The sequence below is a fragment of the Artibeus jamaicensis genome, unplaced genomic scaffold (genome assembly GCF_021234435.1).
Source record: "Artibeus jamaicensis isolate MK-2021 breed Jamaican fruit bat unplaced genomic scaffold, CSHL_Jam_final contig_923, whole genome shotgun sequence".
NCBI lineage: Eukaryota > Metazoa > Chordata > Mammalia > Chiroptera > Phyllostomidae > Artibeus > Artibeus jamaicensis.
Window position 1 is genome coordinate 3488372 of NW_026522014.1, and position 119907 is coordinate 3608278.

The following is a 119907-nucleotide window of genomic DNA, read 5'->3' on the forward strand; positions in this document are numbered from 1 at the left end:
AAGACGGAGGCCCAGGTAGAAACCCTTCGCTTCCTCACACAGAAGTAAGTGTTTTAGCCACTTGCGTTAGCGTTAACTTCGGTACTACTTAGCAGTCCTTGTTTAGAAGACATTCGAGAGAATTTTCTAATAATGAAAATTGCTAAAAATAATCACAAAGCTATTAACGAGATTTTCATTTTTAATTCTACCACTATCATGGATAGATTATTTAACCCTTTTAATGTTCATTGCCAAAACAATAAAGCCAGAACTCAGCTGAGGGTAAAAGCTGTCCACTTTTTATCACCCACCTCTGTGTGATAGGAATTTCAGCCAGGCCAGTCATACTCTTCCTCACATATCATGCTTTTCTTAACCTTTGTTCACATTCTTTTCATCTGCCTGAATCCAACTCATTTTGTTAAGTACAATTTAAACTCTACCTTCTCTGTGAAACCACTGTTTTCATTACCCTCACTTTTAAACTGTTCTAGCATTAATCACCTGGTCTCACCATTTCAATACTGTTTTATGTTCCTTTAGTACGTTTGCAAGCCAGAAACAAGATGACCTTTCTTACAGGTAGAGTAAAGCGCTATCTAGACAAAGTCGATAGAGAGAGGCTTGACCTGGTATCAGCCAACTTCTGGCTTTACTTCTCCAATCTTAAAAACACAATTCCTCTTTATGTCTTGCATTTCCAAAGCTACTGCCTCGTTCTTCTATTTCTGCAAACCTGAACTACTCGTGTCAAGATCAACCAGCATGTCCAGATCGCTAAATCCGATGATCAGTTCTCAGTCTTCGCCCTACCTGACCTGTGAGCAGTATTTGGCACAGTTGATTTACCACCTCCCTTTTCGACCATGCTCCTTCACTAGGCTTCCAGAACATCACCATTTCCCATTTTCTCCCGACTTCAGTAGCCATTTCTTCAAGGTCTTGTGTCCTGGTCTTGGTCACACCCTTCAACCTCTAAATTACAATGAAGCTCATTCCTCAGACCTGCCTGTGCTCACACCGGTGACCGCCACCTAGTCACGTGACTTTATGCTGATGACTACCAAATTTATATCTTCAGTCTGAACCTCGTCCCTGAAATTCACATTCAGAGAACTACCTGCCTGCTTCAGCTCTCCATCTGACTCTAAAAGACAACTCAAATTTAATGAGTCTAAACCAAAACGAGGTTTTCTCACTACTGGTCAAAAAACAGTAAGAACATCCATCATCTTTCTTTTCTCAGTAAATGGCAATTACATCTTTCAAGTTGCTTGGATTTTTAAAAATTTGACTCTTATATCCAACATCTTATATTTTAGTAAATCTTGTCAGCTTCATCTTCATAATAGATTTATAATTCAATAATTCAACCACTTTTTATTCACTCCAATGTGATCACCCTGTTCCAAAATACTACAAGCTCTTTCCTGAATTACTATTTTTTAAAAGACTATTTATTTATTTTTAGAGAGGGGAAGGGAAGGAGAAAGAGAGGGAAAAAAACATCAACATGCGGTTGCCTCTCACGCCTGCCAACTGGGGACCTGGCCTGCAACCCAGGCACACGTGCCCTGACTGAGAATTGAACCAGTGACCCTTTGGTTCTCAGGCTGGCACTCATCCACTGAGCCACACCAGCCAGAGCTCTTCCCAGAATTATTGTAAGAGCTTTATTTTTCTTTCTAGTTCTGACATATACCTTTTATCTATTTTTTTAGTTTTCATCTCTCCCTCATTAGAATAAAAATCTAAGGACAGGTATTTTCCTGTTTCATTGGCTATTGTATCACCAGCTTCTAGAACAATGACCCCAAGTATTTGCCATGAATGCTGCCAGAACTGGTGTCAAATACCAACCCTGTTCGAGGCAGGTTGGCAGCCCTGGAAATGATAAAGCATTTGGGAAAATACTTTTCCTTTTCCTTAGCCATTGGACAAGAGGCTAAAAGTACTATCTTTATTTGGCACTTAGGATGTTGATTTGCATAATGTGATTAAAAAATGTAACCCATTAAAAATGCAGCCAGGTAAGTAGTGGGTCTGCAGCAGGATTAGGGTCTCTCCGTCCTGGCTGGCCACCACCTGCAGAGCTGAGCCCCAGCCCTACCAGGTGGGAAATAAGTCTTATTCACCGTGGTCATCATCCCGTACTTTCTTGCTCTATTCTGGGGCGGCCACTTGTCATTGCATTTACACTTTTATTTTTCTTACAGTAGAGAATTATTTCTTTTGGACTCATGTCACCGTCAAAAGTAGTAATATGAAAAGATAAACCAAGAAAGCCATGTGTATTAAAAAGAAAGATTGTGCTTTTAGTGGTAGTCAGATCTACTCTCTGTTCAACAGGCAAATTGTAACTGTCAAATACTAGTACCTACAAAAACTATTGTGAAATAAACACTAAATAATTGCCGGTGCATAGAAAATATATATGTGAGTGCCAGTGTCAGTAAAATCACATCAATGAATTAAGTGAGAGCCTGAAATTTCAACAGGACTTGCATGTAAGTGAAATTTTAAAGAATGTAATACTGTGAAATTTAAATCTATATTAAGTGAAAAAAATGCATGAAAACATTGAACAGATAGTAAGTTTTTAAAGCATATTCATTGAAGGTAGCAGAAATTAAATGCCAAGAAGAAATAAGATATTGAAAATAGAAGGCTAACTAGGAAAACTATTATCTCCCTCAGTATATGGAGCTGTGGCTTAGAATTTATGGAAAAAGCTTTATGAAAAGTATAATTTGTGGGAAACTAGGTATCAATAATAACATCTTGTAATTAAATTTATTTCTGCTTTTAGTGAGAATTCTAGTGTAACCAAGTGACTGAAACACACTTATGTCAGGTTCATTATAAGGAAATGGTTTATTGATTGGATTGAGAACATCTTAAAGTTTGATATAGGCTGATATTAAAGTTAGTAACTAATAAACAAAGTGCTATTGTGATGATCCCTGGATTTAGCAAATAAAACTAGCCCTGGCTTATCTAGCTTAGTGGATTGCATGGGTCTGCAAACCAAAGGGTTGCTGGTTCAGTTCCCACCCTGGGGCACATGCCTGAATTGCAGGCCTGGTCCCCGTTGAGGGGCCTTTGAGAGGCAACCATACCTTGATGTTTCTCTCCCTGTCTTTCTCCTTCCCTTCCCCTCTCTCTAAAAATTAAAAAAAAAAAAAAGATCAAAAACAGAAAACTTAAAAAAAAAGAAAATGAAACTAAAATTAGTGATTTTTCACAAGGATACAGAACTTAAGTCCACTCATTTCATTCCCTGGAAATGACTGGAAGGCATTTTGGGTATAGTCATTGAGATGAACTGAATGCATTCTGTGGCTCGTATTATGGACAGGTCAGTGTTTTGCTTGATAAATTGGATGTGCTGCATGGGACCTGCCGTGTAATGGGAGGTTCCATGGCATTGTACCCAAAGATCTTGGAACTCAAGAGAGGCTGAATTCTTCACATCATTCAAGAGAAAATCCTTGTTAGATTAATTGCAAAGACTGACATAAAGACAGTTGATTTTGATGGGAAATTCACCCCATCTTATCAGTTTGAACATTTATCTGCAGAAACTTTGAAAATGATTGCGCAAATGTACGACTTAACTTGTTCTTCATTCTTAGGATAATTTTTATTTGGGGAAACTTCTTTGGTAAGGTGTGTCCTGGTTCATTTTCTCGTGTGAACAGCGATTTCCAGCGATTTCCAGAGAAGAAAGTGGTGTCAGCTACATTCCCAAAATTCTAAAGGAGTTTTTCCGGTTTCATATGTGATTAGACCAGTGGGAAAAGTATGAAAAGTATAATTTGTGGGAAACTAGGTATCCATAATAACATCTTGTAATTAAATTTATTTCTGCTTTTTGGGGGGTAGAAATAAATTTACTGTTTGTTTTACCCCAAAAAAACACTTTGTTTTACCTTCCCATGTTAATAATGGTAGTAAAAATTAGGAGATTCATTATATAACTGCCATCGATAATGGTCCGGAACCTGAAAATGACAAAATTGGAATACCCGAATTCTATGTGCACATTAGGAATAGTTGCCTTAAAATCTAAAAACTGTCATTCAGGTATTTTATTCACGTTCAAAAGTAACAGTTATCAAGAACTTTGGGAACTATGAAACAATAAAATCAAGTACCCCTTGTCTTTAAAGGATTTGAAGATAAAATTGTAAACATCACAATGAAAAATCTGACATTTTACATCTTAGTAAAAAAAAAATGGTATCAAGATTTTTATTCCAAATTTATGATAAACCAAGAAGAAAAATGTTTATTTTTTCTTTATTTTTATTTCCAAATTCAAAATATCTCCAGTCGTATGAATGTTTATGTTGTATTAAAGGCCTATGCCATCATACAATAAAAATAGAGTTTGATTCTATATATGAAACTTTTTAAAATTCTTAGCCATCTTTGTTCCACTTTCTGTCTAATCACAGTGAATACTAGGTTTTTAACTATAGCTTTCTTTGTACGTAGGCCAGTTTGGTTTTTTGTTTTTTTTGACAATTTATAGGGTCAAAGTCCTGCTAATAAAAAAAGTAGACTCTCCTCTGTGACACTAGATAGGTTTTGGAAGACAGTGTTGGCGGTGGCGTGATGCGTTTTTCCTAGGGAATTCAAGGGTGAGCTAGTGCTGTACCTGCGGTGTTGAGAGAGCAGACTAGAACTAACGACCCACCTTTTCCTTTCCTTCCCTCCTTCCATGGCGTTCCCACCTCAGGACACTATCACCTAGGAGAGAAAAGGTGATGGGAAAACACTCCGTTGGAGTCTGGGGGGTCCAGCGCTTGGTGCACTTTCTCAGAGACTACAAAATTTAAAGTGGTAACTATAGCCCTGGCCGGTGCGGCTCTTTGATTCCCAGTCCAGGCGCATGCCAAAGGGCTACCATGTTTCTCTCTCCTTCTCTCCCTCCCTGCTTCCCTCCCTCCCTCAGGGTAAGAGGAGACTAAATGGTAATGGGAAAAAAAAAATACACCCAAGATTAAAAAAGTAAATTAAAAAAAATAAAAATGAACACAATGAGAAAATGTCCTGGGATAAGGGTTTTTTTTTAAAAGGGGACACATAAAGGAAGTGATACATGGGACAGACTATTAAAGAAAATATTAAAATAGAGTAATGGAAGGGGTCTGGGTACAATTGGGTATTTAAACATAGTAAGTTACAGTTACAGCAGTGTGGAATAATAGACGCAAGAGTATACAGATTAGTGGACAGAAGAGGACATACAGAAACAGATCTTTATCAAAAGATATTAAAACAAGGTAAGTTTTATTTCACATCACTAGGGAAAAGTAGAAATACTCTTTGGTGCCAAGACATTTGCTTAATGATGGGGGTGGGGACAGTGAATTTCTGTTTCTACTCTAAAGACATTTAAGATGATTAATGGGTTTAATGTAAAATACAAAGTAGAAAATGTATGGGAATAGCTCAAGATGGGGAAAGAGCCAGGAGGGAAAAAGCAAAAGGTAAGACCAGAATTGCTACATTCCACTGTGTGAACATCTAAAAGCAATCAATATGCCAGAAGATAGAAATAGAAAAAAACACACAAGCTGGAAAGTTGGAGAGCGTGAGGATTTGACAGAAATGTAATATTCTGAGTATATAGAGAGCTCTTAAAAGTTTAGAAAAACCAAGATATTTGCCAAAGTTCAGTTCGTTCCTGATTAATTCTATCTATACAAAAAGTCACTTTATTCAGATACCTTGATGTTCCTTGTGCAAATAATTTAACTTGGAAGAACATCAGGAAATCACCATATTCGGAGCTAAAATTTCTATGGATGCCTTTCAGGAGTTGGGAAATTTTTTGTAATGACCCCTATGTTTAGTTATGCCTTCCTTACACATTTTTTAGTCTAATATTCATTAAGACTTGGTTATGATGTACAGAAATTTGGAAACTAAGCAGCCCATCAGTGTAAAGGTGCATATTTAGTTTTTTTTTTTATTTCTAGAGAGAATCTTGGCCAAGCTCTTAAGAGTATTCCCCTCAGAAACTACTGATTGTGGGACTGAAACTCTCCCCCCAAAAATGTCACTCCCACGCTAGTGCAATGTCCTACTGGGGCCACTTCGATCCCTGGAATAGCTGGACTCCGGTTGGGTTACTCAGTGTCAGACTCCGAGCTACCTCCCATCTATCAGCTATGGGTTTGGCGCTGGCAAACAGTGCTTGTAAAGGAACATTAAAGATCTGCTTTTTATCTTTTCTCAGATCATTGCAAATGTAACCCCATAATTAAACCAGGCTCGCACCTAGCAAAGTGCACCTGTACATTTATCTTCCTTATGTAGTCCCAGCATTTCTCTTCGGTTCGAAGTCATTGGTCAGCCGTGAGAGCACTTGACAAAGCAGTTCTATGAAATTCATCATTGTGGCAACTGTGAGAATGTTGATTACGTTACACAATGGCCTCTTTATGTGACTCTCAAGGGTAATTTCATTCTGGACTTTGTATTGGCATATTTGTCTTTCTCCTGAACAGTTCATTTGCTACTATCTTATGGACACTGTTAGCTGGCTTTTTCACATTTGCTGATAAAAAAGCTAGAGGGGACATTGTGCTCCATCCCAGAGAACAGGACACTTTGATCTTCATTACCTGCATTAGCCTCCTTCTTGCCCCCTTTCTCCCTTTCATCTACTTCACAGGATGGGACCTGGCTATATTTTGGCAAGCCCTGTAAGCTGTCTTACATCAGTTTTGGGAACACAGCTTCGAGGTGCTCACAGTGTTTCTTCAGACCCCCCCAGCCTGTACAAGCAATAGAGGCACTTCCAGAATAGCTCATAAAATGTCCTGGCAGCCAATGTTCACAGTTCGCCACAACTCCTCATAAAAACAAGGCTGAGAGTTATCCCCGCCACATCACCATCTTTCTTCTAGCAAATGCTGCCCCTATTTTTTTTTTTTTTAAGATTATCAAAGGTTCAAGTGGTATCTGCTGGTTCCTTCCCTAACTGCCAATTCTGTTTCCATTTTGAAGCTTACTGCTCTGGGGACCAGGTGCCCTCAGGACCGGGCAGTGACCTCTCTGGTGAACACTTGCTTCTTGCTGCCACGTCATCATGCTCTTGCTCTGAGAGCATCTGGCCTGACGCACGGCTCTACTCTGGACAGTGAATCTCACGTGCACTCCCCCCACTAGGATGTAGGCTCAGCTGCTCCCTTCTTCCTGGAGGATGCTGGAGGATTCAGGAGAATTCCCCTATTTCTTGTGGCTTTAGTTTTCCTAGTCCTTCAGAAGGAAACTGACAGGATGGGACCTGGAAGGAGAGTAAGGGCTGGCCCTTGATCAACCTTCACCACACCCCTACATACAGAAGCCTTGCAAGCAACAGCAGCGTGACGGTTAGGCACCTCCAACTGATGAATTCCCGGTCTGTGATCTATGGCAGCGGGCAGTGAGCCTCGGCAGAAAAGACCTCTGGCAAGAAGGAACATGGAACTGGAAGGGGGTGTTCAGTGGACCACTCCAGATAGGAGATGATACTTCCCTCTTTGCCCCCTATACCAAGTACCCTAAAAGAAGGCAATGTTAAGGGGCCTCTTCAAAGCAAAGGCCTCTCTGGAGATATTTAAGCATTGGAAAACTCTCACGCATAGCAAAGGAATTCTTGGAGGGAAGGTAATTTTTTGGTGGTTGAATCAGAAAGACAGTCAAGCCGCAATTACTTTCAGTTTTCAATTTTTCTCTTAATAAAATGTCTATTTCCTTTATCCACCTGTAACTTAAAGCTGGTCTTTTTCTTCATAATCTGTAAGTGTACTTCATATAGGAAGGACAATAGCTCTTTGTCTAATTTTGCAAATACTGCCCCCAGTTGCCCCTTGTCTTCTATTTTGACTGACTATAATGTAAAAATGTTCCATCTCAGAATTCGTTAGCCATTTGATTCCCCTCTTTCCTGCCAACCACAATGCCCCATAATACCTGTGAAAGGAGTGCAGAAAGGCTAGAAATTTGGGGAAGAGGAGCTTCTGCCTGTACAAAACAGAACACTTTAGCCAGGCTGTTGAGGACCCCCAGAGCAGAGATGACCCATGCAGAGGAACCTGCATCAGGGGAATGACTGAGTTTGTGAACCCCTCGCCATGCCCTTTGTTCGGCTGGGAGCAGCCCAGGAGGCGGGCGTGGGGTTCTCTTGAAGGGATGTGCGAACAGGGTGTCTCCACAGCCATCACAGTACACCCCTGGGGGTGTACACAAATCCATTTTCCTCTGAAAGTCAGTTTTATAAAAGGAGACTCCTGTGACAAACCACAGACCCCGTCTCTGCAGTGAGTTCCATTACTTTGGGCCGCAACTGATGCTCAGCTCTCCCTCCTCTGCTGTGAATTCTACACCCCCTTTGCCCTTCGCCATGCAGGCTCACCTGGTGTTGTCACACAAATTCTCCTCCTGAAAGGGTCTGAGCTGTTGCTAATCATGCTCTTTTTTAGCTGTTTTTGATGCACATGTTCATGCACAGTGACCACGGGACAAGGGGGCATCGAGTCAAGCCCGGGTGGGTGAGCTCAGCCCCACGCACATTCCTCCCCTCTGCCGTCATGTAAAAGCAGCCGTACCTCCCGCTGCTGACCAGGATCACTCACCCCTTTCCCAGGGGGGCCCCTCCCAGAGCGGGGGCCTCACGGCGGGGTCTCTGAAGGGATCAGCTGGGCAGCACACGTCCCAGCCATCACACAGAATGACGAGGGAAGTATGTGTCCTTGATTATGAAAAAGAAACACAGACATTTACAGTTACATTTATGGGCTACATCAAGGGACCAGAAGAAAAAACAGGGAATAAAGTTTTATGAGAACTGATAATACAATAAACAGAATTTTAAGCTAGGAAAGGAGGGAAAAAACACAACTTAGTTTTTATCTAATCTCTGGTACAGAAAGAACAGCTTTTTTAAACACATTTTTTTTAAAAAAAAAAAGCAAAATGAACATAGTTGCAATACTTTTATTTTTAAAAAAGTTTTTCTCTTGGTCAAAAGAAATGCCATAAATTAGAAGGCAAATTGAAAAAATTTTTTAAAACAAATAAACCTACTTTTATATAATATCTTTTTATATAATCTTTTTATATAATATCTTATATAAAAAAACTCATGTTTTTTAAAACAAACAAGAATTTTCTCCAAGTATGGCTGGCTTATAGTTTATGGTTCTGTATAATGCATAGTTTCATTCCATCACTTTGGGCTACATTACCTAAATAAATCATTTAACTTGGAGGGTACATTAGGAAGCAATATTCCTCTAAAGCTGGTCATTCTATTGAGTTTTTTCTCTTTTTTTTTTCTTTTTTTTAACATGCCACAGTTGCCTTTTGGTCACACCTTCCTTAAATATTTTGTGGAATAAAATGACTGAGTCAGTGCTACATGGAGCAGAAATCAGGCCATCGATGGCCCATCTGCCTGCGATTAAGAGCGAATTCTAAGTTTTTTTCTAAGGAGCCTGCCGGCCAGGTTTTTTCTATCCCCATGGCTCCTCATGGTGTAAGGGGCGGCATGATGGGTCTCCTGGTTTCCAATGTGCCAGAAAACATTCCCCTAACTGTAGGTCCCCTGTCAGTTACTGTTTAAATATGCACATTCGACCAACCACACAGAACAGCGGCACCGCACGTAGCACCAGAGCCGTTCCGCTCCCGTGTCTGTCCTGCCGACTGTAATATTTAGCATCACTCCCTCCACCCTATTATTATTTTATTTATGACTACGTATTGTCGCGATTTACTTTTCTCTCTTCTAACACATTGCAATCATCCAGGGTTTGTTTCTTTTCTACTGACTTAAACCTTTTATACCCTGCTTCTATCATTCCAGTGGTTATCTTTAATTCTCCCCTCAGAGTTCTAATATATCAGAGATGGGACATGTAAAAAGAACAGGCATATTATTGGAACAAAAGTTAAAACGGCCCCTCACTTCCCATATGAAGCATGTGTACACTTCATTTTTGGCAAGGTGCTAGCCTTGTAAATACCAGCGCAGTTATAAGGGGAGATAGAAAGAAGACACCAGAGGGTGAGTAAGCCTCTCCACATTCTGGTCATCTTTAAAATACCAGGGGAGATATGTGGAGATAGAAATAGGAATGCATGCTGGCGCCAGTCCGTGTCCCGTGGCCTCCTCCTTCAAGGTCAACTTCCTTCATGACTTCTTTTTATGTATTTCTTTTTGAACAGAGAACATATTTAGATGACTCAAAAAAAAATACTAAAGGCTGATAGTGAAAAGTTTTCTTTTCCTCCACAGTCCCTCAGCTGCTTGATTCTCATGGTTACTACTGGCCCACTACATGTGGCCACTACACGTAGCTTTCTTAGTATTCTTACAAAGTTCCTTTATACAAGAAAATAAGGGTACATGTTCTTTCTTTGCCCATGTTAACATGAAATACACCATGCTCTCCAGGTTTCTGTGTGTGTGTGTGTGCGTCTGTATTTTACTTAGCGGTATTCCTTGCAGACCTTTCCCTATCAATGTGCAGTCTTGTCATTCTTTGTGACCATGGCATGGTGATAGATGGCACAAGGGTCACATTACCAGTGCGCCATTCTCCTATGGGTTTCTGTACTGATACAGCGTTTTCTTACCAATAAAGAAACCCACCATTCCCTTATTAATTAGTTTCAACCAGTTACTATTACAGATAACGCTACAGTGAATAGCCTTATTGATATGCCATTTTCCACCAATATGAGTACATGTATAAGTTCCCGGATGTGGGACTACTGGGTCATAGGGTATATGCATTTTTAGTTTTGATGTTTACAGCAAGGCTGTCCTCCCGAGGGGCCCACCAATTTCTACTCCCAGCCAGCAGTGCGCTCACGCTTGCGCATTGCTGCAGACCCAGAACCCCAACATGTGTTATGCTTCTTATCATACACTTCAAAGGAATTAATATTTTTATTTCTGTGTGCAGTTTGCTTATACTGCTTCTTCATTTATCTATTGTTGGTTCTTTTCTTATCAACTTAGAGGAATTCTTTACATGTTTGGGAGATTAGCGCTTTGTGTGTGATATGAGATATACAAATACTTTGTCTTGGTCTGTTTTTTGCTTTGCAGAATTTTTTCTTTCTAATATACAGGGTGGGGCAAAAGTAGGTATACAGTTGTGACTATGCGAAACACAGCTTATTCTTGTATTATTATTTATTAATTAATTATTATATTGTTTTTCACGTGAATAATTGTAAACCTTGAAAATACTTTTGCCCCAGCCTGTACGTAGAAGATTTTGTAAATCCTTTCTTTTATGGCTGGATTTTGAATAGTTTTTGAGTAGCTAACAATTTTTTCCACTTCAAAGTGCTAAAGAAAATTACTTGTATTTTTTCTGTATCTTATGATATAAAGTAGGGGGCCGACGTAATTTCATGTCAGACTTCCTACTTGCCAATACTATGTATTAAACAGCCCATCTCCTCTGACATTTACTTTAGATGCTGATAAACTCATTCACAATTGTGGGGCAATTTATGCCCTTTTCCTCTGAGCCAGTAGCTATTCCTGCAACAGCCCTGCACCGTATTCACGACAGAGGTTTTATAATACGGTGCAGATGCCCCCTGACTTCTGATGGGGCTATGTCCTGATAAACCCATCAGAGATGGAAAATATCGTAAGTCAAAAGTGCATTTAGTACACCTGACCTGCTGACGCTCACAGTAGAGTCTCACCTGCCTCTCAGTTCCCCGGCTCCGTGGGCTGAGGGGCATCGGCTGAGAGGCACTGCATTTCAAGACCTGCACCTCGCAGATCACACCCAGGAGTCTCTCGTCAGCTCCTGATTTAAGTGATGTTGGTAAAGAGATTGTGGACTTTCAGGTGACGATGAAATTTAGACTCAGACGATGAGAATGGCTTACTTTGAATAGATGCCATATCAGAGTGGGACTCTTGAGGACATTGGGGAAAAAAGCAAATGTTTAGGAAAAACATGAATCTTTGGGGCAAGCAGTAGGCAGAATTCTAGGATAGCTTCCAATATTCACACTTGTGGTGTAATTATGCTCTCTATCACCCCCATTCTCATGGAGTATGGAAGAGACTAAAAAATATGGTGCAATTAGGTTTCTAATTAGTAGACTTTTATTTAATTTACAAAGAGATTGTGCTGCATAAGCATCAAGTGAGCCCTTCAAAGAGCAGCTGCGCTCTTTTAAATTAAATTAAATTGTCCAGTTAATATTTGCAGACTACAATCCACCACAGGTAACTGAAACCACAAAAAGTGAAACTGCAGACAGGAGAAACCTCTGTAAGGTGTTATAAACAAGTGTGTAGGGGCTACATGACAAAGAACTGAGAGCAACCTGTGGGAGCTAATATTGTCCCCAACCCGTAGCCACCAAGAGAGCAAGCACTTCAGTGCTACACCCATGAGGAATCAAATTCTTCCAACAGTCAGTGAGCTTGGAAAAGCATCCTGAGTCTCAGATGAGATCGTAGGCCAGTCCAACACCTTGATGTCAGCCTGGAGAAACCCTGAGCAGAGGACTCACTGAATCCATACCCGGATTCGTGATCCATGGAATATGCAAGACAATTCATTTGTATTGTCCTAATTTGCTAAGTTTGTGATAACTTCTGTTCAGCAATTGAAAACAAATCAATGACTCCAAAGTGTCTATGTCTCCAAAGTGTCCCTCTTTAAAAAAAAAAAAAAGCATCGACTGTATTTATCAAGTATCTGTCCCATTAGTCCTTGTTCAGTCATGGGAGTTGGGCAGATTATTCTCAGTTTTGGTATGCGTCTCCATATCAGGAGGAACCATGTCGAAAAAGAAGCCTCTGAACCTGATGTAGATCATAAAATCCTGCCCTTTGTAAGCTGTTGCCATGTTTGGATGAGAAGCTGGAGTCCTGAAAGGGGTTTAGTGATTTTGCATGTGGAAGAAAGATGCATAATCAGGACCAGTGTGCAGACTATGGTAGACTGATTGCATCAATGGCCTCAGTTAATAGTTACCTGTATTCACAGTCAACCCTGATTCTACCACTCTGATTCAGGCCTCAGCCAGTTTACCTACTTTGACCAACAGCACGTTAGCAAATGCATCACAGAAAGTGTCTTGAAAGATGCACATTTTCTGCTAATCCTTTGATGAAGTTACTCTTGCCTGTGTTTCTGCCATGCTATGAGACCATGTCCGTGCCTGCCTAATTAAATGAGATAGATGGATTTGGAAAAAAGCAAGGTTGTCCCCCATCCCCACTGAAGCCATCCTAAACCAGCCAGTAGTTAGCCAATTCCATCCAGGACACATGAGGAAATTCAAGTTAGATTAGAAGAAACTTTCAATCCAACTTACTCTAAATCATTGACCCACAGTGACCTAAAAAAATACTCATTATTTTAGGGGTGGTTTGTTGTATAGCAGAACTATAGCAGTAAATAACACATCAAAAATTAAGACAAACAATATAATCTAGTTGAAGTATATATCTCCCATCCCATTTTTTAATTTTTAGGCACTTAACATTTTGCGCATAATAAATTTTATAGGCTTTTGAGTTATTCTGAAGCAGAGTTCATAAACATGATAGATCTGAGTTCTTTTAAGAAAGACCTTAAGTGTCTAGGCCATGATTAGCATTTATCAAGATACAGCATTGATGTACACTGCTGTATCACTAGGAATTCCATGAACAGTCAATAAAGAATTCTTCTGTCTCAATGACTCTGACTACTTGGCTTGGTCTAGGAACACATGATTTCAAGTTCAGATTATTGAACACGAAGTGGAAGCAATCTTAATTATTCATTTCAATTTTCCAATAATGTTCCTACATGATAAATTAGGTCATGACTGTGACTATTTGCTTTTGAAATGTGTTTGCTCTCCTTTAGGTTTGTCTAAGATAGCCTTTTGTTACACATTCACCTAAAACAAGACCCCTGGACTTCATTATCTTCATACATGACAGAACCTTTGAACGCTTTGCACTGATATAGATGTCACCAGCCATTTGTATACATACCTAGTTAACATTTTACTAATACTGTCTGTTGTGGCCAGTAAAGTGTGTTTCAGAGACTGACCACACACTTACATACACAGAAATCTGGCAGATGTCATTGACATTTCTGAGATGAAACATCTACCCCGCTCTCTACCCAGTAAGAATTGGCCTTTGTCACTAGGAAAAAAAAGTTCAAAAATAAAGTCTCGATTTTATCCTTGATATTTACTTTTTACTCAGCCTTCTCAAAATCAGTAAATGGATCAAAAATATACCCAGGAACTAAGGCCACAACTCTGGAAGTCAATGTGATTCCTTTTCCCGCCACATTTCTAACCTATTAGCAAATCCTATCAACTCTCTGTATAAAATGTTTCCCAAAGATAAATACTTCTGTCCACTTCTTACTCTCTATCCTACCCCTGGGTGGTTACTCTTCTTACCTCTGCATTCAATTTTTGCCCTTCTAGCCATTCTCCATATTTTAGATAGAGTGATATTTTGAAGACATTTTGTTTTGAAAGAATTTTATTCTGAGCTGATTTCAGAGTTGTAAAAGTTACTGTTTTTCCCACGTAACTGCTGAAATATGCTTATCAAAGTAGGATCTCAGAGAAATATGTGCACACCCACATTCACTGTCCTGTAATTCACAATAGCCAGGAGGTAGAAACAACCCAATACACAGCGACAGATGAATGGATGGAGAAAATCTGGTAGAGCTGTGCCATGAAATATTGTGCTGCCTTAAAAGGAAGGAAATTCTTCCACATCCTTCAATATAGATGACTCTCAAGGACATTATGCTAAATGAAATAAATTGGACAAATACTCCATTTTCTTACTTATATATGGGATGCTAAAAAGTTGAACTTATATAAGCACAGGGTGGAATGGTGGTTGCCAAGGGGAGCATTATAGGGAGATATTTGAGACTATGTAAATATCCTATTATACTATAGAAATGGAAGATAGGTGTGTTCATATATACGCCTACATATTCTCTAGTTCTGTCCATTGGGAGGACTTAGAAACACGGACACCTTAGAATGTCTAGGGTCCAGATTTTGGTTTCTGTATAATTATGTATTTATGGTTCTTGTATTGAATAATTATTTCTATGGTGCTTGCAAAATTATGCATTTCATAGTTCTATCACATCTTCTACATTGGTATTCTGCTATAAGAAAGCGCTCATTTATTCATTTGTTCATTCATTAATTCATTCATCAATACCGGTGCAGATCCAGGGACTCCGATAACACATTATTTATAATACAGTATTATATTTATTTTGTTGGTCAGTGTGACCCTCTTCTAACCAGCTCCTGAACTGTTTTAATAAATTCCCATTATTCTTTAGGCACTTTCTTATTTTTTGGCACAAGGGAATGTCCTGAGTTCATCTAGCAGTTTCCCTGCCGCAACCCTGAAACCAGCCATTTCCTCAAGGAGCCTGGGCTTCTAGAAACCAGGATTTGGCTGCTAGATGTTGTGGGTATTATTGCTTCTAGTGTCCCTCCGCGGATAGAACTAGGACATGTGCAGACGTATGTATGCACACATACATCTTCTATCTATCTGTTCACTAAAACCTGCAGGTTTACGCTGATCCCTCCCACTCCGATCCAACTCTGCAGAGTTCCTCGCAGCCTTTCCCCCTTTCCACTCGTGACTCCCTTCTCCAAAGCTGACAAACATGGCTTCCACTATCCACAAAATCTTAACCTCTGTGCACAGTTCTAACACACAACCAAGTTTTTAGAATTGCAGACCCATACCACAGTAAAAAAAAAAAAAAAAAAAAAAAAAACAACAACTTGCTGGAGTACAATATTTAGAATTCTTTCTGTTAACTTCAAGCAAATAGTCAAAACACAGTATTCCATTGCATAAGTGAGTTCTACCCCCTACCACTTGACTATGGCTAGGTTATTCATTTTTCATACAGCTAGATTCATTTTTAAATTCTTTCTAATTTTTCAGTTATAGTTAACATTTAATATATATTAATTTTAGGTGTAGAGCTTGCTGTTTAGACATTTCTATAACTTACAGGTATGATCCTTCTGTTTGTTTGCCTGCTTCATTTTGGATGCTCCTATTACTGGGATATCTACCCACTTAATGTATTTCTTTAGTTTGTATTTACCTGTTTTGTGTGTGTAAAACATCAATATGGTTCTAAAGGTTAGAATCATACCAAAAATACTCAGAGAAGAATCACTCCTCCGCCCCCATCTCTCACCCCATCTGTCGTTCAGAACCTCAGGCAGCGAGGAAGATCACAATTTCCTTCTAATTGTTTTCACCAAATGCTCCAGGTTTTTCTTACTGGGTGAACTCTGAGTCAAGTAAATAAAATGGTCATCCAGAGGACCACTAGAGAGGTAACAGAATACTGGCAATTGTCTTGGAAAGAAGTTTTAAAGGAACTCTAAACACTTTTGGCTACCAGGCCACTGGTTTGTATCATGATCACAGGCTGTTTTCAGAGCTACCTGGGAGCTGGAAAGGGGACGCTGAGAACAGGGCAGGTTAAAGCGCCAGGAATCTTGCTGTTGTTTCCACGATTCAACTGTCTTAGGTGCGTAAACTCTCCCTAGACGCTATAAGCCTTTGGTTAGCTCCCAGAGTTTGGAAAATGTTAATTTTGACCTTTTTTGTGTGTGTCAGTTTTCTCATTTATGGAGAAAAGAATTTTCAGCAGTCTTTACTTCACCATTTTTGCTGACCCAGAGTGAATTAAAACAAATAAAAATAAGTGTAAATGGGATCAAGTTAATTTTCTACTTCAAATGCTTCATTTCCAATGCTCATAAAATGCAAACTCCTTCATAAGGTCTATAAGACTACAGGGGTTCTGTTTACATCTCCCAGATCATCTTCTCAAAGAAAAAACTTGAAGCTATTGGCTTTTTTTTTTTTGCATTTTCAATACAATTTAATTTTCTTAATTGTTATTTTTATTGAGATATATTTGACATATAACACTGTGGAAGTTTATGGTGTACACTGTGTTGGATTGATATATTTATACCTGAATTGTTTTTCATGCCCCTGCCCTTACTCAAAATGCTCCAGCCCCATGGGGCCCCTTCACATTGTTGAGACTGAAGTGTCAGAAAACCTATTCTACTGCCTACAGAGCAACAAGAACTGGTTTCTGACCACCCTGTTGGTTCCCCTCTTTTGTGCTCTGTTGGCCTTGATTCAAGTCCATCAGGAAAGAGCACATTCCTCTGTCTCTCAGTAGCCTCAGTGAAACTGACTGACATCCCACAGGCCTGCTGGGTCAGAGGTCTGACCTGGGTCGAGAGGGAGTCTGCGTTCTGATTCGCCAGACCTGAGATCTGGTGATGGGTATGGAGCCAATTCAAGTGGGAACACCTGGATTGAAGTATGTCAGGGGGTGGTTGCCTAGGGAAAATAGGGAAGGTTGCCAAAGAAAGATAAATAGATGCTGGGCAGAAACTATAATCACAGTTTTTTTCCATTGCTTTCGGGCCCCTACTCATGCTCTTTCATCTGACAAGATTGTTAGCCATGACTGGCTCTCGATCATTGCTCCAATTTTATCTTAAATGTTTTCTCTTAAAACAGACCGATTTCGATCATTTAGTAAGTAAGTAGCCCCTTTCGCCACTCTGGATTGCAACACTTCTTTACCCTTCCCAGCCTTTAGTAACTGACATGAGATTGATTTCCCAGACAAATATTTATTTAGCACTAAATAGTGCCAGACTGTACACTGGACCTTGTTTATTCTTTCATATCACATTATGGCTGCTTTATTTCCCAAGCATAACTCAATGCCTAGAACAGAGTAAATCCTAACTATTCAGGGAATGGACGAATGAAGTGGCATTGATACCTAATTCGATAAGGTACTTTGCTATGTTTTGGAGGAGAAAAGAGGAATATATTACTGTGTTAGACAAGTTCATCTCAGTCTTTCATCATCGTTTGACCCGTTCATTTGTTTGGGGCACACACCAGGACTCCACATTTAGGTGATAAAAAGAAGCTTACTATACAACATCACATGAAAATTAAATATTTATTAAATTAGTAATATAAGTCCACAATATATTACTGGAAACTCTAGGGACCAGGTCTACTTTAGTATTCAATTGTGTTCGGACTTTATAAATGTAATAAATGCTAGTCATGTTCATTATATTATATAACATATTTAGTAGGGCTAAGGGCAATATCTGGTAATAAAATGTTAAAATTTCCATAGCAAAATATCTCATCAAGAATGATTAAGAAAGACAAAATAAGCATCCTCATTTTTGTTTAGGTCAGGTTCTACCATTAAGTGGATTTTTTAATGAACTTATAAAAAAATGAAGATCTGTGGATTTGGGGATTGCAGATAGGGAATTGTGACTTGTAATCATATACTTTTCTACAAGAATTCAATGCAATATTTTTGCAAAATTAGCTAACCTACCTTGGTTATTACTGGGTTGGTAAAAAATTTAGTTTTTTCCATAAAATAAAAGATACATTTTTCATTTTCAACAATAATTTTATTGAATTGGGTATTTTGAGTATGTCAGAGATCTCCTGCTATTGGCTTCTAGTGGGTAGAGGCCAGGGGTGCTGCTAAACATCTTCCAATGCATGAGACAGTCCCACAGCAAAGAATTATTTGGCCAAAACGTCAACAGTACAAGGAACTTCACAAACCACTTCTGACACATTTGATGAGTTACAGCACCCTCTCCATACATCGCACACATAGTTTTTGTGTGTTTCAGTTGTTTTTACCTTTCTTGAAATAATAAAGCATAATATGCTGAAAATGTTGCATATTTTCTTCCACCTTCAATATTAAAATGGCTGCACAAAAATTCACCAATTGTGCTTGATATGTTTCTTTTCATTCATGCTGATGACAGCTGTCACAATACAACGTAACAAAATTGTCTCAAATGAAGTAAAAGACAACTAAGCACTACTAGAGCCATCATATGGAAAACAAACAAACAAATAAATTTTTTAGACTACCCAATGTGTGTAGACAGTTTCTTGTTGTTACTTTTATTTCCATTGATTTAAAAATTCTAATTCACAATTTAGGCCATGGGGAATGATCGAACTGCTTATTCACATAATTATATTTTTTCATTGTTCTACATATGATGGGACAAAAGTACAGTTGTATATGAAAGTTTATTCTTGTATTATTATTATTATTATTGAATCATTTTCCACACAGACAACTGTAAAGCTACTCTTGCCCCCCAGGGTCCAGCAGCTAGTCCATAAGCACTTACCACATGTTTTGGCCAGTCCCCTGCTCATGGTCACCGCACTATTTTCCTCTTCCTGAGTCCACAGGAAGATTATGTTTCACAGCATCCATAGCAATTATGTTTGGGGAACATGACATTACCAGCCAAAGGAGCATAGATGAAAGTGACAGACGACATTCTGAAGCGAAGCTCCTAAAAACATTCCACATGACCCCACAGCTCTCACTTTGTTTCCCATAGAAATCTTGGATGTCACGTGTTCCAGATCATTCCACATTCACCATGGAGGAAGGCTGGCCTGACTGCCCTGGGCTACCAGTGACTAGTAAACTTTTGCTGCATCGAGCAACTATGTACTCAGGGATACATTTGTCACATTGACACAGCTCATGAATAATTTTTCCCTAAATGAAAAATCAACCCCCTCATGGTATGAGTTTCCAGTGATTGAGCAAAATGCCTCATCAAGCAATTCTGCCTTATATCTTAACCTCATGTATATCACGAGTTGACTTCCTCCCGCTGCAATGGGAAACGTCAACTAAGAAGAAGTAGCGATACAGTAATTGCTTTTTAACATTGTATGTCAATGAAAGCTATGCAAAATCCAGCAATGTCCCTTTATCAAGACATTTTGCTAATAGCTTATTTAGCTTTCTGTCTGAATTGCTCACCTCTAGTCTCCACAGCACCTCCCAGCTGCTCTGTGCCAGTTTTCCTCAGAGCACTGGGATCTTGTCATCCTGCTCCTAACCAAAGCCCAACGTGCAGGGGCGTTAATGCCTGGTGGAGCAACTCTTGACTCTAGGATGGTGAGTCATTGGATGAAAGTCTCATTGTCCCGTTACTTGGAGGGGAAATTCTGAAGAGCATCCTACGCAATATATGAGAGGATTTGTAGTAGGACTTTCTGCTTTCCGGAGTGATAGCCAGATCAGTGATGTACCTTTCGCTGGCTTTCCTTCAGAACCCCTAACATCCTCTCTCTGCTTACGCCCTCTAGCTTCCTGGAATCACCTCCCAAATGAATATTTTGGGGTGAGGACATATTCAATATTTCTGTTGTATTGCTGCTTTTTGTGAATTTATAAACAAAATCAACTTCATTCCCAACTTTTCTTAGAAAGCAATTGTGTATTGTTTGAAAATGGCACACAGGAGACGACAGAAGACTCACCTGGGTGTCATTAAGGGACAGATTTTTCTGATCCAGTACAATCCACTTTTAAGACTGGCCCTGGTCTTTCACAACCACATTCCCAGCACCTACACCCATCTTTGGCATATGTAAGTGCTCAGTGAATATTTCGAATTAGATAATGAAATACTATTCAGCCAAAAAGAAGGAAATTCTGCCATTTGCAACAACATGAGTGGCCTGTGAAGGCATTGTGCTAAGTGAAAAAAGTCAAAGACAAATGCTATATGATCTCATATGTGGAATCTGAAAACATCAAACTCTTAGAAACAGAGATCAGATTTGTGGTTGCCAGAGAAAGGGGTGGGGTTGGAAGAAATGGGTGAAGGGGGCTGAAAGGTATAACCTTCTAGTTATAAGATAAATTAGTTCCAGGGATGGTAATACTGTATTGTATATTTGATAACTGCTAAGAATAGATCTTAAGTGTTCTCACCACAAGAAAAAAATCTTGGTAACTATGTGAGGTGATGTATGTTATCTAAACTTGTGGTAATCATTCCACAATATATAAATGTATCAAATTATTATATTGTACATGTTAAATTTATACAATGTTATATGCAAGTTATATCTCAATAAAACTAAGGGAAATTTTTTTTCAAAAACATAGGCACTTTTCTGTTTTGGCTTCTTGTATGTAAAATCCTCCCACAAAATCATCTATAGTATTATCTCCTATTCCAATGGACTGAACCATTTGGACCCCACCTGCCGGAATCAGCATTAAACCCCTGTCTTTCCCTTAACACCCTTTCAAGTATCGGTGTACCAGCTGTTTTTGTTATTCTCCTTAATTGCTCCTGAATCTGTCTGTTCTCTCCATCTCTTCCACCACTATTCTAATCAAAGGTACTATTTTTTCCATTGTGTCTACAAGAGCCTCCTATCTGATCTATTCATGCCCACTATGCCAACCTACCCTATCTCTTCTCTCTACCAGAGCTAGATTGATTGTATTAAAATGCAGAATATGAACACATTACCATCCTTCATTCTTAAAATGCTTCAGACTTTTTCTACCTTTAAAATCATGCATGGTTTGGTCCTACCCACCTCTTGGTTCACCCTCCTAACACTTTCCCAACATCTCCTCCCTGTACCCCACACTTGGGCTACCCTGGACTTTCTAATAGAACCCTATAGCCAGTAGGATTTCTTCTCCCAAAAGGACTCAGCTATGTTCTTCTCTCTGCCTGAAGCATTCTTTATGACTGCCCTTAATCTTAATGAATTTCTACTCATCCTTTTGATATCAACACAAACTTCCTCAGGATGTCTCAGACCTCAGACTAGGTCAAGTGTCCCTGTGATCAGGTTTTATAGCACCAGTTACTCTCCCTCAAAGCATTCATCACAATTGCAGTTTGATGTTTATGTGCATGACCACTTGATTGACGTGTCTCTCCTGTTAGAATGCAAACTCCTTGAGGGCGGAGCCTGTGTTCTATCTGTCTCACCACGGTATCCTGAGAATGTGGCTTGACTCATGTTAACATATCGGGCATGCAACACATAAGCAGCTAGTAGGGTATTCCATAATGCAAATTTGTGAAGCAGCTCCATCTTAAAATGGCTTGCTGGAAAGGTTTTATTCATCTACTCAATTGGGTATAGTCAGGACCTAGGAAATGACAGCCCAGCTCTCGGCCCACTGATCCAGAAGTCACACACCCTAACTACCTGCTGTGTTTGTCCTCAGAGAATCCCACCTGGGCATTGTTTTCTACTTTATTATCTTCTAAGTATTCTCCAGGACTCAGATTTGGCCTGAACACTTTTATCTGATGCTCTTTTCTGTCACCAGTGCGCATTGACAGAGGCGAACCTGCTTAAAGAGAAGTCGTAACTTATTGGGTGACTATACCTTGGAGAAAAAAAAAGTCACAAACTTTTCAGGGATATTTAAAATCTAGATCTGAGTTTTCTCAAAATCCTGGAAGTGCAGAAAAGCACTGCGATTGGTTTTTTTAGAGCCATGCCTTATGGTGGCCATGTGAAGAAATGTATTCTAATTTACGTTCACCACTGAGACCCCAAACTCACCATGTATTCATTAGCCCACTGTGGGGATGTTTAACTGGGATAGAAATCCTCTGCATGTGGCAGGATCCTCACATTCTTTTTAACCCACACGGTGAGGACCATTAGGGTAGCAACAACCAATGGGAAACGGCTGTATTTTTGGACTATAAGACGCACCCCCTCCCAAATGTGGGAGGAATAATGGTTGTTAATGCTGCTGTTGAGTTCTGTTTACATTTACATGGGTGAAATATCGTGTAATTTATGGTATTAAACATTTTACCACATTTTTTGCTTCCAAAGCTTTTTACCCTATTTTCCTCCTCTAAAACCTAGGTGTGTCTTTTGGTCTGAAAAACACAGTATTTGGACTCCTATCAAAATATAAAGTCAGAGGCAACATCACTTTTTCAGAGGAAATGGCTGAGATTAAGGCACTTGTCAAAGATTTACGAGATGCTGGCCAATAATTCTTCTTATCCGCACTTAAGACCTCAATAGGATCAGTGTGAAAACTGATGCTAACTCTGAGTACATTTTCTAATGCCTGCAGTGGCCTTTTTCCTAGAACAGAGGAATAAAGTTCCTGATCCCTGATTTGCAGTTCCCGATTTACGGATCGTGTATTACTGTATCTCCTGTTCACTTGGACTCCCAGGAACAGTTTGGTGCCACCGGCCAGAGCAATAGTTCATGAATTCTCAGAGGCGGTGCCATAGTCCAGTCATCTGGAGTCATGGTGACCTTTCCTTCCTCCTAGGACATGAACCTGGCCCAATATATTTACAACTTTAAGATGCTCAGTCCTGAAGAACAGCAAGCAGCAATGCCCTCGTTGTCTTGAGAAGACATAAGCATAGGAGATAAACTTTTAAGAAATCCAATAACCTATGTCCTCTGTTAAGTCTCAGGAAGAAGAGGAGTGGGGCAGGGTTTCCAATGTCAAGGATTAAACATTCCCTCTGATGAGTAGTTGCCCACGGTATGAACAGGAGTCTTTGTGGATTTTGGAATCGGATTTAGGTAACATTTGTGTGTTCTCTGGTCAGTTAACAGGAAACGTAGAAACCTGCCCAGAGCAGAGTAAGGAAAGGTGTTGTGGCTGGCCCAGGGTGCTTGCTGCAGCCCTGACAGATGGTCTGATGGCCACGCTGATCCCAACTGCATGAAGCAGACTGACATAGTGTGAGCGAACTCCGCTAAGCACTGACAGCCGTGTTATCAAAGGGGAGCCTGGGGGTTTTGGAGCTAATTCATGTCACCATCAGCAGGTAACTTTTCTCTTTTTGAGTAATAGTTCCTGGTTTGCTTCTGATTATAGAGTCAGGTAATTATACTGCCTCAGCTGCCCTTTGAGAACTGGGGGTCATTGAATCTGCCATCCATAAAATCATGTTGACCCTATAAAAGAAATGGTATATAAAACAACAGGCTTTCTGGGCCACAAGGATAAAAGTATTATTTAAATGGGTTGCTCACTTAACCCTGGCCCATACACCAAGGTTATGGGTTCAGTCCCTGGTCAGGGCACATACATAACAATCAGGGAATGAATAAGTAATTAGAACAACAAGCTGATGCTTCTCTCTCTCCTTTTCTTTCTTCCTCCCTCCTCTCGCTCCCTAAAATCAGTAAAAAAAATTAAATGAGTTGTTCACTTAGAACACAGAGCATGGACATTTTATACATTTATTGGAAATGCTTATAAAATCTCGTTAAACAAAGAATGAACACACAAACCTGTTCCTTAGCAACAAAAGCTTCCTACTGTAAAGGAGGCAATCGACCCCTTATGAAATAAATTTCAGCAGACATTAGGCTTCATTAATAATATTTATTTTAAAGATCACTTTTTATTGTAACAAATATATAGTCATCAATGTTTTACAAATTGTCAAAAATGCTTTAAGTACAAAAGAAATACATTAGCAAAATGAAAGTTATATTGTATTATTTGGTACATACTTAATACTGTTGACATGCACACCACACGCCAAAAGAGCTCATGCATTATTGGAAGAAAGAAGAAATAAGCGATATAACAGCTATATTGTTGCATTACAAGTTCATTGCTTCGGTCAGTTTTCTTTCTTCAGGGATACCATTTACCTGCAATGGGTAAGAACGAATGTGGGCAAGGATTAGTCAGGGATGGACACTTGTAGACTGTAAGCAAAACACATGACAAGCGGTAATTTTTTTATTATCTTAACATAATTTAAAATATTTTCTCTGCATTTGGTTTAAAATTTCTTCAAAAGGAAAAAAATCTAATTGAGTCCTTTCCTTCCTGGGCCAAAGCTACAATGTTCTGTGTTTGTCAAAAGGCACGGCTTGAAAATTCCTCCCACAGCAGACAAAAGAATGCGGCTAACTGCGGGGTGTATGACTGTATCTTTTAATGGTGGCTTTTAAGAAAATATCACGTGGGGCAGAAGTGCTGAGAAAATGAGAAAACTAGAAGAGGCATCGATCCTAGTGGCCTGGGCCTGGTCCAAAGGGGAGTGCTATCTTAGCTGCTCACTGCTCTATTATCCCAGCAGGGCCTCCGTCCCAGGGTCCTGGTGCCGCGGCTAGTTCATTTCTTAAACGTTTGATGATCATTTAAAAGAAAACAACTAAATAAAACAAACTTCAAAATATGCTCTCCCCTAACAAATTCCATACAGGCAGCTACAGATAAAAGTACGTGGTACCCAAGAGACAGACCCTGTGCTTAAATTAGCTTCACAAAAAAAACCCCAAAACTGTATAGTGTGATTCACCCCTGTCTCCTCGTTACATTTAATAAAAAAGACAATGAAACTGTGACACCTAGCACAATCCTCTGAGGTGCTTGGGAAAATCAAATCACTATTTCCTGATAGTTGTGCACAAATCCTGCTGCCTCTTTGTGGAACCACAATAAACAGGGCAGAGGAAAAGAGATGTGGTCCCCGTGAAAATACGGACACAGCACTGAACACGTGTGTGTGCAGACAGGACAGAACACCTCAGAAACCAAGAAACAAACTTTATTTTTTTTTTCATTCAAATGAACAGAATAGGAATAAAGAATGTAACCTGCACATTTAGCTCTTCTCTCCAGGAGACATGACTCTATTTGATTTTACATTTAACTGAGGCAGAAACACAACAACCTATCACAGTGATTAAAAATGCCAGGTGGGTGCATGCACACACTCTCTCTCTCTCTCTCTCTCTCTCTCAGCACTTAGATACTTTGAAGATTCACCAAAAACAAGATGAAGAAAGAAAACAACCATGAGAAGATAGTGCCCTTTAGTCAATAATATGCTCCAAATTACAGAAAAATATAAGAAAACAAGATGATAGGTATAGGCTGTAGTGTTAACTAAAAAGGAGATCAAAGCCTTCTTGACTCAAGCAAAATGCCTGTTTTCAAAAACCTGACTTAGAAAAATAATTTTAAAAATAGCTTGAACAACCTAAAATGCCTCAAGGGAAATTCTTTGGCTCTTCTCATACCTGCACAGGCGTACACTGTTCCTGTGTTTGCAAATGCTGCCTAGGACTAAAATGAAGCACGCTAACAGATCTCCTCGTTAAATATCTATATAACTATCAAGTAAATCTCCCTAATATCATCTACTCAGGCTTCCTTATTTCTCCCCAAAGGGAAAATAAGTAAAATGTGGATTTTTAAGATACCCAAAAAGGATTTCTACTTTGCCAGAAGTTGCTTTCCTTCTACTAGCTCCTTGCCTGAAATAATTAAGAATCAGAGAAAAGACACCTTAGGAGAGATGGAAGTCTATGAGGTCAAAGAAGAAGTTTTAGCATTTCCACTGTAAAAAAACACTTTAAATTTTTTCCCCTTTAAAAAATAAAAGCCACGTGATTAGATGTAGTGGGGATTCATTTATTTTTTTGCTCTTTATATAACATGTTTATAACAAAGTTTGTTCCTTCCTTAATCTCCTGAATGCTTACATCAATATATTGAACAGTCTTGCTGAAACATGTTAGCATTTAATTAAAACAAGTAATCAAAATTATGGGGGGAAATTCTGATAAATGTTACTTTGTAATGAAAATCTGATGAACAACTTCATTATACTTGCCTCAAATCTTTGAAAAGTTGTCAAACGAAAATCTCCTTAAATTCCCGAAAGCAGTAATAGAGAGGATAACATTTGAATGAAAAATATCCAGTACATTTCTATATGTGCCTAAAGTTTTAAAGAGATGTACTTAATAGCTTCCCTGCCACAATACCACTATTCATACTCAGAATTCCACATCCAACTTACATTTTTAAAACTTCTCTTGCTTTTCCAAAAGAGCTAAAAAGGCATTGCTGGTTGCCTGGCAATTAGAATTAAGAATCAACCACTAATTAGAAGACAATCATGAATAAGTTATCTACTCGGTGCTGAGATGAATGAAATAATTGGCTGTGGAAATTTTTTAGGGACACTTGAAAGAAATAAACTTAAAGAAAGCAAGTCTTAGGGAAGTAGAATAGTCCAGGGAGAATTGCCCACCATCTTGTTGTCCTTGGTTGTGTTCTAACAGCTTTTAAAAGTGGCATTAGAACAGGCCAACCATTTCTCATTTATCCCCCTGAAGCCTCAGTGATTCGTCACAATAGTTTCCTTTTGTAAGAGTCAGTTTCAAGCTGCTCACTTACTGAGACAAATCCTGGATGCATCTAAGCTAAGAATCTTTCATACCAAGGGAAAGAATAGGCAGCTCCACTGAGAAAAGGGGATTTCATTCAGTCTTCCTTAATTAGACAAGACCTCCATGGGTGTTACTGCCCTAAGATCATTGACCCTGTGGTTATCACTTTGATGCCAATCTGTGCAATGATCTATTATTCTCACGTTCTAACTCTAAGGAAAGACGATTGTTTTTGCCTTACCCGGCAAAGCTCAAGCCAATAAATGATACAGCACTATAATCGTCTTTTAATCTATTAACTTCATTCATAAATATCAACTTACGAGTACATCAGTTTATTTAGTACTCACCTGTAGTCTGCTGTTGGGGAATCTGAGTCTGGTGTGGCAAGTTCCTACAAATGATTAACATTTTCTTTTAGTAAAGCTGTGTTTGCTTACAGACATGTAATCAAAGAGCAGACATATTAGAATGAAAAACTTTATGGCTAGAAAGGACCCCCTAAATCATCTAACATAGCAAACCACCACCCTGAGTATATGGATGAAGAAACCGAGGTCTGAGGAAGATAAATAAGAACAACATTGGTAACATTCATAGAGTTGGTACTACATGCTACATTCTATCTCACAACAAACCCAAGGACATAGGTATCACTTCCCCCAGTTTACAGATGAAAAAACAGGCTTAGAGGTCCAAGACTACATAATTAGAAAGTAGCTGATAAAGAGATGAACACAGGGTTCCAGGGCTTGTGTCTGTAACCTGCACACTTTCAGATCCAGGTCGAGAACACATTTACACATGCACACACTCTCACAGAACAACAGTATAACCACCTTCATTCACTATGTCCAATCCACGCCCCTTAGTCCCCATCCTAGGACATGACAGCTACCATCCACCCAACTGCGCCAGTCAAAATACACAAGTCATCACCAGCCCTTCCCTCCCCTTCACTCCTCACATCTAATCACCGGGGTACTCTTGATGTTTCTCAATTTTTCCCAATCTGGCCCCTTCTTTCCCATCTCCATGGCAAGCCTAGTTAAAACCAGCCTCTTTTCTCACTTGGATCTTTGCAACTGACCTGAATTGCTTCCTTATTCCCACTCTTGCCCCCTTATGGTTCACTGTGCACATCGCTGTCAACTAATCTTCTAGATACAACTCTGATTATGTCGTTCAGGTAACACACATTTCATTTTTTTCTGATACCCACCTGCCAACCAAGTTCCCAGGTTTTGGGGCGCCCCCAGAAGGCCACCAATGTGTCCGGCCCGTATGTGGAGGCCTCCCTGACTGCAGACACAGAGCAAGCCCCCCCACCAGCTCCCCTTGTCCCTGCAAATTCAACTCCAACTTTGTTACAGTGAACAAATATTACTCTTAGAATTTAAAAATAACCCACAGGGATGTGAACTAAATTTTAACTTATTATTTTTAATTAAAAAAGAACCTCTCCAATACCACCTCTTCCATGCCTCCTCACTCTTGAAGCACCACCTCAGCAGGTCACCGCCGCTCAGCACACTTCCCTCCCGTGGCCGTCTCGTGGCCCCAGAGGCCTCCACGGGCACAGTCACCCCATTTCACTGAGGATCCCCAGCAATACGCAGGCAATAAATACTGTTTGAACGAATACATGCAACAGTGTGGATACTTACAGAGATTCACAGGATGCCCATGTGTTTAGTAACACATGACATTTAGTTTCAAATTTGATATTCAAGTTAGTTTACAAAAATGTACAATATAGATTTGTCTGGGAGAAATTCTAGGAGTTAGTCCCTTGCTACGGAGTAGGGTTTGATCCAAGCCAGGGATTTTCAAAGTTTTTTTGTTTCTCTTCAGCAACAGAATTCCTTTTAATTGAAATCCTAAGCAGAACACCATGTACAAAAGAGATAAATGTGAGGTTGCCCCCGTTGAGACAAGGGAGCTGGCAATCCTTCCTGCTTTGTTTTCTGGGCCCTGCCAGCTGGCCCCTAGGGCGTTTCTAAGAAATCTCCAAGAAGTGGGGTTAGAAAACCATTGATCTAAAATTATTTCACCCAGGCAAATATTAGGTTTCAAACACAACAATCCAAAGTGGAAAACAGCACATGTTAGTTAAATACTGTTTCAACTCTTAAATTAATCTATAGGAATGTTAATGACTCTGAGTGATTTTTTTAAAAAAAACATTTCAGTCCCATTTTAACATGCTGTTAATAAGGAAATAAAATCAATTCTAATTCAATTTAAGGAAGTTAATAATTCATGTCGATAATTACATTCCTTTTTACTATTACCTATCGGCCCTATTTATCCTTGTGTGGTCTCAGGAAAGGTTTTTTTTTTTTTTCCTTTTGGTTTGTTTATTCTTTCCATTTCACACTAAGTATTTATAATGGTTTTCATGATGAAAGTAAAGAAGATTAATTTATAAACCACAAAAAGAAATAAGTTCTAGATTTAAAGGTGGGAAAACAGACATCTTTACTACAAAAGTAAAAATGCTATTTCACGGGCCTTTGGGGGCCAGGGGTTGCGGGGTGGGGAGGGCAGCAGAAATTTGAGTTTTAACTTCTCGGGTAAAACAAATTTGCGTCTTTTCTACCTAAGAAACTCATGCAGCACCTCCCACCACCCACACATACCATTCCTCATTTCCTATCAGCTCCTGCTCTTTCTAGTCCATTCAAGGATTAAATCAATGTATTCTGACAAAATAAAAATAACAAAGAGGACAAAGAATACCCTTTGAAAGCCACAGGTGAAGGGTACCAAAATTCAAAATTGGTATCTAAATGAAGTTCTTGGAACCGCTCCTCTCGTTGGTCAGTGAGCATGATTTGCGAGACACTGATCATCTATCACCGATCATTTCTTCTCCAGTCTCCATTTCTTCACCTCCTCTGTTACACTGCTAAACTTTCCACACAGCAATGGGGACGTGGCTAGGTTTGAAGAGAAATGGTTGGTTGAGAAAGTACACAAGCTAGCAAGAAACATGGAGATGATGTATGAGAAAGCTACTGTGTGTACGACAATGGTTTGGGGATTTAGAAGCATCTGCAGTGCGTGTCCCAAATGGTTATGTCTGAAAAACGTACATGCACTCCTTGCAAGTTCAGCTCCACCTGAAAGTGCTTATGAGGGCAAAACAGTGCTCAACAAAAAATATGTGCAGATTCAACTTCCCCAGGGTCTCCAAGGCATGTGCACAGAGCTCTGTCTTTGTGGTTGCCCAAACTTGTTGACTCCATGTGAGCCTGTGAGTGTGAAAAGTGTTACTGTATCTATGATAGGCATATTCGAAGTGGGTATTCCATTTAAGAGTCAAAGACAGGTACCCCATAAAAGCACTGCTTCGGGACATTGGGAAAACGCTTATGAAAAACTCTGGCTCTAGTTAAGAGGCAGAGAACTCAGTAAGAAAATGGAACCATTTCCATCTTTAGTGAAAGCAGGCTGCTTAAAGGCAATTATACAGGATAGTGGGGGTTGACTTCAAAGAGAATTCCAATTATCCTTCAAAGAAAGGACCTTTATAAAGTCATCAAACTATTTAGAATAATTAAGTTATTAACAAACTAACTGAACAATTATGATGTATAAACTGCACTGCATAGAAAAAAGACTTAAGAAAACTGTAATTTTCTAAATTATTAGCATTAATTATTTTCTAATTTTAGTGTCATTAGTTACATACATTTAAATAGAAAATTATGTAAATGAGCTATTGCACAAACTTTATTAAGAAGGCAAAGGTAATAACTTACAAATTAATAAATAAATGATTTGGGGGGAGTATGCAATTACTTATTATTTGCACAACCGTTTTAAGGTAATTTGATATTCTTGGATCTCCTGTAGGGTAATTCTATGAGTAAGGTTGATGATTATCCATCCACCCATTATATTCCTACTTGCTTGAAGACTCAAAAGCAAAGAAAGGTTAAATGATTTGTATAAATCTATATAAACTGTGCCAGAGTTGAAAATAAATGACAGTTTAGTTATGTGGAACACAAAACTACAAAACACTTCTCTTTTGAATTAGCATGGAGTCACTTAACAATAAGACACAGGAATATATTTTTGAAGTTTCCCAATTATTTCGGTCAAACTCACATTGTCCAAACCTTGCTGATTTGAACGCTGTAACTTTTAGTGTTTAACTAAGGGACACACCATTGTGTGGATTAAAGAAGGAGGATACCAACTGGATCTGCATAATTTTAACTTCAAAACCTACCCTAACTTTAATTAAAATCAATGCATAAAGGAGAAAGGAGACATTCATTTATTTCTTTTAATTTTCGCCCTGCTTTAAAGCAAGCCAAAAGCAAACCTACCACAGCTTTAAAATGATACCATACAAACCTATAGAAAGAAAACCCATCAAAGAAATACTGCCCTCAGTGCTTTCACTGTACACTTACTGAATTTTTTTAAAAAAGTTAATGGCTCCAAAATATCCTTAGGTGGTTAACACTTCTTGTCAACAGGAAAGCATTATCTTGGTCCCCTGAAATACTCTCTTCAACTGATATTAACTTTTATTGAGATCTAATTTTTTACTCATGGAATTTTATCATAAAGTTAGTTCTTATTATTACCAAAGGGAATAATGGAAAAACACTTCAGATAAAAGCTAAAATGATTAGTTACCAAATATATTTAATTAGAAGACTTAATTCTACTTTCATACTTGTTAATTTGCAAAAGATTAAGCCCACCCTACCTCCTGTTATGAAGGAGACCCAATTACCCTGGATTAGGTATTATGTTTTGTATAATGAATAAGGAAAATTTTTGTATAGCCAATTAAAATCTTTCTAGAAAGTGTTTAGGCCCTTGCCTCCATTATGCATTACATTCAATCCTGGATGAAAATGTCTCCCACTCAGGAAAAGCTTATAGATTTGTATGTTGGTATAAGAAAAAAATAATGGGAAGGCAGATCTACCCCCTAAAATACCACGTGTCCTGGCTGGTGTGGTTCAGTGAGTTGAGCGTCAGCCTGTGAACTGAAGTCACCAGTTCAATTCCCAGCCAGGGCACATGCCTGGGTTTTGGGCCAGGTGCCCAGTTTGGGGAGTGCAAAATGTAAGAGGCAACTGATAGATGTTTCTCTTGCACACTGATGTTTCTTTCCCTCTCTCTCTCCCTCCCTTTCCATCTCTCTGAGATATTTTTTAAAAGAATAAGTTATTTTTTAGAAAACTGAATAGCTGGCACCCTCCAGTCAATGCCTGCCATAAAATTGTCAAATGAATACAATTTCCCAGTGGTTTTGAGATTTCCAAGGTTTAGCGTTTCTCTGTCCCACTCAGGCACTGCTTTCTAATCGGCACCCACCTCTCACCACTCTACACCATTCTCCTCGGGCGGTTTAAGGAGGTGTGAAGTTTAGAGGCTGATAAGCACAAACCCACGAACAGCCCCAACACTCTAGGTAATGGGCTGGACTGCCCCTTTCACACTGTCCTGTGCCCCTCAGGGGTAATTAGGAAAAGTGTGAATAACATCCCATCCCCACCTCCGGCCAGGGCAGAAATACCAGAAATAGCAATCTGGTTTACAAACGCCCAAATCTGCATCCTTTCAGGGTTTCAGTCAGGACGTCTCCATTTTTTTCCTGCTCCATCATAATACCTATCCCTCAGATTCTTAATCCCCAGAAGGAGGGCCCCGAGATCTATACTAACCAGTAAGAGGTCCACAGGTGAGTGTGACCTTCAACTTGGCTTGGGACAACCAAGCCAGACCTGGTTGGTCTTTTCGGACCTAAATTTCTATGACTTAGAATTTGACTTTCTTACTTTAAATCATTACCAAGTTTTATCTTTAAGGTGCATTGGGCAAACCTGTAATCTATTTTCGATGTTGAATCTCCGGTTAAAACCATAACCCTAATCACAACAGTAATTTTTGGGGGGCAAAGCAACATTTGCTTTTTTAAGAATTACTTTATAATGTGATTTCCAGCAATGAATTGTAACAAGTTAGGGACTGTTTAGGGGAAAGAATACTTTTGACTCTTCATGGTAACATCTATTCGCTGAACTACAAAGATCACTAGCACACCCAGGGATCGGGACATTCTACAAACTCTGCGGCTAGTGCTCCTCAAGATTCTGACGGCCAGTGGAAACAAAGAAGGTGTAAGACCCTGTGCAGACCAGAGAATACTAAGACATGCCAATTACTGTGTCCCAGACAGATTCCTGGGACAGCAAAAGGACAACGGGGGAAAAACCAGGGAACGCTGGAGAAAAAAGTCTGAAACCTGACTGATAACAAAGCACCAGGTTTGGTTTCTTATTGTAACAAATATAATAAAACACTGGAACTCTCTGTATTGTTTTTGCAACTTGTCTGTACCTCAAAGATCCTTCCAAAATAGTAAAGTTTATTAAAGAATAACTATATTAGCAAAGATGAAATTCAATGTACTTTACAGCTCTCTCCCCGGTGACAGTTTAACAGGCTGTTTGCACTGTCCCTGTCACCTGAGCAGCAGAGGGTCACTGCGCAAATGAAACCCCTCCTTTCTGAACATACGTCCCATCACCAGTGTCTCTGCGCTATTTAGTCACCTGGCCTGCAGCCTCAATCAGAGAACCTGCTGACCCTCTGAGGTCAATGACCACGCATTTATCCCTGACTCCACCAAGATGGGTAAATAATCTAGTCTGTTTTGACCCAGTTTAGCTTCCTCCCTTATCTGTGGCTCACTTTTATCATCTGCAAACAATGAAACATTTGTTATTTCTAATTTACGGTGCCAACCTGGAGTCCCCCCATGAAGTGTTTTACCAAAAAACAAAACAAAACACCAAACACCGCCCCCGCCCCACCACAAAACAAACCCTAAGCCCCCCAAACAATAAAACACTTGTGTAATTGAGAAGTAACTGTGACGGCCCCTCATTACATAACTGTTATAAATTCTCTGTACCTATCACTGTTATGTGGAGGTTCTCTATGCCTCATGGATTAACTTGTTTAAAAGACCCAAATATGCTTTTATGCAGCTTTGAATGTTCATGTTCTTGAGTCTTAGAAACCAACATAAACTTTTAGCCATGTCCTTATTCTTGAATATTTCTGGTGTCAACTTTGAAGAATACACACAAAATCCAGTAGTTAGCCAAATTATTTATGAGTGACAAATTCAGGACAGGGAGTCTGAATAGGTGAAGATGAGATACATGCCCTTTTAGGAAGGGTATTAACAGCACCAAGGCAGCACTATCCAAGCACATACCCAATTATCAAGTACTGTGATTCCTCATCAAATATCTCATTTTGAAGTTAGGAATTCAGTTCAATCCAAATGACCAAAATATTTATATATTTGTGTGTATTTGGTCCTGAAATAGAACTTTAAGGACTGCTTTTAAGGTAAGGAGTGAAAGCTGAATTTGCATAAAGGACAGCTGTGAGGAACCTGGGACAATAAATCTCCTATTATCTGGTGTGGCTAGAAAATGAGGTTAATCACATATTCTACCTTCTAGGGAGTTACCATAGAGACTGTGCACATTCTCTCTATTTCCGAGAAGAAAGATAATATACACTCAATGGCGAAACTACACTGAATGTAATTTAATTTTCCCCTGATGAGTCAGACGTACTTGATGGTCTAGCAATGCCTCAGAATAACCATTGTGAGCATCATCAATTATCTATGTACCCTATTTGTATAGAAGTACTAGTTAATGGAGTTTTTCCATTAGCAGAAATCTGAATTATATGAAGGTTTCCTGGACTTAAAAATTTCCATCAAATAACCTATTGCATTTACAAATAGAGAGATGTGACCAACATAATGACAGTCCTCTCGGGGTTACGGGAGGACCTGGAAGACGCATGTGGTTGCAAACGAGGCAGAAAATTTTATTCTAAGTTTTACTTATATTGCAAAATCCTCCCTATGAGAAATCAAAATAATTTTTAAGGAGTTATTCTTATGTTCAACATATATGGTTTGCAAGGACAGCTAAAAAATGGTACTTCCCCCTCCCTTACACTTTAAAAGCAATAGAGTTTTACTGATTTACAAACATATTATTCAAGTTCCCCTACTCATAACGAATAATTCTCTATTCTAAAATTGGTATTATTGTTATATTGTTAATAGAAGCATTTCCCCAAATGTCTTCTTTAAAGTTCCACCTTCTGACCTTTTTCCCATGGGCTCACGAAGCAAAGCCACACATCGAAGGCTTTGAGAACCCTGCTGATTAAAAAAAAACCTAAAGACAAACCCATCTCAAGTGTATCTGACCATTTTATTTTTGAGAATATATATCAACACTTGAAGAACATTGATCAACATTTCACTAGCACTTTTGAGTAAGTAATATGAGAAATAATATAAAGAATTCTTTAACTCTTTTCATTTTGTAAAATGACAAAGCTGTTCATACTTTTCCTCTAAAAATGGCAGGACAGACTGTTAAATTGTGAACTCTTACAATATTATTGAGATTTTACTAATCCTCCTCCTCAGTATTGAACCTGCTAAAGTGGGTTTTATGATGTCTCACTAATCATCGCCCCCTCCATTCAGTACAACTCAACTTTTTACGATTCTAATATTTACTTCCTTGATAGAATATTAATATTTCCAACACTCAAGTTTTAAATCACACACTTTTCCCCACTGTTAACAGGGCTTGAACCGATAAGTCACAAACAAGCACAGTAATCTTTTGTCACGCTTTAGGAGAAGCTCCTCTTTTCACCATGAACTTATCTCTGAGCAGACATATGGTAGTTCATTAGCTGTGTCAACTTCTTAAATATTAAGGTGGATCATTGTAGAAAAATAATACAAACACTCCCTGAAAGTAATTCTATTAATTTGGATCACACAGCAGGGGTGGGATCTACATGATCAATGTCCTTTTGGTGTTTTCTCTTCTCTACAAACAAACAGCAAAAAAAAAAAAAAAACAAAAACACACCAATAATGAAAAGCTCTGGTCTTTCTAAACAGGAACTGGACACATTCATGCATATTAATAATCACTGTTTCAAGTGGATACTTACTGCTGTGTCTGCATCAATGGCATATTAGTGCTCTCATAATTGTCTGCGTGGAGAGGAGGTATGATTTCCCCTGTTACAGGGTGAAACACAGGAAGCGTTGATAGGGGCCAAGCTATCTCTCTATTCTTGGACATGTCACGAAGTTCTTTGGTAGATTTCTGAATAGCACTATGATGGACCAGTTGGATGCTAGGTCAAAAAGAAATAAGACAACAAATATTTAAAATCATGTATTATCCCAGCGGGTCATCAATGTGAAAATTTTTTTGGAAAAAAAAATTTATTTTTAAAGTAGGAGGCCATTATTGCACTTGGGGCTTTCTACAAGTGATCTCAAAAAACAAAAAAAAAAAAATAGATACATTTCATATACTTTTAACATAGCAAAATTGAAAAGTAAAAACTAATTTTTAATTAGATGTCTTTCGTTAAACTAAGCTATAAAGCATTGTGTTAATATTACAGCCCTAAGTAACAAACTAGCATTCTACTTAATTTCTACGATTAAGATTAAACTACCAGAGCTTTTATATTGTTGCTTCTGATGGGGCATTTATAAATACTCACAGAAGTTTCATTTTATGGTAGGTTATTACTGTAGATTCAGGAAAACGTGTATGAAAGGTCTTTTCATCTGTTCTCTGGTTTATAGAAATGCAGATTGGGAAATCACATAATATAAATGGCAAGTTAATATTCTGAATCTGAAATATTTTAGGTTTAGTTTTTATCTGTATAGTCTTAGTTTTCAAACCCTCTTTTTATTTTTTAATGTCTACCCCTCCTAAATCTATTTAGAAAGCAGCTTTCACACTCATGAAATCAACTATGAGAGATGACCAATGAAAACAAAGCATGACGCACACGTGAGAAGCATGATGAGCAACCGAGAAGTGGAAAAAAAATGATAAAGAAAATAACAGGAAAGAAGACACTTACTCTGGTGTTTGCATGTTTCTCTTTTCCCTAGAAACAAAACAAAATTTATGAATTAAATCATAGCATTGATATTTGGAGTATTAAGACTATAAGCTCATGAAATCTTGCATGATGTGGAAATGCTGACACTGTCACTATTAAATGCCACCAGGCAGCATTTGCCACCAGGCTGATGACATTACTTGGATGAGTACACATACAGAGATGGAATACTGATGAGAAACATACAGAAAAATGGGGGGAAAAAAAGGAGATTAAGAATCAAGCTCTTGGAAATAAATTCTACGACATGATGACATCAGGCTACATGTAAAAATGGAAGAATTTGTTACTTGCTGCTTTATTCATTTTTTATCCTTGGCTTTGTTACTCTGACTTCCAAATAATCTCAGGAGATTGTTTTAATTGATATCCTGAACATACTAACTATTCATGAACTGAATACTCATTATTCAAATTATAGACTAATTTTCATTAATTTATTCCTAAGTTTATGGGTACGGGTATATATATTTAAACATTTAGATTGTCACCCTGTTTGACAGCAGAATAGTGTCAATAATTCTGACCATCACTCCTGATCAAACTAAGACTATTTAGTTCAAGTGCAGCGACCATGTCACCGATTCCAAAGTCTCTGCTTACTCATGGTGGCCTGTGTCACCAAAATGTCCGGCCTCAGTTGTTCTCGGGACTGTTTTTGCCAGCATGAATTGTCAGCTAGCCTTCATAATTTTTTAACAAAGTAACTATAACCCCTCATTTGATTTATTAGGCTCCGAACTATTTTAATTCATTTTTAAAGGAATAAAGTACTGTAGTTTGACTTGAACACAATTTCCGCTCCTTGATAAAGGGCTTTATGAATTAAATGAAACTTAGCTTTTGATGGAATCTTATATATTGTTATCTCAGTAGGGTCTATAATTTTTTATTAGTGTTTTAAAGTACTCACACGCCTTCCCGTCGGCAGCACATGATATAAGCAAGTATTAGAAAAAGGACCAATGCTACCGCCGAGGGCACAGCCAGTGTAATTAGGAAATCCGTGTAATAGTCTCTGCTTTTCAAAGAATCGGAAGGGGGTTTGTACTCTCCACCATCAGGTAAGATCCCCTCTCCACGAATCACTTCCTGATAGGTGGACACTTGCTTTGTTTTATCAACCTGATACAAAAGAAGACAGTTACAAATCAAATCAATGGCTGCAAACAGGATGAGATTCTAAGATCTAGACATATCAAAACATTCTCTGACAAATTTCTAAAAAGCAATCTCTTCCCATTACTTTATCACCTTGAACTTGCAATTTTGAGGGCAGCCAGGAAGAAGTAATGAGTAAAAGCAATAAATTGAAGGCTGTATGTTGGCCTGCTTTCAACGTTCTCTCACTGTACTCGTACATATATACACGTATGTATACACATGTGTGTGCAGTTGTCCTGCTTCTCTTCTCCAAAGCAGAAGTCCTTCACACTAGTGTGTAAATATCTTATTGCCTAATGACAAACCTTTAGTGCGGATGTTAACAAACCATAAACTTGCTGATAACCAGGTATGTGGGTGTGATTTCCAAAGTTAGCAAAACAAAAAAGAAAGAAATGAGAAGCAATTTCTCAATGATTACAACCTTGAACTTTCTGGCATCCAGTTGACGAAAACAGTTTTTTGAAACGGTAGTCTGAAGACCAAGTAACCCATCCAATGCTATCGTTTTACTCAATTCTATCCCAGAATCAAAAAATGCTTATTGGTACTATATTAATTTACCTCCACCGTACGTGAAGTGCTTTCACTGAGCTGCATTTAATTACGTCAAGGGTTTCTTTAAAACCATTACAAAAATGGCCATGTGAAATTTGTTATTACACCTGCCACCCCCCTCAAGAAAAAAAAGTTAGGAAGTATTTGTGACATTTCTCAGTATCCTCTCCCGAAAAACTCTACTTGAAGAATTTTGTTAACAACACAATGCTAGTAAAAGCTATTCTCTGCCCAAAAACTCATGGTTTGCCTCCTTCCAGAACAGGAATTAAATAACTGATGAACTTCCTTTTTAATACTGGACATTAGTAGTCTTGCTGTCAAACTTGGCTTTAGGCTTACTTTAAAAAACAACAACAACTTAGGTCCTGATTTTCCTTTTATATTTCATTTATCTCATTTATTCCTTGATTCTTTCACTTAAGCTTCCAAAAATTTTCTGTGGTAAAATGTAACATACACATAAAAACATGTAAAATAAACAAGAAGAATTTCCAACCTTTCTATTTACAAAGTCTTACCACAAAAATTAAAATCTTCAAAGCTTGTCATTTTTAAACCTTTCATAATCAGATGATATTCCTGTGAAACATGAACGTTTCACAGCACCAGCGCAAGGAACATGGAATTCATTCACTGTTAGGCCCACTGTCTCCGGATTCTGGTTAGAGGCATCTATTTAAATAAATGATGAACACAGCCGCCAAGTCTCTCAGACCCTCATACAATTACCACCATACTGAAATACTGAGCTCGGAAAATTCAACATTTATTTACAAGACACAAACCACGCCATCTTCGTGATTTTACTTGATTTAAGAGGGCAGAGAAAGAGCATTACTTTCCTAAGACAGCAGCGATAAAAAAAGAAGAGGCAAGGCCAAGGGCCACAGGTGCTAAGTGCTACAACGTGAGTAAGATGTTCTCCCCTGCTGGGTCCAGGAACGTTGCCTGCAGTTGGTTTGCTGAGACATGAGGTGACAGTTGTGTTTATGTGTCAATGACTTTGCTCAAATGTCAACTTTAAACTTAGATCTAATTCAGTCACCACCAATCATCAAGGGTTGACAGAAGTTAAATCTAAAGGTCACTGAAGAAATAAAACAACTTTTCCCATCTTCCAGAAAGCAGGATCAAAAAATAGGACATACATTATACATATCTCACACAGATATGAAACCGTGCCCATGTTTCCCTAAGTCTTTTATTAGCATGCTAATTTAAAAAGTTGTTTAGAAAGAAGTATTTGATATTTATGGAGCTGTGAGTAAGATTCTAACTTTCCACACTTGGAGTTGTTCTCTCTTCCCTTGAGCTTTCCCTACACGTTTTGAGTTTCTGGGACACTGAATCACAGCACAATATTGTTTTGCTTTCAGGTTTTTTATTGTACTCTGGTCTCTCCTTCCAGAGTGGGCTAGGGGAGGCATATCTGAGACTTTCTATGCATGTCACACTGACTCCATAATTTACCCTGATTTAGCAGCCACCTGGATGTCCAGGGTGAGCATTTGGACCACCTGCCAGGCTAATCCTGCCCAGCAACTAATCAAGGGTGGACTGAGAACAAAAGTGCAGATACTCTTTCCTAAATGGATACGCTGTCAATAAGCTTGCCAAATACTTAAAGTCAAGAGAAGTCCATTTCAGTGAACAAAGCAAAGCCAGGATTTGTTCCTAAAAGCAACTCAGGTTTTAAGTCAAATGTTATCTCCTACCACATCACTTCTAATTACATTTGCGAAAACAGAATATAATCAAAACTCACCAGTGAAATTTTGCACCAGTCAATGTAAAATTGAGTACGAAATTTTTTATCACACGTGATTACAGGCTCCATTTCTTGACTGCATCTCAATTGATTCTGTGGATTTTCAACTTCTCGCAAACAAGAAGAAAATGGGACATCGGCACCAACCATGACATAAACGCTGCAAAATTGTGAAACTCTCAGGTTATCCTTTAAAGGAATTGAAAACACTGAAAAACAATCCACCCTGAAAGCAGGATTCATCCTTTTGAATCAGGGGATTATCTGGAATCTCCCCTAAGGTAGAGGCTGGGTTTTAAAGGCAATGATTCATGGAAGGGGCTTCCTTTTATCCTTTCCATTATTCAGCCAATATTTACCGAGAGCTTCGGTAGACCATACACTTTCTCAATTCTATGTTAACTTCTAAAAATTGTTTTTATCCTACTTATTTTAATTCAAAGCAAGTATGTATCCTATTCTGATGACTATATTGGGTACATTACTTCCCTTTAAAAATTATTCTTAAATTGTTTAGAAAATAACACCATCACTAAGATAGTAAATAGTTATTAGTAAGAAACCTTCCCTTGAATTCATTTTAATAAGAGTGTGAAATTACCCCCCTTTAAGGGAGGTATGGAGCTTTAAGGAGACTTCGCTATTCTGACCAAGAGTTCATCTATCAGCTTTTCTACCCCACAGACCCCTACTGTTTGATCTCCCAGTACACGGTCTCTCAAACTTTTATCTGAGGCTAATAGAAGATAAAAACTATTGTTTGCTAAACACAAACTAAGCAAATAAAATTTATTTTCCTTGTGTGCATGTTAGCAACTAGGAGAAATAATTCCACCTGAATGACCAATAGGTGATTCACAATAAAAGAGAAGTTGATAATAGCTTTTATACTTTGTTATTTTCATTTAATCTTTATTGTCTTTTTTCCATGTAAATAACCTTAGAAAAGCTTGAGATGATTATGAGCTACAAACAGGTAGTTACAGAATAACCAGAGGGATGGATGTGAAGTACAGCATAGGAAATGGTGTACCAAAGGATATCCGCACATGACCCACGGACCTGAACAATGGTGTGGGGATTGCCTGAGGCAGTGGGGGGTGCTGAGTGAAGTGAAGCAAAGGGGAAAAATTGGGACAGCTGAAATAGCATAATCAGTAAAATATAATGTTAAAAAAGGAAAGGAAATATGTCTTTCAAAAGAATAAAGACAAGTAGGGAATTACTCTAAATTAAATATTATTTCTTTTGCTAATGACAATGCTATACAGCTACTTATGAAGTGAAATAAACCCATTATAATTCAGCTGTCTTCCTTGCAGAAATTGACAAACTGATCCTAAAATTTGTGTGGAAATTCAAGGGACCCCAAGTAGCCAGAAAAAAAAATCTTAAAAAAGTCAGAAGACTCACAATTAACAATTTCAAAGCTTACTACAAAGCAATAGTAATCAAAATACATAGTAATGGCAGAAAGATAGACAGGAAAATCAATGCAATAGAGTTAAAAGTTCAGAAATCAACTCTTATATTTAATAAACTGATTTTTGTCACAGGTGCCAAGACAAGTTAATGGGGGAAAGAGTAATCTCTACAACATACAGTGCTGGGACAACTGGATTTCCACATACAAAACAAATGAAATTGACCCCTACCTCATACTATATTAAAAACAACTCAAAATAGATCAAAGACTTAAGTGCAAGAGCTAAAACTATTAAACTCTGAGAAGAAAACTGGCATAAATTTTCATGACCTGGGATTAGACAATGGCCTCTCAGATATCATACCAGAAGTTCCAGCAATAATTGAAAAAATAAGATAAATTGGATTTATCAAAATTAAAAACTTTGTGCTTCAAAAGGACACGTTTCAAGAAAATGAAAATGAAACCCACAAAATGGGAGAAAGTATTTGCAAATCTAATAGGGGACTTGTATTCCCAATACACAAAGGGCACTTACAATTCAATAACAAAAGACAAATAATCCAAATTAACATGGCGAAGGATCTGAACAGACATTTCTCCAAAGAAGACATATAAATATCCAATAAGAGCACAAAAAGGTGCTGAACATCATTAGCCATTAGCAAAAGAGAGATTAAAACCACAGCGAGATACCACTCCCCACCCATTATAATAAAAAGACAGATAATGGAAAGTACTGGTGAGGATGTGAAGAAATTGGAACTCTCCTACTCTGCTGGTGGGAATGTAAAATAGTACAACTGGTTTGGAAAACAGCCTGGCAATTCCTCAAGAGGTTAAACACAGAGTTACCATGTGACCTGCAGTTCCACTCCTAAGTGAAATGAAAATATGTCCATACAAAAATTTGTTCATGAATGTTTATAGAAACATTGTCCCTAATATTCAAAAAGTGAAAATCCAAATGCTTATCAACTGAATGGACAAAAGGTGGAATATTTCCACAATAGAATATTAGACATAAAAAAGAATGAATGGATTAACTTTGCAAATACTATGCTAAGTGAAAGAAGACCACATACTCTATGATTCCATTTTTATGAAATATCCAAGAACAGGCAAAATTATAGGGATGGCAAATAAATAGTGGCTGCCTGGGGCTGCAAGGGTGTTGGTGCTAAGTAACTGTTAATAGAAGGGGGTGCTGGAATTATGAGAATAATGGATTGTGATCATGATTATACAACTTTGAGAATAAACTCAAATCCATTGAGTTATATACTTTAGATATATGATTTGTATGGCATGTGAATTATATATCAAGAAAACTGTTATCTTTAAAAATTAAATATAAGCACAAGCACAAAAATTCAAAGCTATGTCAATGTAAGTATGAAGCCACACCCTGAGTTGAACACTGTGCCCCAGAGTACAATTACACAAACTCATCTGGTTGCTCTTATGTGAAATGTATATTTGGACTTAAAAGTCATTTAAAAGAACAGTTTAACAGTGCCTTTGGGAGATTAACAGTATACAAAAGACTGAAAATAAGATCAATAAAAAACTCAGAACTAAAGTGGATGTGAGAAAACATTGACTAAGTATGGAGATGACCAGTGAATCTAAACACGTTCCATTGAAAACAAGTTACTTTTAAGCTCCATTAACTGCCTAGCAAAAACCATATTTTCCCTTGATAATTGTGAAATATATTTGAAATACAGAAGTAAAATATTTTTGCCACACTCCTCTTGCTTTAACATAACATTGATTTACATTTATAATTAATAATTTAAAAACTAACTCACTTCAAGATAACATAAGTGGGCATAAGCATATGAGTTTTTGGTGCTTTGAAAAGTTAATTTTTTCCTCAAATTGAAAAGTAACATACAACATTATGTAACACCCGAAATAAAACAAAATTAGTTAATTTTACCGAGGTATCTATTTTCGCTTTCCAATGTTTCCCAAATGCATATATATTAGCCTAATTGCAATCATCTCTAAAATATAACTTTGTATCCTTTTTCACTTAATGCATCAGCAACATTTTCCATATTGTACAGTCTTAGTAATTATAGTGTTATGGAGATATAATTTTTTAAGTGCACAAGATTTACTCAGCAATTATTTCAGAGCTGGACATGTAAGTTGCTTCCAATTTTTTGATGTTATAAATAATACTGCAAACACTATGTCTGTGCATATTCTTTACCGTTACTATCTTAGATGAGATGCCTAGAAGTGGAAACATTTTTATGACAGTGGACTCACTCTGCCAAGTTACTTTCATCTCGACTTGGATGATCCATAAGCTTCACAAACTTAATATGTTCCGAACTGAGCTCATCATCGCCCCACCCCACCTCCACCTGTTCCTCCTTCTATCTTCTTCTCTCTTGGTGACTGGCATGGCCAGATGCTCCAGCACCAGCACCATCATCTTTGAGTCCTTCTTCCCACATATTCAATCCGTCATCCGTCTCTGACACTGACCCTGGAAGAACTCTCATACACATCCGTCCACTTTGCTCCATCCCACGGCCACAAGCCTGGGTCTAGTCACCATCACTTCCCACAGGGAGTGAAAGGACAGTCCCCCAATAATTCTCCTTGTACCTAGTCTTTTTCACTGCCCTCAGGGAGCCTATTTGCCAAATAAATTAATGAATGAAAAGCATTATACCTATTTAAAAACACAAGCAATTGTATATTTGAAAGCTGCTAAGAGAGTAAGTCTTTAAAACTCTTATTACAAAAAAAATGTGTGGCTATGTGTGGTGATGGATGTTAACTTATTGTGGTGATCATTTTGTAATATATATGTAAAGTCATTATATTGTACACCTTAAACTTACACAGCATGTTAATTACATCTCAAAATAACTGGGAAAACAAGTTAAATAAAATGCAAACAGACTACAAATGTTATCAAGAAAAGCAGATTTTGGAATTCCCTTGTAGGTAAAAAAAATGTATATATAGATTCTTTTGTAGAGCCAATAAGTTTCAACATGTTGGCCTCTTCAAAAACAATTTTGCACGAGGCCATGTAACAAAAACTATGCTATACATGCTAAAATTACATTTTCACAATTTCTTGTTTTCCTTTCAGCTGGCTTTTTGATAGGCAGAAGTTAGAATTTTTTGTGAGGGTGATCCTTATCTTTTATAATTTTCGCTACATGTTCTCAAACTTTCCAGTGTGTGTGAACAGATGACAGGGGAGTGTATTACCAAGGACAAGGCTCTCGGCAACCCTATCAGAACACGGTGCCTCGGAATCCTAGGAACTGGTAAGCACTAGACAGAACTTGTCCCTTGAAAGGGATTTTTTCCTTCCAATCTGAACAACTCAGTTTCCCTTGAGGGAAAATACATTTACTGAGGCCTTTACAATAAAATGTGAAGAATGAGACTCAGATAAAACATTCAAGTTAAAACTCTGCCTTTTTCAGCAACAGGCAGATGGACCCCGTGATTAAATTTTTTTACCCAACTGGCTAAGTACTGAATGTATTTTATTCTTTAGCTGGTGCATATAGGGGATAAAAGGCACTTCAGAGAAGAGCGCATCTACATACATTACACATGCCTGGGCAATCGGAAGCTCTCAAACGCACCAGGCGTCCGTCCTCACCCCACCCCTTTGTTTCGTGCCTACCTGCAATCACTCAGTCCATCCATAAAAAAATAAGATAAAATATAAAGACTAAAACTAAATATAGGACCTAATACAGAATAAAACCAAAATAAAGGAGACTTCTAGATTCTAGTCCTCCTGCTTGCTTACTCCTCTCCACCGGAGAAGGAGTGAATTCTCAGAAAGGGGTCAGGTACACAGGCTCGGACCTCTCTGGCTTTGGGGGGGGTTCCTGCTTGCAGAAAGGTCTTGAGACCTTTGGCTTTGCTCTATTTTGCCGTGTGGTGGGCTTAGTAGGCCCACGTGCTAAAATGAAAACTTTAATACAAGCCGTGTTCTGCAAAGGTGCCTAATGCATCCAGATAAAAGCCAAACTCCCTTCCCTGGTGCACAAGGCCTTTGGGGCCTGGGCTTCGCCTCCTCAGTAACCACCACTTCTGGATGCCTGCCCTCAGTCTCTCCACAAAGGAGGTTTCCAAATCCACTGTGCTTTCTCCTGCCTGAGGGCTCTTCCTTCTGCCTACAGTCTTCCTTCCTTGTTTTTTGAGCAGGCTAATGTGTATTCGTATTTCCAACTCAGGTCAGACTTCAACCCACCTCCTCTATGAACCTATTATAGGCATTTGCCTGCCCTAGGGGAGGAGTGCTCACCTGTGGCAGGTACCACACTGTTTGTGAAATGATCTGGTTTCTTCCGTGGACCCTAACAGACTGGGAACGTAGCCTGTACTTTTTAGATCACTGTACCCCAGAGGTTAAAACCTTATTCCCCCATAAAAATACTTAATAAATGAAGGGGCAAAAAACATGAATGTATGCAGAGAACTTAGAAAAATAGATATTAGGCATCTACTTGCATTGATTTCATTTATTTGTATACTTATAAAATGGATTTATATGGGTCTTCGATTTTTAGTTTATTAAACACTTTTTTTCAAAAATTCCTATCTCGTATCACCATTATTTCCTAAAGGAAAAGATAGTTGTAGCAAAAATCTCAGAGGCACATTACTTAAGAATAATGGACAATCTTGTAAATCACTGAACATGGGGACCACTCTGTGGAGCTCCGGGGTCTGGCCCAGCATCACGACCTTGAGTCAGGGCAGCATTTGGCAGCCACTGACTTACATTCTCTTCCTAAGTGGAACTTCTCACTGAGGCCTTGGCAGGGCAAAAAAAGCAGACAATTCAGTCAAGGGCGTACTTTTGTGAGACTCTGTAGAGAATACGTGGGGGTTCTCGGTTGCTGATTGAGGCTAGATCCACATGCTTTGGTAACCAGAGGAAAGAGTGGTTGGTTTGACAATCTCTTACAAAAAGTGAGTATATTCTTTAATCCTCACACCCCATCATTCCCTTCAGAGCCACCATTTACACCACATCATTCACCCTAGATTGGCAGCTAAGCCATGCCTGGAATGAAATATGAACCTGCTCCTCTTTCCAGCAGCTTAACCCAGGCTAAATGCATCCACAGAATCCTTGGCCTCTGGCTCCACATCAGGAGCAAAAGCGGCACCAAGGCCACACACTCAGAGACAGCACAGTGGCCCTGCCTGGGGTTACGGGTCTGGCAAATGAGAGAGAATCTTTCCAGGAGGCTTGGCCTTCCTTTGCAGGAGTTTACTCGCTCTGACATAAACCTTTATAGTTGTTTTCTGTTAGATTTAGGAGAAGTCTGAAAGCCCTCCATGAGCTCTGCAGAGATGAAAAACACACATCAAGAAGGGAGAGGAGCTGGGATACCGCTGAGTGGGTTCTTGATGATCGACACTTACGGTGCTTTGGCCTGTGGAAGGGCTACATGTTCACTCTGAGGGTCTGCTGTGGGAGATTCTCCACTCATCCACTGTTTCTTTCACTACATACAGCAATTATGGGAAAATCTGCAATTAGTGGATTAGGGCTGCCATAAGAAATAGGAAATCGTTTCATAGAGATTTTCTTTTTAAAAAATCAGACACTCAGGGTTATACTAAGTACAAAGAAGAACACATTTTTAGGTTCTTAATACTTCTGAAGTGTAGGAGTATATTTTATATAAAAGTTTAGAAAGAAAAGGGATGCAATGGTTTTTGCTATCTCCAAACTTATCTCTTGATCTTTTCAATGTTTCATTTTAAAAAGAGATATGTAGCCCATGTTATGTTAAAAAAAAGGTACAGAGGCAAGAAGCTTATTATGTGAATTAATAACTACGATATACACCATTAAAAAGAAAGAAAGCCATGAGAGATGAGTTAAACATTGGATTTATTTCTAAATTTAAGGCGATAAGGGGGTAAAAAAAATTGTTAGTGTGAAATTATGCAACAACTAAAAAAATATGCAAAACCATTCCCAGGGACAAGTTTTTGTTCTGGAATTATATTCAAGGGGGGTCTTATTTCATTAGTGCTTATATAGGGATATTGTAGTAATAGAGTTGGCTTTGGGTAGAATTTATAGAAATGCTATTTTGAAAGAGTTTTTGAATACTTTGCAAAGGTTATTATGGCTTAACATTAAACCAAAACTCATGGAAAGCATTTCAAGTTGGGACGGGATCTAAGACAACAGGGTCCAAATAAATGCCAAGGAACTGCCTGTCAAATATCCAATAGCACATGCCGCCTTCTGGCAGGTGTTGGGGGTCAGTCGGCTAATGACTGAATTCTCTAACAAGTACTTGAAGGACCAAAATTCTGTTCTTAATTTAGAGTCACATGCTCAGACTCAGGCTTAGACTGAAGGTTCAGAATCTCTAGGGGGAATCAGAGGTCGGGAGCCTATCTATATTTTCACTCACACGCTCACTGGCAATTCTCAGGCTAGACATAGCTGGGGAGCATGTTTTAGGTCAGAGTTTGGTTTAGAGGGTTATTTAGTCCACTGTAGTGTAGTCCTTTCCAGAAGCGTCTCTACGTGTGGGGTCTGCACGACCAACGAGAGAGAGGAAGCCCGGTGCTGCTTGTGGGAGCAGCACCATGGAAACCTCTACTGACGCCTGGTTTTCACGCTGCTCCCACCAACATCTTCGCTCAACGTCTTAATCATCGTCCCAGAACACGTTCCTTTAACAAATATTGGACAGATTCCCCATCTGGAGAAGGATTTCAGGGAGGTTACCTCTGGCCAATCTCTTTCCACAGTGCTTCCTTGATGATAGAGAATCATGTTGTAACTTGGAAGTAAAACATTTGAACCCCAGAATTATGTTTTCACATAAAACGCCACCCCACAAGCAAGTGATAAAGCCACTATTTTACTCAAAGCACTTCTGTGTGTGTGTGGCTGACTGCAGAATACATTATTGTAACATGAAAGGTGCAATTTAATTCTGAAATGTGTAAACTGGACTTCACAGCTCACTGCTTACCCCTTACCCTGCTTCTGCCTGTTCCCCTGTACTCCAGCCATGACTATTTCTGAGCTTTCCCCTTATTTCCGACAAAGTTCTCCTTAACCGCTGCCCTCAAGTTCAATTCATATTAATCCAGGTATTCTAGGTGATTCCAGATACCACTGAGTCAACACGTTACAGGAATGTGGATAACGGAGGAGCTGGAAAGGGATACGCCACAACACATACCCTATAACTCATTCTGCATCTCATGCTTATAGAATTGGGTATAAAAAGGAAGGGGGCAGATCTGCCTCAACCTAGAGATTAGGAATTAAAGATCAGGGTGTGACTGACATTGACATTCAAGCCTTTCACTTTGTCCAGGCATCAGGAGTATTTCTTAACCTCTCCAAGAGTGTGAGTCATACTCTGCACTTGTAAGGCTGGAGAAGAGACAAAGCTCTTTCGAAGACATTGTTTTACCTAATCGGTAGCACAAACTAAAGAGGGAGTAAAATCCCCCTTGGAGTGAACGAGGAAGCTGAGACACAGAGAAGTGCAGGGTTGTGCCCAGTGTCATCCAGCTCGTGAGTGACAAGGCCAGGCTTTCAGAATGGGTTTCAAATCCACTCCAGCCATCAGTCACAGACACATGGTGGAAAGAATGTTAAAGGCAAAGAAATAGTTTCCTAGAATAAAGTGACAGTAGTCTGCATGTCCTTCTACAGCTGATAAGTGGGGCATCAATTTCCTTTGAAATTCCGGACCCTAAATAATCAGTTTCTCTAGGGAAGGTACAAAGACTTAGCACTATAATTTATGATTGCTGATCCTAATCTACAGTTAGATTTCCCAGGACCTGGAACATCAGATATAAAGAACCATTAATATAACCTCTTTGTCAATATTGAAAATTGCTAGTATTTTCATATCTTTACAATACCCATTTCTTATTAAAAAGAAAAACGCAATAGGCCATCTTCCACTACAATAAGTTTGATAAGATCATCATATTTAAAAATTCATATTTAAGGCGATGAGATAAAGGTCTGCTTACCCCTCCTTCATGTCATTAATAGGGAGCGGAACCCGGCCCCCCCTGTCCAGGGCTGACGTGATGTTAATGGCGTTCAGGCGCTCCGGCTGCCACACATTTTTCACTGCCCCAAGAAAGTCTCCGAGAACCTCGCTGGCCAGCATTTCTTCTACATTCATATTTTTAATGAAGAATTCTGCTTGATATGGTAACGGGAAGTCTAATTTTGGTTTTAAAGAGAAGGGTATGGGTATCTTTAATGAAGTGGTTTTTTGAAAGAGAAGCAAAAGAACAATTCTAGATTTGCTGATTTCTGTCATCATCCTGGCTTTGGAAAATGATACTGATACTGACTTTAAAGGCTTTCTGTATAACAAGGGACGTATCTAAAACCATAACATACATTTGACACAGAATTGGATCTACACTGCAGTAAAACCCACAGGCACAGCAGGGCAGTTAATAATTACAGAATTTGGTTTTTAAAAAGGCCAAATCCACTTCCAACATGACAGTGACCTGCCGGCCTCTTCCCCTGCCTCACCCAGGCAGACGGAGCCCTTCTAGAATTCCACATGGGCGGGAATAATATTTTGTACTTATAGCATTTTAAAATCAGCAGATTTTTCCGAGTACATTATCTCATTTGATCCCCACAACCTTCAGCAGTGCTGTTTTTACTGGACCAGCACGTCACTAGACGAGGTACCACAGGTGGTTACAGCACAGTGGGAAGCACTGGTGTCTCTGAGCAGAGAAATGGTACGGTAAAAACAGAGTACACTGTCTAACGGTTATGCTATATGCCTGGAACTAATATGAAGTAACAATTAACGTAAACTGCACCTGAAAAATAACATTTAAAAACATGGCATAAAAAATAAAGATGGTCCACCTGAATAGGCCACTTACCATGACTGGAGTTTGCAGGACCGGAAGCTGCTCTGGGTGAGTCAGCTGGTGAGTGAGAGTGAAGGCCGAGGACACCACGGTTCACTACTGTAGACTTTATAGACACTGTGCACTTGGGCTACACTCAACTTATTTAAAAAAGAGCATTGGGCTACAACGTTACAGTATCACGAGCGGACACGAATGTTCTGGCGCCATTATCATCTTATGGGACGGTGTCCTATCTGCAGTCCAAAATGTTATGCAGTCCATGACTGCTTACTGATCTTTCCAGGGCACGGGAAAACATTATTTTTTTACTAAAATACATGTTGGTTATATTTTTAATAAGAATTCTGAAGTTACAGCAGTGTCCCTCTTCTGATCACTCCATAATTAAATATTCTGGAGACATTATATTTTAAACGTCTCAAGAAATTCCCGCTCTCATATAGTTAGACATTTCGCTTTCTTCCTACCCAACATCATATCAATGTTTCCCTCCAAAGACTTCAGAATATTTTAAACCAACTGAATGTCCAATGTGAATTCCCAGTATAAGAAACTCTAAATAAATGATTTATATCAGTTTCTCAAATGTTATTCTTGAACATAAACCATCATCTCCCCTATTCTAATTGTTCTATTAAGATAAATAGTTGAATAATATTTCTATAATAATAAAGGCTGCTTTTTTAATACTTGCTATGAGGCAGCCCAAGCTAATGGATTGAGGTGAATTATCACCTTTAATGCTCACAACGAGGGGGTGAGCGCGTACTTGTATTGTTCTCCATACTTTCAGAAGGGGAAACCGATCTTTAACGAGGGCCAGAAATTTACCACCATCTGAGTATGATTTGCATCTCAGCTAAAGGAGACTGAATATAAAGTGCTCAGCAGAACTCCTAGTACAGAGGAAGAACTTATAAAATATATTAAGCTTTAGCAATGCCTATAATATTATAAATAGGTTAATTACCTAAATTCTTCCCTTAAAAGGAAAAGAAAATGTTTCTACACTGTACACAGATTTAAAGTTCCTAGTAGTAACTGTACTATGTAGACCCTCTGATTTATTTAATTAAAACTCATATCTATGAAGTATTCCCCTCTTAATAAAAAATAAAAACTATACCATAAATCACTGAAATATCAATGACTGCATTTCTTACAAAGCCTCTTTAATATTAAAGGATATCTGATGCCTGTAGAGAAGTCAGGGTAGATAGTCTGGCTGTACCATTTTCCAGAGAGGTTTCTAGAATGTGATGTCTCTTCCTAAAGACTGAATTTTTCAAGGCCCCAATTACTCATGTTTTACACTGCCATTTATTCTGCTTATGGTTTTGTTGGATTTGTTTGATGTAAAGGCCATCTGCAATCTTTTCAAATATGACATATTTATTCTCTTTTATGTAGATAACTTTCTTGTGTTACAGATACATTTTCTGTTTCATAGAGATAAACAGTAGCTTAATCATACTCCATTTTTCCCCACACCGAGAGATAGTAGCACAGAAATATGTCATGAAGAACGGTTTCTTGGCAATAAAAAATATTTATAAATAATGCCACATACAGTTTTGAGTATGCTAGAAGTCTATCCTCTACTCACTTCATTCAGAGCTTTCAACGCCCACTTTTCTACACAAGCATGCAAAACTTGTTTCTTATTATCAACGCTCCTTTCTGGATAACTCTGATTTGGCTTCTCCGCATCTCTGTGACTGGGCTTTGGCTTCGTGGCTCCCTTACAAGACTGGCTGCAGCCACGCCCCTCCTGGCGCTGGGCTGGGCAGCTGCCTGCTGTCTCCCCAGCCAAGCGTGGCTGCCAGGACTCCCAGGGATGAGTCACTCGAGCTTTCTAACTTTGGGGAAATCCCATGCCTGCTATATTTGGACACCACAGAGGCCAAGGGAACAGTAGGCCAACAGATTGGTGGCAGGCCTCTGAGGCACTAAACCCAATTTAGAGAATCACTCTGTGTACTCTTCATGAGCTCCGGAGCTGTGTGAGTCTACAGGACTAGTTTACCATGGGGCCTCTCAAAGCAGGAGGCAGCTGGACAAGGAGTCACACTGAGCAGGATTATCCTGATGTTCAACTCCTTTCTTTTCCCAACCTGGTCTGGGAGAAGTGGCATGCGAGTAGGTGGTGCTCGAAGATGTGCATTCTACGGGCCACAGAGATTCCATCTACCCCAGCAAGGATAAATGCATGCTCGCTTAGCAATCTGGTTTTCACAGTTTGGGACCCTCTGAACCCTCTGTAAAAGGCAGTGGAGCAGCTCTGCCTGAAGTAAAAGTAGAGGCTTCCAAAACCCATCTATTCTTACTCTCTCATCAACACACTTTCAAAACCCAGGTTTTAGATAAATAGCCCTGAAAGCCAACTTTCAGTCCTACGGTGGTCTGGCACTCGTCCACTAGTATCTGGTTGGACAAGGGTCCCTCTCATCCGACATCAGTAACACCTATTAGGATGCCTGTGGACTCTGTATCCACAGGACTGAGACAAGACTTGAGAAAGAAGGGGTTCACACTACAGACCAGCCCTCCTTTCAGTTCACAGGGGCTCCCATATCTGACAAAGGGTTTTGAGTCATTCTGAGAGCACAGTGGTGAGGTCGGTGGTCCGAGCCCACTGGAATATAACTATGTAACTGTACTGTTGCAGTCCTTAGAAGAAAGGAAACTCTGCAATTATTCTGCTCATTCAGAGTATTCCCACTCTTTAGGGACCGATTAGACTGGATGCAAACATCCCAATACAATTGGAGTCAAGAAGCCTCCCTGATCCAAAAGTCAGTATCTGTGAGAAGTGAAAAAGTGGACAGGGAACCTTCTGTCCAAGCCTACAGAACTGGCATTTGGACTTGTTTTTCATATATGAAGGTCATTTAACATTTTAAACTAACAGATTTGTTGTCTGTGATTGGCAATCTCCCCAATTATGTATTGCAGTACCTGTTTTATAGAAATTTTCTTTCATATAATGTAAGAGGCAATTTGAAACTTGGCCTTTACTGAATTATCATAAAGTCAAATTAGTAGGTTCTGATAAACTATTCTGTTTGCTCATTTATTTTTAATTGTACTAGTAAAGAAGTAAGAATTCCCCTACCCACGATACTACTGTTTTACTGTTTTCGGTGTGTATGGGGGGATACTATGTCCATTCTTCTGTTACCTTCATAAATGATACGTGGTGTAGAGAAAAGAACCCCATGATACATACACTTTAACTACAAAGTTTTCAGTGATGTTTAGTTTTCCCAGTTAAATACCAAAATGGGGTCAGAATATTTGAGACTGTAACTCTTGGAATATTTCCTGTGTCCTTCCAAATCCTTGGGAGTCACTTACAATTTGAATTTATATTAACTCAATTGTGGGTGGACTCCAGCAATTATTGATGCATGATCAGCTATTAGGAGGGAGACTGACTCAAATTAGAGTTTACTTCTGTCCATCAGTAACACTTCCTCGTCACATACAATTGAACTATGATAAGTTGTAATGAAATTCGCTAATAATTACTGAGGTGCACTCTGCTGAGCCCCGTGTTAAGCACATTTCAAGCCTAATCTAAGGAATCTATATCCTAAACTTATGAGAGCAAGTCTGTTCTTAGTTTTATTTTACAGATGAGGAAACTAAGCCTTGGAGAAATAATTGGCCTGTTTGGTTCCCTAGCCTGAGCTTTTCAGCACCATAGAATAACATGATATTTTATAACAAATAAAACACTGCTTAATTTTCTTTACTACATTTTACTATTTCATGACTTATATGAGATATTGGTACTTTAAAATACTTAACTATATTTTACATAGAGATAAAGCATAATGAAATTCTTCTTACAAATAAGGAAGGAATCAGCAACATATTTTTTCATACCTACCTTCTGCTGACATTATATTAATTATCAAATTGTGCCTTGCAGTCTCAAAGGTACGCCTATTGTAGGCAGTTATCTATTGGAAAATGAAAATCATATTAAAGAAGCAAAATGTTATTTTGTAAATGAAATTCATTGAGGACAAAATGAAAACAAATTATTGTTCTTTCCATTTTCATTATTTGTTTATATACTTACAAAACATTCCTTCTCTGGACAATAAGACTCAGAGCTTTTAGCAATATTATGGGAAAATAAATAATTAGTCGGGTCTATTTAACATGCTGAAACAACAAGTTAAAACCAGAAGGACCTTTTTACAGAAGACCGTTAAGTGCTAATCGCAACGCAGATGCACCATTAGTAAATGGATTCACCATTATGAATTACTTACAGGTGCCATTCTAAGATTTCAGAAAAACCAAAACCATGTATTTTTGTACTTTTAATTGGAGCTTAAGGATTAAACTGGAAAGTACACTTTAAAACAAGCACATCTCTGTGTTGTTTGCACACCAACCAGTCAAAAAAAGTGTCACAAATGACCCTTTGGAAATCATATCTCACGACCGGAATAAAGCGGTAAGGTTCATGGTCTATAAAGTTTACAGAACATGCTCAAAACACAAATCAATCCCTTTGTATGATCAAATATTAGTAAACATTTGCAGAGCCAATGAACTTACATCAAAGTCAACTCAGAAACAGCCACTGCAAACAACAAACATAGCAAAGGCCAAAAACAGGATAATGCTTTAAAAAGTCAAGGAATAATTAACTCAAAAACAGATAGGAAATCATTCAGACAGGTCTGCAGTACCTCAAAAAGAAAAAAAACAAGCACTGTGCAGGTCCTAGCGTCCGAGCATGGGCCTCCGGGCAGGGGCTGCGGCTGAGGCTGGCCCTGGGGCAGGACAGCAGCGCAAACTGACTCGGACTGAAAAGAAAGGTCTTGCCCACTTAAACATGGGTACCAAAGAGTTTTGTAACATCACTTATGAGCTTTAAATGAAACCCATTACACTCAGAAAGATTTGAACAAATAGTAAAAATCAAAATTTTGGAGTAATTCCAAACCTTAACAGTACTTAAAAGTACATACTTATTTTAACTTTTTAAAAGATTTCATTTCTTTATTTTCAGAGAAAGGGGAAGGGAAGGATAAAGAGAGAGAGAGAAACGTCCACAACGAGTGGTTGCCTCTCTAGTGCCCTGTATTGGGGACCTGGCCCACAATCCAGGCAGGTGCCCTGACTGGGAATTGAACTGGCAACCCTTTGGTTTGCAGGCTGGCCCTCAACCCACTGAGCTACACCAGCCAGGTGACTAAAAGCACATATTCTGAAAAGCATATTTTTACACAAAGTTAAAAGAACTCTCTCCACAATTAGTCCGATTTCTTAATGACTTCCTTGCTGTATTTGTTGGGACACATGGTTAATTAAGATTAACACTGAAATGAAGACTAGTCATTGAAATGAACTATTGGAAGTACTGTTCACAACAAAGCAAATGAAAAAAAGTAATAAAGATTTCGTTCGGGAAACCTCATGGTTTTAAAAGTTCACACAACAAAAAAACATCATCCAGTATTATCAATGAGAAAAAAGTATCAATCCTCTACTATTTGTTATATCTCAAAGCTAATACTCAGAAAGCAGTATTAGACATTTTCAAACGAGTGGCAATACTTTTATGGCTAAACTTCCCATAATTATCACAAATCTAACTGTAAATTTTATAAATTCTTATTTTTTAAATATCATAGCTATGATTGCTATGATTTGTGAAATGAATAACAATTCACAAATCAGGAGGAAGAATTTTATCATCTGAATTTATATTTAATGTTTAATTGTAAACAACTATAATGAAATGTAGTACTATCACTTCTAATGAGATACGTAAATACTATAATATTCTCAATCAAATTTTCCCTTTCACACTCATGTGAAGCCCTTCATAGCAGACAGGTATATAGGCATGCATGCGTTTTTTATCCCACATTTCTAGAAAAGTAGAGCTGATCTATTTCAGACGTTTAACAAATATCTACAGAATGAATTTATCAGTGGATTTATATGATTAAATGTTAGTTCAAGATATACAAAACTCTTGACTTATAATAGAATATTCAAAATATAAATGTTACTATATACTGATATAACAATAATAATAATAATATATCCATATATAGTGTATATGGGTATTTACTACTTGTGTTAGATAAAAGATAAGCTAAATTTTCAGCACTATATCTTCAGTACATTATTTGGTACATATTTGTAGCCTCCTTAGTTATAAGGTATGAGAACACAGTGAACCCCTGTGAATCCTCACTCAACACGTCTTCCTCTGTCCCAGCCCCTTGTCTCCCTAACCAGACACAGCCATTTTGAATTTTGTATTTATCATCCCCTTCAGTTTAAATTTAGTTTATTATAAATGCATGTATGCTTGGAATATATTAATTTGCCTCTTTTTTCAGCATTACAATAAAAATGGTAAACTGTATGTAGTCTTCTGACTGGTGTTTTTTATTCAACATTCTGTTTAAAACATTTATCTTTGTGACTGGGCAAGGTTAAGGCCATCGTGGCTGCAAGCGTTCACTGTGTGACTATTTATTCCATAATCCGGTCACCGGTTCTCTTGCTGATGAACTTTTGGGTTGCCGCTGCTTTGTGGGGTTCCTGGGCCTTGCTATGCAAATATTGCTCAATGACCAGGACTGTCCATGCCTCCAAGTGGACATCTGCACGTATTTCTTTTGGGTATGTACCTAGAAGGGGGACCACTAGATCACAGGGTACGGTGATGCATATTTATGTGAAATACTCTGTACTGTCTCCCAAAGTGGTTATGCCAATTCCCACATTCACTCACCATGAACTCGACTGAGGGTAAAATTCTCATTGTGATCTTAATTTGAGAGTAAGCTTCTTTACTGAGTTGGCATCTATGTCTCTTCTTTATAAAATGTCTATTCATATCTTTTTCTTATTGGATTATAAGGGTCCTTTTTTATATTTTAGATACCCATCATTAGTCAGATATATACATATTTAAAATATCTTCTTTCAGTTTGTGTGTTGTCTTTTTTTTTAATGGCTTATTTTGGTGAACAGAAGTTTCCAAGTTTAATATAGTAAAAATTTATGAATCTTTTCTCTTAAATAAAAATACTTAGATATTATTTACAAAGTCCTTCCCTAACCTAAACTCACAAAGTTCTTCTATATTTTCATGTAATACCTTAAACTTTGGCTTTGCACATTTAAATCCACAATCTAAACTTGAGTTTTCCATTCCTGTGAAGTAAGAATCTAATTAGTGCTTGCCGCATAGCTCACCACTTGTCTAAGTACCATCAATGAGTAAATATCCTTTTCCCCAGTGATCTGTGGCACTGTCTCTTCAGATATGTTCCTTATGAGACAGATGTGATCATTAGTACCCTCGATATTTTAATGTGCCTTTTCTTCTGCCTAAGATAGCCTTTCTTTATTTTGTCAAATGAATCCCTATTTACTTTCTTGAAACTCCATATCACACAGCACCTTCTTAATGTAACAGTTTTGTCAGTGTTGGCTAATTGTGGGTTTCCATATCAGTGCCTCGGCTTCTAGACTCACCTGGTGCTCATCCTTCTGCCACCAGCACTTATCGTGACCACGAGGACATGGGGGTGGCTCATTAAATGTTTGTATAATGACTGTATTTCAGTGAAAATATGGAGCCAGTAAGTTTGAATTTATTCTCTTAAATAGAATTCACACTATAGTAATCTGTTCTTTTTAAACATCCTAATTTTTCCACTAATTTGGACTGCCCTTTTTTATATAAAAGCTGAAACAAACAAAAAAAAAAATGTGTAAATGACACAGACCAATGGAACAGAACCCAGAGTTCAAAAACCATTTGTGTGCAGGCAAATAATTTTTGACAAAGGAGCCAAAAACATACAATGGAGAAAAGAAAGCTTCTTTAATAAATGGCGCTGGGAAAATCAGAAAATCACATGCAAAAGCATGAGACTACACTGGAGTTTGTTCCCAGGTACAAAAATTAATCCAAAATCATCAAAGACCTAAATAAAAGCTCTGAAACAATACATTACATAGAAGAAAACATAGAAACTAAACTTATGGAGCTTCATCTTAGAGAAGATTTTATGAATTTGATGCCAAAGACAATGGAAATAAAGGTAAAAATAAATGAATGCAACTATATCAAACTAAAAAGCTTCTTTCTGAACAGCCAAAGAAACTGCCAACAAAACAAAAAAAGGCAACCAGCCAAATGGTAGAAGATATTTTGCAAACAGAAGCTCTGACAAGGGTTTCAAACTATGTAAAGATCTCACACAATTAAATACCAAACAAATAAACAATCCAATAAAAAATGGAGAGAGGACCTGAATAGACACTTCTTTCCAGAAGACATACAAATGGCCAACAGATATACGAAAAGATGTTCAACTTCACTAGCTACTAGGGAAATGCAAATTAAAGCAACAGAGAGATGCCACCTCACACCCGTTAGAGTGGCTATTATCAACAAGACAGGTAATGACAAGTGTTGGAGAGGTTATGGAGAAAAAGTACTCTCATTTACTGCTGGTGGGAATGTAAACTGGTACAGTCACTATGGAAAACAGTATGGCAGTTTCTCAAAAAATTAAGAATAGGCCCTGGCCAGGTGGCTCAGTTGGTTGCAGCATTGCCTTGTGCACCAGAAGGCTGAGGGTTTGATTCCCAGCCAGGCACATGCCTTAGGTTGTGGGCTCGGTCCCCCAATGGGGCACACACGGGAGGCAACTGATCCATGTTTCTTTCTCGCATCAATATTTCTCTCTCTCTCTCCATTCTTCTCTCTCTAAAATCAATGAACATATTATCCTCAGGTGAGAATTTTTTCTTTAATTTAGTATAGCACTATCATATGACCCAGCAATCCCTTTTCTGGGTATCTGCCCCCAAAATTTGAAAATGTTTATTCACAAGGATATATGCATCCTATGTTCAATGCTGCATTATTCACAGTGGCCAAGATATATAAACGACCAAAGTGTCCTTCAATAGAGGACTGGATAAAGAACCTGTGGTACAGAGATACTGTGGAATGATACTCAGCTACAAGAAAAGATGAATACTGCCATTTGCAACAACATGCACGAACCTTGAGAATATGATGCTAAGAGAAGTAAGTCATACAGAGAAAGCTAAGAACCGTATGACTGCACCCATATGTGGGATATAAAACTGAAAGTCAGAGGCACAGAAACAGCATGGTTGTTACCAGAGGGAAGCAGGTTGGGGGGTAGCAAAGGGTAAAGGGCCCAAGTATGTGGTGATGGGAGAGGACTTGACTTTGGGTGGTGGGCACACCACCCAATACCCAGATCATAAAGGGTACACTTGCAACCTCCATGATCTTAGTGACCAATGTTGCCCCAACACATTTAACTTGAAAAAATGTGTAAATGAACAGAAAGGAATGGTACATTTCTAAATGTTATTTAGTTGTGTTTCTATGCATAAAATACTGAAAACCACTTCCACATAATTTTAATTTCAACATTTGAAACCCAAATTACAAAAAAGTAAAGTACAATTTTGTGCTTTCTGAGAAATTACCTCAATGATTGTTGGTTTCCCCACGTTTTCAGCTGTTGGAGACCCATAGAGGACTCCATCGCTATACGGTGTCCTTTGGATATACCGAAGCCAGCCAGGTCGGTCTGGGTAACCCATTAAATTTGTGTTAAATGTTATGGGATCATTACTAATCTCACCTAGATGAGAAACACAGTGTTAAGATATGTCAGATATTTTCACGCATGTTACTTTGGTAGTTTTTAATCAAAATATTTCTATCTAAAATGTTTTTCTTCCCTTTGTAGCAAACTAAAACACACACAATATACACATACACACAAAAGCCCCAAATCCATCTGGCAATTGAGATTTGGGCCTCATGTAAAGAAAAAATCCTTTTGGTTGTTTAGTTTGTCTAAAATCTAATGTAACAAAGAAAGCAGACTCATACAACTTCAGGGGAAATTTTCTTCTCCTTTTTTCTTTTTTTCTGTCACCTAGGAGTCAGAAAGTTCTGGCAATGAGACAACTGTCTTTTAGAAAAATGTAATCATGTTGATGTGTTCATTCTCTTGAGAAGCTTTCCTTTCATGAAACTCTGCTCATTAGCAAACTAATTTTAAGGCACATCTCGAGATTATAAAAGTATCATAATAAAACAATGGGTGGTGAGTTGAGAGAGACATTACAAATCCAAAAGAATTGTAAAAATGACAACATTAATGAAAAACAATAATACTAGCATCACTTATTAGCACATGCCTGGCCCTGTTTTTGTGCCTGGATTCTACACACACTATTTCATCTGATTTATTAAATATACCTAAAAAAGTAGAACTATCATTAGCCCTAATTTTATTGATGGAATATGTAATTTTCCATGTTAACATCTCTATGGTTATAGTCAGTGGTAAAACTAGAAGTTAATCTTGGCTGACTCCAGAAACTATGCTCTTAACCACGTATTTTCTTCTCACATATGAGGGCTGCTCCAAAGGTGTAGCTAAATAGTTCTGTAAAGAATGAGTGCCACACACGAAAACAGTTTTAAAATCATTGATGAAAAGACTGGCTTTTATTCTAGAATGCTATTAAGAACATGTGTAACTACATTTTATGAGTGTTTTCAGGTATGCTTTTTATTATATAATATAATAAATAATATTTATGATAATTTTAGTGCTATAATTTTCACAAATTTTTTATTTAAGAAATAATTGTAATAATTCAATGTTTTCTCTTGCTAGTCTATCTCTTCATTAATTTCATAGCATTTGTGACAATCCAACAGAACATAATTTAAACCAATAGTAACTTAAATAAGACTTTGTAATTGGTATCACTTTAAGGAAAATATTAATCTTTATTACATTGTTATGAAGTTACATAAAATTATTTCACATTATAAAAAGCTTTTTTGAGAACTCTTTCTAAATACCATATTTCATTATTTTCTATAACATATGTAGAGTTTTCTAAAAATCAACATATTATGTAAGATTCCAAGTTTTAATATCAAAAGTCATAACTGTACAACTATAATTATTTCTATGTAAATATAGGTAGATCATTTGTCAGAAGCACAAAACTCAAGGCTAGGAAACCAAAAATATGCTTTCTTTAAAACTGAAAATAAATTATTCCCTTCTGTAATTAAGTTTCTAATCTTAAAATGGAAAGTATCTTGCAACAATGAATTTATCACGCACCCAGCCCCTTTCAAATAACGTTACCAAGATTTTATCACATATCATCTAGATGATGCACGCTGAACAAAAAGAAAAAACTAGTAAATTAACCACTCTTTTCCCCGCACACTCAGGACATACCAGGTTTGGGGTAAGGTGGGAATTCTCCCTTAAAAGACTCTCTTTCCAAAACGTGAACAAAGAGGACGCCAGCAGATGGGTACACGTCCCGATCAGAGTGCACCTTCGAGAAGATGGTGTACACTGCAAATGAAGAGGAAAGATAAAAGACAAATAATGAGATCCACTTCAGATAATTCACCTCCACTGTAACGAAGGGTTTCCCTATGTAAAAACTTCTGGGAAAACTGAAGCAACATGCAAGACATTGTTAAGAAGTTTGTTTAAAGGGAAGTGATTTTAGGGCAAAGCATCAGACAACTCTTTAAACTTGGCATTTTTAGATACTTTTTAAATACTATGTAAGCAAAATTATGCATATTTTAATATTTTAAATTGTTATTAAGTAGTGACAACATTAATAATATCTTTATTGTAATGATAATTTTTGTTGAAATTATTACCCACAAAATACATGATAAGAACTGACCAACTACATAATTGCTACAGGTTTTTTTTTACATTTTTTTCAAAGCAAATATAAAGAATAATTTTTAATGGTCAGAATCTATACTGTATTAAGTGTTCACTACACAAAGCACATGAAAGTACATATTCAATATATGTACGGCAACTTTCATCTATACTTATAATAATGCAGTGATACTTTTTCTGAGTGTTATTTCCCATAACTCTCCTAGAAATGAGTTATTCCATTTTACCCGATTGTGACATTTAATAATTCATGCAGTATAATCCTACACCCTAAAGCAATAACAATTACATGGTAGAACTCAGTGCCAACAACTGCTTTAAGGGAAGTAGGGCAGATTGGACAATGTACTGGTTACTAAGACACAGGACGGCAGTGCACTGAAATGGCCAAACGGGCTTGATTCGTTCTCCGCCTGTTGTTTTTTCTCTGATATCAGCGTCTCCGCCAACATATTACTGCCATTACCCTCGTCACCTGTCCCATCTCTTTGGGTTTTCTATTTCCTGACTGGCTAGTGGCTGCAATTTTTTAACAGATAAACCCTATCAGGCCAGTTATTTCTCTTAATCACTGATGGATTTGTAAATGTAGTAATTAACCTTCGGAACCCAAATGCTGCTCACTTCAAGCTCACAACTAACTAAAAGCTCTGCACGGCAAGATCACTGACAGTCGATTTTTCAGCATAAAAACAGGAACTCCCACAAAATGTTTCTTTATCTCTGAAAACTTGTCCCTGCAAGTTCTGTGGATGGCTGCCAAAAATGTAAAACTAAACTAAAAATATTTGGCTTGTAGCTTCACGTATACATAGCTTTATTACTAAAACATAACTTCAAAGGTTATGCAATGGAGGGAAGGAAACTGCAAGTTACGTTTAACCTGGGTACATAGAGAGACTCGTTCTTTCCCGACTTCTTTTGTACGAATGTCCACAAGTAGGTCTCCCTGTGGCATTTAGAGCACCCAGTTTTGACCCAAGAACAATTCACTCACCAGGGAAAATTGTCCCATTCCAAAATGCGGGTGTATGAATCACAGAAAAACCATGAGGAGAATCTGAGATTTCTCACCAGCTGAATATCATAACACCCCTGGAATGCAAAGTGCTGTGGAGAATGCAGAGATGGAGGGGACCCAGGCCCAGCCTTTCTCGAGTTCACCACTTGGTGTGGGAGACCAATGCCCACCTAACTGGGCCCGCTCCCAGAGGAATGAACTGCTCTGACAGTATCTGCGGAAATGGTGAGGAGCAACAGAGGCTAGAAAGAGCTGGAAAAGGTTTGTGTAAAAAGTAGAATTCAAGCCCTGATTGGTGTGGCCCTGACTGTTGGACCAATGTCTCACAAAGGAAAGGTCACCGGTTCAACTCCTGGTCTGGGCACGTGCCTGGGTTTCGGGTTCAGTCCCTGGCTGGAGCACATACACGAAGCAACTGATGGATGTTTCTCCCTCACATCAATGTTTCTCTCCCTCTCTTTCTCCCTTCCTTTCCCTCTCTCTAAAAAGAAACAATTAAAATCTTTTTTTTAAAGAAGTAGAATTCAATATGGTTTTTAAAGTACTAGCAAGATTCTGAAATGCAGAGATGGGGAATTCGGGAATTTCTGCAGTGACTGTGTGTGCATGATACAACTGTGGGGTTCTTCCAAGGAAGGAAATGAAACCAGTGATGCTAGACCTTGGGGTATATTTAGGGTAGGGAGAAACAGTGGGAAGGAGAGTCAAATCACGGAGAGCTGCGAACTGCTGCGGAGCAGTCGTTACATGCTACAGGTAAGAGAGAGTTTACATGTAGATCACAATCCTACATCCAGAGCACAGGAATGGTTTGAATAATCTAAAGAAATCTCTTCAGAGTTTATCTAATTTACTCCTTCTGGAGATTAAAAACACCTTGAAGTTCAGCACTAAATTTTACTTACCTTCATGATTTTCTCAGCACCTAAAAGGTATGTGGCAATGTTTGAATGACTTTAGCAACGCCTAGTGAATAGATGAATTCGTTCCAAAACAAGCACTGTAGAGGTAAACAAAGGTCTCCTGTTTATGGACTAAATATGTACAGTATGCGATTTCAATTTCAATTTTGTGATAAGTTCTCATATGCATGTAGCAGTTTCTGTGTTACCTTCCTCCATTTACATTATGAATTACTAACACTTTCCCTTAGTTTTTGGCTTCCATAAGGGGGTGAGAGCTAGCTTATAAGCAAAAAGAAATGTTGTCCTCATTAAATAGTCCTGAAGACCTGGCCAAGTAGCTCAGTTGCTTAGAGTGTTGTGGCGATACGCCAAGGTTGGGGTTTGATCCTCAGTCAGGGAACATACAAGAGTCAACCAATGAATGCATAAATAAAGGAATAACAAAATCAATGGGTTTTTTTCCTGTCTCTCTCTCCCTTCCTCTTTCTGTCTAAAAATACACTGAACAAACAAACAAAGAAATAAATATTGAAATGATTTTATTTTCTATATAGCCCTTGGCAGGTCCTGAAGTAAAACCATGAAAGCGTACCTACTCCTGCAGAACACCTCACTTCAAGGACTGGCAAAGAACATCGATCTCGTTTCTGCTTTCATGAAAAACACCGCTGCGATCTGCAGCGCCAAACCACAGTCCGCCACGGCCCTCCTGGGTTGTAAGAGGACACGTGCACCTCTTTATTCACATGCACTCTGTTGCCCGTCTGCAATCTGCAACCTGCTTGCCGGTCAGTTACCCTGGCAACTCCACAGTGAAGCCCGCTTCGCTTTAAGTATATAGGACATCCTTCACTTGGAGAAAAACACGATACAGATGTATGACACATTCATCATTCAAAAATGGAAAATGACTAACCCACTGTGTTTTGTTTGTGAAAGTAATACTTCCTTTCTGTAGTACCAGTTTAAATTATACAAGTACCCACATCTTTCCCTTACAGTACCCTTTCCAGTTTGTTAACTTGTAAACAAATAGCTCCTCAACAGAGGCTATTTGGGCAGTAGTTACACCTCACTTCCTTTTGAACACAACAAATGACACAGAGAATTAGGCTGTTCTTCTAAACACGAGCTATGTACACAATGCAGATGAGATCTGCACCAGCACCCACAAAGGCTGTGATTGACACGTCGCACTCTCCTATGTCTAGGTACTACTCACAAACAGTAAGCTTGATACATATCGTTTTCCTTAAAAGCAAGTCTTGAAAATCAAAATTTAAACACTCTAAGAATCCACAGTACCAAAATCTAATCATCTCTGAAATATCCATGTGTACAGTGCCATGATAATCAAGCTGAGGCCACAGGGTCTGTAGCCTGTGTATCACAGGGCTTTGCAAGAGCCTCCAGCTGCAAATCCATTACCTCTGCAAACCCATGCCACTGGACACAAATGAAACTGGAAACCACTGTGTGGCTAAATCTGTGCAAATCCATCACCATTAATGGGAAAAACAAATACACCAAAAGTTCAACTCACATGGGCTCAAAAACATGATCTTCAAACAGCAAGCGTAGCCAGCCTTGCCAAGATTAAAAACCGAAGCCATAGTCATAACAGATTTTTCTAAAGGAAAAATTACATATCTCAGTTGAGAAGAATGAAAGGGTATTCAGGCATGGCCAGAGTAATTATTTCACACTCTCTAAATGTAGTGCCAATGTCCCTTGTTACCATGCTAGCAAAATCTTTTCACAAAGCTGCACCATGTTCGTCATAAGGTACAGAAACTGCAGACTGTATCAACAATACATATTATGTTACAGCAGAGAGCCAAGAACCAGGGAGCCGATGATGATGGCAACAGCAATAAAGGAGGCCTTCATTCCAGCTAAATAGCATCCTGTTTTCTTTTATTAGTCCATTTGACATTCTCTCCCTATGGGAGCAACACTGTCATGAAAATATGAGGGTCTGCTTCTTTACAATTACTTAAAAACAAAAACAAATTTGGACGTATTTAGTAAACATTACATTTTGAAAGGATTATGGTAGTTCGTTGCTGATGAAGCTATAGCACATAACAATTATTACAATGATTATTTTTAATGGCATACAGGCACATACAAAGTCTCTTCTCTAAAAAAACAGTCCAGAGAACACTTACCTTTTTCTGTATCACCAAGAACAAGTATAAGGCTATAAGGATAAATCAGTTGCTGAGTGTAAGGTTACCTTTCCATCTTAAAGTCGTCCTTCCTCTGAAATCTTTGAGAAGTCAGTTCATATTCATGTCCAAGTGACCTTTATTAGGTACCTATTATGTGTATATTTCTCTCATAGATGAGTTATCGACAAATTAATCACTTCAAAGGGCCCCTTTATATCAATGACTAATTTTCATGGTTTAAGAAAATTCCGTGAAACCTTAGTTACCAGGAACCCCAGGAAAGAACCATGTCAGAAGACCAAGTTTTCCAAAGTACTCGGCGGTCGATCCTTTTTCACGACGGCAGAAGATCGTCACTTGGCACATCAATTATTGCACTCTGTTCTGTTACACGGCGACACCCTCACGGACCGTCTGGTTGCTTTGTCATTTACCGATCACACTAGCGCTAGCGGGTCCTAGTTAGCGAATGCTTTTTAAGGCTGTGTTGTTTTATAGATTTTCTCTTTTCTCATCTGAGGACAAGTTGTCAGCTGTCATCTCTGATTGCCATCAGTATGTTCCCTATATCAGCTTGTCGAGCCTTTCTAATTTGCCACTATTACCCTGCTGCAGGCTTAGAAAGCAGCCTACCGAAGGAGGTGGGCTTGCGTGTTAAAGCAGGAGCAAACTGGTACTGCCTCAACGCACGCTCTGCTAGATGTGAGACACAGGAGCCTGCACCTGGAGCACCTAGTTTTGCCCCGAAGACCCTGCTGTGGCATGTACCCTCATTCTTAGTTGACGCAGTACACTTCGGAATAAATGATCTTGCTACAGCTGGGATACAGGCGTTACTTGCGGAGATGGCAGTGTGAACTCCACGTGTGCATTTGGAAACAAATAAGTATACTCTAGAAAGTCTTAATTCAGTTCATCTCTTCCATAAATATGAACTGTCACATCAAAATGAATGAATTCAATGTGTTGTATAAAATAATTTCTTACACATTTGATGTGTGTGAAATATAATGCATAATTTAAACAAAGAGATCTATTGATTAAGGGATCTATTACCTTTAGCAGTAGCTAAACCGGCCTAAGAATATTATAAAATTATAATTAATAAGTAATGTAATAATAAGAAATTAAAGTCTGTTTTCAAAAGCATTTCGGTTTTGTAATCTGTCTCTCATGTGTAGAGGTTGACGATGTAAGCTAATCATTGGTGAGCATAACAAGGTTGCTTTATGGGTGTAAATTACTTAGACAATGTAGTGGATATGACAGTACCAACTGCTCATAGTACTGTCTTAATAGTAAGTATTATCTGGGAAATAATTCTGGATAAGAATAGTAAGACTTTTAAAAATGTTTAAGACATAAAGATAATACTGAACAGCCACTTACCTGGTACGGCATGTAAAATAAGCTCGTGCCTAAGCAATCACGACATCCCGATTCCTCAACATCCTATTTACAAAAGAATTGCCAGGCCCAAGCAAAAGTTAAGAATTGGAATACTATTTAAAAAGAAAGTTATACCCAAAATACAGCTGTTTAACTTATCCAACTATAGGAACATCCCTGATAATGAAAACTTGTAAGTACTGACAGGAAAAATAAGGCTCGTGTTACATTTTATAGTTTTAACCGTGAGAAGCTCATTTATGAGCCTCAGAGCATCTGTATTCTCATTCCAAGAAACTGCCACCAACTCACTGGAACTGATTATGAGATGAATCCCATTTGCTATCTCTGCACCAAGAGAACCCATTTCAGAGTTTTCCAAGGCTGATATATTTATGGTCACCTCCCTAATTTATGGTTTAATGTGTTATTTCTATAGTCAAACTGAAATTTAATCGCCAAATTAAATAACTGCTGTGGAAAAATATTTTGAGACACATCAATATCCAGCCAGGTACACAACCAATGTTTTGCTCCCCCCCACCCCTAAGATTTACCTTGTGTTTTATCAATCCAGCTTTCAAAACCTTGGCTTTGAAACGGAAGCTTTCCTCACAGTCTTCTCTTTACCTATGAGTTCACTCAACATCAAAGTGCTGCAGGCCATTCACTGGGTGGGGGGTAGTGTGGGTGGGGGGGGTAGGTGGTCAGTTACCGTTTTTATTTTAGCCACAATAGTCCATGCCTCAACTACAGAATTCATCACAGAGAAGGCATTAAACTGTCTTTCTAACTTTCATTCTTCAGAGATAGGGTCACTTTCCTTCACAAGGCAGAAGAGAAACTACTACTTGGGCCCTTTTCTACCAAAATCAGTGGGTTTCTTTATGCTATCTTCTCTTCTCCCAACTAAATCCACTTAACAAAACCATTTTTCTAAATTGGGTGAAATTTCTTGATTTTTCATATAATAGTAATGTGTTTGTTTGTGCTGTTTTTTTTCCCTTAAATCTCATTTGGAAAGTGGTTGCAAACCATTATGAACTGGTGCCCAATAAACTTAATCTCATAGAACACTGCAGTTGAAAAGGGTTTTTGATGACATCCTGCCTGGCCCTGCTAAATATCTTTCTCTACTAAGGGACAGATCATAGTGTATTTCCTACTGGGATATGGCTGCATCATTCTGCTTAACTCAGAATTCTTGACAGATACCACCAACTGGAGTTGGCATGCATTTGCTCTCCTGAAGAGTTCAGTCCTTCATTTTAAAGATAACCAAATTGAACCCAGTGAGACTGACAGATTCAAGGCCATAAGACTGATAAGAGGAAGAGCCAGGACTTGAACCCAGGTAATAGATATTTCATTTGAAAACATAAAGTGATACATTTGGATGCTGTGCATTATATTATTAAAACCCACTACAGGAAGCTAGTTAGGTTGCATAACACCTTAACTTACTTATCTCTTTTGTTTTTATGATGAATCAAAATTTGACCAAATAATCTAAGTTTGTTCTGTTATTTCACAAAATTATCATAATTATACTGCACCACTGGAAAAAGTGAGTTGACAAAAATGCTTTCAAGAAACAAGCCTGGAGTTTCTTTTGTCTAAAGAAAGAAAAATCTTGAAGTTTAGAAGGAGACCTTACAGCCCTGAAAGCCAAAGCCTAGAAAGAGAAACATCTCCGGCAGATGGTCTTTTGAAGTCCCAGAATGTGGTGATCCTTCCTCCCAACTCTGCCACTTTTCAGAGGCAAAGAACACATTTGAAGCCTTAAGAGTACTTCCTGCTCCTCTCCAACAAAAGAGGGGAAGAAAGGCATCTAGAGAGATATTTCTGTCTTCAAGCACACAGTCTCTCGACTATGTCAGTAAGCTAAGGAAGAGCCTCCTTTAAGATGGCAACAGAGAAGTCCATGGAATTATTTGTACATATTACTTCGTTCCCATAAATGTCCAATCAAACGTAAACATTTAAGATGAAAATAATTAGGAAATCAGCTCATGATCACTTTGACTTTCTCTTTGTTTCTTAGGGAAAAAAGCAATAGAAGTTTATCAGTGAACCTAAAGCTAACCCATTTTAGAACATGAGTTGCCCTAAATAAAAAGAATTTGAAGATGTTTAAGTAAAGTATGTAAATGAGTAATGCAAAGGCTTATTCCTTTTTATTTAAATTATTCCAGGGTTAAATTAAGTTCCTCTACCCCCACCATAAAAAAAGAAAAAGGAATCCATATTTAGAGTGTTCTTCCTGATTTTTGCAACTACTTCATGTATATTGGGATAGAATGATACCAAAAGTGTTGGTTTGAGACATTGAAATTCCTCAAAATCCTATTTCAGATAAGGCACCACTCCACTGCTAAAATGAAGAATTGGGACATTATATGAAAAGAAAGGTTGACTTCGGTCAAAATGGAGGCATAGGTAGACACGCTTTGCCTCTTCGCACAACCATAGAAAGAATTACAAGATCTCAAAACAAATAACACCCAAAACCATTAGAAAATTGAGCTGTATAGAAGTGTGACAACCAAGGAATAAAAAAAGTGACATTCTTCCAGATGGGTAGGAGGGGTGGAGTTGTAGAGATGGGCAGAGCAGCATGGAGATGCAGTACAGCACAAAGGAGTAGCAACGGTGGTGGAATAAACAATTCCACATTCATGTATGGTGGAAAAAATAAGGAGGGATACCGTGGGAGTGAGTGATCCCAGCCCCAGGCCAGACTGCACAGCCCAGGATTCTGGTCGGTGCATGGAAGATAAATCCCCATAATTTCTGGCTATAAAAACCAGTGGGGGTTGGAATGGTGGAAGAGACTGCCAGATTTTCAGGAGACTAGGCTTAAAGGGCCTGCAGAGACTCAAAACGTATATAAACCCACCTGCTCTGGGATTCACACCATAGCAACAGCTGGAAGGGCATTAGTCACATATAGGATGTGGGTGAAGTAACTGGAAATGGGGCAAGTGCTGGGCAAACCTCTAGAAGCCAGGCACAGGCAATGTCCCCTCTACGAGCCTTCTGCCTACACAGAGCCACAAGGCGGCGAAGTAGGTTGCCCCAACCTGGTGATTACCTGGTGATTACTCCACCCCACACAATTTACAGGGGCCTTTTCTACAACAGACCACACTACTAAGACAGGAAGTTAAAGCAGCTCTACCTAATACACCGAAACAAACACAAGGAGGCTGCCAAATTGAGGAGACAAAGAAATATGGCCCAAATGAAAGAACAGAACAAAAAACCAGAAAAAGAACTAAACAAAACAGAGATACTCAACCTCTCAGATTCAGAGTTCAAAACATGGGTGATCAGGATGCTCAAGGAACCGAGTATGGGAACAACATAGAGGCAAAAATGAAGGTTACACTAAGTGAAATAAAGAATAATCTACGGGAACCATCAGTGGAGTGGAGGACAACAGGATTCAAATCAACAATCTGGAACATGAGGAAGAAATAAGCATTTAACCAGAACAGCAAGGAGAAAAACAAATGAACAAAAATGAGGATAGTATAAGAACCCACTAAAGACATCTCCAAATGTACCAACACCAAATCACAGGGGTAGCAGAAGGAAAAGAGGAAGTGCAAGAAACTGAAAACTTATTTGAAAAAATAATAAAAGAAAACTTCCCCAATTTGGCAAAGGAAATAGATGTACAAGTCCAGAAAGTAAAGACAGTCCTCAACAGGTTAGACCCAAAGAGGACTACACCAAGACATATCATAAGTAAAATGTCAAAGGTTAAAGATAAAGAGAGAATCTTAAAAGCAGCAAGAGAAAAGCCGAGAGTTATCTACAAAGGAGTTCCCATATGACTATCAGCTGATTTCTCATAAGAAACTTTGCAGGCTAAAAGGGGCTGGAAAGAAGTATTCAAAGTGATGAAAACCAAGGACCTACAACCTGGATTCGTCTCTCCAGCAAAGCTTTTAGAATGGAAGGGCAGTTAGTGCTTCCCAGACAAAATAAAGGTAAAGGAGTTAGCCATCACCAACCATTATTACATGAAATGTTAAAGGGACTTATTTTAAAAAAAAGAAGACCAAAACTATTAACATTAAAAAGGCAACAAATTCACAATTGTCAACAACTTAATCTAAAAAAAACACAAACGAAGCAAAGAATCAGAACAGGAACAGAACCATTGATACAGAGATCATTTGAAGCATTATCAGCTGGGTGGGGGAAGGGGGCTAATGAAGGAAAAGGTGCAGGGATTAAGAATCATAATCGGTAGGTACAAAAATAGATGGGGGGGGGTGTTAGGAATAGTATAGGAAATGGAGAAGCCAAAGAACTTATATGCACGGCCCATGGACATGAACTAAGGGTGGGGAGGTGGAGGGGAATGCTGGAGGGAAGGGACTACCAGGTGGAGAGGAAGCAAAGGGGGAAAAATTGGGACAACTGTAATAGCATAGTCAATAAAATAAATTAAAAAAAAGAAAGTTACAAAAAAATACAATTGCTAAACTTATTTTCCTATTTAAATGCTCTTACAATCTTTTGTGCTCTCTTGAAATTGCCAAACACAGATGGCTGGGATTCATGGTCAAGAACATCTCACAGCCTTGGCCAGGTGGCTCAGTTGTTTGGGGCATCGTCCCATTCATCAAAAGGTTGTGGGTTCCATCCCCAGGTGGGGCATGTGTGGGAGGCAGCCGATCAATGTCTCTCTCTCTCTCTCTCTGCTCCACCTCCCTCTCTCCCTCTCTCCCCCACACCCCTTTCCTCTCTCTCTCTAAAATCCATAAAACATACCCTGGAATGAGGATTTTAAAAAATCTCACAGTGCATTTGATAGATCTGAGATAGCATTTAAAATGCCCCTGCTAGCCCTGGCCAATGTGGCTCAATTAGTTGGCACATCAAAAGGTTGTGGGTTTGATTCCTGCAGGGAGTACACTTAGGTTGTGGATTCGATCCCTGGTTGTGGGGGGTGTGCTCCAGAAGACAACCAACCCATGTTTCTCTCTCACCTCTCTTTCTCTCTCTCCCCCGCTGCCCCCTCCCTCTCTTATAAAGCAATGAAAAAAATGTCCTTGGGTGAGGATTTTTAAGAAAATTTAGTGCCCTTGCTAAATACAGTAAGCTGCTAGAAACAATTTTGATGAAACTTAATTGCTCTCTGTATATTTTGATAATAAATAACCATAATGGTAGAATTTAAATTGAATGAAGAGACCAGAGAGGGAGAAGAAGTTAAAGGATGAGTTCAGAAGAAACTGAAGAAATACCAGAAATGCTGTAACCTGAATGAGTTACTTCAGTAGGTTCAAGATGCATTGATCATTTCTATTTTGAAAACTACAGGTACCACTCAGATCCCAAGAAGAACATCAGTTTGCGGTCCAACAGCTGCGTGAAGTTTGAAATAGGAAGAGACAAGTACCTTTATATGTAAGGGTCTTGGAGTAGTGAATTTCTTGAAGAACAGCCTCACAGTAGATGACTCAACTGTGTTTCACGGCTGGTTAGAGAGTACCTTTTGGCAATTCAAATAGGAAACAGAGGGACAAGCTCAAAAGGACAGCAGTACTAGGGATCAAAGTTAAAGAGAAGAAACTGAAGCAAATGATAACTGCAAGTTAGTGTAAAATTGGTGTCAAGTCCAGAAGAAGAGTCTTTGGGATCTCGAGTCAGGCACAAGAATCAGAGCAGGTCCCACGTCTCTGAGAGGTGACAGAGCAGAAGCACACTGCAGATGGCAACACTGAGGGCCATCTGATGACCATGACCAGAAAGACCGGACGTACCAAAGAAGCTGAAGGCCTTCAACTTGATTAAGGAAGCAGCCAGAGAAGGGTAGTTAGGGGTGATTTCCTCAGAGAAATCAGAGGGAATCTCACGAGAAAATCTGAGGAGAAAGTAGGGCATGGACTACAGGTGATGGGCACAGGTCCTGGAACAATGGATCTAGTGCTTTTTACAACACATTTTCCCATGTTCATGTGAAGTTACTATTATAAAACTTAGTATTTTTTTATTGCTATCAGCAATGGCATGTGTAGATTTGTAAAGAAGAGGGGTAAAAGAGACTTTCAGAAGTTTTGTCTTTCTATAAAGCAGATCTGGGGCTTGAGGATTCCAGCCAGGGGATAATTTGGTGTTAGCTGGGAAAGAGTCAGTGACCCCAACTGAAGGGGCAGATAAAGAAAATGGGATAAGCCAAAAATCACTTCTACTAGGTACCTAGGGGGGTTTATTTGGCAGTGAGGCCATTTTGGCTCATAAATTACTACTGTTTTTAAAATATTTTAAAATTGTCATTTTTATAGACACTTTCGTTGCCCCAAAGTTATGAACGTTCATGACTACACACAGTTGAAATTGTGTGTGTGTGTATGTGTGTGTGTTGGTAGTGGTGAGGAGTAAGAGGGAACATAAAGGCAAATAAACAAGAAATAAAATACTAACTGAAAGCTGTGGTAATAATTGATATTTTGAAAACAACTATTATTTAGGTTACTGAGTTTTTCTCCCTGATAAAATGCAGTATTTCTAAGGTCCCAGGATGCTGCCAATAGATACATTTATACATATGAAAGAAGAATTTAGAAAGAACAATCAATCATTTAAGGGTCGGCTCATCTTTCCAATACAAAATAAGTGCCATCTAATTAACAGCAAAACATATCAATATGGTTTTGCACAAAAGTCACTCAAAAAAATCACTCACAATTAGCCAAAATATTTTATGACCATTTTTCTAAGGTTATGGAAATACGGTTTTAAAAAGATTTATGTTAAGTGTACATTTTACCGTCTTTCAATGTGGTAAGTATATTGTTATAATAGCCAGACTGGGACAATTTTTATAAGTGGTAAGCCAGTGACTGGATAAGGGGCAACAATAGGTTAAAAACATAAAATTATTTTAGTTTAAAAAAAGGGAAAATAGTGGATTAAGAACATAGAGAATCAGAAGTTTTAGAAGATTAGAAAAACAAAATATTATTTTTTCAAACTGGTTTAAAAAAATATCCACATGTGACTAAAAAAAGAAAAAGGCATAATGGAAGTAGACATTGAGTTGACTCCCCCAAAGGGGTTGAGATTTACCACCTAAACTCACCATGCTTCTTCCCAACAGCCATTTTTCTGCCGATAATAAAACTGTTGGCCTGTTTGGTCTTCCAGTTAACTGTTCCACTTATGCCATCAGCAAGGCTTAATAATAAAGCTTTTCAGAATAAAACAAATGCACAAAAAGTGAAATTAATGTTAAATCAAAAATGACTTTCATAGATCACCTACTATTGACATCAGATTTCTTGCAGCCCCGCTAGCTGTTTAATTCCATTCAATAAATATTTCTTGCATGTCAATGAAAGGAATATATTATGATCGCAGGTAAATAAGGTACAGTTCCTGCCCCCCATGGGCCAGGGATTTATAATTCACATATAGCAATATATACATAATACATAATAGAGTATATATATTATTCACACATAAATACAGAATGGTAGAAAGCATTCAATGCTACAGAAACACCAAGGGGGAAGCAATTATCTCTGGCTAGGAATGTTATGATAAGTTTAAATTGTCTTCTAGATTCACAGTTCAGTTTTGGAAACATTACTTTGGCAGTAATGAATAGAATTGGGGTAAAAGGATACTCAATGGAGGGGGGGCCATCTCTGGAGTGTTAAGTAGCAGTCATCCCATAAATCAGCAGTTGAAGCAAAAGGCAGGGCCAGTGGCAAGGCATCACGGAGATAATACTGACAATACTTCTTAATTGCTGGACGTGGACTAGGAGAACCCATCCAATGGCTTTGGATTTTTGGTTCAGAATGACAGAAAAATGATATATTAGGAGTCTCCCCCCAAAAGAAGTTGACCTCAAGATAAAGATAATACATTTCATTTGGAATATGTTAAACTTGGGAGACCAGTTACGTATTCAGGTGAAACTATCCAAGAGGAAGATGAACTAGATGTCTGGTTCATGGGAGAATCTAACGGTCCTTCAGATGCAGAGTTGAGGTTCCCTCTGCAGAGAAGTAACTGTTGAACCCAAACCCCCAGTGCAATTCCTTAAAAAGATCATACTCCCAGGTAACACGCATTAGGCCCTCATGTACCAAGTGATCTGGAGAAAATACACATTTATGCTCTTGACCATATGTCTACCCTATTTCCTATCAAACGAATTACCAGTGTTACTGTTTACTTTCCCATTTGTCATCCTTATCTTCCAGATTTGATATCCAAGCCCCATTTTTGACATTGGGTCTCCCTTCCTCTGTGTCTCAGGTATTATCCTCTGGGTTCATACCAAGAACTCCCTAGGGTGTACCCCATGGATTTGCCCTAGCTCCTAGAGCTGAAATACAGCAAAGAGGAATGCACAAAAGTGAAAAGGACAGCAAAGGCAGAAGAACGTGTTAATAAATACATTCACATAGCAAAAGCAGAGGATGATTCAGCAAAGTAAAAAACAAGCAATCACAGAGGCTAGACAGCTGAGCCTGAAGTGTCACATATGTCCATGGAAGAGATGTCAACACAGAGAGTGTGATTAGCATCCTCAAATACTGCAAAAGGTCAGAGCTTGATGGGAACTTAGAAAAGACAGCAAGATGTGGAAAATGAGAATCACTAGTGACTCCTTTAACGTGGAGTTCCAATAAAGCAGTGAGGGTAGAAGCAAGGTGTAGAGGTAGCAAATATAGTGAATCTTTCAAGAACACTGGGCAGAATGGAGAAACAGATATAAAATAATATGGCGGACTGAAGCAGAGCAAGGTGGAGAGAAGGGCTGGTTATTTTCATGTGGGGAAACAGGTTTTTGTGCATAAGCTGGGGGAAAGACATAAGAGGCAGAAGGAGATGAAGGACACAGGGAAGGAGCATAACTGACGAGTCACAATCCGAGAGACACTGGAACAGGTGGGACCAAGCACACGCAAGTAAAGAAAAGACTTCCTGAATCAGAAAGTGATTCAGCCCTTATTATATGAAATGTTAAAGGGACTTATCTAAGAAAAAGAAGATAAAAAATATGAACAGTGAAAGGACAGTAAACTCACAGTTATTAACAACCACACCTAAAACAAAAGCAAACTAAGCAGACACCTAAAACAGGAGCAGAGCCACAGAAATGGAGATCATATGAAGGGTTAGCAACAGGGGAGTGGGAGAAGGAGAAGGGGGGAGAAGGTACAGAGAATAAGTAGCATAGACGGTGGGGAGAAAATAGACAGGGAGGGCAAGAGTAGTGTGGGAAATGTAGAAGCTAAAGAACTTATGACACATGGACATGAACTAAAGGGAGGAAATGTGGGTGAGAGGGGGTGTGCAGGGTGGAGGGGAATGAAGGGGGGAAATGGGACAACTGTAATGGCATAATCAATAAAATATATTAAAAATAAATAAAAAATGAAAAAAATAAAAGTGATTCAGGAAAAAGGACTCATGGACATGGACAACAGGGTGGTGATTGCTGGGGGGATGGGTGGGGGGCCAACTAAATGGTAATGGAAAAAATACAATAACGACTAAATTAAAAAAAGAAGGTAAGGACAAGTGACGACAGAAACATTTATTGGAGTACAAGAAACTTAACGTTGAAAGAGCTCCTTATCTCAGTAACTCAAAGATGAAATGTACATTTCCTTTTTAAACTGAATTTTAAGTAAAATTCTGAACCTATACTAAATTATGAATAATACCAAGTTACCTTCCAAAATGGGAAAAAAGTTCAAAACCCAAGTTATCAGAAACAAACAAGCAAACAAAACCTCAGGTGATCATTCCAGAAGATACCTTGGAGTGGAAATCAAAGGCTCTAGCACCCCAAGCAAGCAGTTGGCTTGGTCGCTATTCAGTTTTTAAAATATGTACACGTAAGTGTACTAACTTTATATCTACTACAAGGTCAATCTTATGGCTGATTCACCTAATAAATGGCTGATTCACTTAATAACTGAAATGATGTCCTTTTCAACCTACATGAAAAATACAGTTAGTCATTTCCTAAATAATTTAAGCTGAAAAAGGGTGAGAAATGTTCATAGATTCTTATGGCAAAATATCCCACTTCTCAGGGTTATGCTGGTTACATGAGAATCACCTGGGCAGCTCTCTAAAAACATGGACTTTACATACACCCCAAAATACATAATAAGAACATTTAAAAACACAGATTCGCAATTTCACCATGGAAAGTCTTAGGTAGGTGGGTTACACAATTTCACCACGTACAAATCTAAACTCTAGAAGGCCGAGAGGAGACCTACAGATCCCAAGGGTATATAGAATAGTCACCTGAGTCACATCATATCTGCCAAATGTAGGCCTGATATGAAAAGCTCAGACATGAAAACTTTACCCACCACTGCCTATAACTGGCCCGCAGATGCAGCCAATTCTCAAGAACATGTTAAGTCACTGCTGGACAGTGGGGAGTCCCAACCTAGAAAGACAGGAAGCGGCTGGCCAAATTCTTCTCTACAACTTTCCAAATAACAAGGACAAGCAACGCTTCAACTGAAATCTATCACACACATTACCTGGCCCCGAACAAGGTGCTTTCGTGTCTACTGCCTCGTTTCATCTTTAAATTACTGACCAAATGAATATATTAACATGTCTGAAGAGCACAGGAGCCTGAAATCTTAAAGGAGAATGGAGTAAATGCTGCAGGCAAGTGGGATTCTTTAGAAGTCTCCACTTTTCCAGGGGCTGGGGAGTTACCAGAAAGAAACAACAGCTGGAGTGTGCAGACAGCACCCCTGTTGTCCCCTCCTTTATTCTAGCCCAGTGGCTCTCGGACTATGTTGTGCATAAGAATTACTGTTCGGAGTTACATACACAAAACTGCACATATTGTACTTTAAGGGTGACTTAAGGAAATTACTAGAATAAATCTATTGGATTTTTTTGTTCTACACCCTGGCTTTTAGAACTAACCCAGCATGAGATTTAACGCTACTCTGTGTCCTTGGCCATGAATCTCCATCTCATTGCTCAGGGGTTCCAGGTCCTGTGTAAGGACAGAGTACTTGGCTTTTACAGGATTCAAAATGCAAGGCTGACTGGTGCCTCAACTGTTATGAAACAGAGGCAGGATCAAACAATATTCATACATGCCATAGATACCGCTCTATTTTAAGGCCAGCATTTTTTTCAGCACATTCGTTTTTCAAAGTTCATATTGATCTATCTAAAGTCCTACTTTGACCACAGAAGACCACAGCCCAATAAATCTAAATAAAAAGACAGGTTTTTATGTCTCTACCCACCAGATAACGTCACTAAAGGAGAATGCCACAGATGATGTGTCTGCTTAAACATTCAAGTTCCACACCTTGAGGGACAAATCTCAGTAAAGCGACAAGTATTTGTTTTTAATGGTGTGGATCAACTCAATGTATCTTCCTGTACAAAAAAAGATTACTGTAATCTGTACGCTGATGAATACAGAATACTCATAAAAAGGGCTAATACTTTAAAGTTTGAGTTTCATTAGAAAAAAGGACCACAGTATTTTTTTTCTGTGACAAGTTTGCTTAGTTAGAATGGGAAAATGTGACTTAATTTTTCAAATGTTCTATATACAACTTTTCAAGATTAATTTTAATGTGTAAAAAAAATCAACCTGTATAGACTAACTCTTGGACTCTTTATAAAGACAAAGGACAATCCTCAGAAATCCTGAAAGGAACTCCACTGTGCTCATGAGCCCGTGAAAACCTACACTCCAGTTGTACCTGCCTATGAGCTTTGCTCTAATTCATAAACACAAAAGCAAAGAAGAACATGTACAGTGTGTTTACACAGCCCCAACTAAGAACGCAGTCACAGAATTAGCTAGCATATCAAGTTATATATTCAATTCCTCAGTGCTCCCTCTCAGAAATCATCGAAGCTGGAATTAATCCAAAGGTGGCTGACATGCCCTTATATCCCCTAGAAATCATAAAATACTCAACATTTTTCTTAAAATTCCATGATTCATTCTGATTCCTATAGCAGCATGACTGGGTTTCATCTGGCCTGGGGCAAGCACTGTCTCAAGAGACATCACTCTTTCCTAAATCTGAATAATTTGCCAACTAGGGGAGGAGTCTGCTACTTAATAAAAGCAACTGAAGAGCTGCGAATAGCGACTGATGCTGATGACCTAATCAGAATGTCAAGGAATAGAAATAATAATAACTTACTCCAACATCACTGTCCAAGTAAACAGCAGAATATGCCAAGTGAAATTTAATCTGATTAATACGCTCATCTTAGAACCAAGGTGAGTCCAATGTTTCATGTCCATTCATATTTTCCTGAAGGGGACACTGACCTTGTTTCCCTAAACTGTGTGCATGGCTTCCACCCCCTCCGCCACGGCACTTCCCTCATCATTCCCTACATCACTGTACTGCTCACTTGCCCTCTACATTCTCTCTTCCCTTCCTTTATGCAACTATCCATAATATGTTTTAAATTGTCTCATATTTATTTCCATATTTTTCTCTCCTACAAAATATTAGTTGACATTATTATTAGCTACCATGTTTTGAGTGCTAAGGGAGAGGCAGTCCACTAAGGGTTCTGTACACATTAACTAATTAATCCTTATGTTATCAGCTTTGTGAAGTAGGGGAGACAGTTCCATTCTACAAAGATAAGAAGTCTTAGGAAATGATGTAGCGCATCCCGGGTCATAGGTTTAGTTAGTGGCAAAGTTAAATTTTTTTTTTTTTACATAGAGAAACATTTTTTAAAAATTTCTTTTCTTAAATATATTTTATTGATTATGCCATTACAGTTCTATTTCCCCTCTTTATTCCCCTCCACCCTGCACACCCCCACCCCCACCATTCCCCCCCTTTAGTTTATGATCACGTGTCTCAGGTTCTTTAGATTCTATATTTCCCCTACTATTCTTGGCCCCCCCCATCTATTTTCTACCTACCGTCTACGCTACTCATTTTCTGTACCTTCTCCCCCACTCTCCTTCTCCCACTCCCCTGTTGCTAACCCTCCATGTGATCTTCATTTCTATGGTTATGCTCCTGATCTAGCTGTACACTTAGTTTGCTTTTGTTTTAGGTGTGGTTCTTAATAACTGTGAGTTTACTGTCCTTTCACTGTTCATCTTTTTTATCTTCTTTTTCTTAGGTAAGTCCCTTTAACATTTCATATAATAAGGGCTTGGTGATGATGAACTCCTTGAATTTGATCTTATCTGAGAAGCACTTTATCTGTCCTTCCATTCTAAATGAAAGCTTTTCCGGATAGATCAATTTTGGATGTAGGTCTTTGAATTTTGTGACTTGGAATAGTTCTTTCCAGCCCCTTCTTGCCTGTAAGGTCTCTTTTGAGAAATACGCTGACAGTCTGATGGGAACTCCTTTGTAGGTGACTGTCCCCTTATCTCTTGCTGCTTCTAGGATTCTCTCTTTCATTTTAATCTTGGCTAATGTAATGATGATGTGCCTTGGTGTGTTCCTTCTTGGGTCCAACTTCTTTGGGACTCTCTGAGCTTCCTGGATTTCCTGGAAGTCTATTTCCTTTGCCAGATTGGGGAAATTCTCCTTTATTATTTGTTCAAATAAGTTTTCCACTTGTGGCTGTTCCTCTTTCCTTTCTGGTACTCCTATAATTCGGATGTTGGAACGTTTAAAGATGTCCTGGAGGTTCCTAAGCCTCTCCTCCTTTTTTTGAATTCTTGTTTCTTCATCCTTTTCTGTTTGGTCATTTTTTTTCTCTTTCTGGTCCACTCCTTTGATTTGAGTCCCAGTTTCCTTTCCATCACTATTGGTTTCCTGTGCATTTCCCTTCATTTCGATTAGTTTAGCCTTCATATGTTCCTCTAATTTGTGACTATAATCAACCAGTTCTGTGAGCGTCCTGATCACCAGTGTTTTGAACTGTGCATCTGAAAGTCTGGCTATTTCTTCATCACTTAGATTTATCAGCTCTGGGGCTCTGAGTTGTTCTTGAGCCATGTTTTGATCTGTTCATGCCTGTTACGTACGAGGAGGTGTTCACCAGGGCGGGGCCACCCAGGTCTCTGGCTTGTGACACTGTATGTGGGGGCAGGGTTAAAGAGGGACAATGGCGGTCCCCTCTGCCACTTTCCGCCACTAGGGCCTGCGTGGTCTATCTCACCGCTTCCCTCCTTCACTGGTTTATCTGCGCTCGAATGTGTGACTGCGATCAGCCCTCAGTGGGTCTGCCCGCTTCTCCACACCTGGGATCCGCCCACGGCTGCTGGCGCACCTGGGTCGCATGCCCGGGTCTGTCTGGTGGATCTTTCCTGCCCGACCCCACTCTGCTGCTGGCTCTGCCCCTCTTACCGGTTTGGCTGAAGGGTTTATTGTTGTCAGACTTCCGTGTAGTTCAATTTTCTGTGGTTTGGCTGCGTTTTTGTTGCTAAAACTTTGTTGTTTTTAAACTTGATTGTGTGAGAAGGCGCAGTGCTTCCACCTACGCCTCCATCTTGGAGGAAGTCCTTCTGGAAAGAGGTACCAGTTCCCTCCATGACCGCCACCGCGTCCCCCAGAGTTAAATTTTGAACCCGTTTCTTGACTGACTCCAAAGTTCCTGTGGTCTCCTCAGTGACCAACCCCCATATGCTTCAATGGAAAAGCCATTTGTAAACTATATACTTTTAAGGTAATTTAAGATATCATTATCATTATTATTATTACTATTACTAGTAGATCATCTTCCATTTATTTTTCTTTCCAGAAAAGAACAAATTTCTCCTGAACTGCTGGATTAGAAATAGCTTGCAAGGAGGTAATACCCATGGAAATTAATTCCATACACTATGTATACACACACACACACACACATACACACACACCCCTCATTAAAAGCAGAAGGTTAAAACATTAGTTGGAACCTGTGGAGAAAAAAAGGATTTGCTGAGGAGGACTCCTCACCCCTCTCTGAAGGGAGTCAGGAAAAGATACTCCTATGAGAAGCACAGTAACAAGACTTGAAACCAAGAATGCCAGAGTAGGAAGCCTCTACCCTTTGTTAAAACAGAAGAGCCTGGCAAGGCACAGCATAAGTAATCATTTAATGCAATTAAAAGTTATTAGACTTTTATAACTTCAGCACAAGCTAGGTAAGACATGAGGCTGCAGAGTGAAATAAAATTGGAGAACAAACAAGTAGCGTTTAACACCACAGCCTCTGGAGAGAGAGTATCTGGGTTCAATCCCAATTTTTGTCTGTTGGGCAAGTTAGTCAGTGTCTCTGGACCTCAGTTTCCTCATCTGGTAGGGGCAGAAGAGTGCCCACTTCACAGAGGCGCTGTGAGTATTAAATGAAATAATATATTTAAAACCCTTAGAAAAGTGCCTAAGACTGTGCAGCACAAGTAATGTTGTCAAAGACTGTGAGTGATTATTACCTTTAATCTTCAATTAATATAAAGAAAATTTTAGATTTCTTTATAGGTTTTTAAAAAACAGATGTTCAAATGAAAACTGTGTTACTATAGTTGGCATTATAAAATATAGTGCTCTCTTTTTTCTCACGGATGTAAGTTACATGAAAAAATGATGATATTTCTAAGGCACCGTGGAGTAAATGCTCATAGCAAAAGCAACAGCCCAGGGGTGCCAGCCAGCCTAATCTCTACGCAGCCTCTCACAAGGCTAAGAAGATGACATTTTAGCAGGTCTTAATTCAGCACTGCCCAAGGCGTGCTGGCTGCGAGCTGCAGTTTAACCCTTCTAAGGAAGGGCGACACACGAAGAAGCGAGCTCTCCTGGTATTTGTACCCTCTGACTCTCATAAACTCAGGGGTTTATTCTGAGGAAATAACGCAACAAAAGCAAAACTGTGTGAGCACAGGATTCAACTTTGCATTACCCATGTGAAAGCTGGGCGGCAGGGGAAATTAACGTTCATAAAAGAATAAGTGTCAGTTTAATAGAAGTTAATGGCAAAGGGAGGGTTATCTACTTCTGGTAGTCTCACTCAAAAAGCCCAACCAAGGCATTTACAGTATTACTGGGTTTCCATTATCCAGAAATGGTACTGTCTATATTTTTTAATATAAATTCCTTTTTAATTAAAGTATAGCTGACATACAATATTATATTATTTTCAAGTGTACAACATAGTGATTTGACACTTACATACCCTACAAAGTGATCACCAGGATGATCACTTTGTACCTATCAACACTGCGCATGGCTACTGTGATATTATTTTTTAGGTGCTACCTGAATTTTATCTCAGAAATATTAGATGAGTAAGGAGCACCGGGAGGGGGGGGGACTCGTAACAAAAGGGATACATAACATGTGTGGTCATTACATGAACCATTGCAATTTAATGTCCTCATCAGCAAAATGTTGGACTGTTTTGAAATTAATAAAATTAGTGAAAGGCAGACTACAAAATGATATGTAAGTTATGTGGAACCTATAATAATGCAATCTAGGGGAAGATTAAAAGGCAAAGTGTAAGGGCTGCTAGATTAGAGAAGTAAAACTGTAGAGGCCAAATCTGTTTGAAATAAAATATATTAATGCTTACAACGTTTTCTAATTGGGAATACTCTGAAAGAGAAATACTCTCATCTTGGCTGTTTACTGGAAACTGTCATTAATGTTCTTTCTTTTTTTTATGGAAGCCATACATTTTCATTGTAATTCATTCCAACAGAACCACCAGGAGGTGTAAAATAGGAAAACCCCCGTTCGTGTATCTATTGCCATCCCTCCAATGCCACTCTTCATAGTCTTTGTACCTTTCCATATTCTGTGCACCTGGAAACATGTTTGCACACCTACACATACACGAATAATTTTCTTGCATAATGTGATCACACAGTTTTCACTTCGCATCTCTCTTGAACATGTTTACATGACACTGCATTTTAAGGCTGCATAGCTTTACAGTGTGTGGCTCCATCACAATTTGTTTTTGAGCAGCACCTCAACTTCAGCCTGTCCAAACTAGGGCTCCTGATCTTTCCCTTAGAGTCTGGTCCTCTTCTGGCATTCCTCATCCTGTGAATGGCACCGCCACGCATCCTCACAAATATGAAATTGTCCTGGACACTTCTGCCTGGCCAAATTCAATCCATGACTCACCCCTGCTACTCCTGACTCTTCAAAATGCCCCTACTACCCTTATCACCTCATCACCACCAGCCCAGGGAGTCAACTGTTCCACCTGGATTACGAAACCAGAAAATAGCCTTCGAGCTGGTCTGCTGCAATCTGTCCTGACCCTTTCAACCCTTTCTGCAACAAAGCAGACAAAGTGCTCTGTTTGAAATGCGAATCTGATCTTGTCCTGTTTAAACCCCTCCAAAGATTTTCCACAGGATCACACTCTTTGAAGTGTTCTAGCGGGTCCTGCAAAACTTGCTCCCTCACCTCCTATCTAGCCTCCTTTCATATGGTGCTCCCCCTTCTCTCTCAGCTCCAGCCACACTAGACTTATTCCAGCACCTTCTATTTGCCCTGTCAACCTGCCCCATGGACTCTACACAGGTCTTTCTTTTCTATTAAATATACCTTTCCTCTTCACCCCTTTCCACTAAATTTTATTCATCCTTCAGCTCTGAGTACTTCCTCAGAGAAGTCTTCCTTAATCCCCCCGTCTGGCAAAATCCCCAACTGAGAAACCCTAGTAGTGTTTGTAGCCCTTACTATAATTCTAAAGACACATCTATATGTGTGGTTGGTTATTAGATTAATCTTTCTCAACACCAATAGTGTAAAATCTCCATAGTGGCTGGGACCACGTATTCCCTGGCAACTCCCACAGGGTCTCAAAACCAGTAGACATCAAAAACATAAATGAATAAAAGAATTATTACTTAGTAAAGAGGACAACTATTTTTCTAGTTTTTCATTATTACTATCAATACTACAATAAACATCCTTACACTTTTATCTTTGAGCCCTTTCACAAATATATCTGTAAGCTAAACTCCCAGAAGTAAACCAGCTACACAGAAAAAATAACATACATTTCAAATTTTGATAAGCACATGTAGCAACCTGTTCTGTTTCCACTTCTGCAGTACTGGTCTTTGATTAGAATCGACTCTATTAACTACAGAAAATGAAAGATGTTAAAGGTGCTACACTGATTAACTCTTTCATAGGAGAGAAAAGCCAATGTCATTTAACTGCTTAGTGAGGACCACCAATTTCCTGAGGAGAAAAAAAAATAAAACTACCTCAGGCTATGTTTTTCTTTTTTCTTTTTTTTTTTTTTTTTTGCATTCTGAGGTAAAAAATCAATTTTACTTCTATTGCCTATTGCCAAAGAAATTGGGAACTAAAATATTTCACTTACCTACCACAGGGAAATCAACTGTGCTCTCTTTCAAATTCTCAGTGAACCCCAAATCTCCATAATAATCAAAGGGGTGACCAGATGAAAGAGTGAAAAGCAAAAGAATGGGAAAGAATTTACACCAGAGCTGCCTAACTCCTAAACATTTTTGAAAGGAGCGGCTTTCGTTGGTCAGAAAGGAAAAAGTCTGCCTTCCATGTCACAACAGATGCCGCGCCGCGATTCCCGGGGCACAGAACGCTGCAGGTCTATTCTAAAAGTCTGATTAGTCCAAGGCCATTAGCAGAAAGTGAGACGTGCTAAAGATGAGTGCTTTTAAAGCAGCAAAGCACGTTGAAACCTTGAATGCATCCATATTGCATTCAATTCTTAGATGAACATACAAAAAATTAAAATTCTACCAAAGTGATCAAAGGAGAAAAGAGCGCTTTAGCTTCACTAACATTATTTTTCAGGGGATCCAACATTAATAATCATGCCAGCAGCTCATGCTTTGGGACGCCTTATTCATTTCTGAAATACGTTCTCAAATTTTTAGAATTTAAACACTGGGGACCACGTACTTTGCAAACCCAGGAGCAGGAGCAAGCATTGCATTCAAGGAATTGCAAGGAGCTGCCTGTGGACCAGGTGAGCCAGCGGCGACAAGCCAGCAGCTCATCTTTGAGGATTTCTCTCCCGGAAATAGAAACCGAGCCAAGGACTGCCTGTGGCATCAACAACTGGGAAGCCAGCCATCAGAAGTTGCCCTGTGCATTATTACAGTCCCACAAAAGTGCCCGACCGTTTTTATAAAAGAGAAAATAAGGAGAAACTTGTTCACCGTTAAAAATACACTACACACAGTGGCTGTATTTCTGACCTAACAATTTGGGTAGAGGATGAAAGTCCAGCGTGTGGAGGGAAGAGGCGGGAGGGAAAGAAGCAGGACAACGTGGGTTAAAGAGATAACTGGAGAATGTTCTCTTCTTTCTTCACGTCTCTCCCTGGTGGCGTCCTCAGTTTTCAAGGCTCCAGTGCACAGAAATTGTTTTTGTGGGGTCATATTTTCAAAGTTAGATATTATAATCAAAACAAACAATCAAGAGGCAGATGAAGAAGAAAAATTGGTCCCAAGTCACGTTGGAGACACTAAGACTGTTCCCCTGAGGCAGCCAGAAACCAGGCTAACCTGATAAAAGAGCACCATGTCAGAAACCACTTCGGATTGAAAGGTTTTGGTTTCTGTTGAAAATAAAGCAAAACAGTGTGAGCACTGCAAGGACATATAAAGGGTGGTGGGGAGGACTGTAGAAAAAAGAATTGCCCCACATGCATCCCTGGGTTAGAGGCTCCACCAGCTGAGGGTTGAGCTCTCCTGGCCAAGTGGCCATCAGCGCCCTGCTCCCCTTAATCCCAGGTGCCCCCAGGATCTGCGGTCACTCTGCCTGAGAAGCCTGCTCCCAGTGAGCTAGAAACCTCAGGGAAGGAATGACTCAAGGAAGCAAGTAAAGGCCAGGACACTTTGCAAGAAAAGAATAGAACAGCTTTCACAGAATTCCATGTTTGGAGCAGAACAAGAAGGGAGGGAGGAAGGTGCTACATCGACCTGTTGCAGGAGTTTTCAAGTTCTAAGAAATCAACGTGCAACACACGGGGCTATTCTTTTTAGACAGTTTATCACAAAAAAAATGTTTTCATCACAAGTATCTTTTCTTCCTACACTAAAATGTTATTGTGGACTTTGAATTAATACTCATTGCAAGAAAAGTGAATTTTCTGATATTTACAAGAACAGACTAAGTAAAAGTGTTGATTACTTTGAGGAGCAGCACTGTTAGGAAGATCTCGAGGTGAAATCCATCTCTACCTTTCATCCACTGGCACTAACTAGCTCAGCCTTCCGGAGCAAACAGAAGATGTTACGTCTACTTTTAGTCTTCAAGCCAAACGCTGGCAGACCCTGTGAGCATAGCTCCCATAACAGGGCTGCCAGACCCTCGTCATCCCCACAGACTGCTCTGGAAGTTGTCTTATTTGTCAACATCTCTCTTCAAATGTGACAGCCAGAAAGGGACACAATACTACAGATGTCATTAATTAGAGCAGGGCACTATTAATTTCTGTGACATATGGACACAATACTCGTATTAGAATGTAAATTTGATTTTTTTTGCAGCCACATTGTGCTGCTAGTTCAAATTAACCTTTTTCCTTAAAAATCACTACCATGTAAAGTTACCCCCTTCCTCACACTTCAATGTATTATAATGCATTTACTAGTATAAAATCTTTTTTTTTTTTGCATAGCATTGCAAACTATTGAATCCATGTTAACTCTAAGTTCCGCTATCTATTTATAACAGTTATCCCTTTTTAAGTCATCTGTGGATTTTAAAGCAAGCACTCCAAGAGTTTGTCAGTCATTCATAAAATTTTGAAGAAGAGAACCAAGGCAAAGGCTTGTGGTCCCTCACCAGGGACCATTCCCAGACCCAAACTCAAAATCCACGCACCTGGCAGGTGCTGCGTCAGCCAGCCTTACGCTCACAAAGCAATCCTGGTAGTCTACATTCCACGTCACAAACAGGAGTATCCTAAAGCCTTGCCAAATGTTTTGTTGAAAGCAAAGTTCGTCTACCTTTAAAAACAAAGTATAAAAAACTGCACATACTAAAATTATAGTTAGGTAAGAATATACACGCACATGCATATCAGAAAGGTAGGAGCATCAGTACAAAAGTTCTAATGCCAGACTGTGAGATCATTTTTTACTAGATACTGCCTTTGCTATAGTTACGCTGTTCAAAAATTGAAGATACTGGGAATTTTGCTTAGAGAGCATTTGGCTTGGCGGCAGTTTACATGAAACAGCTTTAAAAGCACTGAGGTTCTCCATGTAATTCCACCAACTTGAAAACCCCAACGAGAAAAAAAGTCATTTGAAAAGACTTGTTGATCTTTAGAAACACCAGCTTCTTTCTTATTTTTTAAGTTTGCATTGCTGTTTTGGGCTTAATATTTATTTCTGGAAATCAGAGGGACAGCAGACTGGATCCTAAAAGTTTAGGAAAAGACTGGGTGTTTTTACATTTGTGTTGTCTGTCTGTCTGTCACGTCCGTCTCTTTGTCTCTGCTCGTTGGAAAGAATGGAGAGATAAACAAAATCATCATGTTAATATTTCTATGAAGCTCCTGACTGCAACAAAGCTCCAGCCCAGGAAACTCTAACCAACACATAACACCCATACCATCTATTCACTGTGAGTCCCTTTAACACCAAGAATAGAATTAACAGTAGAATCTGCAATGATGTTAGAACTGAGGTAAGGGTCACTAAAGAAAAGGGGTCAGGCAGAGCAAGTGTGGTCAGTCAGGGAAAAAAGAAAAAGGAACCATGTGACTATTTTGGGAGAAAATGTGATCTATAAATACTGCACTTATTAGAATTCCAAACAATTTGATTATTTGATTGAGAATTTTGACATGTCAGGGTTTCTTCAGTGTTTGAGCATTTTGGTTAGAGCATGGTTTTCATCAGTGGAAAACCAGTGTCAGAAACTGGTTACATGTCATGTTTACCTCTTTGACGATGTCTCGCACCAGCATTTTTTATTAAAGACAAGTGAAAATTCTACTTTGTTTAGACACACAATTTGTCAGCTCTCCTAGAATTACAGCTACATATATGAGGTAAATCAACAGCTTTTAAGTTTATGGCAAACTCTTAATAATAAATGGATAAAATTATCAAATATTAAGTCCAGTTAATATTTGACCACTGAAAATTTTACTTTGCAGAGGAATAAACTTTCCCACCATTCTAAAAGTTAAGCCAACTGTATGTGGTAAATCAGCAGGTTCCTATATCCATAGCAAATAGTCATTTGATGTAGGAAAATGTCCAATTAAAAAGTCCAGTTATTATTTGACCAGTGAAAATTCCACTTTGTTTTGAAATACAATTTTCCTACCATCAGAGAAATTAAGCCAAATACATTAAGTAAATCAATAACTTCACAAATGGAAAACTGTCATAAAATAGGTAAAATGTCCAAATAGAATGTATAGTTATGATTTGACAGGTGAAAATCCCACTTTGGTTTGAAATACAACTTCCCACTAAACTAGAAGTTAAAAATATAAGTGGTAAAGCAACAGTGTCATAGATCCACAGCAAATTCTCATTAAGATGGATTAAAATGTTTAAATACAATACCCAGTTATTATTTGATAAAACAGATAATGCGCATTAGCAACTTTTTTGCCTTAAATATAATTTGGGGCAAAATGGGTAAGAAACAGTCAACATTGGGTACAAATTACCTGAGAAAATCCAAAATGCACTTATGATTCTAAATGTCAAAAATTATTTAAAAGTCTTTATTAATATTTTTGTGATTAGTTTTTAATGTTTTGTTGCTTTAGAAACACAAAAATATTACTTAAAGTACTGTCTATTACTTAAAGTATTGTGTACTTTGTTATTTTTAACATTTTGTTATAGATAAGAAAGATTACTGGAAACCACTTATTTACTGATATTTATTTTTCCTTGAAAATTCTATTTCTAAGGCAAAGTAAAAATTATTTCATATGTAGAGAAATAAACAACGCAAGGAAATACACCAAAATAATAACTATGTGTATGCTAGAATAGTGAGATCAGAAAAAATTCTCAGTTCTCTGGTTATAAATCTTCATGTACCAATGTTCACTTAAAATTTTAACTAGAAAAAGTGATTAATATTATATTATTCCCTTTTTAAAAAGTCTCTGAAAATGTAATTATTTGACAGTTAAGACTCTTTGGAAAGAAAATAATGGAGAAAATTAATTTGGCCCCATTTTTAATTGCAGAAATTACATATAGGCAACTCTCTGAAAATATATGTAGTAGTTAGGTACATATATATGTTTAGAGAAATTCTGAAAAAGTAAACTCCATAATGTTTCCTGGGACTATTTTAGAATGAAGAGGTTACAGGTGATCTTGATTTACTTTTGTATTTTTTTCTGGTTTTCTGCAGTATTTTTACCTGAATTTTGTACAATGAATAGAAATTACTTTTATTATAATAAAAATAATACTAAAGCTTTTTAAAAAATAGTGATTAACATTTTCAAATAAAAATCAGTTGTTTCAAAGTTTAAAAGTGTCAGGATAATTTTTAAACTTGAATTTCCTCTACCAGCTCTACTACTTTTTACTACCATTTTTAAGAAAAGAATACCTATTAGTTAACAACTACGTGATGTAACTTTTCTGGATTAAAATAAACCTAAGATTTCAACAATTCTGTGGCCATCCCAGCAGTACTCTAGCAAATGTAAGAAATCCTGAAATTACTCTATCTTGCAGAAAAAAGTGGACATCCTAAAAATTAAAAGGCACTAGTAAAAAGTATAATTGTGTTTTCCCCAAGTTCCTCGAAAAATATCTTTCATTGTTGAGAATCTGTATTTCATTCATTCATAGTCTAATGGTCAACATTTCATTTCTGATAAAAAAAGTAAAATCTCAGTAAATCTGCTGCAATTTTGTTTACTCCTAGAAAGGCTCGCTTTAAGTAAGATTCCTGCCACCCTGTCATCTAGAATGGGTCAAATTCTTATTTATCCTCTCCATATAAAAGAATCTGTAGCAATGATACTAAAATATGCGAATTTTAGCCTTCAAATACAAATATGTCTCATCTGTTTAAGGAAGCTTACTCGGATGTAGACAATTTGTTTTTCCATTTTAACTTATTATGCTCAGATTATCAACACATTGACTGTTTTCTTAGCGCCTAACACTCTGGGGCGCTTAAATGGAAATCTACGTTAACGCTTTTTTTTTTAAGCATCCTTCCGCATCAGTATTTTAGTTGTCTTGTAACCTATTGCAATTTTCTATAACATAAAAATATATATATTTATACGTAGGGATACGCACAAATATTTGTGGCTGAACCTCGGCAATGCGCTTCAAAGGATTAACATGAGGTTGCCGTGATTAAATGTATTCATTCTCTCTACAAGATTTATAAAAATGTAACGTTGCAGGGAGAGTTGGTCTCCGCAAAAACCTCGTAATCACCACCAAAAGGCCATGGCTGCGAGCCTCGGAAGCCCGCCAAGCACACTGGAGGCATCCACAGCTGTTTTTAATTGTTTTTGCTTTCTCGAAATAGTGCACTTGGTGGGGCAAACGGTGCCGTTTGCAGCGTCTCTGGCTCCTCAGCCGGGTTAACCCTGACCTGAATGCCTGCTTAGTTCCAGCATTTCATGATTCCGCTTCCCTGCTCCTTAAAACCAAAGAAAAACGAAAAATCCGCCGCCGAGAAATGCGCTTAGTAAGAGGCGGGGGGGTGGGGGACGCGGAATGTTTCAAATGTACATCAAATGTACATATTTCTGTTCTCTCTGGATCAGATTCAAGAAAAGAAACAAAAAGGTGTGTTTCTGTAGAGGGGTTACACAGTTTTACACCCATTTCCTAAAGGCTTACCCCTGGGCATCAAAACCCCAATAGAAGGGTAACGGGACCCCCCCCCCCTAAAAAAATAGGCAACAACCCTAGCTCTTTCCTGCAGAAATAGAGAGAGGTCCACCATCAAAGATGGAGGTGGGGGGTGGGAGTGGGGGTCACAGGGTTGGGAATGGAAATTGAAGATTACATTTCTGTGCTCTCTGGTCAGGGAGGGGCCTGCGGGGGTGCAGAGAAAAAGAAAAGGCGATGGGTCAAACCCGAGCAACGACACACGAGGCCGGAAAGTGGGTTGCGGGGGTCTTGGAAGAGGGGTACTGTGGGAACCGAGGCAGCGAGAGGGGCTGACACCCAGAAAATGCAGCTGGGTACCCAAAACCTGGGTGGGGGATGGGGAGGTGGAGGCCTGTTGGCCTCAGTACCTCCCATCGCGCGCGGGGCACTAACCTGTCAGCAAGAAGGTGCCAGTGGTCGAGGGGCTCATCCTGCGTGTCCCCCAACCCTGTCCAGTCCAAGCACAAGGGTCGCCCAGCTCCCACCGCCAGGGCAATTGCATTCTCGGCCTGGCTAGGCCGGCAGTCCTCGATTCTCCCCTCCCCTCCCTTTCTTCTTTCCTCCCAGCTTGGCAAATTCAGCATCAGCATTCTGCACCCCCTCGTTAATCCCATACTCCCTCTAGCGGCAGGCCAGTGTAGCGAGGCCATCGCCCACCCCCATCCCTCCCGCCCCCACACCCCCTCCACCCCCCTAACCGCAGAGCACGCTGGGATTTGGCACCCCCCTCCTCTGTTCTGCCTATATAAGGCTCCCAGTCCGTCCTCCAAGTACACGCGCTTCAACTTCGGTTGGTGTGTGTCGAAGAATCCTGACTGCGACCTGGGAGAAGAGCGGAGAGGGTCCACCGAACCTCGCGAAAGGTCCGCTGAGCGGGCTCGCAACCGGAGCCACTCCGGCTTGCGGAGCACCCAGCGGAGCCCACGCCTGGCACAGGTGTGGGACCCGGTCCTCCCTGTCTTCGCAGAGGAGTCCTCGCGTGGTGAGTATGCGGTGAGGACTTTTTTTTTTTTTTTTAGATCACATTCAATCCCTGTTCTTATTGGGAGCTGCAGGAGATGGAGTAGCACTCTGAATATCTCCGTGCAAACCTTGTCACGCCTTCACGGCTGTACTCCAAATCAGAGTGGGGAGACCAAGTCTTCAGGGCTTTGATTTCCAGGACTGAAGTCCAGATATGGGTTATGGACAGACATGAGCTGCGGACAGATATGAGCTGCAGACAGACATGAGCTACAGTCCAATTTGGAATTTGCTCTTCGAATGCACTACAAAGTGGTATATGCTACAAACTAATTGGTGCTTCATGCACTATAGACTGATAAGCGCTTCAGTTGCGCTACTGATGGGCGCTCCAGTGCGCTACAGACGAGTAGAACCTGCAGCAATATGAGCTGCAGACCGATCTGCGCTTTAAACGAGCTACAAAATCTGAGCTGCGGATTAGCGCTACAAAAATGAAATGATTGCACTATAACAGCGCTTCATTCCACTACCCTGCACAGGAACTGCGGAGGTACATGAGCGGTAGAAAAATTTATCCCCTCAAATGTGCTACAAAGTAATAACAGCTGCAGAGTTATCCAAGCTGCCCTGATGGACGGTACAAAGAAAAGAACCGTAGAGGGATATGAGCTGCAGAGTAAAAATTACTGTCTTCTTAGCACAGAGACCCCACCCTTTGTCTCTAACATACCTTTTTTGGAATGGCTCCCACTATGTTTTTCTGCAGGACGGTTCGCTGCATGCTGGTGGTGGTAGACAAAATGGAGCCCCAGGCAAAAATTAGTGTTTAATATTCTACCCACACCAGTCCTGCTATAACAGTGGAGTGGAGGGGTCCTAATTTGAGTATAAAGGAGAGTATCTTGATGGTAGCAGAGCAGAATGCTTTTCCTAGTTGCGCGTGATTGAAGTGGTGGTATAGTTGTAGTGGTGGCGCGAATCAGCGTCCAGCAACAGTTTGTGGGAACTGTTGGTTTGCTTGCGTGGGGTGTGTGGGGGGGGCGGTGGATTGGATCTGAAAGGATTGCTCTTGTTGCATGAAATGAATCTGGCTGTTGGAGGCTGGTGGGAGGGGTATGGAGAGGGGGGATCTTGGGAGAGGCATGCAGCCCGTCTCAGACCTGCCCCGCCCATTCTAGCATGCCTTCTCTGCAGTATCTGCTCAGAGCAGGCTTGGCGCCTCCCAGCGCCTACTTAAAGCGCGCCTCCTCGGCAGCGCGCCTCCTCGGCAGCGCGCCTCCTCGGCAGCGCGCCTCCTCGGCAGCGCGCCTTGCCGGAGCGCGCCTTCTTCGAGCGCGCCTTCTAGATCCTGGCTCCCCGGATCCTGCCTTTTTCTGAGCCCGCCTCCGCTCAGGCTGCTCACCCAGACCCCGCCTCTCTCTGAGCCCGCCTCCCCCCAGGCTGTACTGCCAGACCCCGCCTCTTTCTGAGCCTGCCTCCTCTGAGGTGGTTACCCCAGACCACGCCTGTCCAAAGCTTGGCCGCTCCCTGAGCCAGCCTCCTCTGAGTTGGCCCACAGCCCCGCCCTACAAGAGCCTCGCGCGCCTGCGCAGTGTGAGCTCCCCCCCCCATCAGTCCCGCATCTGTACCTACAGGCTTTCTTTACCTGAGACGAGCTGCACAGCCCCGACCTCCTGCGGTTTCCCCGTGCCCCGGTTTTACTTTTGTCCACGAATGTCTAATAAATACAAGAATAATAAAGAACAATTAAAAACAATAATAATTATTCCTAGAATTAGTATGCACTTTGTATAAGTGCTTTGCATATATTACATAGCATGATCCCACAATTTAAAATACCGACTGGGTTATAAAGGATGCTTAACTGAATCGCTGACGAAACTCTAAAGGCAATCCAGCTAAATGTTTTTACTACAAATGAAAAATAGAATGTTTTAAATAGTTTAACATTTAAGGTTGGTTGTGTGTGTGTGTATAACACTACTGATCCTTTATGGTGATACCTATTGGAATTCCGTGCCTTGGCGGTTACAAAATAAGGAACAACTTGAACTATTTCACAGGAGTTTTAAGTGGCTCATTGGTGCTGCTAGCTTGGCCTCTGAGCAAGGGTGAGGTGTTTATTTGTGTGCCTATGAAGCTAGATTTTTTTCCTTGGAACTCTACGGTATTAGCCCTAGCTAATTTACCTACGTATTTATTAATTGTGCCTGGCAGGCGCTCATTAAATATGTGTCAAATAACCAGAGGAAATTGTTTTATTCGGCGTTTTCCCTGGCATCTGCAGGGTTTTTTTTCTGGTTGTCTTACTCCTGGCTCTTTCCTGTAGTGCATTGCTTGCCTTATCTCTGCGATATGTAACAGAGTCTTTAAAAAAAGTATGCATGTTTACACTATAATAATGTGAGCTGTAATTATAATACAAAACAACTAAATTTAAAATACTCAAAATAATTTAAATATGGGGCAAGTGGATTATTTAATGGTACACAATTGTCATTTAACATTTTTGTAATGTAACATAACGTGGTTACATTTACAAAATATTAATTGAGAGTTTTAACTGGCGTTATTAAATGCCTTTATAAAACAAATTCATACTGTTTGGGGGCTCCCCAAAATCTGTCATACTCCACTCCACCCCCAACAAATATACAAATGTGCTTATAATAATTACAGCTTTCAGTAAGTCTCCAGGCCTCTTTTACTGGACCTTGGTACCCTGACCCCCCTCCTCTTGGAAATTCTCTATCCGCATTTTAAAGAAGTTCTAAACAGTGGTAAACACATGCGTGTTAATGAACTTGCATTTTACAAATAGTGCACATACTAAAAAAAATCTGAGCATTTGAAAATGTAAAACAATTAGAATTGCTTAATGAAGTGTCATTTCCTAATGGAATGTTTAATGTACAGTGGTTTTTAGCTACTATGGCTTTTTAGTGTGTTTGGGGAATAGAAATTTTTAGAGGTCATCCTGGTGAGTCAAAGATTAAATAAATGTATGTATTTAATTCTTAAATAGACTAACACTGAACTCTTTTCCAACAGATAAAAACGGCGTGACTTGGCTTTATGCTGGGTGTCCTTGCAGGTTTTAGAAAAGGGACCTCTTGACCCCCGCCTCCCCAGTCCAGCCTCTATTAAGGGGGCATTTAAGGATCTATAGTTCTGTAATTTCAAATCCAGTCACGATGCTCCTGTTCCCTTGATAACCTGTGTTCCAGTTGCTGTTAAAAATGTTTAACAGCACTTTTAATGGTTAAAGTACTGTGTGCTGGACATTTATCTCTTTTCAAATTTAAGAGTCCCACTCCAAAATTACATTTCCTTGAGGTGAGGACCTGAGGCCCGATATCAGTAAAGGTCAGGGGTCTCAAACTGGGGACCTTGTAGGGCAAATGAGACCCTGAATTTGTTTGTCCAGCACTGGATTAAGAAATTTTTTAAGAATTAAAAGAATTGAATGTATTTTGAGAGGGGGACATACATTCTCGTGTTGCATAGTTGTCTAAACTTAAGTCTTTTCTGTTTTATATTACTTTCCTGCCTACCAAAAGCATTTGAATTTTAAACACTTATTGATATTCTGTTTCCCTAAACAGTTCAGTGATTATTTCCTAATTTCTTGATGTGTTGTTACTTCTAACCTGTCCTTGTGTTTTGCAGATGATTAAAACAATCAGACCTGGGCCTGAATAAAGCCCGCCCCACTGACTGTGATTGACATGTAGGTGAACCTTCCTGACCTTGGTCAGGCTCTACCAGGCCTTTTCAGAAGTCTTCTGTATTTTGAAAGTATTAATGTTTGGATGACAGGAATGGCATCTGAGGCACATGACCTGTGCTTATTAGGATTTTAATGGCACAGTGACACTCTTTATTCATTACATTTAATAAATAAACACTGAATTATCTTGTGATCTTATATTCTAAGTGTCACCAATAAAGTTGTTTGTAAGGAGTTGGAATAAAACTGTCAAACTATGTTGTATTAATTGTACCTTCTAATTATTTCTTAAACTTGAATAGATTATCTTGAATGTCAATTATTCATTGTTTTTGTAGCCTAATTTATGAAAGAACTGGCCAATCAATACTTTAAGTAGAAAGTTTAAAGTATTAAGATGATATGGTAAATCTATCCCTTAAGGATCTGCTTGCTATACAGCCACTCCTTGGAGAGGTCACACCAACACCACAGAGCATAAGGAAAGTAGCCGTGGGTACAGGAACTGGGGCAAGGGAGGGTCCTGAAGGATTAGGGGTGGTTTTAGGGAGAAAGGAGGAAGGGGTATTTCTCTATAGCCAGGGACAGAGCTAAAGTTACAGGTATATTTGATTACCACCACCTTTTTAAAAAATTTCTACCCTCATATCATTTGAAATAGTAGCTATCTTCTACCTAACTTCTCTGAATAATACATATTTATCTTTTTTGTCTTATTTTATGTAAATAATTTGGTATCCATTTTTACCTTTATGGGTCAGAGAAGAACAGGCCTGCCAAGTTAAAATTGAGCAAATAGGCAGTCTGCCTGCTTTATTCATATTGTTTCTAAACTTTTGAGCACTTTCCTAGAGTTTTCCAAAAAGGAGAATTTGATGCTCATTAAAAAATTATTGAAAAGTTCAAATAAATTACTCTAAAAACATTTAGCCCTGTATTCAGGAGGTATATAGGCACTGAGGGGATTTATTGTACATGACTTATTATCACTATTCACAAAGTAGGTCTCTTCATCTCCTCTCTCTGCTACCCCCACACTACTCACCTCCAGGAGTTCAGCCTCATTCCACTGTAAGTTACAAACTTTGGGGTGGGGCTGCACTGACAAATCTTGTTTATAAAGCAGGGATTGCACACTGGTGACCTACAGGTCAAATGAGACCCTGGATTTGTTTGACCAACACAGTATTAAAATATCTTTCGGTGGGAAATACATCCCCAGGTTGCCGTAGTTGCAGCCCATCCCTGTTTCCATCCTAACCTCTTTACACATGAAGTTATTTGTCCGTTTTCTTATTAATAGCTATTAATAACAGCCAACAGTTATTCAAAACTCACTATGTGTTTTACATCCATCATTTAATTAAATTTTATTATAAGTTTGAGATGCACTATTACTGGGCTTCTTCCAGTGTCTGGCTTTGTATATAGCCCAGCTTCTCCTAGGAGATAGCAACTACTTTTTGTTGATTGCCTCCAGGATAAGGAGGAATACCGGTCTGCCCATAGTTGCTGCTCAAGGCCATTTCTGTCCCATAGAGAATTCTCTTTGGGAAATCAAATTATGGTCAGAAAAGTAATTTAGACAGTCCTATGGGTTTTGTGGCATTTTTTGTTTTGTTTTTTTTCTCCCTTATTGGTTGGAATATTATCTGTTATTCAAATAACTTCTTTGATAATAATTATCCTTTTGGCCTTATTTTGTGTAATTGATTTGGCAGCCATCTTTACCTTAAAAGCTTATTTGGCTCCCTGGATTCAAACTACTTGTTTGGACTGTCTCAGTACTCTCTTATAGTTAGTAAAGTTAAGCAGTGTACTGTTGATACAGTTAGGTATTGTTCAATCATAATGAACAGATGACTTTTGAGGAGGTAAACATTTGGACATCAAATAGAGGGCGTTTTTAATTTTTGTCTCTTTGTAGGAATTTGTTTATTCATATAAGCAAGTAAAGAGATACTTTAAGTATGAGTTTTAGTACATACTTTAAAAGTTAAAATCTTTGTATTGTGCTGCTTCGACATGTTGAATTATGCTTTTATCCTCATTTACAGAAACAAAAGGCTTTTGAAAACAAAAAGAAGAAAGGGTGGAAGAGGAGGCCAGGATCCAGGCCTCCATCCCCACAGGATTGAAGCTACACTTGGGAGGTCCCCTCCCACCCCAACTCTCACCCTGGGGCCCGACTGCCCACCACCTCCTCCTCCTCCTCCCCCCAACGACCCCACCTCCCCCCCAAACTGCTGCGAGTCAGACCAGTACATCCCCACTCTGGCTGAACGTGGGCGGGAGGATCTCTCTGAAGAGATCAACAACCTTAGAGAGAAAGTCATGAGGCAGTCCGAGGAGAACAACCACCTGCAGAACCAGGTGCAGAAGCTCACAGAGGAGAACTCAAACCTTCGCGAGCAAGTGGAGTCCACTACTCCCCAGGATGAGGAGGATGACCTCGAGCTCCATGGCGCAGCGGCTGCTGCAGCCCCACCCCCTCCCGAGGAGGAAGAGTGCCAAGAAGACCTTCCCGAGAAATTTGACGGCAACCCAGACATGCTGGCTCCTTTCATGTCCCAGTGCCAACTCTTCATGGAAAGGAGCACCAGAGATTTCTCAGCTGATCGCGTCCGTGTCTGCTTCGTGACAAGCATGATGACTGGCCGTGCTGCCCGCTGGGCATCCGCAAAGCTGGAGCGAGCTCATTACCTGATGCACAACTACCCAGCCTTCATGACCGAGATGAAGCACGTCTTTGAAGACCCCCAGAGGCGAGAGGCTGCCAAACGCAAGATCAGACGTCTGCGCCAAGGCATGGGGTCAGTCATTGACTATTCCAATGCTTTCCAGATGATTGCCCAGGACCTGGATTGGAATGAGCCAGCGCTGATTGACCAGTACCACGAGGGCCTCAGCGACCACATTCAGGCCGAGCTCTCTCGCCTCGAAGTCGCCAAGACACTGTCTGCGCTGATAGGTCAGTGCATCCACATCGAGAGAAGGCTGGCCAGGGCGGCCGCGGCCCGCAAGCCACGCTCCCCTCCGCGGGCGCTGGTGCTACCTCGCGTCTCCAACCACCACCAGGTGGACCCCACCGAGCCTGTGGGAGGTGCACGCATGCGCCTGAGCCAGGAAGAAAAAGAAAGACGCAGAAAGCTGAACCTCTGTCTCTACTGCGGAAACGGAGGTCACTACGCCGACAACTGTCCTGCCAAGGCCTCGAAGGCTTCGCCGGCGGGAAACTCCCCGGCCCCGCTGTAGAGGGACCTTCAGCGACCGGGCCGGAAATAATAAGGTCCCCACCAGATGATGCTTCATCTCACTTTCAAGTGATGCTCCAGATTCATCTTCCGGGCAGACACACCCTGTTCGTCCGGGCCATGATTGACTCTGGTGCTTCTGGCAACTTCATTGATCACGAATACGTTGCCCAGAATGCAATTCCTCTAAGAATCAAGGACTGGCCAATACTTGTGGAAGCGATTGATGGACATCCCATAGCATCGGGCCCAGTTGTCCACGAAACCCATGACCTGGTAGTCGACTTGGGAGAACACCGTGAAGTGCTGTCGTTTGATGTGACTCAGTCTCCGTTCTTCCCCGTCGTCCTGGGGGTGCGCTGGCTGAGCACACACGATCCCAACATCACCTGGAGCACTCGGTCAATTGTCTTTGATTCAGAATACTGCCGATACCACTGCCGGATGTATTCTCCAATTCCACCAGTGCTCCCACCACCAGCACAGCCGTCCTTTTACTACCCAGTTGACGGATACAGAGTTTACCAGCCAGTGAGGTATTACTATGTCCAGAATGTGTATACTCCAGTGGATGAGAATGTCTACCCAGATCACCGCCTGGTAGACCCCAGCATCGAGATGATACCTGGAGCGCACAGTATTCCCAGCGGGCATGTGTACTCGCTGTCCGAGCCTGAAATGGCAGCTCTGCGTGATTTCGTGGCCAGGCATGTGAAAGATGGGCTGATTACTCCAACAGTCGCTCCTAATGGAGCCCAGGTACTGCAAGTGAAAAGAGGATGGAAGCTGCAGGTCTCTTATGACTGCCGAGCTCCCAACAGTTTCACCATCCAGAATCAGTATCCTCGACTGTCGATTCCAAATTTGGATGACCAAGCTCACCTGGCAGCGTACACTGAGTACGTACCTCAGGTACCTGGATACCCCACGTACCCTGCGTATGGCTCCTACCCAACCTACCCGGTTGGGTTTGCCTGGTACCCAGTGGGGCGAGATGGACATGGACGTCCGCTCTATGTCCCTGTGATGATCACCTGGAATCCGCACTGGTACCGCCAGCCTCCGGTACCCCAGTACCCGCCGCCGCAGCCGCCGCCACCGCCGCCGCCGCCGCCGTCTTACAGTCCGATGTGAAAAACTGTCATGTCCTTCAGTATCTCTGCCCTCAGAATGTTCCTGTGCAGCTTCTCAGTCAGTGACGGTATGCTCAGTTGGGCTCCTCTATCTTCAGACCAGCCAGAGGTGCGGTCCTCTGAAATGGCTACAGCTCAGGGCCACCCTGGACTGGCACACATCCTAAAAGCACCAAAAGATCTCCACCATATTCTGGGAATGACAGAAATTTGACCAAAAAATTATCTCTCAGTTTTCCACCTTAACTGCCATACTGAAATTCATAATAAGTGTACTTCCCAGTGAATCTTAGAAGCCTGGATTATTATTTACAGAGAAGCTGATGCAAACAGGAGATGCTGTTTTGAGTATGGAGGGGGAGAGAAGGAGGAGGAGAACATGACTTTTCTTGCGGTTACAGTAATCATGTCTTTGGAGAACTGACTCCTTCTTAAGGAAGCCACAGTTGGTGCAGTGTGAACTGGCTTCCGTGATGTTTTTTGCTGCACCCTTAGAAACTTCACCATCTTCAAACTCCTCTTTCATGGTTCTTTTACTTCTCAAGGAGCAGCAGCCCGACCAGATCTCTCAGGAGCAGGCAAAATCCCTGCAACGGATACACCTCATGCTTGAGAAGGAGGCACCCTTTCAGATAGACTGTTGCGTGTTGAGCGTGCCCTCACATCCTGGTGTGAATCACATGTACCCAAGAACTCTGGCTTTGTCACAACACCTTCCCATCATCATGCCAGCAATGGCTTCCACAAAATGTTGGATCTGGTAACCGGAAACTGTTGGTGGTTCCAAATGTGTTAGATGTTTGTGAAACCTGTCAATCATGAAGGCTAACAAGTAGCAGATCAATCAGTGGAAGTCTTAGGAGCGTCTGCCCACATCTCTGCCTCCTTGGGCATCTGGGCATTTCATCATCAGACGCCTCACTAAACTGTAGCATCAGGATGCTGAGGGAAAGGAAATGATTTTAGCACCCACACTGTTATGCCTGGAAGGGGTGTCTCTGAAGAAGAGAAATTGGGGCACTGGATACTGTCTTGAGGATATGGACTTTTTCAGTGAGTTTCATATCCAGCTGCCAATGAATGAAAGGCCTCAGAAGGCAACTCAAAGGACTCAGACTTAAAGCAGCAGACAACACAAGTGTTGTCTTCAGTCCAGCGAGATCACCTGGTGTCTCCTGGATGCTTTGTGTTAACCCGGGACTGCCTGACTTCCTTCAACCTGGTCTCTTGCTCTTACCCTGAACTGTTTGTCTAACCTCCCTTTCTGTTTAATTCTTTACCACTGCCATTAACCCCGCTGCAGGATTTGTGTCATCCTTCCTGCCTGGTTGCTGAGACTCCGTTTTGCTGCCACGCACAAAGGAGAAAGGAGAGGAGAAAGGAGCAAGCTTCAAGGAGCTTGTGTTTCAACACACAGTCCCCAATTGCCAAAACATGGTTTAGGCAGTAGAAACCAACACGGTGTATATTTTAAATTGCCTCTCAGGAAGAGGAGCCTAACGGTGAAGTTTCATCTTTCATCCACATTATCTTTCTACATATTCACTATCATCTATTCTTATTCCTGCATGTTTAAATACTTAAATGTTTTAGCTCTAGATTAGTGATATCCTTTAATAGTGTCTTAAAGTGGTGACTGCTCAAAAATTATTTCCATTGAATTACAAAGTACTATCCAATTCTTAGTGTGTTAGGGTTAAGCTCATTAAAATTGGTAAGTGACTTAGTGTAAAATATTTCTTTACTGTGAACTTCTCTTACAAACACTGTGAATGAGAGGCTCCTCAGAACTGGAGTTTTGTATAATAGTTCATCTTGTTCATCTTCAGTCTTCTCTTTTAATACGTAAGTTCAGTTTTATCAATTAGGCCTTTGAAAGTCACGCCAAAAATATGCAAATTCAAAGAAGATACCTGATTGGCTATTTAATCCAAAACGACTTTTTTTTTTCTTTTTCAATGGAATCAGGAAATGTGTCAGTCACTCATGCGTTTTCAAGTACGTGATTATTTTTTAAATGGTGCATTTGTGCTTCTGGACTGTTTTGAAGCATCACTTCAGTTTACCTCAGATACCAATCCATCCTCCATATATTTGCATTCAAGTTGTGTTGTGTCAAACTTACAGTTGTCAATTGATCTTCAAGCTGCAGGGGGCCTAGAAAGGGGCCACTGTCTGCAGCCGCAGCATGTGCACACGGACATTTGCCATCACTGCAAGCACGTCTGGAGACGCTGGCCGGCGACAGCAGTCAGGGAGAGTGTGCTGGTCTGGGTGCACAGCCCACGGATGAAGTCCCTGACAGCGATGGCTGATTAGTAAAGCTTGTGAAAGATGTTTGGCAGTGTGCACTATGCCCTTTTGCTACGTATGCCATCTATAAATGTAGGTGTGAAGAATAAGTCGTCTCAAATTTATTGTTTTACAGCATCAGAATTTTACTAAGTTTCCTTTGCTCAATTGATTTTATTTTGTTGCTATTGATCAAATTTATGTTAATTGGATACTTAAAAATGTCTTGGCATTCCAAAAAAGATGCCTTTATTCCTAAGGAAGGAAAGAGAAAAATAATTAAATCTCTAAAGAAGGTAGAAAGGGAGCAGAATAAAAGCATAAAGGAGTTAAATCGGTCAATATCAGAACTATTAAACAGAGCCAATAGTCAACCCTTTGAAACAAATTGGCGGAATTGATTGACTTTTGGCCCAGATTGGCAGTGTTAATTTAAAAGTCAAGGAAGAAGTGGTGAGCTCCCATTTTTAGGCAAACTTGGAGAGAACTAGCTAAGGTCATCATGCTAGAATATTGAAGAAGTTTCTATACAGCTCTGAAGGGTCGATTCAGTTTGAGCAATGAGGTATTTGTATTAGGTGCTTGAAAATGAAGAATTAGTTTGAATAAATCGTGAGGTAGAAGAATATACCAGCAGGTGCACAGAATAGGAGGGGCACAGCCATACTGTGCAGTCTGGATTTCTGTTTAAGTTTGCAGGTACCTCTTAGACTCCTGAATTGATCCAGTTGTCATCCACCACAGACATCTAACATCAGATTGAATTCCCTGATTGGCAACAGAGAGTTCTGCTGGAAAAGACCTGGGCGGAAAGGAAAGACCATCTGCAGAGATGAAAAGCTGGGTGGGAACCACGCTATGGTTGTCATCCAAAGAAGGGATGCACATCTTGTGGCACTGGAAGTTCTCTGTTGCTTCAGATTGTAGAACGATATTGAATTGGTCTGTGGAAAATTGCGTTTTTTATTTCTTAATCAATAATAGGGGATATAGTAATCATAAGTAATTTTACGGGGGGGAGGGATTATTAAGTAATCTTTAGTGGGTGGGATTAGTTAAACAGCATGATTATATAGTAGATATCTCTATAAGTAGATGCATATACTTACTTGTAATCATTTACCTTGTGATTGCTACTCTTAAATTTTTAATCAACCTTGGAGGGAACTGCAGGGAGACTAACCTGTTAAGGGTAACTGGAACATGGATAAAAACCTTAGTTGAATAAAGTCAAAAGGTGACTGGATTGATCATTTAATGGAGGCTCTTTGTCCGGGGTATTAACTCTGGGGAACAAGATTGTGAGCAAAGTCTTTAGAGAGGTACAGGGTGGATAGATACTCTTTGAGAAATTGTTGCTGAAGTGACATTGATAATGATGAGTTGTGATGAATATTCATGGAAGTTCTGTGAAAATGATGAATAAGAAATGAAAATGATGAACGAGAAATGAAAATGATGACTGAGAAACGTTGCTCCCATCGGTGGCCCTCCTTTTCTCTTCTCTCTGCCCTTGTACCTTCTACCTATATCTCTGCCCTTTCCCATTATTATTGCTGTACTCTCTTTACTCTGTATGTCTCTCAAATTACTAATATTACATTGATGTTATAATAAATTCAATTAATAAAGATTTAGTGGTTAAGTGCAAATTGTGTCCTGATCATTTCAGCGTGCACCAGGATCAAGGGAACAGGGCGGGGTAGTGAACAGAGTTGGGGGAGTTGGGGTTGGAGAGTGGAGAGGTAAGGGAGTGGACAGGGTGGGAAATTGGGAGGTGGGGGAATGGATAGGGTGGCGCAGTGAACAGAATAGGGAGTGGTGGGGGGAGGGGGAAGGAATACGGAGGGATGAGGAGGATGGTGCAAAAGGGGAAGAGTCCAGAGGATGGGGGAGGGGATGGGAAGAAGGGGTGTGGAGTGTGGAGCCGGGAGTAAGTTTGGAAATAGAGGGCATGTAGTGGACTAAAGAATACATTCGTCAAACAGGCCAGTATCAATTATCCACGATATTCCAGGAAATGCACTAAACTATTGCAGCTGCAAAACTTGTGTAAAATGAAGTCACAATAGTCACTATTGACATAATATAAAAAACTAAAGCTGCAAAGCTTTTAACACATAAAGCCACACAATATATTCTACTGACCTATGTAAAATTTATTATCAGTTTTACTTGGAATACTTGAGATTTATTAATAGAAAATGGAAACATTAGTGAGGAAAAAAAGTTACACCAAATGAAGTCAGGTAGGAATGTTTTTTAATACCAATTAACATCAGAGTGATTGTGAAAGTGATCCAAAAAGTGACACATACGGTTTGGGAGGCACACATCCTATCAGATTTTCAAAACAATGACATTAGTCAGAGTCGTCTAATAATGAGTTGCATGTAGAAAACCTGATCTAAATAGTGGTGATCACTTCAATACATACAAATCGAACCATTTTGCTGCACACCTTCAATTTAGACAGCGATGCCTGTTAATTAGGTCCCAATAGAACAAGAAAAAACCCAGCCAGCTCATTCCCATCCCACCAAAAAATCAACAACAACAACAACAAAAAACAAAAAGGGGACTCTTACTGATGTGTCAGTTTTGAAGAGTTGCCCGGTTCACGTGACATGGCGGTCGCATAAACACAGGATACATAGCATATGAATGTGACTGAAACTAAATGCAAGGATCTGGGCTAATATATGGAAACACAACTAGAAACTCTCCCCGGAAGCAGGGTAGCCTGACAGTTGTCCATCCGGCTCAGAGTTAACAGACTTACGCGTGGTGGGCAGTGCAGTGGGTGGAACTGCAGAAACTGGGAGGGGTGCACAGTCAAACGCCTATCAGATGCCTGCTTGGTGGGTTATTTATTTAAACAATGTGGTGTAAAAGCTAGTAATCGAATCACTTGAAAGGAAATATCATATTTATCCCTGTTTTTTATAGACTCCTCTCCAACCTGACCCCTGCACCTCCTCATAAGTTACACGATTAAACAAAACTTAAAGGAAACAGTAAAAGTCACTGAGCCTCAAGACTATGGCAAGGCTAGTCCAGAACATTCAACTCAACTATATATGGCAATGCAATATTTGTTGAAATCCATACCAGTTTTATGAGAAAAAAAAAAGTGACTTCCCGGAGGGATATCAACAAGTCTATTTATAGCTGCAGAAATTGCTTCAAGAACCCCTTTTATCCAGTATAATCCATACCAGTCATTAATGAAAACAATTGTTTAAAATGAGGACCACACATACTAACTTAAAACACATAAATGTGCATTCATTTGTCAATCTTGAAAGAGGCTTGTTTCACTGATTGGAGCTCTGAGCCACTGTTCTTGAATAAATTATATCCATAACACAAAATAAGTAACAACAATGAGAAAATACAGAACTTTAAAAAACATAAAAGCAATTAAATATTAGTGAAGGATCAAAAGGATCACTTTTGATCCTTACTCAAAAAATACACAAATGAATTCCAGATCAATCAAGAATTACAAGAGGAAAGAAGAGCTTAATGGTGGGGGGGGGGCGTGTAAACAGTATTCAGGGAATAATAATGGCAATCCAAACTAAGATGAATGGTTTTGAACTCATAAATAAGGTGCACAACAAGAAGGAGGAGATATTTGGGGCTTACCTATAAAATATGTGATAGCTAGTTTATTACCCAAGCATCTAATATTTTCCTGCAGAAATTAAGTATCCACCCCCACCCTTTATTCCCCTTCTGACTTCTTCGAATATATGTAGAGAGAAATCTAGATGGATAAATAATAAATGACAAATAATAAGTAATAAATAGCTAGCTAGCTGGATGACAGATAGATGAATGGATGACTAGATACATGAATAAATGCGTGTGTTCAATTGCTTTCTTTAATGTGCCAGAGATTAAGTAATTACCCGATCGTACACCCTTTACTCTTTTTCTGGCTTCTTTGAATATACATAGAGATAAATCTGTGTGGGTACTTAATTAAATGAGTGAACAAGTAAATGGATGGATGAACAGATAGGTAAAAGAATAAATGTATATGTGTGTTAAATAATCATCAACTTCTAATGTGCCAGACACTGGATCGTGTGTTGGGGCTTACAATGCTGGGTGCAGACCTGACACTGAGATACCTACTGCAGTTGAAGGAGAGCACCCAATGACTCTCCAGCCAGGCACCCCAACCCCCCACAGGTGCCCAAGTCATTTGGGAAGAGGCACTATCACATCATCATTCGGTGCAGAAAAAGACTCTTAATTTTTGGCATCTGAGTTTTTTCTGGAATAAACTAGCATTCTTAAATGTTTATTTTTTTAGTATTTGAGAATCCAAAAGGATCCCCAAGAGAAAGAGAGACTAGAATCAGGGGTGTCAAACTCATATTCACCAGAGGCTACATCAGTCTCTTGACTGCCTTCAAAGGGCCGAAATAATTTTAGGACTGTATAAACGTAACTACGCCTTAACGGTTAAGGAGTTAACATTACATGCGGCCCTTTGAGGGCCACCACAAGGCCGATGTGGCCCCCGCTGAAAATGAGTTTGCCACCTCCAGACTACATGGTTCTTCCCTCCCAAATTAACTTCCAAAGGAACCCTTTTAGCACACTCTAAAACTCCCTTGTTCTATTCCCACACAATCCCTAGAGATAGCTGACACATTACAGTGGGAATCCCGCCTCCTGGGAACTCAGAATAATTCACAGAGTGACATTGGACCCAAGACAATCTCTAAAGAGAGCAAGTGAAACTCTGGAAAGTCATTAATTACTGTTTTATATCTGGTCTTATAGTCCTTACATAAGCAAATCACCAAATTAAAATTAATTATCACCTGCATAACTTGTATCTTTGGCTAGTTCTTTTCAAGGAGCCCACATCATAAGCCAAGAAAGAATAGGTACATGCAGTGTCCTGACACAGCCTTGCATGAAAATTCATTATAAACAATATTCCTTTTTAAAAATAATAGAAACGTGTTCTTTCTTTTCCAAGAGTTCCCATCATTTTTATATCTTATTTACATCAACCTGATGTTAGAATATGTCTAGTAAAATACCACAACGTCTTCTCTTCTTTTGCCCCAATTGATTTCAAAACTATGTCTATTGCTCATTTTTATAAGTTTGAGTCACCAGAGTATCACCCCCAACTTTTATCATTGACTGGAGTTCTTAAGATTCATTGCAGTAGGGTGATGGTATTTTACTAGATTTAGGACCAAAACCGTGACATATCAAATTACCCTGTTGGCCCCAAAACTGAAATAATGCCCAGTTCTGAGATCTAGATGCGAGCCATGGTACTAAGTACTAACACCCAAGGTTGGCTTTGGGAGAGCATTCGCTCATCACTTCTCTTTGGAACCTACTTGAGAATAAACACAGGAAATTAGATGTGAATTAAAGTGGTTTTTTTCTTTTTTAAATTATTTTTTAAGATAAAAATAATTTTACTTTTGAGATAAAATTGACATTATATTAGTTTCAGGTATACAGCATAATGATTATATATATATATATTTATTTACATGATCACAATAAATCTAATTAATGTCCATTATCATTCATACTTATACAATTTTACTTGTGATGACAGCTTTTAAGGTTTACTTTCTTAGAAACTTTTAAGTATGCAGTGCAGTATTATTATCTATAGACACCACTCTATATGTTACATCTACGAGTTACTTATTTTATAACTGGAAGTCTGTACCTTTTGACCACTTCCACCCATTTTGCCCACTTGCTCCACCCATGCCCTCACCTTTATTAACCACCAATCTCTTCTCTGTACCTAGGAGAATGTTTTGTGATTTCACTTCAGGCATACTAATTATACTTCTTTTTTAAAAAATAATAATTTAGCCTTGGCTGGTGTGGCTCAATAGAGTGCCTGCCTGCTAAAAAAAATAATTTAGTAGAGGTTGCCCTGGAGTTTTCAATATTCATTTTTAACTAATATAATTTTACCTTCAAATAATAAGGGAGGCTGGGAAAGCAAGTGTCTGGCTCCTACCTTGGCACATAAGGTGGGAAATTTTGCAAATACTGAAAATATTGGAAATACTGCATGTTCGAAATTGCTGAACAGCTAGAAACAATGACAAATGTCTATAATATATTTTCTTAACTATTTTAAAAAGTATTTCCTACCTCTTTGCTTAGTGCCTAAAACAGCAGATACTTTCTACATTATCTTTTAGGCATTAGGTTGTTCTACAAACACTTTATTAGTCTGCAATTGCACAGTTCTCTTTTTCAAAAATATAGTGCTATGCTCTTAATTTCCAAGAATCCTATTGTTTTGATAGTTTCATTCTTTGGGAACAGTAACCTTTCACATCTCTTTGAAGAAATGAATTTTAAATATTTAGGTTAACTTTTTTCCCTCTATATTTGTGGATTCCTCTTGGTGTCTCTTCTTGCTATTTGTCTTCCTCAAAATGTCTGCTCTTTTTTTTATACTTATATATAAATGAAGGACTTGGTTTCTCAGTGTAGGTGTCATGAAGTTCCTCGGCTGTGAAAGGGAACCCCCCCAAACTGGAATTACCTTCTGGAGAGCGGGCCCCTTGTAGTACAGGCTTCCCCGACTAGGTGAGTGTTCTAGGAACCCATCTGTGTCAGTGCACCAGCTGGCGTTATTGTGAGAGCCTGTGTTCACCTTCAGTGAATTTTTTTTGAAGACTCATTGCATTTGCCTATTGCATGATAATGCACCCTCCCACAAGCCACTGAGTTTTCAGCGGTTTTTGACCAAAAATGGCATGATCCTGTGCCTACCCTCTCTTTCACCTGATCTCGCCCCAGGCTGCCTCTTTTTATTTCCCTGGATGAGAAAGTCCTCAAGGGGAAAAGTTTTGCTGATGTGGAAGAGGTGAAACTAAAAAGGCAGAAGCACAAAAAGGCATTAAAATCTATGAGTTCAAAAGCCGTTTTGAGCAGTGGAAAAAATCTCTTGATAGGTGTATTGCATCAAATGGAGAGTACTTTGAAGGTGACCAAAGTTTAAACATGTGAGTATAAATACACAATTTTTTTATAAATAAATTCCTGGTTTTGGGGGCTCCTGCCTCAAATTTTCAAGCTTTCTTTCCTAGTGATATCTGTCTCCTAAAGAGTAAGAGTAACTTTAGGCTTCCTTAAATGTGATGAGAAAAATCTTAAGAAATGCATCTTGTGAGGGATAAAGGGCAACTTTTCTGAAGGGCCCTTAGGTAAGAGGCAGACCGCCAGCCTAACTGACCCTCTTGAAACAGTCAGATAAGGAAAGGATCACTGTGGTCCAATTCATTTCAGCCTGAAGCTGCATGTCCCTGTTTTTTTCCTTTGCGTCCATTCATGATCATTTGAAGGTCAGATTTTACTTTTTTTTACTTTCTTCAGCCAAGGAGCTCATGGTGGATGTTTATTCTACATGAGTCTGGATTCCCACCCTGTTTCACTCTTCTAAAAGGATTTCACTTATAGGCTAAAAAACATTCAAGCTGGGACCGTCCAATTATTGCAGAGTTGTTTAATGAATTGGCTCACCAATTGGCCTCTGGCCAGGTCCCATTACCAGCTCTGCTGATTCAATACTTTGCATTTCTCCAAGGTTTCTAGCACCCATCCTGCTGTCTACTGTATATTTGATAGAAATTCTTCAAAATTTCTGTATGATGATGCTACTGTGTTTTATCTCCAGTGCTGTTATTGATTTGTTCCTCTTTTTATAGCACTTCGATTTTTCAAGGTGACTTTGACAAATGGAAGCAAATAATGTCTGTCATCTTGGTGTGGCGGCCACATTTGTTTTTTCCACCTCGCCATGGGCAACTGAACCAGTGGGTAAAATCAGAATGAACAGGTTCACCTGGACTACAAATGTGCTGGCGTGGTTGCAAATTCAGATTTTTCACACATTCTGATATTTGAAATTTGTGTTTTGCCTAAGATTCTCGGACATGGGTATCTTCAATACATTACTTTTTAAATTGCAAAGTGGTATTTGATGTTTATACAATTTATTTCAGTATCTCTGAGAAATATTTTCTTAGCTCATCTGAAACACATATATGTTCTGTAAGATAAAAAACATAAATATATTTTTCATATGAAGATGAAAATATTTGTTATGGTTATTGTGGAAGGTGGAATTTTGATTGATGCTTCTGATTTAGGTTGCATTTTTGAAATTTTCTGCGATAAGTGTGTACAGTTTAAAAAGGGGCATTTAATAATAAGTATTTTCTAGCCCTAGCCAGGTAGCTCAGTTGATTAGAGCTTTGTCCTCATAGAGCTTTGTCCTGATATGCCAGGGTTTCAGGTTCAATATCTGGTCAGGGCATATAGAAGAAGCAACTAATCGGTGACTGCATAAATAAAAGGAACAACAAATTGATGTTTTTTTCTCTCTCTCCCTTCCTCTCACTCAAATAAGCAAGTAAATAAATAAACAAATTTTAAAAATGGGTATATTTAATGTATTTTCTTTTTTTGCTCTTTTAAAAAATTTTAAAAAAATATATTTGATTAATTATGCCATTACAGTTGTTCTATTTCCCCTCTTCATTCCCCTCCACCCTGCACACCCCCTCCCCCACCACCCACCCCTTTAGTTTATGACCGTGTGTCTCAAGTTCTTTAGATTCTATATTTCCCCTACTATTCTTGCCCTCCCCCTTATCTATTTTCTACCTACCATCTATGCTACTTATTTTATGTACCTTCTCCCCTTTTCTCCTTCTCCCACTTCCCTGTTGCTAACCCTCCATGTGATCTTCTTTTCTATGGTTCTGCTCCTGATCTAGCTATCCTCTTAGTTTGCTTTTGTTTTAGGTGAGGTTGTTAATAACTGTGAGTTTGCTGTCCTTTCACTGTTCATCTTTTTTATCTTCTTTTTCTTAGGTAAGTCCCTTTAACATTTCATATAATAAGGGCTTGGTGATGAGGAACTTCTTGAATTTGATCTTATCTGAGAAGCACTTTATCTGCCCTTTCATTCTAAATAAAAGCTTTGCTGGATAGATCAATCTTGGATGTAGGTCTTTGGATTTCATGACTTGGAATACCTCTTTCCAGCCCCTTCTTGCCTATAAGGTCTCTTTTGAGAAATGTGCTAACAGTCTGATGGGAACTCCTTTGTAGGTGACTGTCCCCTTATCTCTTGCTGCTTCTAGGATTCTCTCCTTCATTTTAATCTTGGCTAATATAATGATGATGTGCCTTGGTATGTTCCTTCTTGGGTCCAACTTCTTTGGGACTCTGTGAGCTTCCTGGATTTCCTGGAAGTCTATTTCCTTTGCCAGATTGGGGAAATTCTCCTTTATTATTTGTTCAAATAAGTTTTCCACTTGTGGCTGTTCTTTTCCCCCTTCTGGTACCCCTATAATTCGGATGTTGGAACATTTAAAGATGTCCTGAAAGTTCCTAAGCCTCTCCTCATTTTTTTGAATTCTTGTTTCTTCATCCTTTTCTGTTTGGTCATTTTTTCCTTCCTTCTGGTCCACTCCTTTGATTTGAGTCCCAGTTTCCTTTCCATCACTATTGGTTTCCTATGCATTTCCCTTCATTTCAATTAGTTTAGCCTTCATATGTTCCTCTAATTTGTGACTAAAACCAACCAGTTCTGTGAGCATCCTGATCACCAGTATTTGAACTGTGCATCTGAAAGTTTAGCTATTTCTTCATCACTTAGATTTATCGGCTCTAGGCTCTGAATTGTTCTTGAGTCATGTTTTGCTCTGTTCGTGCCTGTTACATATGAGGAGTGGAGCCTTAGTTGTTCACCAGGGTGGGGCCACCCAGGTCGCTGGTTTCTGACGCGTACATGGGGGCGGGGTCAGAGAGGGACAATGGCGGTTCCCTCTGCTGCTTCCTGCTGCTGGGGCCTGTGGGGCCTGCACGGTCAGTCTCACTGCTAGCTCCTTCACCGGTTTATCTGCACGCTAATGTGTGACTGCAATCAGCCCTCAGTGGGTCCACCCGCTTCTCCACACCTGGGATCCACCCACGGCTGCTGGCGCACCTGGGTTGTGCGCCCAGGTTTGTCCAGTGGATCTTTCCTGCCCAACCCTGCCCTACTGCTGGCTCTGCCCCTCTCACCAGTTTGGCTGAAGGGTTCGTTGTTATTGGACTTCCGAGTAGTTCAATTTTCTGTGGTTTGGCTGTGTTTTTGTCATTAAAACTTTATTGTTTTTAAACTTAGTTGTGGGAGAATGCGCAGTGCTTCCACCTACGCCTCCATCTTGGCGGAAGTCCCTAATGTATTTTCTTTCAGTTTGCTAGACAAATGTTACCGTGTCCTTAGTAACATAGAGAACTAATTGCATTTTTCAGCAACATATTTAAGGTACAAAAATCTAAAAGCAGTAATAGCCTTATGTGTACTTGTTGCACAGAGATTTGTGTGTGTGCCCATTATGAAAACTTCATGCATTACTTCTCTGCTTTTTTTGCCAGTTGATGACCTTCACAACAACATATTACTGAGATGACTCACAAGAATCAGTGTGAAGTAGAATGTGCTGGAAGTTTTTCTTCCTTAGACTGCGTAGCCCTGTTTGGCAGTATTGTATAAAGAAAGAATGAGTTATAAAAACCGAGATTAGAAATTAGTCCTGTCAGCACACCTTAAAAGAACTATAATTTTGTTAGGAATGTACAACAAAGGAATTAATGTTAACGATTCATTAAACAGTAACATGTATTATGCAGGAGAAATAATGCCTTACCAGTGTTACAAGACAAGATCTCTTCGAAGGTCTAACATGGCAAACACAAAGCTGTGTAGGTCCCATTGTGAGCTGACTAACAAACACTCACGTCTCTCAAATTTCTTCATAAACAATATGAAAATATATGCACCAAGATTATTTTATTAAAATATTGTAGCATTAGCATTTTTAAAGTTTAATATTTGGGACTCAACGTGTAGAAAAGTGCCTGATGAATAAGAAACAAGAGATGGACCTAAATGTGGAAGTGATGTTGGGAGGCATCTTCAAAATCTGGGAAAAATAAGAGTACAGATTGTTCACATATATTATTTGCCATGAAGAAAGAGGCAACATGTGAAAGTGAGGTGGAAAGTTGGATGCCATGTCCCTTCATCATCATACTGAGGTGACAGCCACCCAAGGATTATCTGGGAGCATGGTTCTCAGACTTCACTGTGCATTAGAAATGCCTGAAGGGCTTACTCACGGACTGGATGTAAACCCCACTCAGAGTGTTTGATTCTCTAGCACTGGCACAGGCCTGAGAATTTTTATTTCTAACAAATTTCAGGTCATGCAGACACTCCTGATCCAGGGACTACAATGTCAGAAGTGCCTCCTTATATCTACTGTACACTATCAATTAAAGTTTTCAGACATTAACTTATAGACTGTTAGGTTAATTAAGCTGGCAGGCCATTAGACTGATGTGGTTCTAATGCCCTAGAGACCTATGTAAGCCAACCACAGTCTAAGCCTGTAAATGCGTCAAGGTTACTAAATTAGAACCTGAGGACAACCAGTCGTGAACAACCAACTGGGTTTTAAACTGTAGCCAAGCAAATAGTTTCCTCTCTTGGCTGCCGTTGCCCAAATTCTACTAAACACTTCCTATTTGGTGTTGTCTGTTGGAATCAATTTTTTATTTTTGCTCAAATAAACTCTTAACATTTTTATACGCTTTGGTTTATCTTTTAACAAGACTTGTGTTCCATTGAAATGAAAATAGTCTCTGTCCAGTGGGACAAAAATTTTATTGGCCTGCAAGACATTATCTGCTTCGTATCTTATCCGATTATCTAAATATTTCTGTGTGAACATGTGTGTATATTCATGTGTGTGAATAATAGTTTCTTAAATGCTCCTTGAATTGCTTTGAACTGCTTCCTGGTTTCCTCATGAAAGAATTCAGTTAACACTTTGACACACGTTAATATTATATTTGTATGACAATCATGGTTTTTATAAAATTATACTTTAACACATATTAATCAATCAATTTTAACTAAATTTTGGTGCTCTTCTGGACTTTATTATATTATTATAATCAAGTAGTATACATAGACCATCAAAATAACATTTTTTAAATGGAAAATTACATGTTTTGTGAAACATTAAATTAGTTCAAAATTTCCATGCTATTTCCACGGACTTCCTTTTCTTGCCTCAGACTTATGTGCCTTTACATTTTCTTAAAGCTTTTTCAGAAAGTTGTATTGCATGATGATTAATTGTTCAGAAATAATTTCTTCTTTGTTTTCATTCAAGTAGCTTATAAAGAGTTTGTTAAATGTTAACATGTGGACATATATAATATGGTTCTATGCATGTTTTTCATAAAAATTTGGTGGCCCCCATCCACATTAGGTAGCAAAAAAATACACATTTTAGCATAAAGAGATAATAATAGAACATTGAAGTCAGAAGTTTATTTGTGCTTCCAGGAATTAAGTAAATAGGAGATTCATGGCTATGTATTCATATCCATTTATCATTAATTTATCATTAATGATAAATTTATCATTAATTTTATCATTTATCATTAATTTTTCTGAGTCTCGGGAAATCACTAAGCTTTCAAATTCATTTGTATTATCATTTGCCAAGCATTATAATATTTTGCAGGTATATGATATGGTAATTAATGAAGTTATAGGCAAGGTTTATGAACTGGATGGTCTAGTGCAAAAATAAAGTTGCATCCAAAATATAAATCTTCAAAACCACCATGAGATAGTATTTCACATCCTTTAAAATGACTACTATGAAAAAAAATAACAAGTGTTGGCAAGGATGTGCAGAAATTGGAGCCATTTGCTCTGTTGGTGGAAATGAGAAATAGTGCACTTGTTGTGGAAAAACAGTGTGGAGTTCCCTTAAAATATTAAAAAACAGGATTAGCATCTGATCCAGCAATACCACTGCTGGGCATACACCCAAAACAATTGAAAGGAGGATGTTGAAGAGTTATTTGTACACTTATATTCACAGTAACATTACTCACAATAGCTGGGAGATGGAAGCAACCCAAGCACATGTGATGTATACATATACAGTGGGAACCATGGCACATACTATAACATGGATGAAACAAGCACATCATGCTATATGAAATAAGCCAGGCACAAAAAGACAAACACTGTATAACTTCACTTACAAGAGGTATCTGGCCCTGGCTAGTGTAGCTCAGTGGGTTGAGCCCAGGCCGGATTCCCAGTCAGAGCACATGCTTGGGTTGCGGGCCAGGTCCCCAGTCTGGGGGCATGAGAGGCAACCACACACTGATGTTTCATTCCCTCTCTTTCTCCTTCCCTTCCCCTCTCTCTAAAAATAAATAAATAAAATCTTTTAAAAAAAGAGAAAAGGTCATTCTTTAAAAAAAAAAAAAAGAGGTATCTGAAGTAGTCACTAGGAGAGTGAATGCCAGAGGCTACGAGGAAAGGCAAATGGAGAGTCCTTTAATGGTGAGGGTTTGGTTTTGCAACATGAAAAAGTTCTGAAGATGTATTACACAAAGATGTGAATATACATCACCCTCTGGAACTGCTCACTTGAAAAAGTATAAGATGATAAACTTTATGTTTTTATAACCATAATTAAATATAGAAAAAATATAAAGCTCTCTGGATAGGACTAACTTTATGGCTTTTTAAGAAGGCAGTTACAGGAGTGTAATTTAAGGCTTAGCCAAGGATTTTCTTCTCTCTAACCTGTCTTTATGTCTTAAATGTCATACCTTGTGGTTGTGCGCATATTTCCTATTGTGAGTAAATACCTAATATAATGACCTATAATCAAGTATTTACGCTTTAAGAACATTATGTCAGATTGTGAAGAGTGGGCTTTGCTAGAATAAGGGAAGGAAAAGCACAGCAGGGCAGGGGGTCCTCGGTGAAGGGAGTCAGAGCCTGGTGGAGCCTGGTTGTTTACCTAAAACTTCACCTATTTAACTCCACCTCGGACCTGCAGAAATATTTTTCCTTCCTGCTTCCTGTTGCCCTGGGGACGGTTGCTGTTGCCATAGAAAAGGGTTCCATGAGTGTAACCTATGCATTCCTTCCTGGGGGCAAACAAAAGGAACTTTGTGCGAGAATTACTTTCACAGCTCCTCACCTCAGTCCATTAGCATGCTCAGTTTGAAGCAGTTTTTTTGCTGATGTTGAAGTTAAATCACTTACTGTTTTTTCTCGTCGCTGCATCTTTCTTAAATTCACTTCTGAGGAACATTATTTTTGTTGCAAAGGGAGCAAAAGTGTCAATCTATTTAAAGGTCAATGTAAACACGGACCACTCAACTCAGCCTTGTGCTGTGGAACTTACTTCTGGAAAAAGCTCCATTTTTAATTTTGTGATTTTTACACATATTCTTTTTAAAAAAGTGGTTACCAGGGAAACAGGGGAGTGCGTGACTCAGTAACTTGAACAGGAGTGTGTGCTGGCTATCACCAAGGCTGGACTAGAGACCATGTTGCTTACCAGGGGAATATAGAACTTTCTGCTATAAAGTTGGCCACATTTTTTGCCAGGTGTTCCGTAACTCTTCAAGTGTATTCCCAATACAGAAACAATATTTTCTGTATTAATGACAAAGGAAAATTTTGACATAGCAGTATGGTGTTTAGTGAAAAAAATCAGGCTTGATTTATATTACCTTATCTGTCTACATCTTTCTCTTCTCTCTGGAGATTCAAAAAAGAATTCATGAATGTTTATGGATTTGGGTTTCCTTTATTTTTTTTAATTATTTTTAAAAATATTTTTATTTCTTTTTAGAGAGAGGGGAAAGGAGGGAGAAAGAAAGGGAGAGAAACATCAATGTGTGATTGCTTCTCATGGTACCACTTCTTGGGGACCTGGCGGGCAACCCAGGAATGTGCCCTGACTGGGAATCAAACTGTCAACCCTTTGGTTCACAGGCCAGTGCTCAATCCACTGAGCCACACCAGACAGGGCTGGGTTCCCTTTATTTTTAATTAAACACTGAAATGATTCATTATACAGAATTTGGAGAGCAGAATAAAATGTAAGATGAAAAAACCCAAAAACTCAATATTCTGACTCAATTTTAGTTAATAATTTGATCTATTTGATTCTCTTCTAGAATTTTCTCTTTAGCATTTTTTTTTTTAGCGAGCTGAGATTATTAAAGATTTTAATTGCGCTTGTAAAAGGAATGGCAAATTCCTTGCTTAAGTGGCTAGGGTACATGTATAAAACTGCTGTGTTCAGTATTTCTTTCCCTTCATTCTTCAGTAGTAGGATTTATCCAAGTCATCTATTATTCAACATTTCTTAAAAACATGCTCTCAATTTTGCTGTGACATGTTTTTTCCCTATCTGATAAGTAGGGTTTATGTAATTTTGGATTTTTCATTTGATTGAAAAATTGTGATTTGACTGATAAATACTTGCTATGAGGAAGAAACCAAA

At 39.2% G+C, this 119907-nt stretch overlaps 2 protein-coding genes across 5 annotated transcripts; one reads left to right on the top strand and one right to left on the bottom strand.

Annotated features, from left to right (window-relative positions):
- Positions 1–24315: 24315 nt before the first annotated feature.
- SGCE (sarcoglycan epsilon) lies at positions 24316–93690 on the bottom strand. Of its 4 annotated transcripts, XM_037142780.2 has the most exons (12): positions 93504–93690; positions 75393–75500; positions 62328–62450; positions 60538–60695; positions 54902–54974; positions 50125–50323; positions 40659–40821; positions 38082–38293; positions 37127–37153; positions 36188–36376; positions 27487–27530; positions 24316–24598 (listed from the first exon to the last, which is right to left on the bottom strand). In XM_037142780.2, the coding sequence occupies exons 1-12, from the start codon at positions 93610–93612 to the stop codon at positions 24582–24584; spliced, it is 1422 nt and encodes a 473-aa protein (XP_036998675.2). In that variant the 5' UTR covers positions 93613–93690; the 3' UTR covers positions 24316–24581. The 4 variants fall into 4 exon arrangements, with proteins under 4 accessions (XP_036998675.2, XP_053511067.1, XP_053511068.1 ...); XM_053655092.1 differs by lacking the exon at positions 37127–37153 and having other exon boundaries at positions 93504–93653; XM_037142781.2 differs by lacking the exon at positions 75393–75500 and having other exon boundaries at positions 24317–24598.
- Positions 93691–93870: 180 nt separating this feature from the next.
- Positions 93871–106129, top strand: PEG10 (paternally expressed 10). The gene is given in 3 exon segments (XM_037142782.2): positions 93871–94103; positions 99864–101032; positions 101035–106129. Coding segments are annotated over 3 exon segments (2334 nt in total). The 5' UTR covers positions 93871–94098; the 3' UTR covers positions 102195–106129.
- Positions 106130–119907: the final 13778 nt, after the last annotated feature.

Coding starts and splice junctions, on each gene's coding strand:
- SGCE (XM_037142780.2), bottom strand. CDS start 93,612: ATGCAATTGCCCTGGCGGTGGGAGCTGGGCGACCCTTGTGCTTGGACT. Junction 75,501..93,503: donor TGGCACCTTCTTGCTGACAG/GTTAGTGCCCCG, acceptor TATTCTGAAAAG/CTTTATTATTAAGCCTTGCT. Junction 60,696..62,327: donor CCCACCTTACCCCAAACCTG/GTATGTCCTGAG, acceptor TTTCTCATCTAG/GTGAGATTAGTAATGATCCC.